Source organism: Salvelinus fontinalis, chromosome 18 (genome assembly GCF_029448725.1).
Source record: "Salvelinus fontinalis isolate EN_2023a chromosome 18, ASM2944872v1, whole genome shotgun sequence".
NCBI lineage: Eukaryota > Metazoa > Chordata > Actinopteri > Salmoniformes > Salmonidae > Salvelinus > Salvelinus fontinalis.
Genome location: NC_074682.1, coordinates 14,297,663 through 14,441,841, shown reverse-complemented (window position 1 = coordinate 14,441,841; position 144,179 = coordinate 14,297,663). Strand labels below are relative to the sequence as shown.

Genomic DNA, 144,179 nt, shown 5'->3' with positions numbered 1-144,179 from the left:
TGCTTTCCCAATAGCGTAACATCTACTAGCTAGAAATACACTAGACCAGGAATGGGCAGCTGGTGTAGGCCCGTGGATCAATTTCCCAAAATAAAGAGCTCAGTCGGGGTCTGAACTTACGGTTGAGAGTTAGAATAGGTGCAATTTCTAAATGTAATTTACTGACAGTCGCTCAATTAGCCCATACTGGCTTCATTTTTTTAGATTGGTAACTAGGTCTAGCCAACTATCTAAACTTATAGTAATCAATGTAGAATTACCGACCTGGGGGCCCCCATTGATTTTGTTTTCGATGTCACTCAGATATCACATTAACATGGCATAAGTCAGGGCAAAACGTGTAGAATAGCATGAAATGTGCATGAATTGCATGAATTGCATGAAATGTGTTATAAAATTGCTAAATCTTCTCTCAGCCCCATGACAAAATGTATAGAAATGCACTAAACTGGCTTCAAAAGAGCAATATTTTCTTTAAGCCACATGGCAAATACAGTAAAATTGCAGGACATGTACTCCTTAACTTCCTATAAGCTCCAAAAGGCTATGACTGCATGTATGGGTACACAGACCCACGAGACTCTGCGGCTCCTCATTATGAGTTCAGATGTTTTGTGGCCCCTAACCCCATCAAAGTTGCTCATCCCTGCACTAGACAATCCGCATGCAGCCATTCCCAAGGAAAATGCAGAATTAGAGGGCAGTGTGTATAAAAGGTACTGTATCAAAGTGCATGTGCAAGGATGTGGCCATGTCAAAACCAAAGCCATTCAACATCAAAAATGGATATTAATGAAGACATGTTATGAGCAGTGTTGCCTCTACTAAAGTACCTTTCCACTCAGGAATGATCAATGTTAGACTAGAGGCTAATGTAGTTTTACCTGCTCTGTCAAAGGGGATTATTAGCATTGCCAGTTCAGGGAGAATCACAGTTAGGTTTTCTACTCATGTTAACTTTAGAACAGAGCTCTACAATATTCATTCCTGTGGATGAATAACTAGTTAAATGATGCATCAGTTCCTGCCTGCCAGCAGAAGACCTCCTCGGCATCCAATGTAATGTAGGTGGTGGGGGGCTGAGTGCATTGCTGAGTTAAGCCCTGCATGTGCTGCACAGGTGCTTGGTCCACCTACTGTGTGTGATGCTCCTATACCATTGGCACTGATGTGTCACTAAGGCAATATACTAACATTAAAACAATCATTATTTACACTTTGGTACACAAATATGTGGTATACTTTCACAACTATAAGTATGTTTTGAATTTACTGAATGCGACAAACAAATATCACAAAGTAAAATCACGTTTACATAGATATTCAATCAATATTCACATTACTTTTGATATTAATTTTTTGTCATTTGTTAAAATACATTCTAACTATGACTTTAAATCAAACTGCTAAAAACTTATAACTACTGAACACAAATTGTAGAGTGTCTAGTTTACACTTATAATGTGACAACTGCTGAATACATTAATATTTTCATTGATGTACATTTACTTTTCAGATAAAACAACTAAACAGATCAATTCTAGATTGTCATCCTCCATCAGCCAGTGCGCTTCAATAGAACAAAGTGGAAAGAGTACCTCTATAGACGGGTTGGTTGTTTAGCAACACAACACAACCATTTCCTCTCCAAATGTTTATTGAAAACATAATCACATTTGCACAATGAGCACTTGTTGTCTCTCAAATACATCCTTACCAATCTTCCCTTTATTAAGCTGCATGCACGCAGTGGCCCAAGACTGCCTCACAGCTTCCCCAGGAGTCAGGGAGAGCACAAGAGAAATATCAGCCCAAGGAGAGAAGCGTGAGATTGAACTTGCTTGAGTTTTCAATGTTAGTTAACACTATCAATGTTTCCCTTTACTGTGCAAATTGTGATGGAATCAATAAATATTAGCCATTTTCAATGCAACATACAGAAAGAAAACAAACTATTCAAGACTTAGAATGCAAAAAAACTATGGAAGAGATTTTGTTCTAGGCAGAAGACATCAGAGTAGGATTCTATTGTGCATGACTCAGCACATACTCTACACAAACCGGTGCAGCATAACCAATCAGAGCTGTAGGCCTAGAGTGCATTTGGAAAGTATTCAGACTTTCAGACAAGTCAGAGCAAAAACCAAGCCATGAGGTTGAAGGAATTGTCCGTAGAGCTCCAAGACAGGATTGTGTCGAGGCACAAATCTGGGGAACGGTACCAAAACATTTCTGCAGCATTGAAGGTCTCCAAGAACACAGTGGCCTCCATCATTCTTAAATGGAAGAAGTCTGGAACCACCAAGACTCTTCCTAGAGCTGGCCGCCCGGCCAACCTGAACAATTGGGGGAGAAGGGCCTAGGTCAGGGATGTTACCAAGAACCCGATGGTCACTCTGATAGAGCTCCAGAGTTCCTCTGTGGAGATGGGAAGACCTTCCAGAAAGACAACCATCTCTGCAGCACTCCACCAAACAGGCCTTTAACTTCTTATGGCTGGGGGCAGTATTGAGTAGCTTGGATGAATAAGGTGCCCAGAGTAAACTGCCTGCTACTCAGGCCCAGTTGCTAATATATGCATATTATTAGTATATTTGGATAGAACACTCTGAGGTTTCTAAAACTGTTTGAATGATGTCTGTGAGTATAACATAACTCATATGGCAGGGAAAAACCTGAGAAAAAATCCAACCAGGAAGTGGGAAATCTGAAGTATGTAGGTTTTCAACTCATCGCCTATCGAATATACAGTGCAATATTGGTCATATTGCACTTCCTAAGGCTTCCACTAGATGTCAACAGTCTTTAGAACCTTGTTTGATGCTTCTACTGTGAAGGAGGGGGGAAGGAGGGCTCTTTGAATCAGGGCTCTGGCAGAGTGCCATGAGCTGACCATGCACGTTCACGTGAGAGAGTTAGCTTGCGTTCCATTGCATTTCTGAAGACAAAGGAATTCTCCGGTTGGAACATTATTGAAGATTTATGTTAAAAACATCCTAAAGATTGATTCTATACTTCGTCGCTCTGGATAAGAGCGTCTGCTAAATGACTTAAATGTAAATGTAAATGTACTTCGTTTGACATGTTTCTACGAACTGTAATATGACTTTTTGTCGGAACTTTCGCATGGACTTGCCCGCGTGTCGTGAGTTTGGATTGTGTACTGAACGCACGAACAGCATTAAGGAGAGGTTCATCTAAAGTTCCATGTATAATACTTGCATCTTTTATCAATGTTTATTTTGAGTATTTCTGTAAATTGATGTGGCTCTCTGCAAAATCGCCGGATGTTTAGGAGGCAAAACATCACTGAACATAACGTGCCAATGTATACTGAGATTTTTGGATATAAATATGAACTTTATCGAACAAAACATACATGTATTGTGAACATGAAGTCCTATGAGTGTCGTCTGTTGAAGATCAAAGGTTAGTGATTAATTTGATCTCTATTTCTGCTTTTTGTGACTCCTCTGGCTGGAAAAATGGCTGTATTTTTCTGTGAATAGGTGCTGACCTAACATAATGATATGTTGTGTTTTCGTCGTAAAGCCTTTTTGAAATCGGACACTGTGGTGGGATTAACAACAAGGTTATCTTTAAAATGGTGTAAAATACTTGTATGTCTGAGGAATTTTAATTTTAAAGATTTCTGTTCTTTTGAATTTGGCGCCCTGCACTTTCACTGGCTGTTGTCATATCGATCCCGTTAACGGGATCCCAGCCATAAGAAGTTTAAGGTAGAGGGGCCAGACGGAAGCCACTCCTCAGTAAAAGGGAAAGGGGGATACCTAGTCAGTTGTACAACTGAATGCCTTCAACTGAAATGTGTCTTCCACATTTAACCCAACCCGTCTGACTTAGAGAGGTGCGGGGGTCTGCCTTAATCGACATACACGTCTTCGGCGCCCGAGGAAAAAAAGGCACATGACAGCTCGCTTGGAGTTTGCCAAAAGGCACCTAAAGGACAGACAATGAGAAACAAGATTCTGTGGTCTGATGAAAGCCAACCGTCTGGAGGAAACCTGGCACCAACCCTACAGTGGCAGCATCACGCTGTGGGGATGTTTTTCAGCGGCAGGGACTGGGAGACTAGTCAGGATCTAGGAAAAGATGAATGAAGCAAAGTACAGAGAGATCCTTGATGTAAACCTGTTCCAGATCGCTCAGGACCTCAGACTGGGGCGAAAGTTCATCTTCCAACAGGGCAACGACCCTAAGCACACAACCAAGACAATGCAGGAGTGTCTTCAGAACAAGTCTATGAATGTCCTTGAGTGGCCCAGCCAGAGCCCAGACTTGAACACGATCTAAGAGACCTGAAAATAGCTGTGCAGCGACGCTCCCCATCCAACCTGACAGAGCTTGAGAGGATCTGCAGAGAAGAATGGGAGAAACTCCCCAAATACAGGTGTCCCAAGCTTGCAGCATCATACCAAAGAAGACTCAAGGCTGTAATCGCTACCAAAGGTGCTTCAACAAAGTACTGGGTAAAAGGTCTGAATACTTATGAAAATGTGATGTTTCCAGTTTTGCTTTGTCATTATGGGGTATTGTGTGTAGATTGAAGGGGGGGGGGGGGGGGGGGGGCGACAATTTAATCAATTTTAGAATACGGCTGTAACATAACAAAATGTTGAAAAAGTTAAGGGGTCTCAATACTTTCCAAATGCACTTTATTTCCCAATGCCCCAGGGCAGTGATTGGGGACATTGCCCTCTGTAAGGTGCGGGTGTCCTGACTCTCTGTGGTCACTAAAGAGCCCATGGCACTTATCGTAAGAATAGGGGGGTTAACCCTGGTATCCTGGAAAAATTCCCAATCATACCATCATGGCCACCTAATCATTCCCCACCTTCCAATTGGCTCATTCATCCCCCCTCCTCTAACTATTCCCCAGGTCATTGCTGTGAATGCGTTCTTAGTCAACGTAGTCAACATTGTACATAAAACAGCCCTACCTAACTACTCTTTTTAGAGTTTTAAAAACTCTGCAGAGAACGTTCTCTCGCCATTCAGCTCCACTCTAATCTTAAGGGACGTTTCTTTAAAACATACATCCAATCCCCTTGATCCCTTACGTAACTAGACCGATCATATACTTCAATGTGCCGTGCGGCAGGATTGCACAATTCTAGAGGTTGAGCTCATGATTAAATTTCAGGCGTAGATGCTCCGATTTCAAAACAATTTGGAGCGCAGTTGAAATGTTAACACGGTGACTAATGGACTAATTTGACAAATCAAATCAGCACTTTTCAATGCGTGAGATATAATAGGGGTGCCATGAGAGCATTAGAAGAGGGTCAAATTCGTGTCTCACGTCCAATGTATTAGAGTTGGCTGCTCTGAGTCAAGTGTTTTTACACTTTATGCAGTTAGGCAACTCTATAATACTGGAAGTACCTTCATATTACTAGTTGTTTTAGAGTTAAAACACAGTGTTGATCTGGACATACTATACTGTTGCAAGTTGCAACCCAGTCCACCGCCCAAGCCTAAATGTAGCAAAACCTCAGACTGAGTTCGTTACAAAAGAACACTAGTGACATCTTCTGGACTAAGTGTCAGACACAAGAGCTCATGAGAAAATGAATACGTAGAAAGTATACATTTACTCATCAATCTTGCCGTATAGTTAAAAAAATACAAATTCAAAACCCCGAAAAACATTTACTTTTTTTTTTTTTAAATGACACAAAAAAAATGAAATCCAACCAGTTCACCATCATCAACCCAATCAAAGACACTGATTGATTGTGAAATTAAGCAGCAGATTTAATCAAGATATTAATCAATATAAAGTATTCAATGTTTGATGTAATCATCTCTTTCTACAGGACTGTCATGAGACTAGAACAGGAACTGAACAGGTATCACCACAAAAGATCATCCTTCATTTTTTCCCTACATTTCAACTGTTCTGTGTGCCGATTTGCCAATAACCCCTAGAGTCAATGTCTGCACAAGTCTAATTAGCATAGGAAAACAATCCACATCAAAATCCGACTGTTTAAGCTAGAGACCACCACAATCGTCACGGAGTCGGTACCACCAATCTGCTAACTTCTGCAAATAGTGTCCGAACAGTTTGGGCTACACACTAATATGGAAAGGTGAGACTCACGAACACGTACATACATGTCGGTCGTTTTGCTTTAGGATGCCCACAAGCCTCACAAGACTAGTCTGGTACCAGTTAAAATATTTATGGAAGTATACATTGAGTGTACAAAACATTAGGAACACCGGCTCTTTCCATGACATTGACTGACCAGGTGAAAGCTATGATCCCTTATTGACGTCACTTGTTAAATCCACTTCAACCACTGTCGATGAAGGGGAGTAGACAGGTTAAAGAAGGATTTTTAAGCCTTGAGACAATTGAGACATGGATTGTGTATGTGTGCCATTCAGAGGGTGAATGGGTGAGACAAAAGATTTAAGCGCCTTTGAACAGAGTATGGTAGTAGGTGCGAAGCGCACCGGTTTGAGTGTGTCATGAACTGCAACGCTACTGGGCCTTTCATGCTCAACAGTTTCCCATGCCATACGTATCAAGAATGGTCCACCATCCAAAGGACAACAAGTGACCATTTGACTTATTCTTTGACTATCTGTTTTTCCATGTATAAATCTGTTATTCAATGCAAAAGCCAAACCAAAACTGCAGTGCAATACATGCTGATCACACTGGAGTCTGACTCTGTGTTTCTATTGTCACCATTATCCCAAGGAACCTAAAGCCTCAGGAATGACTAGGGCCCTATAATATTCTGAGGTTTGACAATACATTTATCAAACACATAACAAAGGTCTAACCCTAAAATGGTATCACAATGTCCCTACAGCTGTAATGATAACAGCTACCGTAACCCTGAACCTGACCCTAACCCTAGAATGGTATTACAATGTCCATACAGCTATAATATTAACTGCAAACCTGAGTCACACGTCAGTCATATATAATGGACAACATAAACACGTTGCAGGATCTCGGGTTTTCCTATGGCTGAAATGAAGAGACCTCTTCATGTAACTACCACTCAGGACCACATGGTGGGGTAATTTCTCCGTCATAATCAAATAATCTGTGATTTATCTTAAATCAGAATAGACTCATATTTCCCATTTTTGTTCAAATAATTTTTTATTATTCTTTATAATTTATCATGAAAAGATCAATCACCTTAGTTGAAACAACATCTAACGGAGGGTATTCTTAGTCACTAATCTGACTGATATCCGGAGCAATGACACTCAAATTAGTGGTATAATTATGACAATTAGGTAACAACAGCTCATCCCTTTTCAATTGTTCTGTATGATCACTATCATCAGTGGGAACTCATATCAATCATACGTTATCATCTGAATGCAGTGCTCTGCTGTTATCTGAGGATGAGAAGGAAAACAGACCACATTTCAGAGTCATTTAGTTTCACGTGAAGCCTGTCTGAACTCTAATGAAGGCAAGTTCTAGTCCTGTTTCAGCCATGTCCTGGTTGTCTACACCACTAATGCTATGAGCCTAGCCACCTAGGCTACTTTTCGTCCAGTCACAGAGTGGGAGGGTGGACTTCAAATGGAAGGGAGGGCTCATTTACAGTTGAAGTCGGAAGCTTACGTACACCTTAGCCAAATACATTTAAACTCCGTTTTTCACAACTCCTGACATTTAGTCCTAGTAAAAATTCACTTTCACCACTATTTTAAGAATGTGAAATGTCAGAATAAATGCAGATAGAATTATTTATTTATTTCTTTCATCACATTCCCAGTGGGTCAAAAGATTACATACACTCAATTAGTATCTGGTAGCATTGCCTTTAAATTGTTTAACTTGGGTCAAACATTTCGGGTAGCCTTCCACAAGCTTCCCACAATGAGTTGGGTGAATTTTGGCCCATTCCTCCTGACAGAGCTGGTGTAACTGAGTCAGGTTTGTAGGCCTCCATACTCTCACACACTTTTTCAGTTCTGCCCACAAACCTTCTACGAGATTGAGGTCATTAAGCCATTTTGCCACAACTTTGGAAGCATGCTTGGGGTCATTGTCCATTTGGAAGACCCATTTGCGACCAAGCTTTAACTTCCTGACTAATTTCTTGAGATTTCTTGAGTTGCTTCAATATATCCACATAATTTTCCTTTCCTCATGATGCCATCTATTTTGTGAACTGCACCAGTCCCTCTTGCAGCAAAGCACCCACACAACATGATGCTGTCACCCCCGTGCTTCACGGTTGGAATGGTGTTCTTCGGCTTGCAAGCCTCCCCCTTTTTCCTCCAAACATAACGGTGGTCATTATGGCCAAAGAGTTCTATTTTTGTGTCATCAGACCAGAGGACATTTCTCCGAAAAGTACAATCTTTGTCCCCATGTGCAGTTGCAAACCGTAGTCTGGCTGTTTTATGGGGGTTTTGGAGCAGTGGCTTCTTCCTTGCCGAGTGGCCTTTCAGGTTATGTCGATATAGGACTCGTTTTACTGTGGATATAGATACTTTTGTACCTGTTTCCTCCAGCATCTTCACAAAGTCCATTGCTGTTGTTCTTGGATTGATTTGCACTTTTCGCACAAAAGTACGTTCATCTCTAGGAGACAGAATGCGTCTCCTTCCTGAACCGTATGACGGCTGCGTGGTCCCATGGTGTTTATACTTGCGTACTATTGTTTGTACAGATGAACGTGGTACCTTCAGGCGTTTGGAAATTGCTCCCAAGGATGAACCGGACTTGTGGAGGTCTACAATTATTTTTCTGGGGTCTTGGCTAATTTCTTTTGATTTTCCCATGATGTCAAGTAAAGAGGCACAGAGTTTGAAGGTAGGCCTTGGAATACATCCACAGGTACACCTCCAATTGACTCAAATGATATCAATTAGCCTATCAGAAGCTTCTAAAGCCAAGACATCATTTTATGGAATTTTCCAAGCTGTTTAAAGGCACAGTCAACTTAGTGTATGTAAACTTCTGACCCACTGGAATTGTGATACGGTGAATTATAAATGGAATAATCAGTCTGTAAACAATTGTTGGAAAAATTACTTGTGTCATGCACAAAGTAGATGTCCTAACCGACTTGCCAAAACTATAGTTTATTAACAAGAAATTTCTGGAGTGGTTGAAAAACTAGTTTTAATGACTCCAACCTAATTGTATGTAAACGTCCGACTTCAACTATACCTAAAGATTACAGCAATACACGCTGTAATGTTTATAGGGCATTCAGATTTCATCAATGCTTATCCAATGAATAAGCCTTTAAAATTAATATTCTTTAACGCAAACCAACCACATCAACAGCCTAATTTATGTGTGTGTCTCTCTCTCACTCTGTGTGTTGCTGGGCCGTGTTAAGTGGTGTGATGTTCAATATCTCCCCCTTCTTTTCTTAGTGGTGGCATGGCACCGCACTACTGCAGCAAATTGTGTTTGTGTGGGCGAGCAAGATGGTGTATGTGTTTCTGTTTGTGTCAGTGACATTGACAATGTCAAATGTCAACCATTCTGTTCAATTGACAAACAGTTTTGTAATAGACAATTATATAGTTAGGCAATAGTGTGTGCAGACGCTGATACACATGAATAGTGTAGGTAGGGTATGTACCAGCAAATAAGAACAAACATCATTACACAAAGTCAACATCTGAAGACTGAGGCTCAGTGAAGTGTCCATGTTTTTTCCAGATAAGAGTGATCACACAAGTATTATGTAATAAAAAACCCGGACGTGGATCAAACCCAGGTAGCTACAGGGGTAAAAGCCCTGGTCCTTGTCATGTCTGGCATGTCCTTTCATGGCTATGTAGAGAGGCGCACGCTAGATGTCCTGGGCGGTGGTGGGTGTTGGAGATAAACACAGGCATACTGTAATTTCATGTAACCATACTTCTCACTGAGACCTGAACACAGAGCAACCACTTGCCTATCACCACTGTGTCTCTATTGAGTTTGTGGCATCATTCCAGTATAAGATTGCAGGCTTGAATGCAATCAGCCCAGACAGGGAGGTTGGCTGGCAGATTGATTTTCTCAGAAGAATGCACCTGCAGGTTTGGCCACAGTTAGAGGCGTCATGCCCATAGGGGGCGCAAGGGTACGTGCCTCCTCAGATTTTTCAGATATTCAATTCATTACTAAACTTGATTTTTAAGTCCACGTTTTATCTTCTTTTTTTTTTTAAAGATCTGTCAGCAGTATTTATCTTGGGGGACACACACTGACTGGCCCAGGCAACGAGTACCCACCCTCCCACCCTATTCACCCTAGTAAGTGGTTCTTTACAAGGTGCACCACGGAGCAAAGATATGCTAGGCAGGATGCTAGATACTTTAGTGCGTGCAGACAGTATCTTCAGTGGAGGAGGAAAGAGAATGTAGTGTGACACACGCAGCGTTTGATTTGATTTTAGCTGCTGGTGATAGGCAGGACTCACGGGAGGTACGTTTGTAAAGGAATTTGATCAAGCTATGTAGCCTATTGATTCCTTCTTGATGAATAAATACAGTGTAATACTCTGTATTCAGACCACGTAATACTAGCCACCTAGCAAATTTATGAAGTTGGCTTTAGCTAGCCAGCTAGATAGGTTCCCAATCTCCCAACCTTATAACTAGCTACCAAGCCATTTCAGGCTATCAATAAAATTAGAGTAGCTTGTCTGTCCTAGATGGCATGCCTGCTGGCAAGGTTGCTAGACTTTAGAAAAGCAAGCAATTGCTAAATATACTGAATAAGACTCACATAGAAGCATGTTTAGTGTCTTTAAAAAAATAACCACCAGTCAGGAGGATACAGAACGCTCTACATGTATGCTTAGATATGCATAAAAATACTTGTTTTAAATGTAAACTGGCACCTTGTGATAATATCATGATATTTGTGAATTAAAGGTGCAATATGCAAAAATAACTGCCATTTCCTGCTTGCTAAAATTCTGATAGTTCGCCTAATTTCAGTTTATTTGACAAAACAAGCCATGTATAGTGTAGAGAATCATTGTACCATAAAGAGCTGTGAAATCTATTTTCAATAACAAAAATATTGTATTTTCAGCCGTTTGAAGCTGGTGTAGAAAACTGCAAAAGACGCAAAAACAAAACTTAACAGGAAGCATAGAAATAGCACACATAGAACAGATCTACCGCTTCTTAGACTTGCTTTCCATGAGAATAGATCTATAACTCATATTTCTATGCGAATTTGGTCAGACAGTACAAAAAGCTGCATATTGCAGCCATGATACTGTATGTGCATATATTGCTGGTGTGATATGATCTCGTGTACTTTGTTATAATTTGAATGTAAAATCCTAGGCATGTTAGTGCAGTATATTGAGTACTGTGATTTACAACAGTCAGAATGACACCATCATTAAAATTACTATTGAACAGCTAAAGAGGTATGCTTAGACATATTTTTTTACATAGAATTAGGCATAATGATTTTGGCTCTAGATTGCAGGAAGAATCTGCATCAGGTGTTTGAAAAATGCTAAATTCAACACATGCTTTGTGCCCCCTCAAAAATAACAGGTGCATGATGCCCCTGGCCACAGTCTATTATTCTACCTCCAACAGTCTATCTGGACCAGGCAGACACACTGGTGACAGCAGTGTTAGTCATGCTGATTCCCATTCAAATGAGTCTGTGACAGTGCATATTACTGTGGAATATATTATGTTTGCTTCTCAGCTTTGCAAAATCAAAATTGATTACTGTCCTCATATTGTGAGAATTTGGTTATTGCTGTCGTTTTGTAATGGTATACAGTTCCCTACGTAATTATTGGGACAGTGACATTTGGTCTCTGTAGTCCAGCACTTCGGATTTGAAATGATACTATGAAAAGTGCAGACTGTCAGCTTCAATTTGAGGGTATGTTCATCCATATCAGGTGAACCGTTTAGATATTACAACACTTTTTGTACATAGTCCCCCCATTTTAGGGGACCAAATGTATTGGAACAAATACACTAATATGTGTTTAAGTAGTCAAAAGTGTATTTGGTCCCATATTCTTAGAACGCAATAATTACATCAAGCTTGTTAAAACTTCTCTTGGGTACGTGAGACGTTAGCGTCCCACCTCTTCAACAGCCAGTGAAACTGCTGGGCGCCAAATTCAAATACAGAAATACGCATTATAAAAATTCAGAAAACAAAACATATTTTACATTGATTTAAAGATTAACTTCTTGTGAATCCAACCACGGTGTCAGATTTAAAAAATGCTTTACTGCGAAAGCATTCCTCACGATTATTTGAGAACATAGCCCACTAACGTAAACTCACGTAAACTCGTACATTGCCTTGGTCTGTACAATTGACCTTATTTTAGCACCCCCAAAACGTAATACTTCCAGATCAACTGTAATGTCAATACCATTGTAAAGCACAATTTCTCCCCTTTCCAACAGAATCGATTACATGACCTAAACGCTGCCCGTTTCTGCATAATTCAAGCAGGCAATGAGCCCCATCGGGTCTTTTTAAAAATGGCAGGTGGGGAAGCGAAACTAATGTGTAATAGTGAGGAGGAGAGATGTGTGGGAAAATTGCTTTTTTTCACTTTATCTGTCCAACTTATCACCTTATCGCCTCTAAAACGTAAATAAAACACTATAAAGAGTTTATATAATGTGTCATTACATACCTATTTGAAGGTTTGTGTCGAATTTGAATCGGGTTTTTAGGGCGATGCTAAAGTGATCTTAGAAGTAAACAGCGGCTTTGAGAATGATGATTGCATGCAATGATGACGCAAAAAAGGACTAGGTATCCCCCCTTACCCCCGTCACTGTCCATTTCTTGTTTTGTGCTACACCTGGTGTTTTGTGCTACACCACAAATATAATACCCCTCCAAAAATGCTAACCTCCCCTGTTATTGTAATGGTGAGAGGTTAGCATGTCTTGGGGGTATGGCTATTTGTGCGTCTGCAACACAGGAGAAGTGAGGGAGAGGTCAACAGTCAGGTGAAACTGCCTGCGGAACAGCTCTTAATAATACAATTGACCTTTACCAGGCACAATGTGACCATCGCCTCCTTCACTTCAATGAACCTTTACCAGAGGTAAGTGTAATGTAGCTGAAAGGGTAAAAACAGACTATACTATATACACAAAAGTATGTGGAATTTGTGGATTTGGCTATTTCAGCCACACCCGTTGCTGACAGGTGTAAAAAATTGAGCACACAGCCATGCGATCTCCATAGACAAACATTGGCAGTGGAATGGCCTTACTGAAGAGCTTAGTGACTTTCGACGTGGCGACATTATAGGATGCCACCTTTCCAACAAGTCAGTTCGTCAAATTTCTGCCCTGCTAGAGCTGCCCTGGTCAACTGTAAGTGCTGTTATTGTGAAGTGGAAATGTCTAGGAGCAACAACGGCTCAGCCACAATGTGGCAGGCTACACAAGCTCACAGAACGGGACCGCCGAGTGCTGAAGCGAGTAGCTCGTAACAATCGTCTGTCCTCGGTTGCAACACTCACTACAAGGTTTCCAAACTGCCTCTGGACGCAACATCAGCACAAGAACTGTTCGTCTGGAGCTTCATGAAATGGGTTTCCATGGCTCAGCCACTGCACACAAGCCTAAGATCACCATGTGCAATGTCAAGTGCCGGAGTGGTGTAAAGCTTGCCGCCATTGTATTCTGGAGCAGTGTAAATGCGTTCTCTGGAGTGATGAATCACGCTTCCGACAGACGAATCTAGGTTTGGCGGGTGCCAGGAGAACGCTACCTGCCCCAATGCATAGTGCCAACTGTAAAGTTTGGTGGAGGTGGAATAATGGTCTGGGGCTGTTTGTCATGGTTCGTGCTAGACCCCTTAGTTCCAGTGAAGGGAAATCTTAACACAACAGCATAACATGACATTGTAGACGTTTCTGTGCTTCCAAATTTGTGGCAACAGTTTGGGGTAGGCTCTTTCCTGTTTCAGCATGACAATGCCCCCGTGCACAAAGTGAGGTCCATACAGAAATGGTTTGTCAAGATCGATCTGGAAGAACTTGACTGGCCTACACAGAGCCCTGATCTAAACTCAGTCAAACACCTTTGGGATGAATTAGAACGCTGACTGCGAGCCAGGCCTAATCGCCCCAACATCGGTGCCCGACCTCACTAATGCTCGTGGCTGAATGGAAGCAAGTCCCCACAGCAATTTTCCAACATCTAGTGGAAAGGCTTTCTAAAAGATTAGAGGCTGTTATATCAGCAAATGGGGGACCAACTCCATATTAACGCCACTGATTTTGGAATGTTATGTTCGACGAGCAGCTGTCCACATACACTACATGACCAAATGTATTTCCTCCATCTTCACATCCTTCACTTTCAACCAGGTAGTCTACGTACAACCCCCATGCGATTACTTTTAATGGACAGGCTGTAGGGAAAAGTAAAAAGTTGAAACTATGTCTAGTTAAATTCAGCTTGAATCTTCCACTTTTTGAATGAGTCACCACTCAAGGAAGATTGAATGGAAGTGATTTAGAGGTAAGTGGCAAATGCCTCGGTGGAATTTGATGAAATGGTCTGACGAACATTGCTTTCTTTTTGCACTCAGTTTTTTGTTGTTGATGAAACTGAAAAGGGGACAAAGAACAAGTACCAGCAATCTTCCATAAAAACACCATACAAAAAGAGCCTAACCTGGTAAATTGCAGGAGAAAAAAAGTACAGTCGATTTCAGTCGAAGTACAGCTATTTCTCCACTCCAAAGCATGAGAATGACTTGAGGGAGAAAGCGTCAAATCTCACTGACAGTGCAATTACAAATAAGTGCAGGGAAAGTGAACAGCGATGGGTGTGAGTAGATGTAAGTAATAAGAGGAAGTAGACAAGGGAAAGAAAAGTATCAAAAGGTCAGAGGTGTCTCTGCTCTACTGCAGATGATGAAATGGAGTTCACTTCTGGGGTTGTTCTTGTCAAACATTAATATGTGGCTGATCATAGATATAAGAAAAAGTTACATTTTACATCTGTAATAGAGCGTATAATTAGTGACTGATTTTTATGTGGGAACTGCTCTAAATCTCTATTGGAGCTGTTGCTTCACCTCAGAGTTCAAGCCAGAATAAACCTAATAGGTCCTAAGAAGACTTCCAATGATAAATGCCACATCCATCGCTGCATGTTCTTTGTGAGAACGGCCCTGTTCTGAGAATAGTATGATATGGTATGGCCTCAGTGGCTGGTTCTCTCTCCCATTCATACTGAAGCCACCCACCGACAGACCTAAGGGACTGATAAGATGCGATGGCTGCATTCACACGTTCTCAGATACGTCCCACCCGGCCTCCTGCCAGCCTGCCTGCAGTGACTCTACCCCTCAGACTCATTATGGGTTATTGGAACTTGGATCTACTCCTGGCATTTTCTTGGCAAAGCTGGTTTACTTGTGTCAGTATATTCCCTCAGGATTTGGCAGGCTCATCCAGAGCTATAGGTTTATGTTGTATGAGGTGAAGCATTGACACCGCAACAAGCATTGACCCAGTACAAATACAAACAAATGCAGCAACAACAAAAAAAATCACACATTACTACAGGTGCTTTGACAGTTTGTTCAGAGAAGGAAATCATATGATAGATGCCACAAAAAACAGGTGTAGCACAAGTGTGGTGAAAGCTAAATAGGCTGTGTAGGTATTTATACATTTTATCTGAATGAACAAAGAAACATACAGTGTGATACTAATGTTGGGGCATCAACAGCAGTGTGCACACATTCCTGGCACCTGCAAAGCACCAAAGTGTTCAGAGCACCAAGTAGACCATTTAAGAAGATTTTACCATACGCACACACACACACACAGACATTGACAAATCAACAAATCACGCTACTGCAGCAAGTGTCTTCACTGACATTTTCAACCTTTCCCTGACCGAGTCTAATACCTACAGTACATGTTTCAAACAGACCACTATAGTCCCTGTGCCCAAGAAAGCGAAGGTAACCTGCCTAACTGACTACCGCCCCGTAGCACTCATGTCGGTAGCCTGAAATGCTTTGAAAGGCTGGTCATGACTCACATCAACACCATCATCCGGAAACCCTAGACCGACTGCAATTTGCATACCGCCCCAACAAAACCGCTTCAGAGGGTAGTGCATACAGCCCAGTACATCACTGGGGCCAAGCTTCCTGCCATCCAGAACCTATATACTATGCAGTGTCATAGGAGACCCATAAAATTTTCAAAGACACCAGTCACCCAAATCATGCTGTTCTCTCTGCTATCGCACGGCAAGCGGTACCAGAGTGCCAAGTCTAGGTCCAAAAGGCTCCTTAACAGCTTCTAACTCCAAGCCATAAGACTGCTGAACAATTATTCAAATGGCCACCCAGACTATTTACATTGACACCCCCCCCCCCCCCCTTTCTTTTTACACTGCTGCTACTCGCTGTTTAATATCTATGCATAGTCACTTTACCTCCAGCTACATGTACAAATTACCACGACTAACCTGTACCCCTGCCATTGACTCAAAACCCGTACTCCCTGTATTCTCCCTGTACCAACTGCATTGTTGGTTAAGGGTTTTTAAGTAAGCCTTTCACGGTCAAGCTGTTGTGTCCGGCCCATGTGACAAATACATTTTGATTTGACCAGTAGTCATGACACGTACCACTCTCCCCTGGTCCTGTGATGAGACATGGAAGTAGATCCTAATCAGACACTAAGGACTTGGGGCGCCTTAAAGGGACGAAGAACTGCTCCACATGAGAGGCTCTCCAGACGCCACTCACAAAGCAGGTGGCCATGTGAATGTAAGTGAGCAGAGCTTTTCAAGCTCAAGAGAAACACATCAACAATTTATTTCTCAGCTTTACAATTCAGCCTGAGAATGGATTCCCACCATAATGTAGCAGGTAACCACAGAGGGTAGGAAGCAATGTAACAACAAAGTGTACAATGTAACAACAATGTAACAACAATGTAACAACAATGTAACAACAAAGTGTGGACAAAGACTTAGTAATGTAGTTGTAGTCACGATCTGGTTACCTAAAACTACAAACAGTTATGTTTTTGCGTTTTTACATATTTATAAATGTATTTCCAGAGATCTTCAGAACTACCCACAATGCAATATTTCTCAACATCATATGCAGTGGCAATTTTAGCATGCAAATCTTGGTGGGGCAAAAAAATATAAATTAAATATGCATGCATGCCAGCAAAGCCACTACACAACACAATATTAAACAATACATTAATTGCACTATGACGGTGACCAAACTGTTATGGCCTACATAAAGCTGTCCCAACACCTTACCACCGCTACACCTGGCTATCAGCAGATCCTTGTCTGGCAGCAAAAGTAAATACAGCCTCATTTACTGGCTTTTTAAAAAACATAGCTGATATGGCTGACTTGCTTAAACAAATGTGGTTCCCACTGACAATTGAGATGTACAAACTACGGCATAAGGGAATGACGAGCGGATAAGAGGAAATCCGTAATTTCGTTTAAGACATTAATGAGCGAACTAACACAGACGTTGTCAATATAACCTTGTTCAGCGCTTTTGAAAATGTACATCGACAAAATTCAGAACATGGGGGTTCTTACAGTATTCTCCTTGTACACCAAGTCATGATAATGGGGGAATATAAGTAGACAATGAAAGCTCTTACAATATTTGATGATTACATCTCTAAATTAGGCTAATTAAGAGGGGAAAATGGACCGAATTATTGGCATGAGGCACATGGGCTACTAACAAATTACTACACAACATACACTTAGTAACATTAATATATATTTTTTTTATTATTTTATTTTTTTACATTTTAACCCCTTTTCCCCCCAATTTTCGTGGTATCCAATCGCTAGTAATTACTATCTTGTCTCATCGCTACAACTCCCGTACGGGCTCGGGTGAGACGAAGGTCGAAAGCCATGCGTTCTCCAAAGCACAACCCAACCAAGCCGCACTGCTTCTTAACAGAGCGCGCCTCCAACCCGGAATCCAGCCGCACCAATGTGTCAGAGGAAACACCGTGCACCTGGCCCCCTTGGTTAGCGCGCACTGCGCCCGGCCCGCCACAGGAGTTGCTGGAGTGCGATGAGACAAGGATATCCCTACCGGCCAAACCCTCCCTAACCCGGACGATGCTAGGCCAATTGTGCGTCGCCCCACGGACCTCCCGGTCGCTGCCGGCTGCGACAGAGCCTGGGCGCGAACCCAGAGACTCTGGTGGCGCAGTGGTCTAGGGCACTGCATCGCAGCGCTAGCTGCGCCACCAGAGTCTCTGGAGGCCCCTACATTAATACTTTCTTAGCAACAGAATACATATCTCCCAGGCATATTACATAACTTATGCAGCAGCATACAATACATTATTGGACTCACATTGTTGTGCTGTGCTCACTTCATTCCAAACCACTCATTGTTGAATTTGCGATTTACAACTTGTGTAATGTTTTTGTCCAATGGCCAATGAGCACCTGTTACAACTTGGCTCAAGATTGTAATAAACAATGGGAAACCACACACTGTGTAAAGGAATAACAAAATTAATTTATTCCATAAATAAAGTAAACACTCACAACAATAATCAGATGAGGCATGGAGGTCTGTAGATTCAGTGTCAACTGCCAAAGCCACAACAAAAAAAACAAAGGTATGCATGGAGAGAGGAATCTGTTGCTGAACTGGGAAATACCAATTTTATGCCACAGCTGAGCTTTCACAGGTGTGCCCCATCAGCACTGACGACCCTCCCAGCTCCGCCCACCTCTCCTACTCCACCTACCAATCTCCTGCAGGAAGTAAGCACAGCAAAACCCAGTAGACAAAGCTGGGAGGGGCCATCACAGCACCAATATATTTATCTATAATTTCTCTTCATTATTTATCTTCATATGACAAGGATTGAAAAGGATTTGCCAGTAGAATGTCAACTTGATTCATGATGATGACTGTTAGCTAAGATTTTGGAAGTATTATGATGACATGATCAGTCCAATCAAAGCTACTGTACATACAGTTGAAGATGGAAGTTAGCATACACTTAGGTTGGAGTCATTAAAACTCGTTTTTCAACCACTCCACAAATTTCTTGTTATCAAACTATTGTTTTGGCAAGTAGGTTAGGACATCTACTTTGTGCATGACAAAAGTTATTTTTCCAACAATTGTTTACAGACAGATTATTTCACTTATAACTCACTGTATCACAATTCCAGTGAGTCAGAAGTTTGGCAGTGCACAATCATTCATATCTCAAGGGGATTTCATTAGGGACTCTGGTGAATACATACAAGCTCAGATTTCTGACTTCCTGTTTTGATTTCAACTCAGGATTTTGCCTGCCAATATGAGTTCTGTTAATCTCAGACATAATTCAAACAGTTTTAGAAACTTTTGAGTGTTTTCTAATAATAATATGCAAATATTAGCAACTATGACTGAGGAGCAGGCCGTTTGATATGGGCACCTTTCGTCCAAGCTACTCAATACTGCCCCTTCAGCCATAAGAAGTTTTAAGGGCTTGTAAGTAAGCATTTCACTGTAAGGTCTAAATCTGTTGTATTCGGTGAATGTGACTAATAACATTTGATTTGATCAGCCTTCTTATGTCACACTGCCATTAACACACCTGTTTTCAGCCCTAGGTGATTCCTGTCTGTCTGCTAGGGTAGAGCTGTAACTGTAATTAGGGTTTTGTTACAGAGTTGTTCCCTTGTACCCTTTGCCCTTGTATATTTCCCATTACTGAGCTGAGATCACTGGATAAATTTAAGCAGCACCTTGAGCCGGTAACAAGCCTAACTCCACACCTACACACCCGCCTGCGGTCTATGTTCATCGGACATTGGGCTCCTTGACACTCCTCACACCATCTCTGCTGCTGCCACCAAGCTTTCAGACTGGTGTACAAATATTGTTATAACATATATTTGTATAACTGTTAATAAAAAGGTACAAATGTGTTTGAATTATTTGTATGGTAACTTGAAGCCTGTTTAGAGCATATTATCCTCATTTGGGAACTACAGCATTTCTTATCCCATTGACTGTACACGTTGGAATTGGCGGATGGTTGTACCGCCCAAGATAGCACCAATTCCAGCTGATGGACTGAACTGCCTGTAGGCAACTTGTCTGAACTTTCTAAAAAAAAAGGGAAAAATGTAATACTATTGGTAGGGGGGCTGGTGTAACATTATTCGATTTTATTATTGCATTCGATTAGTGAGGATTCTATTTATAGATTCGGTAACTCGTGTCGACTATGGACTCTGTCAGCATCCTGGGCGTAGTCTGCCAGTAAGTATTGTAGGCCGTGAGCAGCACATTGACATCCAGGCAGACCTCTGTCATCATGGACATTGTCTCTGGTATCCCTGACACGACACAGACTCCATGGCTGTCTGCATGGGAATACACCTGGTACAACAAGTAATTTTTCCATGGTTCAGACGTAGTAACGAAGGAATTGACGTTATAGGGTGTATTCTCATTAGGAAACTAACTAGCCATAATTATCAATCAACATCCCCCACACGTCCTGCACTTCACATTCAGTACCAGCGTGCTCTCTGCGGCCTTGCTTCGGGGTCAAAACGAAACGGGAAATCCCTGCCTCAGCTGCCTGTGCTAACGTTACCACAACCTTGTCTTCCTCAGATTCTCCAAAAAGGTCCAGGGGAAACAGAGTTCCTGCTTTGCTCAGAGTTGCTGCTTTTGACTGGCGTTTTGACATTTCATATCTAGCGGAAGTTTCCTCTACAGTGATATACTAGCTGGCAAGGCTAGTTAGCTGGCTAAAATAGCTAGCTAGGCTTCTCACATCGGAAGTGACTCCCTGGCCCTCGCTTTGGTTGGTAGCTAACTCAGCCTAACGTAACGTAAACTCACGTAAACTCGTACATCGCCTTGGTCCGTACAATTGCTCTTATTTTAGTGCCCCAAAAACGTAATACTTCCAGATCAACTGTAATGTCAATACCATTGTAGAGCACAATTTCTCCCCTTTCCAACATTATCAATTACATGACCTAAACGCTGCCCGTTTCTGCATAATTCAAGCAGGCAATGATCTCCGTCGGGTCTTTTTAAAAATGGCGGGTGGGGAAGCGAAACTAATGCATGATAGTGAGAAGGAGAGATGTGTGGGAAAAATGCTTTTTTTCACTCGATCTGTCCAACTTATCACCTTATCGCCTCTAAAATGTAAATAAAACACTATAAAGAGTTTATATAATGTGTCATTACATACCTATTTGAAGGTTTGTGTCGAATTTGAATCGGGTTTTTAGGGCGGTGCTAAAGTGATCTTAGAAGTAAACAGCAGCTTTGAGAATGATAATCGCATGCAATGATGACACAAAAAATGGCTAGGTATCCCCCCCTTACCCCCGTCACTGTCCATTTCTTGTTTTTAAACGATGAGAGAAGTGCTACACCTCGTGGAGAGAGATTGTAAGACAGAAATAGTTGCTTTATGCGTGCTGTACGTTACGACATGACACGTCACAATGTAACGGAGGGTCTGTTTTTTCTACTTTTCTCCAATACTATAGAGCCATTGTAACGGCTGTCGTAGTCGTTCTCCTCTTCAGACGAGGAGGAGCATGGATCGGACCAAGATGCGGAGTGGTAAGTATTCATGTTTTAATGGAAAAACAACAAACACTACAAATTACAAAACCCAACAGACGTGACTAACCTGAAACAGTCCTGTGTGGCCCAAACACTGACACAGGAACAAACACCCACAAAAACACCAGTGAAACCCTGGCTGCCTTAGTATGACTCTCAATCAGGGACAACGATTCACAGCTGTCTCTGATTGAGAATCATACCAGGCCGAACACAAAATCCCAACATAGAAAATCAAACCTAGACCAACCCACCCAACTCACGCCCTGACCAACTAAAACAAATACATAACAAAGGAAAACAGGTCAGGAACGTGACAGCCATTACCATGTCGATCAACGCTTGAATAGAAACCTAGTTCACACCCCCGATTTTGAAGTCAACACAATCGCTACAGTCCCATTAGTTTTCTTTGTAGCCTCGTTTGAATGTTGCGGTTGCGCACATTTGTACGGAATGGGGTGAGTTTATGTTAGCTGGCTAAAATAGCTAACGTTAACTGGCTGACTAGTTTGCTGGCTAAGATAACGTTAACTGCATATAACGTTATTTTATAACTGGTTAGATGTGTTTATGTATTTCAAAAACGTTGGTTTACTTTAATGTAGCTGTAAGCAAGGCATTGATAGCATCTAGCTGACTCATGATGTGCTAACATAATGTTAGCAGGCTGGTAGGGCTAACATTAGCAGGCTGGTAGGGCTAAAATTAACAACCTAGCAGGGCTAACGTTAGCAACCTAGTTGGCTAGCAACCTAGTTGGCTAGCAATGGCTAGCAACCTAGTAGGCTAGCAACCTAGTTGGCTAGCAACCTTGCAATATATTCATAAAGCATTTGCTTGTAAGTTGGCTGCAAATGTAACAATTTTGGTTTAATTTGAAGTTATTTCCATTGAAGTTTACATTATAGGGAATAGGCTGGCTTGTTGGGTCTTTTTTTCCAGGATGACTTCGGCAATCTTCGTAATTCTGATCAATTTTATGTAATAACTTGAAAAATAGAAAAGTTAGGTGTAACTTTGATTTGGGACTTTTGATTCGTATTCCAATGCAAATCCATATGTTACATGTGGTTACATTTCTGCTACCCACACTTTAATAAGATTAGAGAGTATTCCTCCTCAAATCACATTGCTTTCACAGACATTCAATGTGTGGTAATGATTGGATGCCGTTGCATATCAGTTCTATTTCTCTTTAAATGCTCTTGATTTTCTTCTTTGTTTCTCTTGGAATATTTTCTTGTTTTTCTTTGTGAAAATAGGAAACAGTTTTTCTATTACTGTCAAGTGTCTCTAGACTAGAGTCATGATTTTTATTAGCAACAACGATTGTGGAAATATTTCCGTGTAGACATCAAAAGCATGAATTGTCAATCATCCTTTGCATCAAATGCTTGGTGCATCCGAATTTAAAGCCATGCCTGTACAGGGTTGAGTCCATATACTGTTTTGATTGTTGAGTCTTGAAAACAGTCAGGAAAGGCTCATAACGTATTATGCTGCAGTGTTTAAACCTGATTGACAGGATCATGTCTTTCAAACAAAAAGCATCTTATCTATAATTATTGTCAGAATGCAAGTTTATTGCATGTGTACACAGATTTGCAGATGTTATTGCAGGTGCAGTGAAATGCTTGTGCTTCTAGCTCCAACGGTGCATTAATAACTAGCAATACAAAAATGTAAATAAAATATACACATAATATTAAAATACACAAATACATATGATGCTATGTAAAGACAGTATGGACAGTATATACATAGAAAAGGTGTGTACAGCAGTAGTTCTATAGGATGAGCCATGACTAGATTACAGTATACTGTATACATATAAAGTGGGTAAAACAGTAAACATTATTAAAGTGAGCAGTGTTCAATGACTCTATGTACATAGGGCAGCAGTCTCTAAGGTGCAGGGTATAGTACCATGTGGTAGCCTGCTAGAACAGTGAATAAGGCTAGTGGTGACTGTTTTAACAGTCTGGCGGCCTGGAGATAGAAGCTGTTTCTCAGACTCTGAGTCCCAGCGTTGATGCACCTGTACTGTCTCCACCAAGACAGCAGCTACTCTTCCTGGGGTCCGAACACATTAAGGCACTCACATTACATATAAAACAAAATAGAAAACAGTACATCATTTTACATTATTAAACTTCTACATATCTACAATACAACAAGTATAATACCACCATACAACAATATTACAATGTATGTGTCATTTCTTTGTTTGTGTCTCTTCACAGTCCCCGCTGTTCCATAAGGTGTATTTTTACCTGTTTAAAAAAAAATCGGATTCAACTGCTTTCATCAGTTACCTGATGTGGAATAGAGTTTGATGTAGTCATGGCTCTATGTAGTACTGTGCGCTTCCCATAGTCTGTTCTGGAGTTGGGGATTGTGAAGAGACCTCTGGTGGTATGTCTTGTGGTGTATGCATGGGTGTCCGAGCTGTGTGCTAATAGTTTAAACAGACTCTGAGTGCATTCAGCTTGTCAACACTTGTTACAAAAACAAGTAGTGTTGAAGTCAATCTCACCTCCACTTTGAGCCATGAAGATTGACATGCATATCCAGCACTGTATTATGGACAGACTTCTCCCCATCTTAGCTACTGTTGTATCAATATGTTTTGATCATGACAGTTTACAATCCAGGGTTACTCCAAGCTGTTTAGTCTCCTAAACTTGCTCAATTTCCACATTATTCATTACAAGTGTCACGGCCGTCAAAAGAAGTGGACCAAAGTGCAGCGTTGCGAGCTTACATATTCCTTTTATTTTAGAAAAATGCTGGCAACAAAACAACAAATGAAGAAAACAACCGTGAAGCTTAGAGGGCTAAGTGCCACTAACAAAGATAACTTCCCACAATGACACAAGGGAAAAAGGCTACCTAAGTATGATTCCCAATCAGAGAAAACGATGGACAGCTGTCCCTGATTGAGAACCATACCCGGCAAAAACTGTTTACGTGTATTGTCTGTCACTTATTCCTACCACATGTCTACCACAATTACCTTGTACCCCTGCACATCGACTAAGTACTGATACCCCATGTATATAGCCAAGTTATCATTAATCATTGTGTATTTATTATTACTTTTATTATGTGTTTTACTTTTCTATTATTTCTCTATTTTATTTTTCTGCATTGTTGGGAAGAGCCAGTAAGTAAGCATTTAACTGTTAGTCTACACCTGCTGTTTACAAAGCATGTGACAAATACTATTTGATTTGTTTTGAACAATGGTGGACATCTTGAAGCAAGTGGGGACATCAGACTGGGATACGGAGAGATTGAATATGTCCGTAAACAGTCCAGCCAGCTGGTCTGCATATGCTCTGAGGCCACGGCTTGGGATGCAATCAATGTGTTCCACTATGGATCCCCTTTTTTCATCCCCATGATCAGGGGCAATTTACTTTCACAATAATGCCTGACTTCTACCTCTGAAGCACTGGAGATTCAGCCAAAGATGGTCGATAAATGAAGATGTCCCACTCAGGCCGTTTACCATTGAAAAATATTGTCCCAGTTGTGATCTGCTTAAGGGGTGGCTCTCCTATAGGCACCAATGCATTAGCAGCTGGGTCTGGTTTGTTTAGTCCATTGACTGTTAATGAACCAGAAAAAAAGGGTCTCTTCTTCCGTCTCTGATTCAGCCATAGTTGGATCATTGATGGCTGTAGTTTACTTTAGAGATTACTGGTTTCCTAGACATGTTTATGCAGCTTCTTTGTTTCCACTGCGCTCTAAAGACATGCCTCTTTCTTTACCGCTGTAACATACTAAGGTGATGCAATAACGAAAACTCCATCCAAGTAGTTTGGGTCCAAAATTCCTTTTGTCTACTTGATATCAAAGATATGCAAGTGCAACACTGAAGAGGTACTGAATGTCCAGAGAATTGAATACAATCTTCTACTACAGTAACTTGCCATTTTTATTCTTTGTTGTAATAATTTTTTGTTTGATACATTCCCTAAATGTATTTATTTTATTTAACATTTATTTAACTAGGTAAGTCAGTTTAAGAACAAATTCTTATTTACAATGACGGCCTACCCTGGCCAAACCCAGATGATGCTGGGTCAATTGTGCGCCGCCCTATGGGACTGGCCGGTTGTGATATAGCCTGGAATCGAACCAGGGTCTGTAGTGAGGCCTCTAGCACTGAGATGCAGTGCCTTAGACCGCTGCGCTGAAACTGCCACGTCCATTTACTTCCAACAACAAACACCGTTTTTTCCCTCGGACATCATTGCACGTGCAATAGTACAGCAAATTTTTTTTGCCAAGATTCTGGATCCTCCTCTCCTCCGTTCACAAACGAAACAAAAATTGCTGCAAGCAGCAATGATTGCGGTTCACAGGATGACACAGTGACAACCCAGCTAGCACATTTATTTCCTTGGAAATTGTGGGAATGTAAGTTTTTGGTCTCCCATTGGTTCTGGGAACAAAGCCATATGTTTTTTAAACAATCTTAGAACGGAAGTGAACATTTTGCCTGTTCTAGGAATGTACAGTTAGGTTGCAGGGAGGTTCTGAGAATGTTTTACTATGGTCGCCTGAAAGTTTTCCTAGGAGGATTTATTAACATTCTGAGAAGGGAAATGATCAGTTTTTGAATAACTTCCATAAAACTTTCTCTGGATGTTTCAATAAGACTTTTAATAACACTGCTAGTTTAGTTTGGGTTAGCTGTTTGGAACTCCAAGCACAGATAGGACATAGGATAAGCAGGATAACCACTAATCATGCAAACACATTTATTTTAATTTTATGTTCTCTATCCATGTAAATTAGTCCACTATGCCACCTGGATGGAGTTAACAAGCCATGTTTTTTTCTTTAATCATACAAAGCTGTTCATTTTAGGCTTTGTTCAAAGAACACTGAGAATGTTTTTGAAAAACATATATATTCCATTCTCAGCATCAACAAAACTCGCTCTATCCTCTATCTTGTTAAGTGTATTCTGGGGCTAATGCCTCTTAATTGGCCACACCTGGTCTTAATGAGTGCTTGAGTCATGACCGCAGTCAAATTCCACGTGACTGTTGAGTCACGGTAATCTACTTTTTTTTTTTACATGCGTTCAACAGGAGGTTGGTGGCACCTTAATTGGGGAGGATGGCTCGTGGTAATGGCTGGAATGAGTGAGTGGAACGGTATCAAACACATGGGTTCCAGATGTCATTCGCTCCTTTCCAGCTATTATTATGAGCCATCCTCCCCTCAGCAGCCTCCGCTGATACGTTAGTGGGTACCCAATTTGCTAATGGTCGCCAGGTTGCTAATGGCCTTGTACTCAATGCTCTACTTTCCCTCTAACCACTCTGACGTCAATGCAAATTAAATTTGAAAATCACATCAGACACATCATCAAAAGAGTATCATGCTTTTAAAACTCACCTCACTGTGAATAATCAATTTGAAACAAGAAGTTCAGAAGGATGAAACAGAGAGGAAAACATGGTTGTTGTGGATGTTGTTTCAAAGCCAAACACAACTAAATGGACAGCGCTTTAAACATATAGACCTAGGCGATGCTGTTGGTTCATTGACTGTGCAGGGAGGCTTACAGAGTTAGCCTACAATTACAGTGAATTTGTACCTGATTTTGAATAGCCTAGCAATAGGAATTTTTTATATTTTCATAATTAATAGGCTGACACATTACCTCTAGCTACAGAATATCTCACCGCTGTGCGTTTCCATCTCCTCCCCTCTCTCCTTCATTCCTTTCTCGAGCACGTAGAGAGAGGGGCTGTCAACAGTTCAATGAAATATGTTTTGTTGTATAAACATGCTACTATCAATGTTCCTGAACAGATTTCACTTGGTTTCTTAAATTAAGCACTGGGTAGCTGCAGGAACAGGGTTGGAGAGCCCAAGGCATACAGCGGTTGGGCAGAATACCACCTGTCACGCAGCAAGAAGCTGCATGCTCCTCAAACAGGGGTTGATACAATCCCGTTTGATAGTTGATGGTTGCCAATAAAAAGAGAAGGATCCCAGCTACTACTATATTTATGTCTCAGCTGCTAATATTAAGCACATGTTCCACTATAACATTGAAAAACTCCAGAGCGCCCGCTCCTTCTGGACAGGAGAAACACAATAAATCATCATGAGTCCACTTCATTTTACTTTCACAGACAACAGTCGCCCACTTCTTCTCCACCCAACCTGACATCACATATGGACCAGCCAGAATACAAGGATTCATTCTCTACACAAAACTCACTCCCACTGTGCCAGAATCATCCTTGTCATCATCGGGACGAGGCTCGAACTCAGCGGTCTTCACCGCAGGTACTTCATCTTCACTTGTCAGGTTCCATCTCTGAACTACTGGAGCACGTAACCCTATTTTTGCACTTGACGCCAAACTTCCTCACCACACCGCTTCCCTCTACACTCAGCTCCTTCTCGTCGGTCATCACTCCACCTGGCACCGCATTGAATTAATCCTCACTCTCGTCACGTTCAATTTCCTTCTCTAGCTCTTCCAAAAGTGCTGTGTAATCCTCCATTCCATATTCACTCAAAACATATTCCAATTTTCTATTTTTTTTCTTGTTCATCATCTTCTCCTTCAACAGATCACTCTATATTTATTCATAATATGTTCCACTTTGCTCATTTTTTTCTTGTCTGCCATCTTCCAAGAGCGGTCGTACCCTTTAGACAAAAAAATCCTTCTTTAACCTCTTTCCTCCCCTTCATCTACACTGATTGAAATTGATTCAATATTTTTGTAATACAGTAAATAGCCTAAAGTTAAGGCTCTTACAAACAAATGTAAGAGTATTTATTCAACCTTACAATGAGTAATAGATCCATGGTCACATTGTCACGTTCTGACCATAGTTCTTTTGTGTTTTCTTTGTTTTAGTGTTGGTCAGGACGTGAGCTGGGTGGGCATTCTATGTTGTGTGTCTAGTTTGTCCATTTCTATGTATGGCCTGATATGGTTCTCAATCAGAGGCAGGTGTTAGTCATTGTCTCTGATTGGGAACCATATTTAGGTAGCTTGTTTTGTGTTGGGGGTTGTGGGTGGTTGTCTTCTGTCTTTGTGTTCATTGCACCAGATAGGACTGTTTCGGTTTTGCCACATATGTTATTTTGTATTTGTGTAGTGTTCACGTTATTGTCGTTTATTAAACATGTTGAACATGAACTACGCTGCGTCTTGGTCCGATCCCTGCTACACCTCCTCTTCAGACGAAGAGGAGGAAGGCTGCCGTTACACACATCTTGAGGTTAGCCAACTGTAACTATAAATGTCTTCTTATGTAATCATAGAAAGCATGCATGTTAAAGATATCATGCAAAGGTCGCAGGTCTGTGGAGATCTTCACAATTGCTTTAATAATCTGTGCAGAACCTTGAACAGCATTGATAATTTGCACTTTTAATGTAATCTCAACTGCAATCCAGGTGATTTGGTTGTGCTATTAGATGAAGCACAGTAATAACACATTGAGTAGTTGTATAAACACAAAACTCAGAAATTGTTTTTCCATTGGAATTTGGTTGTGCTTTTAGAAAGTTAAAAGCCTAGTAATAACACATTGGGAATTCAACAAACTTCTAGCTGGCTTTTTGAGTGGATGAATTTTGGTTGAAATCTCATTGATCAGCGTCTCAAACAAATACCATCCACATTGTGATGATATGGTGTGCCCAGTGGGCTGCCACTCCACTTTATAATCAACAGTTGTCTAGAGCATGCGCCAAGACGAGCTTAGGCAAGTTTGCCATTTACCGCAACAGTTTTTGTGCCATAACCATTGTTAGAGTTGAAAATGTGAAAGAAACACATCGAACTTTTGATTTTTATTCAGTGCATGAAAGCGTATGCAAAAAACGGCCTGCACTACAAACAGCTTTTTATCTGCAACAAGATAGTTTGATGGAAACATACCACTGGTGGGAAAATTAGCATATTTTCTTTATGCATATTTTATAATATTAGCCTACCTAGCTACTGTCAGATCTGAAGTATCAACAATGAATCAAAGTGATACTTCCCAGAATTTATATCAGATATGACTGAGGGAAAAACAGAGTACCCTAAATTGCCTCAAATTACAGCATACTGTACAATTGAATAGAGCAACCTTATATAAACCCTGAGAGACACATAACAAAGCAAATCATCTACAATACTTGTTTTTCTCAATATGCTCCAGAGTTTCCATAGCTTAGCCTGCTATTAAGTAATCCATGACCTTCCTGTCAATCTTTACCTCCGCTCCACTCACCTCCCTTCCCACTGGACACAGACATCAGTTGAACATCTAGTTTAGTTCAATGTCTAGCTTTGATTTACATTTGGTTGAGTTGTCATATGAATTCAACGTGAAATCAACAAAAAACATCACCATTTCACCAAGTCATTGGATTTGGGTAAAAAAAAGACGGAATTCCCTTATGTTGATGACTTTTTGCTAATCCAATCAGTTTTCCATGTTGATTCAATGTCATCACATAGATGTTTTGGGTTGAAATGACGTGGATGAAAACAACGTTGATTCAACCAGTTTTTGCCCAGTGGGCTCCCTCGGCTCCCCTCTAGCTCACTTTACATTGAAGACACTGATGGCTTCAATGGTCAGAGAGGTCCTAGCTATCTACACTGAACACAAATATAAATGCAACATGTAAAGTGTTGGTCCTATGTTTCATGAGCTGAAATATGCACAAAAAGCTTATATCGCTCAAGTTTGATGCACAAATTTGTTTACATTCCTGTTAGTGAGCTTGTATAATTTCCCAAGATAATCCATCCACCTGACAGGTGTGGCATATCAAGAAGCTGATTAAACAGCATGATCATTACACAGGTGCACCTTGCGCGGGGGACAATAAAAGGCAACTCTAAATTGTGCCGTTTTGTCACACAATACAATGCCACAGATGTCGCAAGTTTTGAGGGAACGTGCAATTGGCTTCCTGACTGCAGGAAAGTCCAACAGAGCTGTTGCCAGAGGATTGAATGTTAACTTCTCTACCGTAAGCCACCTCCAACGTTGTTTTAGAGAATTTGGCAGTACGTCCAACCGGCCTCACAACCGCAGACCACATGTAACCACGCCAGCCCAGGACCTCCACATCCAGCTTCTTCACCTGCGGGATCATCTGAGACCAGCCACCCGGATAGCTGATGAAACTGTGGGTTTGTACAACCGAATAATTTCTGCACAAACTGTAAAAAAAAAACGTCTTAGGCAGCACATCTGCGTGCTCGTCGTTCCCACAAGGGTCTTGACCTGACTGCAGTTCGGCATCGTAACCGACTCCAGTGGGCAAATGCTCACCTTCGATGGCATGTTGGAGAAGTGTGCTCCTTATGGATGAATACGGATTTCAACTGTACCGGGCAGATGGCAAACAGCTTGTATGGTGTCGTGTGGGAGAGCAGTTTGCTGATGTCAACGTTGTGAACATAGTGCCACATGGTGATGGTGGGGTTATGGCATGTGCAGGTATAAGCTATGGACAATGAACACAATTGCATATTATAGATGGCAATTTGAATGCACAGACGTTGTGTCTACACTTGACACTTACATGCAACTTCTGCTATCAGAATAGCAATTTCGCATTGAAAAGACGGGTCTAGATGCACAAAAGTCACTTTGTGGTCTGATTGTGTTCAGATGTGTCTGCCCACTTCAGGTGGTCAGGGATGCATTTTGTGTGGATTTCTCCACAGTCTGGATGCAATCAGGCTACCGAAAACGCATACAGTGGGCGACATCATCAGCACTCCTCCCACAAGTCTCCAGAGAACGTGTGTTTTCAGACTGAGCAGGAAATACGTTGGAGGAAATACGTTCCTTGCATGTGATATGGGGAACGTGTTTGCTGGCCACATAAATGCTAGCCATCTGGCTAATATTTAGAAGAAAGAAGAAAATATGGCTATAGTTATGCTAACTCGTTTGCAATCCATTTACGTTGCTTCCTCTGCTAGCTTGCTGGTTACCTACAGAGGTTAGCTGGCTACTTAGCTTACAATAGTTAACTACTGCCAACAGTTGTTGTTGTGTTATCATATTTTCCCTACGGACACAATGTGGACATGGAGGGCACATTTAAATGTAAATGTAGACGTATGACGGGTTTGGAATTCCATGATCAGAATACAAAAGCTGCATGAACTGTCATGTCTAAACACGGCCAGAGATACCGTGGCAAGATCTTGAGGACCATTGTTGTGCCAATCATCCGCCGCCATCACCTCATGTTTCAGCATGATAATGCACAGCCCCATGTTGCAAGGATCTGTACACAATTCCTGGAAGATGAAAATGTCCCAGTTCTTCCATAGCCTGCATACTCACCAGACATGTCACCCATTGAGCACGTTTGGGAAGCTCTGGATCGACATGTACGACAGTGTGTTCCAGATCCCGCCAATATCCAGTAACTTTGCACAGCCATTGAAGAGGAGTGGGACAACATTCCACAGGTCACAGTCAACAGCCCGATCAACTATATGCGAAGTAGATGTGTTGCGCTGCATTAGGCAGATGGTGGTCACACCAGATACTGACTGGTTTTCTGATCCAGGCCCTTACCTTTTTTGTAAGGTATCTGTAACCACCAGACTCCCGGTATTGGTGTATTGAGAAATGTGTTAATGAGTTTAGATTTGAAATGGTGCAAATAGCCAATGGGATTTGTTTGCAGGGGTTGTTATTTGAATTAAAACAAATGACAATGGGGTTTCCATTCTTGCATTGAAGCGATTGGATTACGAGACGCAAGGGCGGTTAGAGTTCAATGATGTATGGGAGAGTTGGGCTGAAGACACTGTAGAGAGTGGTCGACTGTAATGTGTTAAGGAGAACATTAAATAAATCTGTTCCGTTTATTATAAGCCCCTTCGGAGTCTTCAGTAAAAGAACCCAGCATCTTAGGATGAAACACCAGTTATGCGAAATCCATAATGAATTTATTTCAATTGACAGATTTCTTTATAAGAACTGTACCTTGGTAAAATCTTTGAAATTGTTGCATGTTGTGTTCAGATTTTTGTTCAGTGTACCTGCTCTCTGAAAGAAGCACTCTTCTTTAAAAACACAGAATCCAGAGTCATGTGACAACTCTCTCCCAAACAATCTCATGTCTGCACCTGAGTTTTGGGGGCTTGTCTCCAATTGTTTGCCACATATTAAGAATGATTGGAAGGCAGAGGAGGCATGAGGATGCCTCTGCTCTTCTTAGTGTCACAAAGTTGTCAACTGTTCAATGTGTGGTACTTAGAGATATGCATTCACAATGCACTCTTTGACATCTCTGCTTTGTGAGTTTTGCTGAAGCTCTGTTACCTTGACATTCCCTTCAAGCTCTGTGTGCCATGGATGCCGAGAGCCCAAACTTTTTGGATGTGAACAAGGTCAAGCCATTGTTGGATCTAACCAAAACTGAACCAGTGGAAGTGGAGTTTATTGTGGGTCGCATATTCTTGCAAAGTGAAATCACAACCACAACCAGCAACAACAAATGGACCCCACTCAGTGTTCTTCAAAGATATGACGGGCCTTTGTCAGTAATGCCGACTATGCTGTTGGCACTGAAACATTGATTTGGGGCATCTACAGCAATGTTCGAATATTCATTCTCCACCCTGAATAACATATTCAGTGAACACAGCATATTACATTAACGAAAAGCCCAGCTGGCATTTAAGAGGGACCTGGCAAGTAAATTTCGTCAGGAAGGAGAATGTAATCAAATGTATCATGAGGTTCAACACATCATCAAGGAGGCTGCAGCTCTTCTAAATGGTAAGCTACAACCTTTAAGGCCATGCCAGAATTATTAATTAATTGGTTTTCCACTCATGTAAGCCTGGCAGATTTTTAAAAATGTAATATGTGGTTACTTTAGGCTTTTCCTTTTTACTTCAATGCATTTTAGATTTATCTATTATTCTTAATGTCATTGCTTGCTTTTGCGGATCTAAATGCTATTGATAGATATACAGCTTTGCGTTATTGTATGTGTTTAGGGACAATGACCGATGTAGCCTATTGGTTGAGCTCAGAGGTGAGCCCTGGCACAATGCTCCTGTTGTCCTGGCTGTCCACTTCAGTGGTGCTGAAATTGACAGTGCATCCTTTCGTTGCGCTGACTGGCTGTAGCCTTCTATCCATGTCCCTGAATCAATGGTTACGGTGTGTGCTGTTTTAATGAGCGCATCTTGGGCTGCCAATCTTCATGGGGCTTCTCTTCGACATCGTGTACGTTCGTGTGTGCAAAATGTTGTTGTGTGCTGTATGGCTGCATTTCAGATAGGAATAACACAAGGAGGCCGAGATGCAAAAATAATATAATTTAATCCATGCTTGAAAGAATACAAAAAGTGCAAGATGCTATATAAAAACGCAACGGAGCATACGTGTCAACCTTATGCCATCATTAGTGCTGTACAAACAAATAAAAATGACACCTACTTAAGACACCTGCTGTGCATAACAGATGCAAGTAGATAGTTGATTAGAGACTGGCGAATAGAGAGTCAATGCATATTAACAAGCTATATATAGACTATCAAAAAATGGACAATTCAAATGTCATAAATGATTGGAAAAAGACAACAGTCTGGGCTACATAACAATATCAGAAGCAAATATATTAAATACTCGAGTAGGCTAAAAAGCTCAGAGAGCGGCAGGGGACCGAGGTAAAGTTGGTTTTACATTCGGACATTCAACAAACATTCATCAGACATTCAATAGACATTCGACAAAAGCCATTTACAAATGTAAAAATCAATAACTTATTCACCGTTTGTCACAGAATCTTCAAATTAGATATGATTTATTCTATAAATGTCTAGCATACGTTACAACCTTTGTTTTGAGTAAACATTCTAGTTCTGATTTGATAGAAATACATAACATCTATAAAATGCCATTTAAAGCGGTAAAAATCAATAACGTTTTCACTAATTACGACAGAATCATCAGCAATTCCGCCTAGAAGGCCAGCATCCTGGAGTCGCCTCTTCACTGTTGACATTGAGACTGGTGTTTTGCGGGTACTATTTAATGAAGCTGCCAGTTGAGGACTTGTGAGGCGTCCGTTTCTCAAACTAGACACTCAAATGTACTTGTTCTCTTGCTCAGTTGTGCAGACAACACTACAATAAACATACAAGGTCCACTTCCTCATTAAGCCCTTGGGGATGTAGAGTTTTTAAGTACAAGATCCATCGGGCTTCGCGCTGGAGAAGGCGCTCATCCAAATTGCGGCATCTGTGGCTTAAGAAAACAGTCAATGGCACAGAACTTATGATCAGTCACAGCATGATTAGCCTCATGAAAATGCCTGGCCACTGGTGATTTTAAGTAATTTATTCGGATGGCACTGCGATGCTCGTTGATGCGTAACCGTAGTTGTCTGCGCGTAATACCAGTGTTGCAAGCCGGATGGACAAGACCATACATTGTTATATCCACAGTTAATGAATCTATTGATGGTGTATTATTTATTTGTCACGAAAGATCTGAAGTTGTTGGACTTTTTAGATGTTAAAATGTTCCCCCGCTGCTCTCTCAGTTTTTTAGTCTACTCGAGTAGTTCATATCTTTAGCTTCTGATGTTGTTATATAGCCCGGACTGTTGTTTTTTTCCAATAATTTGTGACATTTAATTGTACATTTTTTATCCTATATTCCTTGTTAATATGCATTGATTCCCTATTCGCCAGTCTTTAATCACGTATCTGCTTGCACATGTTGTGCACAGCAGGTTATGAAGGCATATAAGGTCCAAAACGTATGCTCCTTTCCTTTTATATATATATATAAATAAATAAAAGGAAAGGAGCATACGTTTTGGACCTTATATGCCTTCATAACCTGTGACAGATATACACTGCTCAAAAAAATAAAGGGAACACTTAAACAACACAATGTAACTCCAAGTCAATCACACTTCTGTGAAATCAAACTGTCCACTTAGGAAGCAACACTGATTGACAATAAATTTCACATGCTGTTGTGCAAATGGAATAGACAAAAGGTGGAAATTATAGGCAATTATCAAGACACCCCCCAAAACAGGAGTGATTCTGCAGGTGGTGACCACAGACCACTTCTCAGTTCCTATGCTTCCTGGCTGATGTTTTGGTCACTTTTGAATGCTGGCGGTGCTCTCACTCTAGTGGTAGCATGAGACGGAGTCTACAACCCACACAAGTGGCTCAGGTAGTGCAGTTCATCCAGGATGGCACATCAATGCGAACTGTGGCAAAAAGGTTTGCTGTGTCTGTCAGCGTAGTGTCCAGAGCATGCAGGCGCTACCAGGAGACAGGCCAGTACATCAGGAGACGTGGAGGAGGCCGTAGGAGGGCAACAACCCAGCAGCAGGACCGGTACCTCCGCCTTAGTGCAAGGAGGTGCACTGCCAGAGCCCTGCAAAATGACCTCCAGCAGGCCACAAATGTGCATGTGTCAGCATATGGTCTCACAAGGGGTCTGAGGATCTCATCTCGGTACCTAATGGCAGTCAGGCTACCTCTGGCGAGCACATGGAGGGCTGTGCGGCCCCACAAAGAAATGCCACCCCACACCGTGACTGACCCATCGCCAAACCAGTCATGCTGGAGGATGTTGCAGGCAGCAGAACGTTCTCCACGGCGTCTCCAGACTCTGTCACGTCTGTCACACGTGCTCATGTGCTCAGTGTGAACCTGCTTTCATCTGTGAAGAGCACAGGGCGCCAGTGGCGAATTTGCCAATCTTGGTGTTCTCTGGCAAATGCCAAACGTCCTGCACGGGGTTGGGCTGTAAGCACAACCCCCACCTGTGGACGTCGGTCACTCATACCACCCTCATGGAGTCTGTTTCTGACCGTTTGAGCAGACACATGCACATTTGTGGCCTGCTGGAGGTCATTTTGCAGGGCTCTGGCAGTGCTCCTCCTTGCACAAAGGCGGAGGTAGCGGTCCTGCTGCTGGGTTGTTGCCCTCCTACGGCCTCCTCCACGTCTCCTGATGTACTGGCCTGTCTCCTGGTAGCGCCTGCATGCTCTGGACACTACACTGACAGACACAGCAAACCTTTTTGCCACAGTTCGCATTGATGTGCCATCCTGGATGAACTGCACTACCTGAGCCACTTGTGTGGGTTGTAGACTCCGTCTCATGCTACCACTAGAGTGAGAGCACCGCCAGCATTCAAAAGTGACCAAAACATCAGCCAGGAAGCATAGGAACTGAGAAGTGGTCTGTGGTCACCACCTGCAGAATCACTCCTGTTTTGGGGGGTGTCTTGATAATTGCCTATAATTTCCACCTTTTGTCTATTCCATTTGCACAACAGCATGTGAAATTTATTGTCAATCAGTGTTGCTTCCTAAGTGGACAGTTTGATTTCACAGAAGTGTGATTGACTTGGAGTTACATTGTGTTGTTTAAGTGTTCCCTTTATTTTTTTGAGCAGTGTATATATAGCACCTTGCACTTTCACGTTTTGTGAAGTGTCATTTTAGTGTGCAGTGTTTTAAACTTTAACGGTAGGGAATGGCACTGTGCATAGTAAGTATAGTACACTACCTGCGTTGGGAAAGCTGTTGTCCTGTCAACGTTGATATATGGACGGATTTGGGGGGATAGTGCTGCAATTTGGTAATTTGCTATCTGTGTGTGGGGCTTGTTTTGAGGTTTGTTGTAGTGGTAATTTTGTGGCCTGTATATGTATTTTTTTATTGCAGTAGTAGTGGTCATTTTGTAGCCTAGGATCAGGAATGTGCAACAAATGAACGTTTACACCCCTGAATCAATCTTATTGACTGATACATGCTTACCTCACGCCGTCTCTTTGGAGTCCCCGACCAAGTCTTCCCCATGGTGCTTTTGTAAACACATGGCAGTAGCAGTTCATTTTATCATTCAGTTGCCGGAAATGAGACACGATTGTTATATACAAACCCGAATATTATAAACACTTATCTTCAAGGATTAGAGAGCGGGACAGTCCGCATAAAATTGCATTGTCATTAAATCTCCTGTGAATTTTCCGTTACATCTTGGTCATATTCATGTTTACTCTTATGCAATGCGTTGCATGGTTAAAACATGATAAACATGATGCATTTATTATTATAAACAATCATTTTTGTAAGCTGTCGGTTGTTTAAAAAGTATTTTCACAAATATTGGTTGGATGGATGATCCCCCAGGAGCAGTGCATTTTTATCTCATTAATGATCCCGTTTGAATAACCATCTGGATAGTGGGAACGTGCTCTGACAGCATCAAAACTGACAGAGAAGGGAACAATGAAACCCCAACAGATGACTTACAACATTGATGAACCAATCTGATTCACACAGTAGCCTACGTCATACAACAAGACATGATCGATATTCCCTGCCATTTTGGAAACAGACATCGTCTGGTTTGTCAGTGTCGCACAAGCATGGGATCGATCATGATGTTACGTGGCTTCGTTGATTGTATCTCACAAAATAAATCACTTCGAGCTGTCCTATCTTGCTTGGGGATCTGACATGTATAGCTGATCTCGATGCATCATACAAACCATCACCTCAACAGTTCATGGAACAGTCAGCTAATGTATTGTGTTTAGTTGTGTCCACTTCATTTATTTAGCTTTGTACTTAAAGATTAAACATGTACATCCTAACTGGACACTGAAACATGTGCATTGCCCAAAGCGATGTTATTTATGTACCACAAACCTCTGTTCACATATACTTGATAAAGCAAGTTTGCCATGAAAACAGGATAAGATATTTTGGAGATGTCGAGATAAGTTATTTAGTAAGAGATATTTAAGACTATTTTTATATACAATGGTGTGAGATTTAATCTTACAAATATTATGAAAATGTTGAACCATGTTTAGTCATTTTCGCTTTCATTTGATGTTCACATACTCTAACAAAACCATACAAAGGAGACCGACTGCTTTCACCAGAATAGTTCGCCCCATGTTCTCACTTATCCACTGGTTTTGTTTTCATGCCGTACTCGTAGATCGATTTCGGTGATCGTTATCACAGTATGAAAATCCACCTCTTTGGAATCGCAGTGAGATACATTAGTGGATCCTACATGCAAATTAAAGCTAAAACACTGCGTTAAATGCACTTAGAGCTAGCTCATTTTGCTTTTCTATGTTGACTGTTAGATTTGTTTGGGGTTAATTGAACCATCTACAATAACCTTTGTGCGAATGCAAACATAGGTGTTTACCAAATTACGAATGCCATTAAGGGTGACTGTTTGTTTCATTTGTATTTCTAATCAAATCTATTCTGTGACATAGGCTATGGCAGGTTTTAATGAAATACCTTTCAACCATAATGTGCGTCATCATCACTTTTTACACACTTACTTTGAAGCAAATATTGTCAGGTGTTAGTGTGTTTTAAGTTTGAGTGAGAGATAGAGAAACAAGTACGTACATGTGTGCAGTAGGCCTATGTGTGGTTTGATTCCTAATGAGTTTTTGAGTCCACTCACCAGGATATCTTCCTGAATGAACAAACTGACAGAGTCGTCTGGTTGTCAGAAATCTGGCTGATGAATGGTGGGAACCCTTTATCATAAAAGGACCAAACTGAGACAGCTGCCACACTGGAGAAGATAACAGGTCTTAGCAGTAGTGTGTGAGTGTTCATCCCACTATCCCAAGGCTTTAAGTCCACCAGTCTTCCAATAGGAGTTTGTGGGAGTGGAAAAGAGTTTCATTGAGATTTGTTAAGTGTCATTGGTTCAGGATGGAGAGCCATGATAAGATCCTCATTTTCCTTTTTTAAATTATGGCCTGTGCAGGATACTTTCCAAAATGTCTCATATAAATGGACCATGGTATAGTAAAATAGGAGCCAACTCTTATTTCTTACTTATTTTGTCACAACTAACTTAAGTACATCATTAGGCTATTTCATTGGAATTCATCTTACCTCCTGTGTCTACCCATCACCTCCCTTGGCCGTGGGAAACAGTGCCCTCTGACACTGTTTGAAGTAGCCTACCTCTGCTGTGAATATACCCGACCCACTCTCCTGGATCAAATGAGGAAAACAGATATAGTCTACATTTACTGGCATTCTAGATGTATTGTAGCCTACATCATAAAGTAGACTACTTTCTACACATGTAGTTTTCAGCTCCAAAACTAAATTGTTCATATTTTATAATTGATATATTAATAAATTGCATATTTGAAATCAATGTATTTTCTACCCTGAATATGCATTTTAATGCTGACATAATTTCATAAATCAGATGTGCAAAACACTGAGGCTAACATTAGTTACAATAACTAAATTGCAATAAATATGAATTCAAACACTGACAGTATGTTGGGCATAGGCCCTTTTTTACACAAGTTAATTTCACTGCGTATATATCACCTTAACCAGCTCAATGCTTGAATGTTCAAACTCATGTTATGAGAACATTCCTGAATCACATTGACTATCTGTGTTCAAAAAATATGCAATGAGGTTTCTTTATAACACTGTCAGTGTCAGTATTTACATATTTGTACACAGCTCCCCGTCTATATTCATTTTCAGTGACAGAAAAACGTATAAACATAGATGTGCTGTAACAATTTGCAGATTTAGCTAGATCTTAGAGTCATAGCAGCGGGAAGATGTTTGGGGGTGGGGGTGCTGCGATTTGTATTTTGCCTGCGCTACAGACTGCTAAACTCAGCAAAAAAAGAAGTGTCCATTTTTCAGGACCCTGTCTTTCAAAGATAATTCGTAAAAATCCAAATAACTTCACAGATCTTCCTTGTAAAGGTTTTAAACACTGTTTCCCATGCTTGTCGAATGAACCATAAATAATTAATGAACATGCACCTGTGGAACGGTCGTTAAGACACTAACAGCTTACAGACGGTAGGCAATTAAGGTCACAGTTATGAAAACTCAGGACACTAAAGAGGCCTTTCTAATGACTCTGAAAGACACCAAAAGAAAGATGCCCAGGGTCCCTGCTCATGTTTGTGAACATGCCTTAGGCTTGCTACAAGGAGGTATGAGGACTGCAGATGTGGCCAGGGCAATAATTGCAATGTCTGTACTGTGAGACGCCTAAGACAGTGCTACAGGGAGATAGGATTCGCATTTATCGTCGAAGGAATGAGCGCTACACCGATGCCTGTACTCTGGAGCGGGATAGAGGTGGAGGGTCCCTCATGGTCTGCGGTGTGTCACAGCATCATCGGACTGAGCTTGTTGTCATTGCAGACAATCTCAACGCTGTGCGTTACAGGGAAGACATCCTCCCTCATGTGGTACCTTTCCTGCAGGCTCATCCTGACATGACCCTCCAGCATGACAATGCCACCAGCCATACTACTCGTTCTGTGCGTGATTTCCTGCAAGACAGGAATGTCAGTGTTTTGCCATGGCCAGCCCGGATCTCATTCCCATTGAGCACGTCTGGGACCTGTTGGATCGGAGGGTGAGGGATAGGGTCATTCCCCACAGAAATGTCCAGGAACTTGCAGGTGCCATGGTGGAAGAGTGCGGTAACATCTTACTACAGCAAGAACTGGCAAATCTGGTGCAGGAGGAAATGCACCGCAGTACTTAATGCAGCTGGTGGCCACATCAGATACTGACTGTTACTTTTGATTTTGATCCCCCCCCCTTTGTTCAGGGACACATTATTCCATTTATGTTACTCACATGTCTCAGTTGTTGAATATTGTTATGTTCATACAAATATTTACACATGTTACGTTTGCTGCAAATAACCGCAGTTGACAGTGAGAGGACGGTTCTTTTTTTTGCTGAGTTTATATCAGCAAAAAGGCCTGTATTAGTTTAAAATAATATTTTTTTTAAATGCCTGCACTACAGACAGCTATTTTGGGCCTTTAATACAGGGCTATTAAAGGCCCAGTGCACTACTTTTGTGAAAAAATAAAATAAAATCGAAATAAAAATTGGCTATGTTACAGATGGCTATATTGGTCAGCTAATACAGGACTCGTAAAAGGCCCAGTGTGTGTGAATTTTTTATTCTCAAAATTATTCAAAAGGTATTCTGATTTTTCAGGGGGTGCTGCAGCACCACTACTTCCCGCAGCTATGCTTAGTGAGCTGAATATTTAATATATGCTCTTTACACCTATTTACACCAAGCTCTATCAGCATTAATCACTGTGTTTGCTAGGGATGGAGAAAAAGTGCGACACCAATCACCCCTGAGCCAGACTGAGCTCTGGTCAACTTGTTTCATCTGGAGTTAGAAAGGCTCTTGGAACTGTACCGCGAGCTAACCACAGTGGCGTCCTCTTGTATGGAGTCATTCATGTCCGACTGGCTAACACACACCAAAGCCATACGTATCTTGGGGCGCTTCCCACTGAAGAGCAGGTAGATGCAGGGGTTTGCACAGCTGTTCAGACTCGCCAGGAGCATCAGGATGGTGAAAGTGGCAGCTGAAATATATATCAAAAGATTTAACACACAAAATATTATCTAAAGCGTCCTCATGTATTTCTATTCCTTAATACATATAGGAGGTGGCGCCAAAATGCCAAATACATAAGCTATAGTAAACATACATTGCAAGTAAAGTTGTAATCCAGGCATTAAAACGTGTGACAAAGGAGGGATTTCTTAGATATACAGATTGAACAGCTCTTACTCTCAGTGGGTGCTTGGACATCCCAGACGGACCACAACTGGGCAGTGAAGAAAGGAGTCCAACAGATAATGTAGGCAAGAACAATGACCAAAGTCATCTTCACGGTCTTGATCCTGGCTTTGGACACCCCAGCAACGCTACTTGCCCTGGAGGGCAGCGGCTTGGCGAGAAATGTCGATACTTGATGAGTTTTCATGTGAAAGTTGATTTGAACAGCTCGGCAAATACGCACCTGGCACACGATAACAGTTAAGATGGGCAAGACAAATATCACTAGAGTGGTCCAGGTCACGTAAGCTTTTAGCCCCCACGGTTTGATGAAGTCAGCCCAGCAGTCATAGACACCAGGCGCGATTTGAACTCGGGAGAAGATGAACACTTGAGGGAGACTCCCGATGAGGGATACAGACCAAGCAACGCACACAGGCACGTTCCAGCGCGCTCTCCGCCTCTGGAAAGTAACCATTGGGTTACAGATTGCTTGGTAGCGATCAATGGTCATCACTACAATCATGTAAGTGGAGGCAAACATGCCAACGACCTGCAGGTATTTCACCAGGCGGCACAAAACGTCAGGACCGAAGAATCTGTCCGTTACATCCCACATCAGCTGCGGACAAACTTGGAAAAATGTGACAACCAGGTCTGCCAGGCAAAGGTGAAAAACAAAGACGCGCATCCTCGAGAGCTGCTTCCTCCGCTTCCACAGCACAAATAGCAGTCCAAAATTTAAGATTGCTCCACAGAAAAATATTATGCTTAAAAGGGCTATTTCAACTCGAGCCAAGCGCTCATCCCGGGGCAAATTCTCTGCCAATTCCGTTTCCAAACTTATATTACTAATATTTGGACTAAAGAAAGTCATAATTTGAAGCAAAATGTCACAGTTTTACTGATAAAAACTAAAACAATTTGGCACCTATGCCAATGTCCACGTCCGGCTACAGGTAAAACATTGGCTAGTAGAGCAAACATGAACCAAACTCTTGGCAAAATATATGCAACTGAAATACACGTTTATGTAAATGTTGAAAGTGTAGATGTAGAAAGCGTAGACGCGGGAAAACTTTGGAGACGGATAGCACCACCACTGCGAATGAAGAGGAGCGGCAGCGGTGGCAAAGGATTTATATCTATAGATGTGCCCCAGAAGGGAGGGGTTACCCTTCTGCACCTTTACAATAACCAAACGACGCCTTCTATACATTCACATTTGAGTCATTTAGCAGACGCTCTTATGCAGAACGACTAACAGAAGTGAGTGCATAGATTTAACATACCTTTTTTTCGTACTGGTCCCCCGTGGGAATCAAACTCACACCCTGGCGTGGCAAGCGCCATGCTCTACCAACTCAGCCATAAAAATATATAATGCAATACATCTGAAAATAATATAGGCTACCAGCACTAAGGATTCACTGCACAAATGCAGAAAAAGGCACGCATTAGTGTTCAAAAATTATTATGATGACTCATTTACTTGTGTAGGCTACACAGTAAATTGCATAGGGAGGTAAACTAAGAATTAAGAATAAAATTTGTTCTTGTCAAACTTGGGATTTATTCTTGTTACTAAAGTAACATCCTTTAGCTTGTAACTTTTTATACACTTGGTTTATCCATAAAAAAATAGTGATTCCTCGAAACCAGGACAAAGAAATGTTATTATTTTGGGGATTTGTATTCAGAACCCTTTAATTTCCCCACATTTTGTTATGTTAGAGCTTTACTCTAAAATTGATTAAATTCATGTTTTTCCTCAATCTCCACACAATACCCAATAATGACAAAGCGAAAACAGGTTTTTAGAAATGTTTGCAAATGCATTAAAACGAAAAAAAACAAAAATACCTTATTTACATAAGTATTCAGACCCTTCCCTATGAGACTGGAAATTGAGCTCAGATGCATCTTATTTCCATTGATCATCCTTGATGTTTCACCTGTGGAAAATTCAACTGATTGGACATGATTTGGAAAGGCACACACTGGTCCCACAGTTGACAGTGCATGTCAGAGCCAAAACCAAGCCATGAGGTCGAAGGAATTGTCCATAGAGACAGGATTGTGTCGAGGCACAGATCTGGGGAAATGTACCAAAACATTTCTGCAATATTGAAGGTCCTCAAGAACACAGTGGCCTCCATCATTCTTATATGGAAGAAGTTTGGAACCACCAAGACTCTTCCTTGAGCTGGCCGCCCGACCAAACTGATCAATCGGGGGAGAAGGGCCTTGGTCAGAGAGGTGACCAGCAACCCGATGATCACTCTGACTGAGCTCCAGAGTTCCTCTGCGGAGATGGGAGAACTTTCCAGAAGGACAACCATCTCTACAGCACTCCACCAATCAGGCCTTTATGGTAGAGTGGCCATACGGAAGACACTCCTCAGTAAAAGGCACATGACAGCCCGCTTGGAGTTTGCCAAAAGGCACCTAATGGACTCTCAGAACATGAGAAACAAGATTCTCTGGTGTGATGAATCCAAGACTGAACTCTTTGGCCTGAATGCCAAGCGTCACGTCTGGAGAAAACCTGGCACCATTCCTACGAGGAAGCATGGTGGTGGCAGCATCATTCTGTGGGGATGTTTTCAGCAGCAAGGACTGGGAGACTAGTCAGGATCAAGGGAAAGATGAACGGAGCAAAGTACAGAGAGATCCTTGATGAAAACCTACTCCAAAGCTCTCAGGACCTCAGACTGAGGTGAAGGTTCACCTTCCAAGAGGACAACCACCCTAAGCACACAGCCAAGACAACACATGAGCGGCTTCAGAACAAGTCTCTGAATATCCTTGAGTGGCCCAGACAGAGCCCGGACATACACCCGATCGAACAACTCTGAGACCTGAAAATAGCTGTGCATCGACACTCCCCATCCAACCTGACAGAGTTTGAGGATCTGCAGACAAGAAATGGGAGAAACTCCCCAAATACAGGTGTGCCAAGCTTGTAGCATCATACCTAAGAAGACTCAAGGTTGTGATCACTGCCAAAGGTGCTTCAACAAAGTACTGAGTAAAGGGTCTGAATTTTTACGTAAATGTTATACATTTCCAAAAATGTAAAAAACACACACACACACACACAAACACACATACATACATACATGACTTTTGTAGCTAAAAGCATAATTTATAAATAATTAAAAAGTTGTCATATGTATGAAATTTGATTTGGCATTACCCAGTGGCGATTATAGCATGGAAATCTTGGTGGGGTAAAAAAACCCAAAAAGCACTATAACGGTGACTAACGGTGTCCACAAACTGTTAGGTCCTACATAAAGCTGTACCAACATCAGAGTCCCAACACAGCCACTGCTACACCTGTCTATCAGCGGAGCCTTGGCTCTCAGCGGAGCCTTGTCTGGCAGCGAAACAGTTAATTCAGCCTCATTTACTGCCTTTTAAAAACATAGCTGATATGGCTGACTTGCCTAAACAAATGTAGTTTCTACTGACAATTGAGATATACAGTACAAACTATTGCATAAGGGGACGACAAGTGGATAAGAGGCAATCCATAATTTCGATTAAGACATTAATGAGCAAGCTAGGACGGACGTAGTCAATATAACAATTTGTTCAGCACTTTTGAAATGTACAGCAATAGAATTCAGAACAAGGGCCGTTCTTAGGGTGTTCTCCCTGTACACCAAGTCAGAACAGTAGGATAAATAAAGGGGGCATATAAGCAGACAATGAAGTCTCTTATAATATTCAATGATTACATTTCTCAAAAACAGGTTATAGGCTACATGTGCACCACCAAGTCAGAACAGTAGGTGAAATTAAGAGGTGAAAATAGGGTAGAACCATGATAACATCAGTGATCTTTAGGTAGTAGCTCTAGACAGGCCTGGGCAACTCGGGGGCCTGACTGGTGTCACACTTTTACCCCAGCCCCAGCTAACACGCTCAACTCCAATAATTAACTAATCATGATCTTCATAAAAAAATGCAATTAGTTTAAATCAGGTGCATTTGCTAGGGATGGGGAAAAGCGTGACACCAATCATGCCCCCAAGGACTGGAATTGCCCAGGCCTGCTCTAGAAAGATGCACGAGTTCCGAATTTACAATTCCTAGTTGGATGAAAGTTCAAAATGTATTTTCCCAGTCGTAGCTCGTTTTTCCCTAGGTCCCAGTTGGTGTTTATACTTGCATACTATTGTTTGCAAAGATGAATGTGGTACCTTCAGGCATTTGAAAATTCCTCCCAAGGATGAACCAGACTTGTGCAGGTCTACAATTTTTTTTCTGAGCTCTTGGCTGATTTCTTTTGATTTTCCCATGATGTCAAGCAGAGTTACTGCGTTTGAAGGTAGGCTTTGAAATACATCCACCTCCTGTTGACTCAGATGTCAATTAGCCTATCCGAAGCTTCTTAAGGCATGACAATTTCCAAGCTGTTTAAAGGCACAGTCAACTTTGTGTATGTAAACTTCTGGCCCACTGGAATTGTGATACAGTGAATTATAAGTGAAATAATCTATCTGTAAACAATTGTTGGAAAATTACTTGTGTCATGCACAAGATGTCCTAACCGACTTGCCAAAACTCTCTAGTTTGTTAACAAGAAATGTGTGGAGTGGTTGAAAAACAAGTTTTAATGACTCCCACCTAGGTGTATGTAAACTTCCAATTTCAACTGTATGACAAGGATTAAAAAGGATTTGCAAGTAGATTGTCAACTTGATTCATGATGACTGCTAGCTAAGTTTTTGAAAGTATGATGTTGACATGTCCAATCAAAGCTACTGTAGATATGTGATTTGACGTAATTTTATCTGTGGCCAATGACCTTGAGCCTTCTTAGATGGCCACTTCTAATATAACTCTATGGCAGCACCCAAGGGGCTTGAATTTTCTAGCTCTACCCTTAAACTTGGCGGAGAGGTAGTGTTCCCATGAGTGACAGAACACTGAGCCAATCAAAGCGCAACGCACTGTATTTTCTGCTGGCTTGCCCCACCACCACAGAAAGCACTGAGCTAGGCTGAAACACCTGCATTTTGGAGCTGCCTTACTCAAGAAAACAAAAAAGAGACCATGTTTGTATGCGACTTTATTAACACAATGATATATATTTTTTGTTTGACGGATATTTGACATGTATTAATGTCAAAATAACATGCAAAACCGGAAATCCCTGAATGACAGGTTGCCACTGGACTTACCGAGGCCTCATTTAAGACTCCATAATGTTCCATCTGTAGGCAGTGCTTAATTTGAGGACAGGATCCGGCACCTATCAGATTTGACTTTGTTTGTTCCGGCACCTATTTGCCCGGATCTGGTACGCGGCATGATTTATTAATTGTTTAACTGTTCGCACTACAGACATTCTAATAAAAGCAATCAGCGTTAAATCAAGTTGCCTCCTTGTTATTTCTCCTGCCCCCCCAGAAAGACCATCATGTAAAAGTGTGGTGATCCTTCTGTGTAATCATCCTATACTGTCACACTGATTCCAGACCTGCTCTCTTATTTGTACATAGAGGTTATGGGGAGTGGTGGTCAGCTAGTGAAGAGGTCCCTACGTAATCACGTCACCTAGGCTAGTCATCTCTACTGAATTTGAATCATGGGAAAGATTTTTTTTTTAAATGGATAAGAAAAGGCAATCGATTTTGATTACATTTTTCAAGTCCAAAAACCTAGAGAAAGATGGTGAATCAAACCCGGAACGAGCCAGAGAACTGTCAGTGCCGGAGGAGAGGAGTACGGGGCAAACTGTTCCTGATGGCGATGCTATAGCTAGCAGCGATACTAATCCCGCCAGTGTATCACCACTGGCACCTCCACTAGCTAGTAAGCCTACTAGCGAGTCAGACTCAGAGGGAGACGGGAAGCTGGGGGACATTGCATTCACCGACAAAGTGCTCTGAGCAGGTGCAATTTGCAGTTCAACAACAAACAAACGTATAACCCCTGGCTTGTCAAGCAGAATTCAAAGTTGGGTTGTACAACATGCAAAAAGGTAGGGAGTTTGGGTCTAGAAACGACTGGAGGGATTAAAGTAGCAAAAGAGTGGGTGGAATGTACAGTTATTTAACATCCCATGCCATAGACAAACAACAAAAAAGACTTCAGAAAATGTTTTTTTCAACATGCCCGAACCAAGGCACATTTGGTGGTAGCAAGCCTTTTAGACAAGGTTAAAGAGGACACCCATGTTATAGTTAACACTCAAAATGAAAAAATAGACTCGACAGCCACAGTCTTCCGAACAGCCTTAGGAGGCTAAACGTCACAGCCACATGGCTTTGAGCAAGAAATTGACTCTCATGAGTTAAATGGACTTGACATGGTGAGAGTCAACGTGGGAGGTTTTGGAAACTAAGGTAGGATTTTTTCTTTACAAACTTGTTCTGTACTGTGAAGGTAATCTGAATATGTGCTTCATATTATCACATAGGCAAGATGCCAATATATTCTCATGTGTGTGTTCTGCTGCAGCCTACATTGATTTATTTTATTTGAAGTTCTATTCCGATATTGTGATTTGTTCTGCTGCTACATTGAAGTCTTAAAAATATATGAAATGTGTGTCTCGTAAGCCCCACAGCTGAGTATGTGTGCATATGCATATGGCATTTTTCCCCCAGTGTCGTCTAAAAATTATGCTGTACATTCATGTCTAGAAAATCAGACTTGTGTAAGCCCCGCAAATATACTAAAGTATGTGTGCATCCTGCAGTAACGTCTAAAATGCTTTGAATTAAATCAGCACCTTGTAGAGTGCTGTCCGTTTCCCTCCCATGGATAGCCTACTTGGCTGTTTACTCTGTCTGCCATGCTGCTACGTTGTTTCACAAAATGTTTTTCTCATTGTGTTCTGATACCTCAGAGCCCCCCAGAATAACCCCCCTCTTCTCGCGCTCACTATGTGTTCCGGGACCTCCCGGTTTTACAAATGAAGCACTATCTGTAGGTGCTACAAAGCAAACATTGGCGTCATCTGAAACTTTACCGCTTGCTCTGTAATATCAGTAGCATTTTGATTTCATTAACACATTTCTTACATTAATTTATGAATATTGAAAATATACATTTGTTTTTTATTTGACAATTTTTTATATATCATGCAGACCATAATATACTCTGCAGGCAATTCAAAGTCCCAAAGTGGGATCTCTGCTACTTCTAGAGTTATAATCCCATTTGTAAGCATTAAAAGCAGAGTGAATGTGAAAATGGATTCAAAATGGTTGCGTTTGCTGGTAATTTGCAGGATGTGCAATGATGCAAGTAAAAGGTAATCCAGTGATTGGATTGGTTACATTGCCTACTATGCCAATTTCTCTGTATATAATTTATCATAACTCTAACAGTATCAGAGATCTCACTCTGGGACTTTGTTATTCCATAACCCTTGGTAAAGCCAAAATGCAAAAAATATGCCAACTTTGATTCATTATTTCTCATTTTTGCTTTTAGATACAAATGTCAAATATATGTCAACAATTCTTCCTAAAGCATGGTATTTTTTGTCCTGGTTTCATGAGGAATCACCCAAAACCTTCATTAAATAGCCTAAATATTTCATCGGAGAAACCACACTATACACAAGCTGCTTTCACCCTCAAGCCATTTGATGAGTCATTCTCAAACAAAATGGAAAATTCCTTGATTAACTTCTTTTTTTTTCGCCCCACAAAGACCGCCTTTCTGAGATATGATTATGGGACATTTAAACCAATCCCACATTACTCATTAGACTTTCATTGCGCTAATCTCACCAAGCACCATTGAGAATTGGCAAACTATCCAGTTTTCAGTTAATCTTATTGACTGAATCCAAACTAAACACCAGATTGCCCAATCTCAAAGGCATTTCAGGGCAGGCAATATACAAATGGTTCCAGTATCTATACTGCCACAGATGCTGAGAGATTGCAGTGGTTCTGGTTGATTACAAACGTAAATTTTTTTCATAGACCGCTGTTCAGCTGAGAGCACAATATCCAAACTCTATGTGCTGCACTGGGATAAATTAGTTAAATTCAACATTGTAAAGAAATGTAGGGTTTCTCTCTCATTCTCATATCCAACACTCAAAGGTGTGTGTGGGGGTAACGCCTGATGGTTGCAGACGTTTACAGTTCTGTGATCCAGTGCAATCAACAGATTTCAGTCAGCAGAAGGGCCGTGCACACACACACTCACCCCCTTCCTGTACTGCACACACTGGGGATCATGTCTTGTTGACATGACTAAGCAGCTCGGCTTTGTTCATCTCTTTTTTCCACGTCTCGTAGGTTCTGTAGAATAGTGCCGATCTCCTTGCCAGAGGTGATGCCCATCTTCCTCAAGTCGTGCCTACTCGCGGTGAAGCGAAGAATGGACCATCTGCTCATCTCTGCCAGTAACTTGTCCTCGCCCTGGTACCTAAGCAGCTGACACACTTTACTTTGAGCATCCACCTCTCAACTCTGTAAACAATATACATAAAATGATCTACTAGACCATGTGCTGCTGTCAGGTTAGGCCATCCATGGCAAACTCAGTTCCAAAAGGACACCATCTTGACAGTCATAAAATGGTAAATACAGTTAGTATCATTACATCAACTCATTGTGTTATGCAATGGCTGTGCTTACATCTATGATATAGTCAGTGTAGGGCTTCATGCTGTCTGGATTATCCTGCGATTTATGGAGGTCTCGTCTGTGTTTGACCAGGAAGACATGGCTTGGGAGAATGGTCCTTCCAAGTGCTGCCAGAACCGCTTCATCTCCTCCGTCGCCCTCTGCAGGTAAACCTGGGAATAAAAGCATAACTCTTACACAACTATAATTATGGGACTATCTATAAAAACAATCTATGCTCTAGCTGAGAACATTTCTAGTGATCTGTCACCATAACGACCTAAACATAGTGCTTTGGGGTTTGCTTTACGTAATTGTTTGCATGACTTCTACATGCATACTTTAGGGTTTAGTTTGGATTTAGTCAGTAAGACTAATTGTAAACTGGATAGTTTGCCAATTCTCAATGGTGCTTGGTGAGATTAGAGCAATGAAAGGCTAATGAGTAATGTGGGATTGGTTTAACTGTTCCATAATGATATCTCAGAAAGGTGGTCTTCTTTGACCAATGTATGGGGAGAAAAAAAAAGTGAATCCAGAAATGTTCTATTTTGTTTTGAGAATGACTCATCAAATTTCTCAGATTGAACATTTAGGCTATTTAATAGTGCTGAGCGAATAACCCAAATTTAAAGGGGGGTTTTGGTTATTAAACAACTAATTGACCGAAGTTGGTTCAATTACTTGAATTGCATTTAGTTCTTTTTTTTTTGTAAACCCAACGTGCCGTTTCTCTAGAGAAATTAAATCTTTCACAAGAGAAATCAAGTCCAACTTTGTGGGGCGCTAGGCTGAAAGGAGTTGTCATTAAGCAAATATTCAACCTAGTTCAGCGCAGAAACGTGGTAGTGAACAAAGATGACCATAATCCATTGCACCTGTTGTTTCCAGTTTCGTCAAAGATGGATACAATTTTACACCTGCCTTATTAGATACACACAGACCACATGAGAGGAATGTACACAACACAATGATAAGAGCAAGGGATAGAGACTGTTTATGAAAGTATGCCTTATCTACTTTGAAGAACTAGTAAAATGGTTTGTAAAACAGCTCTGCAGCATGCATAGGCTAGCCTAGCTAAATTGGATGACTAAAGACAGTACAGTATGTGGAGCACAGTATGTGGAGCACAGAGATAACATTGTCTGTCTGGCTGCTACTGCCTGAGCAGAGATAAGATGGCTTTAAGGAATTAAAAATAATAAAGTCAAAAAGACTAGGTAATATACACAACTGAAATACTGTATTATTTCATAGTAGTTTCCTATTTTATATTGATATCTACCCAATGTGGACCTGACAGAGACCATGGAATATTTTCAATGTTTTGGTAATTGAATGTTCACTATTTTTGTCATAATGTCATAATGCATTTAATGTGTATATATATATTTTTTTAAGTTCCAGAAATCGAAAATAATCTAACCGAAACGACCTCAAAAGGCACTAATTACTCAGCACTACTATAATAGTTTTGGGTGATTCCTCACAAAAGCAGGACATAGAAAGGCCAGGATTTTTTGGAACTTTAAATACATTTAATCCATAAAATGGTCCTTTGGAGTAAGGATTGTTGATATATTTGACATCTCCCCATACCATAGTTCCTAGGAAACAGGGCTTTCTACCTCACCTATGGAATGAGCCAGGGACAGCTCATACATGACCTCTAGTGAGTGAGCAGCATGGGTGTCTAACACCTTCTTCCTCAGCTCAATCCAGATGCGCTCCCCTGATATGGCTGCTAGACCACGGGCGTTCTCCCTGATAGCCTCCAGGGGTGCAGGGTCATGTTCCCCTGCCTTGACTGACACTGACCATAAAACCTGGGGGCAGACCGGGAGATATTGACAAGGACAAGAAATATACAATACAGAAATCCTCACATTCTAAAGTTGAATTTGTTAATTGCCATAGCCAAGTCCAACATTAACACCCGTCCCATTTACACCACAGAGATCTCTGGATTACCTGAAGTATCGTAATATTCAAATCAAATCAAATTAATTGGTCACATACATGTGTTTAGCAGATGTTATTGCGAGTGTAGCGAAATGCTTGTGCTTCTAGCTCCGACAGTGCAGTAATATCTAACAGGTAAGATTTAACAGTTTCACAACATATACCCAAAATACATGTAAATCTAAGTAAGGAATGGATTAAGAATATACACATATATCAGAGCGGCATTGGACTAAGATACAGTGGCATAGTATAGAGTACAGTTTATACATTGAGGTGAGTAATGCAAGATACGGAGACATTATTAAAGTGGCTAGTATTTCATTTCTAAGTGGCCAGTGATTCCTAATCTATGTCTATAGGCAGCAGCCTCTGATGTGCTGGAGATGGCTGTTTAAGTCAGTGGTGTAGTATAGAATAAAATACAGTATATACAGTTGAAGTCAGAAGTTTACATACACCTTAGCCAAATACATTTAAACTTCGTTTTTCACAATTCCTGACATTTAATCCTAGTAAAAATTCTCTATTTTTGGTCAGTTAGGATCACCACTTTATTTAGTATTTTATATTTCAGCTTTTATTTCTTTCATCACATTCCCAGTGGGTCAGAAGTTTACATACACTCAATTAGTACTTGCTAGCACTGCCTTTATATTGTTTAACTTGGGTCAAACGTTTCGGGTAGCCTTTCACAAGCTTCCCACAATAAGTTGGGTGAATTTTGGCTCATTCCTCCTGACAGAGCTGGTGTAACTGAGTCAGGTTTGTAGGCCTCCTTGCTCGCACATGCTTTTTCAGTTCTGCCCACACATTTTATATAGGATTGAGGTCAGAGCTTTGTGATGGCCACTCCAATACCTTGACTTTGTTGTCCTTAAGCCATTTTGCCACAACTTTGAAGTATGCTTGGGGTCATTGTCCATTTGGAAGACCAATTTGCAACCAAGCTTTAACTTCCTGACTGATGTCTTGAGATGTTGCTTCAATATATCCACATAATTTTCCTTTCCTCATGATGCCATTTATTTTGTGAAGTGCACCAGCCCCTCCTGCAGCAAAGCACCCCCACAACATGATGCTGCCACCCCCGTGCTTCACGGTTGGGATGGTGTTCTTCGGCTTGCAAGCATCCCCCCTTTCCCCAAAACATAACGATGGTCATTATGGCCAAACAGTTCTAATTTTGTTTCATCAGACCAGAGGACATTTCTCCAAAAAGTACAATCTTTATCCCCATGTGCAGTTGTAAACTGTAGTCTGGCTTTTTTATAGCGGTTTTGAAGCAGTGGCTTCTTCCTTGCTGAGAGGCCTTTCAGGTTATGTCGATATAGGACTTGTTTTACTGTGGATATAGATACTTTTGTGCCCGTTTTCTCCAGCATCTTCACAAGGTCCTTTGCTGTTGTTCTGGGAATGATTTGCACTTTTTGCACCAAAGTACGTTCATTTCTAGGAGACAGAACACATCTCTTTCCTGAGCTGTATGACGGATGCGTGGTCCCATGGTGTTTATACTTGCGTACTATTGTTTGTACAGATGAACGTGGGACCTTCAGGCGTTTGGAAATTGCTCCCAAGGATGAACCAGACTTGTGTAGGTCTACAATTTCTTCTCCTTCCTGAGCGGTATGACGGCTGCATGGTCCCATGGTGTTTATACTTGCGTTTGTCAAGCAAAGAAGCACTGAGTTTGAAGGTAGGCCTTGAAGTACATCCACAGGTACACCTCCAATTGACTCAAATTATGTCAATTAGCCTCTCAGAAGCTTCTAAAGCCATGACATCCTTTTCTGGAATTTTCCAAGCTGTTTATAGGCACAGTCCACTTAGTGTATGTAAACTTCTGACCCACTGGAATTGTGATACAGTGAATTATAAGTGAAATAATCTGTCTGTAAACAATTGTTGGAAAAATTACTTGCGTCATGCACAAAGTAGATGTCATAACCGACTTGCCAAATATATAGTTTGTTAACAAAAATTTGTGGAGTGGTTGAAAAACGAGTTTTAATGACTCCAACCTAAGTGTATGTAAACTTCCGACTTCAACTGTATGTGGTGCCAAACTGGATCAGAACATCTATTGCTTTCTCAGCCAGGCAGGACATCGCTTCCTGCTGTAGATGAGCAACCCAGAACTGTGTCAGTGTGTTTGCCTCAAAAAGCATCTTGCCTCAATCAGTTTATTCCAGTTCAGAATAAAAATTAACTGTATCTTAACAGCAACAGTTCCAACCTAGACTTGTTTTCAACAATAATTTATACAGTAAAATGTACAGTAGGCCTGAATTTTTCATCTTCATCTGTACTGTTTCTTAGGGTTGCACTATCAGTAGCTAGTTAGCTTGCTTTGGCTAATGTTAGTTATTAGCTGTGTAACGTTACAAGGCCGGGGGATTGTTTGAAAGAGGATCTCACATCTACTACTATGAGAGATAGTACTCCCTTATTTCTGCTTACAGTATCATCATCACATGTTATAAAATGACAAGAATGCCTTGTTGGCTGACTTACTTTCCACAAGAACTCCCTGGGTTACTGTCATGTTGTGCCTGAATGTTTGGTCAGGACGTGTCGTTTTATTAATTTGTTTGTTTTGAGAGACTCATTACTAAGCACTTCCCCACACAAAACACATTGTGAGCGCTCCTCGTTATTTCTCAAAGTTTGAATGAAAGAGCAGCGTGTGGGTCGCGGAGTGAACTTCAAGAAAACTGCAGAAAAAATATCCGGTAAACTGCAAAGCACACGGGCATCTCTCCCCTCACCTCTCCCACTCGCGCAGCTGTCAAACTGAGCAGACACCGCTGCTAAGCAGAGAGCGCACTGAACCCAGAGCGCAGTTGCACTTGGCCAAATCAATTCCAGTAATTAATGAAATAATTATACATTTACGTCGCGACCCACCATTAACAGGTCCGCAAACCAAACTTTCAGAAACGCTGATATAGAATCCAATCTAACCCTGTTTGGACAGAAATCTAACCAGACACGTTTTTTGATTTTCTAATGTCAAGTTTGACATTAACGCCAGAAGAGGTGAATATATACTATAAACACACCTAAAAACATGGAGTTGACGGCGAGGTCTCTACGTCTTTCTGCCAGTCTGTAGAACATCCACCTGCAGTGTGGTCACCTCAAAGTTCTCATTGTGAAGCTAGAGATGAAAAGACAAATATGTGTTTTAAAGGCATACACACCTCCTGTACAGCATAATTTGCACTACAATGACTGTAGTGTGAAAGTGATTTTTCTCATCATGGCAAAATCAGAGAGTAAAAAGAAAGGTCGCTAATGAAAGGCAACATCACTTTCTTTTACAACAGCAGTCTTACATCCGGCATCTTTAATTGGATTGTAAACGCAGGGAATATTTGTGTATAGCTGGTCAAACTTCATAGTAATCTTGAGATGCTCTTACTCGGGCAGTGATGGTCCCATGCTTCTCCCCTTTATTGTTGATCCTCCTGATTCCTGCAGTCTGGAACATGCTCTTCATATCCTCTGATGTTGCCATGGTCACAAGTCCACATCCTCTGGCCGTTTCCCAGACAAGAGGTCCCGCACTGCACCCCCTGCTATCCTCAGCTCAAACGTGTACTTGGAGGTCTATGGAGAAAGACAGACATGCCTAAGTACATAAGTTGATAAGATCTATACTGTTGACATGCATTGGCCCCTGCATCACCCAATCATAATTACAAAAAAGTAGACACACGGATTCATTCATTCGGATCCAAACCTGCTTCTCAAACCCTGGCCTCATCACTAATTAGAGTATAAAAAAACTACTCGAGAGGATCAACTTCTGAACAGTGCTACGAATGAATTTGCATGCCACAGACCTTGAAAGGCAGTTATGAATATCTAGACTTTGATCCAGATAAATTGGTTGGTAGCTAGCTAAGTAAAAGTTGATGAGAATGTGATAGAGTATACCTGGCTTCTGCTCTCACCTGCTATTCCATTCAGTCCATCACTGAATAAGGACTGTAACTCTGTAGTCTTCAGCTGCATGGTAAGGAGACTTCTGAAACTCGAAGTGAAACGAACTCTGCTAATCACCACAGGATTCAGGATTCTCCCCCACATCTAGATGATGTTGAGCAGAGGGACTGTTAGCTATAGCTAGCTGTGGTTAGCTAGCTATGATGTACAGTGGCAATGAATTAACTAACGTTAGTGGTGGTTGCAACACACATTCTGCTAATGTTAGATAACCCAAGCAACTACCGTAGACATTTCATTACAGCTAGTACCTAGCCTTCAGACATGGATTCCATGTTTTTCATATAACCAGGTTCCACTAGCTAACGTTAGCTAGCTACAGTACAGTAGCTAACTGAAGCATATTGGCTCAAGTGAGCTATATATATATATATAATATTTAAATCTGGTAAAGTATACTTATATCGTCATGCAGCTGGGTATCAATTTCATGTGAACTGACCTTCAACAAAAGATGAAGAATTTCACTACTTTGGGAGTGTTAGAAACATTCCCATTTCATGCTAATTCAACAACAGGAAGTGTGCTTTCACAGCACGAGCTCGCTGACCAATGAGAGTGCCTTTCGTCGTAAAAAAGGGCGGGGTAAAGAAGAACAACGTGGGATGTCACTCAAACATTATTTGCATGAACTGTTACTTTGTTGTACACTTTTGTGTCCTCGGTCTGTTACTTTGTTACGTCTTTTGGGCAGTCTCTACCTAAGCCTATCATTTCCCCTAAACCTAATGTCATAATTCCACTTGTCAGCTAATTTTGACTGAGCTATAGACAGATTAATAGAGACTGGAAATATATGGTTGATGACGCTTACATTGATTCATTAGATCACTCTAAAATATATCAAACTTCATCAGAGAGATTAGTGTTGCGCGGTATGCCGAAACTTTGGTACTTTTTCAGTACTAGAACATGAAAAACGGTTTCGGTACTATAGTTTGTGTACTTTCGGTACTTCTGTCAAATATGTGCACGTCATCTACTGAATGGGAGAGGATCAAGTATTTTGGTGCGTTCAAGATTACTGGGAACTCTGAAAAATATGAGGTCGTGATGTCAGTGATCCTCATGTCAGAAAGTCCCGAGTTGGAATTCTGAGTTGGATGACCGTTCAAAACGATTTTTCCCAGTCGGTGCTTGTTTTTTCCCCCGAGTTTACAGTTGTCTTGAACGCACTGAAGTCGGAAGTTGGAGATTTCTGAGTTCCCAGTTGTTTTGAAAGTGCCTTGTCTATCAGTGCAGCAAATGCCCCCTTATAGTATGAGAGCACCATACCTGCTCCACTGATGCCTCGTTCAAAACAACGTGCTTCTTCTATGCAAATGTTGTTGAATAGTACAATAAAATAAGTCCCAAATGGAAGGGAAACAGATTATAGCCCCATGAAATCAGCCAAAACAAGCTCAATAAATCAATGCATGCACACACTCCTATTGAATATGAATTAAACTGTTTTATAAATAGGCCTAGGCTACGTCTTTATTTTCCCAGTTTATCAATATACTAGAGATATACCATTCAAATAAATTATTACCATTATGTTGTTATGTAGTTTGATTGGTAAAAAACAAACAAAGTCAAATCGATTGTATGATTGATTAATGAATGCATACTTCAAAAATCATAAATTTAAAATGTAATGATATTAAATTCAAAAGATCTGTCTGATCAATTGCCATTCTGCGTCTTTGGCTAAAGCACCTTCTTTTTTGTAGTGGTATTGTTTTGGTATTGAGTTACTTGATGGCATCTAGCATCGTGATGGCATCGAGTATCGTTATACTAAACCTGGTATCGGGTTGAAGTCAAAGTTCTGGTATCGCGACAACACTACTGGGGAGTGCCAATATGGCCGACCGGTGGCTTCAAAGCATCTCAATGGCCAATACATGTCAACTCCAACACACAGTTGTATATAAACCGTGGATTGCTGATGCGCTGTATTGGTCAGTGAGAGGCTTTGAAGCCACCGGTCGGACATACTACCACTAGTCCTCCATAGGAATGAATGGAATTCTACAGTATTTCATTTTACATGTCTCAAAATTACATGTATTTAAATATTTTTTTTTATTTTAGTTGGGACTGTAATACTCACTCTTAATAAAGGACATTTGAAAAAATATATATATATTCATGTTTTATTTTTATGTTTAACTCACATAATATAATTTAAGCGTATGCATTAAGGTGTCTAATAGAATACACGTGGAAAAAAACACATTTAGACAATAATAAATGCATTTCTATACCTTCCAAAATATTTGTTTACGCCGGTAGGGTAGTGCCAAGATGGGGGCGAGGTGGCTTCAAAATAGTGCCTTAGAATATCATCTAGTGTGTATATAAATAATTGGTTTATTAACATCATTGGTTGACTGGTTGGTTTGAAAGCTATCGCGAGAAATGGAAGGGGTATTTTTTTAATGACATTTGAGCATAATCTTCCTTTTGCTGTAGCCAGAAATACTTTATGCAGCCTACAACAAGCATATTAATTATATTTCATAGTCTTCATACAGTAGCAAAATGGCCAAGGTAGAACTCACACCGCTGAGACCCTGGGACGATTTCTTCCCAGGTTCTGACCGATTTGCTAAACCAGACGTGAGAGATTTACCTAAATGGAACAACAGGGTTGTCAACAACTTGCTTTACTATCAGACGAACTATTTGGCGATGGCTGTCATGGTTTTCCTTGTTGTGGGGTAAGTAGCATGAGACGCTTTCCACAATTTCTATCGACAACATAAAATATCTGGAACTCTGCTTTACAGTAGGCCACCATTACCTAGTCTATTAATCTACGTTAACTCTAGCCATCACCTTAACTGTTGTGTTGACGTCTATAAAAGCTGCAATCTGGGATTCGTTTTTGAGCAAAATGACAGCCCCGCCACTTGTTTTGGTATAGAGGCCTACATTATTGGTGCTTCTTGTTTTTTGTTGTTGTGAACAATGGAGTACATGCTGGGTTATGATAGGGTAAAACAGTTGCGCTAAAAGTTGAGGCATACATTCTTAAAGAATAATTTTCAATGTGTAACCTATGACCAATGAACATATTCCCAGATCTAAGATTGTACTTTTAACTGATGTGTTGGTGTTGGGTATCATTTGTGAATTATGGGTGCAGAGAGACTCACTTTAAAGTCTAATCATAGGAGCTTCCTGCCATGTTCATTTCCACCAAAGCATATGTTGGCATTTTGTAATTTCTTACAATTCATCTGAATGAGCTTTCTCCTTCTATTGCCATGTCTGAAGGTTGGCAGCATGATATGGCTATATCTTGGCTAATGCCAAGAGAGACTGAGTGCATGATTGGTAAAACAAAGTCTCCAGACCTATTTTGGGCATAGAGGATGTGGACACGCTTCGCAGGTTGAGAGACTTGTGTCCTGCATCCTCCTGAAACTCGACTTGCAAAGACTTATTGCAAATGTAGTTAAGCTTTTCTGTTATGATGTTCACATTTAATTTCACAATCACTTTAGAAAATTGATATAAAGGCCTTGCTAGTGTCTCATTTCTTCATTTGTTTCTAGAATTGCTCAGATTTATGACATTGTCATTTCACAATTGGTGGAACATAGATGTAACCCGTCATGACTACATGACTAACAATTGATCACAAAAATGACTTAAGAGGAAGAGTTTCCACTTAAGAAATGTGGAGTTAGGGTTTCTAAAAATAGTCATATTTTGGCTAGACCTACTTGATTATGATGACACACTGTTGCTATGGTGGTCAGCTATTAAGCCCCTAATCCCTGCTCACTTATCAGCTGCTGTTCTAGATAACAGGAATATGAGATGAATAGAGCACAGAGAGTAAGCTGTCCTTAATAAAATAAATAAAAATAACCGGGGGTTGGGGAAAGCTCACCATTGGAGTCTGAAGATATAACGTCAGAGAGTCGTATGATCTAAAACAACACTCTAGAATATAGTCTGAGACAAACTATTGGGAATTCTAACATCCCTAACATCGCTTCATAGGCTATGTCAAAACTACTTGCTGTTTAAAAGTTCCTCTCATCCTTCATTAGGCCATTTTTTTTGCCAGTTATAGTAAATGTTACTGCTTTGTAATCTTTTGATGATGTAGATTCACTTCAGTAACACGTCACCATAATATTTGAAATTGCTCTTATTGTGATTATTAATTAATAATGTTTTGTAGAAATACAAATTTTCATTCGAAAATTGGAAGTCATGTTGATGTATTGACAGTCTTTCACCACTAGATGGTATCACTGACTACAATGTATGAAAGCTCAACTCTTCCACACTGTTCCAGCCAGTGTATGATCCTACCCGTTCATTATGTTGTGCTTCCCTGCAGGTTCCTGAACCCTATGGAGATGTTCTTGGGCATGGCGGTGGTGTCGTTGGTCTTCCTGGGCTCAGTGTGGGCTGGAGAGAATAAGGCCATGATCAAGGACTTTAAGAGGCAGAACCCCACATTATTTGTCATGGCAGTGATGCTTGCCAGCTACTTCCTCATGTCTCTCTTCGATGGCGTCATGGTCTTCATATTTGGGATCACGTTTCCTCTTCTCTGTACGTTATTTTTGTATTAATTGTTTCTTTTAGCCTACACTTCATTATGTCATCACATTAGTTCTAGGCAGAGAGGTGTCATGCAAATTTAAGAGTATTAATCTGCATCTATTTCTTTGGATTTCAGTGATCTTTGCACATGCCTCATTTCGCCTTCGCAACATGAAGAATAAACTGGAGAATAAAATGGAGGGGGCGGGGCTAAAGAAGTCACCAATAGGTATACTACTGGATGCACTGGGCCAGCAGGAAGAGAGTCTGCAAAAGATCCAAGAATTCCTGGAAGGAAAACTAAAGGAAGGATGAGAACTTCACACAGACACAGTCCCTGTGTTGTCGTAGGTCCCCTATCAGCCTCCTTGGCCTCTGACCCGATGGGAAAATATTCCTTTGCACACCCCCTTTTAACGTGCAGTCTCATTGCATGCAGTCAATGTTGAATAGGAATGATTGTAATACATCTCAGCTTGTTTGAAAACTTCAGCTAGAAACCGTATTGCCTACTGCACATGCAAGTGTATGTGTGTTTAGACTAGAGAACATAATTGCACATGCAAGTGTATGTGTGTTTAGACTAGAGAACATAATTGCACATGCAAGTGTATGTGTGTTTAGACTAGAGAACATAATTGCACATGCAAGTGTATGTGTGTTTAGACTAGAGAACATAATTGCACATGCAAGTGTATGTGTGTTTAGACTAGAGAGCATAATTGCACATGCAAGTGTATGTGTGTTTAGACTAGAGAGCATAATTGCACATGCAAGTGTATGTGTGTTTAGACTAGAGAACAATTGCACATGCAAGTGTATGTGTGTTTAGACAAGAGAGCATAATTGCACATGCAAGTGTATGTGTGTTTAGACTAGAGAACATAATTGCACATGCAAGTGTATGTGTGTTTAGACTAGAGAACATAATTGCACATGCAAGTGTATGTGTGTTTAGACTAGAGAACATAATTGCACATGCAAGTGTATGTGTGTGTTTAGACTAGAGAGCATGTGTTGAAAACACGCGTTAGTTTAACCTCAGGATATTTGTTACTCCACCCAAAACTTGTCAGGGCACTTTTTTTTTTTTTAAAGTAGTGATGTCTGCATCTCAATAGTTCACACGTGAGTCTTCCCCATTGAATGGATTTCTGTGTGTAGTTGGGCAAGTGTTTCCAAACCCTATATGCAATATTTATACAACTTATTTATATTTTGTGACTTTTGTAAATATAATCAGTGAAAATATTGTGGCGCTAAAAGCAAAACTGTGACCGGACTGATTGAGGTCACTTGGATTGAAAAATAAACAGAACTATGTTTATTGTTCCATAGATGAATTCACAATTTATCTCGCAAATTAAGCAGTAGGGAATTAGCTTTTAAAGTGCTGTGCATTCTCCCTTTTATTGATGCAAACATTGCAATGTGAAAATGCTGATTTGTGGAGAGTAGAACTTTACTACCTGTACTTTGCTACTAAGCTTTACTACCTTTCTTATTGGTCTCAGTCCTCAGAAGATCTGGAGGTGTTTAATCTATGCTTAATTATTTTCAATTAAGAGGAACAACTTGGCTATGAAGGAGAAATTGTGAAATCACTGTAAATTATTAGTTGTGAATTTTTGTTTTCAACAAGTGTTAAATAAATACAGTACCAGTCAAGTTTGGACACACCTACTCATTCAAGGGTTTTTCTGTGTTTTTACTATTTTCTACATTGTAGAATAACAGTGAAGACATCAAAACTATGAAATAACACAATCATGTGGTAACCAAAAAAGTGTTAAATCAAAATATAGTTTAGATTTTAGATTCTTCAAAGTAGCCACCCTTTGCCTTGATGACGGCTTTGCACACTCTTGGCATTCTCTCGGCATTCTCTCAACCAGCTACACCTGGAATGCTTTTCCAACAGTCTTGAAGGAGTTCCCACATATGCTGAGAACTTGTTGGCTGCTTTTCCTTCACTCTGCGGTCCAACTCATCCCAAACCATCTCAATTGGGTTGAGGTCTGGTGATTGTGGAGGCCAGGTCTCCTTGGTCAAATAGCCTTTACACTGCCTGGAGGTGTGTTTTGGGTCATTGTCCTGTTGAAAAACAAATGATAGTCCCACTAAGCCTAAACCACATGGGATGGCGTATTGCTGCAGAATGCTGTGGTCGCCATGCTGGTTAAGTGTGCCTCGAATTCTAAATAAATCATGACAGTGTCACCAGCAAAGCACCATCACACCGCCTCCATGCTTTACGGTGGGAATCACACATGCGGAGATCATCCGTTCACCTACACTACGTCTCACAAAGACACGGCGGTTGGAATAGAAAATCTCACATTTGGACTCATCAGGCCAAAGGACAGATTTCCACCGGTCTAATGTCCATTGCTCGTGTTTCTTGGCCCAAGCAAGTCTCATCTTTTTATTGGTGTCCTTTAGTAGTGGTTTCTTTGCAGCAATTCGACCATGAAGGCCTGGTTCATGTAGTCTCCTCTGAACAGTTGATGTTGAGATGTGTCTGTTACTTGAACTCTGTGAAGAATTTATTTAGGCTGCAATTTCTGAGGCTGGTAACTCTAATGAATTTATCCTCTTTTCTGGATTGACTGACCTTCATGTTTTAAAGTAATGGTGGACTGTCATTTCTCTTTGCTTGTTTGAGCTGTTCTTGCCATAATATGGACTTGGTCTTTTACCAAATAGGGCTATCTTTTGTATACCACCCCTACCTTGTCACAACACAACTGATTGGCTCAAACGCATTAGGAAGAAAGTAAAATTCCGCAAATTTACTTTTAACAAGGCACACCTGTTAATTGAAACGCATTCCAGGTGACAACCTCGTGAAGCTGGTTGACAGAATGCCAAGAGTGTGCGAAGCTGTCATCAAGGCAAAGGGTGGCTACTTTGAAGAATCTCAAATGTAAAATATATTTTGATTTAACACTTTTTTTGCTTACTACATGATTCCATATGTGTTATTTCATAGTTTTGATGTCTTCTATTATTCTACAATGTAGAAAATTGTAAAAATAAAGAAAAACCCTTGAATGAATAGGTGAGTCCAAACTTTTGACTTGTACTGAATATGTTTCAAGCAGAAAATCATAGTTCTGTGCCCAGGAACGCCAAGGTAACCTGTCTAAATCGCCCCGTAGCACTCACATCTGTAGCCATTAAATGCTTAGGGTGTTTTTTTCTCACTGAATTCAAAGGTTTATTTAATAACAACATGGGGGAAAAAGTAACCTGACATTCTACGCTAATAAAAGGACCAAACAAAAGAACCAAGCCAATTGTGTCCTAATAAACTATATGAGAGATATTCAATATTGTGAATTTCATAATCAAATGACCTTTGAACAAGCGTTTGATTTAGAACTTCAAAGGAATGTGGGATCCTAACCTATGTCCCATCAGCATTCACTCAGCGCCTCACCCTGTTTTATCTCCACAGTACCTCCAGGGTGATGGATGGCCTAACTTTTACCTTCTCTCCCCTTGTCCCAATGCTAATCAATAGGCTGCAGTAGATTATAGTGAAGAGCAGAATACTGCACAGTCAGTGACAGAGTGGATTCATCTGCAGTCACTCAACGCCAAACCTTCTCTGGATTGCTGTGTCAGCTACTTTGGCCTCTCATAGGCTCACATTGGAAATTCATTTCAAATCATGAAGTGATCATTCTATTGCACTTACAAGCCTTGGAGAGAAAATTTTATGATTTACACAGCGGTGTCTTTTTTTAAGTGTGTGTGCGTGAGAGCGATGGAGAGAGAAAGATAGACAGCAGGAACTGATGGCCTGGGTGTACTCGGGTGCAGTGTTTTAAGTGTGAGTGGTAGAGAGAGTTCAGCTGCAAGGCCTTATCGGTCCTCTCAGAGAACTGCACAAGTGTGATTTATGTCTCCTCCTGCGCCACTTTTCTTTCATGCAGAAAACATTGAGCAACCTGGGAGCACACAAACACACAAGCCCCAGCGGCAGTAAACTCAAGTAAAGTCTCAGAGCAGAGAACACGGTGGAGGCTCTTGTTCTCTCCCCTCCAGCTTTTGTGCTGATTTACACAAACATGTCTGTTGTGTGAAGCAGCTGGTCCAACAGGCATGTGTTTGGTGTATTGCCTCCTGATCTGAACAGATGTTTAGTGAGGCTTTAAGAACATACGTGTTACTCTGGCAAGGAGCCCGGTGAGGAAACATCCTTTGTGCTGCCGAGACTCTCCCCAAAACACACGCATCTTTGCTGTAGTGTGTTTAGAATATTTTGAACAGGGATTCAAAAAAGTATTTCCTAACTAGCCATTACTGGCAGACCATGACCAGTGTAATCCTCCCTGTCAGGCTTTTTAACTTTGCTGTGTGAATGCATTTGACCACAGTTTGCTGACAGCACATGTAGTTTTGTATTTAGCATTTTTTGGGCTGTTGTGTTCTCATGTGCTGTTAGGGGTTTGGGGATGACATCTGTCTCTTGTCTTTGTTGGAACAAGTCAGTCACTTGGCATGAAATGGAGTAATTCAGCATAATGCAACATTCATGAAGTCAGCTCATCCCGGCTCACGTCAACACTGTCAGCTGGCTGTGCATGCCTTTTTTATTTTTTTTTATTTTTTACCTTTATTTAACTAGGCAAGTCAGTTAAGAACAAATTCTTATTTTCAATGACGGCCTAGGAACAGTGGGTTAACTGCCTGTTCAGGGGCAAAACGACAAATTTGTACCTTGTCAGTTCGGGGATTTGAACTTGCAACCTTCCGGTTACTAGTCCAACGCTCTAACCACTAGACTACGCTGCCGCCCCTTAATCCATCATGCCATCAGAACCCTGTATCAGTCGGTCATATCCCGCACGAGACCACTTTAACCTGCAGTGCTATGAGACATCTACCCTATATTACGGTTTCTTCATGATCTCACAAACAATAACCCCCCCCCAGTTTAGGTACAGAACACTGATCCAGCTAACCCCTCAACTACAGGTCAGGAATATTGCTCCCTGAGCAGAAGTAAGACCGGCTGCTCTGAGGCGTGATGACCCATTATCATCCGGATTGACAGCTGCTTTACCCTGAGCAGGGTAAGCAGCAGGCAGGGTCTAGCTAACCACATGTCTGCACTTGATATCAGGGGAGTGTCTTTGTGGTCTATAGACACATACAGGAGCCCATTGTTTATGTAGTCTTGTGTCAGCTGGAACAGCCGTCGTGATATTCCGGTGCAGCTGTTGTCCAGGGAGGAGGTGGAGAGGGACTGGGGAAGACAGCTGTTGTCCAGGGAGGAGGCGGAGAGACTGGGGAAGACAGCTGTTGTCCAGGGAGGAGGTGGAGAGGGACTGGGGAAGACAGCTGTTGTCCAGGGAGGAGGCGGAGAGAGACTGGGGGAAGACAGCTGTTGTCCAGGGAGGAGGTGGAGAGGGACTGGGGAAGACAGCTGTTGTCCAGGGAGGAGGTAGAGAGAGACTGGGGAAGACAGCTGTTGTCCAGGGAGGAGGTGGAGAGAGACTGGGGAAGACAGCTGTTGTCCAGGGAGGAGGTGGAGAGGGACTGGGGAAGACAGCTGTTGTCCAGGGAGGAGGTGGAGAGGGACTGGGGAAGACAGCTGTTGTCCAGGGAGGAGGTGGAGAGGGACTGGGGAAGACAGCTGTTGTCCAGGGAGGAGGTGGAGAGGGACTGGGGAAGACAGCTGTTGTCCAGGGAGGAGGCGGAGAGACTGGGGAAGACAGCTGTTGTCCAGGGAGGAGGTAGAGAGAGACTGGGGAAGACAGCTGTTGTCCAGGGAGGAGGTGGAGAGGGACTGGGGAAGACAGCTGTTGTCCAGGGAGGAGGCGGAGAGGGACTGGGGAAGACAGCTGTTGTCCAGGGAGGAGGTAGAGAGAGACTGGGGGAAGACAGCTGTTGTCCAGGGAGGAGGTGGAGAGGGACTGGGGAAGACAGCTGTTGTCCAGGGAGGAGGTAGAGAGAGACTGGGGAAGACAGCTGTTGTCCAGGGAGGAGGTGGAGAGGGACTGGGGAAGACAGCTGTTGTCCAGGGAGGAGGTGGAGAGAGACTGGGGAAGACAGCTGTTGTCCAGGGAGGAGGTGGAGAGGGACTGGGGGAAGACAGCTGTTGTCCAGGGAGGAGGTAGAGAGAGACTGGGGAAGACAGCTGTTGTCCAGGGAGGAGGCGGAGAGACTGGGGAAGACAGCTGTTGTCCAGGGAGGAGGTGGAGAGAGACTGGGGAAGACAGCTGTTGTCCAGGGAGGAGGTGGAGAGAGACTGGGAAAGACAGCTGTTGTCCAGGGAGGAGGCGGAGAGACTGGGGAAGACAGCTGTTGTCCAGGGAGGAGGTGGAGAGAGACTGGGGAAGACAGCTGTTGTCCAGGGAGGAGGTGGAGAGAGACTGGGGAAGACAGCTGTTGTCCAGGGAGGAGGTGGAGAGAGACTGGGGAAGACAGCTGTTGTCCAGGGAGGAGGTGGAGAGAGACTGGGGAAGACAGCTGTTGTCCAGGGAGGAGGCGGAGAGGGACTGGGGAAGACAGCTGTTGTCCAGGGAGGAGGTGGAGAGGGACTGGGGAAGACAGCTGCTGTCCAGGGAGGAGGTAGAGAGAGACTGGGGAAGACAGCTGTTGTCCAGGGAGGAGGTGGAGAGGGACTGGGGAAGACAGCTGTTGTCCAGGGAGGAGGTGGAGAGAGACTGGGGAAGACAGCTGTTGTCCAGGGAGGAGGTGGAGAGAGACTGGGGAAGACAGCTGTTGTCCAGGGAGGAGGTGGAGAGAGACTGGGGAAGACAGCTGTTGTCCAGGGAGGAGGTGGAGAGAGACTGGGGAAGACAGCTGTTGTCCAGGGAGGAGGCGGAGAGAGACTGGGGAAGACAGCTGCAAAAGTATGTCTCTCTCACGCTCTGTCTTGGGTAAACTCAAGGACCTGGAACCCTCCGAAACCTCCCCAGAGTTCAGTGGCGTTAAGAGCCATAACACTCCAAGGAGGGATACACAAAGCAAGCTGGTGAACTGTAGCCTCAATAGTAGGGTCAACAGTGGTGGAATGGTAGCAGGATATACTTGAAGTGCTGAGAAATGTGTGCTGGCTGACTGAGGGAGGAAAAAGGTGAAGGGTCACATTCTGCTCCATGTTTTGTTCCAAAATCACACTTGCACTAACTACATGGACAGAGTTTTGACTAGTAAGTGAAGTGAAACGTTGCAAAATGTAGATAGAAATCTAATGAATAGAGCAGACTCCTTTCCCTATTCAGCATGACCATTATATATGTACTTCTGCATTTCTTTTTGAATGTTCTTCAATGTTGTACCCTTATGAACAGGCCCAGGTTTAGAGCCGTTTACTCTAGCTTGTCATAGATGGGAAGGGCAGTGGGTGTCAGCCTTTAAACAAACTGGTTTGTCTGGTTTACAACTTATGCAGACACATAACCAGCGACTACACAGTGGTCAGAAAATGGAGCTAAAGCAGCCTAATTGAGTCTTAAATTCTGAGGCTAGCAACAGTTGTTAACAGCTATGACAGGTTATACTCTGCTACTCTGATATACTCGTTGTCACATTGTCATATTTCACCCCAATAAGTTGCCACTAGCAAGTGCAGGGGGATAGATATACACTGTGTACAAAACATTAAGGACACCTCTTTCCATGAGACTGACCAGGTGAATCCAGATGAAAGCTATGATCCCTTATTGATGTAACTTGTTAAATCAGCTTCAAATCAGTGTAGATGAAGGGGAGGAGACAGGTTAAAGATTTTTAAGCCTTGTGACAATTGAGACATGGAGTACGTGTGCCATTCAGAGGGTGACATAAGTGTAAGAGCCGTTTGAAAAGACTGCCTGAGATTTCCGTCTGTTTTGGTGGGATGGTGTTATGGCCTGCCTGGTGACCTCACCAGTCGGTAAATTAGTTAATAGGCCAATAAAAAAAGTTCCAAACCTCTCTGCCAATAACAGTTAGTTTTTGGTTTTCCCCTCCCCACTCAGAGCACTCCCAGACAGTCCTAGAAAAATTCTTACATCAGAAATTGCTCTTTGATAAAAAGCTATTTTTGTTTCTTTTTGACCATTTTAATTAAAAACAAATCACAGTAAGGTACTTAATTGTTACCCAGAAATGATTTGATATAAAACAGCTGCATTGGAACTTTAAAAATAACCATATTATTGTCCTGAGCTCTAAATTCATAATTTTAAGTAAAAAAAGCATTCTTTACGGTAAAACCCAATCAACTAATTACACTGGCTGAACGGAGACGATTTAATTTAAGTGCTTGATTAAATGGATCTGGATTTAAATCCTCTTTTACTGAATCAGTTACTGGAGATTTGTTATTTTCAGTTATAACGGTGTTTCTCATGACACATAATAGCAACCATTTTAGAGAGTAAAACATGAATGAACTGAGAATATAGTTCAAAATGTATGTTTTAATTCAAATGCATTTCAATTATACAAATAACTAAGAACCAGCTTAATATTTGATTGTTTACTATATATTACATGCTTCTTAAAATACAAAAAAAAATGCTCTAAAAACAGACAGAACCATACAATCTATTTACATTATCAACAGGTACATACAAATTCCTTCTTGAGAGGAATGGCGAGCACCAGTCCATTCCAGCATGGGATGCAGTAAGCACTAAAAAAAATAATATTGTATAGACAAAATTAAGCCCTGTAATGGACTTAGGATTAACATCACAGTCATTGATAAAGTGTTAACATGGTCTTTGAAGGTATAAAAGCCGACACGGTTGAGACTTTAATGGTTAGACTGAAGCGTTTGGAAGTAAAGATGATAGAATTGCTGAGAATGAGAGAGGTCCAAATACTTGTAAATGGCTGGTGCAAAAAGACTGACCAACAAAGAATAGCAAAGGGCTGTACATAGCTACAAACAACGCTACCATAGAATGGGCCCTGGAAACTGGTAGAGACTGGAGAATGTTTCAGCAGGTCACCATTGGTAGGCATCCTTACACTCAAAATCCAATTTCCATCCTTCATTTCAACATGTCATTGTTTGAAAGATCCTTCATTGTAATGGTGAGCATACAGCTTACCCATATATTGGTCAAGTCATGTTCATTGTCCTCCATCCTCCTACTGTCATCCCAGCCCCTCAGACTACTCCAACCAGCCACAACACCAAGTGCAACTCAGTGCGCAACAAGTGCCAACACACAAAATCTAGCAATCCAGAACATTCAGATCAGGTGACCGTGTTGTAATTCTGCTTTCAGAGACTATGACTGTATGCAGGTAGACCCACTTTAGCAATTCCGTGTAGGAGAACTCAACTCAGCTGTACATCGACTTTAGGTCATTCCCTGTGTGAATTCCATAGTGTTGTTATTTGATTCTTTGGGTCCCTTCTTCCATCCAGAAAAACAGCTAAGTGCAGTCCAAGGCACATGAAAGTGTCACAAAGTGGAAGTTGAGACAGTTCATGATGGGTCTTACCGCTAGACTATAGTTCCAGGTTTGGAGGAGCCCTCGTGCCAGTAAAGTCGCGGGTCGTCTGGATCCAAGCTGCAGTTTGTTTGGCTGCCGATGAATGGATCGGTTTGGCTGCCGATGAATGGATCGGTTTGGCTGCCGATGAATGGATCGGTTTGGCTGCCGATGAATGGATCGGTTTGGCTGCCGATGAATGGATCGGTTTGGCTGCCGATGAATGGATCGGTTTGGCTGCCGATGAATGGATCGGTTTGGCTGTTGTTGAATGGATCGGTTTGGCTGCCGATGAATGGATCGGTTTGGCTGTTGTTGAATGGATCGGTTTGGCTGCCGATGAATGGATCGGTTTGGCTGTTGTTGAATGGATCGGTTTGGCTGCTGATGAATGGATCGGTTTGGTTCACATCTACATAGGATCTGCAACACATACAGGATACAAAACAGGTTAGGCTAAAAATAAACAAAGCTGGTAACACAATCCAAGCAAATAGACATTTCTCACTGGTGGAAAGTAATTTGAATAATTTAACCCTGGGATGTTGATTGGTTGGGATACAGTGCTAGAGAAATGAAAATGGACAATTCTATGCCGGTTTGAAAATGCCAAAATGTGTTTGTGTGTTTGACCCAGGATTAAACTTTTCTCACACCTAAAAACAAAGCAGATGCACAGAACAACAAGCATGAAACACACAGCATTCAGATGTCCAATAGGCAGGGTCACATTTTCTTCCACATATACCACCACTTCCAGAGCTGCTACCCCACCACCACCAACAGTGGACACCACCATGAGTAAAGAGTAGAAGAACTGCCACGTACAAAATGAGTCCCCACCAACACCATAGCATCTTTGTGGGTAGTTTGTTTTTTCTCTCACCCTTTCTTTAGTGCGGTGCCTTTGATTAGGCGCTTTCATTTCGCTGGTCAGAACTCAGTACCATGATAGGCACCAGCGTCATACATCTCTAATGACCCTGGAGCCCATGCTGGCCCCGGCTCCAGTCTACCACAGCGCCTCCACTCATACTCTGCTGGGGGACATCTGTGCACGAGAGGGTCAAGGATGAGTGATAGCAATAACGGAGAGGGAGGAGGCAGCTTAAGTGGTGTATGTATGCCTTTGCACACCCCATAAGAGAAATGTGACCGCTGGATGACAATTGGAACTAGTATGGCAGCTGAAAGAGATGGCAGATGTAAAAAACAATCCTAAAAGCCATGCAGTTACCAAAGAGCGAGAGACAGAGAAAGAGAGAGCGAGAGAGACGGCTCAAACAAACAGCTTTGATACGCATTGAAAAAGAGAAGTCCAAGGTACAGACCAGGACGTTTTTAGCTCACTTAAAAAAGAAAAACAAGCAAGCAATGAAGTCACGCTGAGGGCAGACTGATAAGCAAAACCAGACAGGCCTGGTAGCTGGTTACTTACTACCATCATGGGCTACACTTAGCAAAGGAGACTTTACTAAGTATCTGGCTTCTGGAGCTGTGGGGCTGCTGCATGGGGACTAGAGCCCTGGCCTACCAGCCCTGGGCCCAGCCGGAGCCCACAGCGAGGGGAGGAGGAAGAGAAGGGGGAGGGGAGGAAGGAGGAAGCAGAGGAAGAGCTGGCAGGGACAAAGCCACAGCATCTCTGGCCATCAGGGCTGTACCAGGAACCCTTAGAGTGCTGGGAGGAGGAGGAAGAGGAGCCGTATCTATGAAGAGAGCGGTCCAGTGGACAGTTAAAGCAAGAGAGGAACCACCATTCGTAATCCCAGTAAGAGGAAGAGCTGACCATTGGCTGCACAGACAGACGTTATATGCTATAATCCAATCCAAGCAGTCATGCTAATTGGCTTGTGACTGAGGGAGCACCAACTATCAAAGAGTATTGTAAACGTCTGGGACATATCATGGTCAGTAAGGGAGCTTAATGTCAGCCACACAGGCCACAATGGTGTGTGACTGATAAACCAAATAGCAGCTTAATATTTTCCAGCAAGCATCCATTCACCATAATGACACAGTATTGATTCTTAGGGCCATGGTTAAGTAGGATCAGGGAGATCTAATTAAGTAAGAAGCTGAAATGGGGCCAGGAGCTCACCTGCTGTAGGCGGGGTGGTGAGCTGTGCCGTAATGTGCTGTACCATAGGAGGGGTAATGCTGCTGCACGGGCAGGGGCACGTCGTACTCTACCATACCGCCACCCAGGTGACCGGGCCGGCCTCCTGCTGTAGAGGACTGATGAGACGAGACTGGAACAGAAACAGGAAGAAAGTAAAGTTAGAACAGGATGACATAGCTCTAAGATATAGAGCGCTAACGAGAGACTGAAAGTTAACGTTTGTCAACATGCACGATCGCAGAGTTGGCGGAGGAGTGGGCGTTTTGCACCGCTCATACAAGTGAAACAAAATAATTGCCTTTGAATACCAGACTGGATGCGAGTGATGTGAGAGGAGAGACTTTGGCATGCTGTCTGTACCTGAGGAGTAGGACATGGTCCTGCAGTAGGGAGCTGGCATGGTCTGGTAGCCCAGGCTCTGATGGGAACCCCTCTGATTGTAGTCATAGGCCTGTGGCTGCTTGTGGCTTGCGTTGCGCTGATACCAGCCTCTCAGGTGCTCCTCCACCAGCGCCTTCTGGATGTTCCTGGTCACGTGTTCCATTCTGGGCGGAGCGTGGCGGTTCCTGGGCGGCCTCAGCGTGGCGTAGGGGTTCTGGGCCATACTGTCCGTCTCGTCATCACCATAGCGACTGCTGTACGCATCATGTCCGTGGTAGGCCGGCGCTGCGTTGTAAGAGGGGTGGACGTTGTAGTGACCCTCCAACTCGTTGTGGTACATGTAGACGCCGTTAGAGTAGGGCTCTGGCTCTGGGTAGCCCGTCACGTAGTAGGCCGTGGTGGTGGGTCGCGGTGCCCGGGGGGGCTGGTATGTGTTGTAGCGGGCGTCAGTCTGTGCCAGGTTGGGCATGCTGCCCGAGTTGGCATAGACGTTGCCCTTCCTGCCCCGCCGTCGGTCCCTGGGGCGGTGGGTATGGTTCCCGGGCGCCGTGTACTCCACGCTGGACTGGCTGGTGTAGGATGAGCCATCGTCCAGGAACTCCGTGCTGTTGCTGCGGCGAGCCAAGACGGATGCGGGTGCCGGGGGCGCAGTCTCAACCAGGAACTGAGACTGGGACTCCAGACTGCCACTCCGCTGGCGGAAATGCTGAGGGCCGTCCTCCGACCTGGGAATAAACAACATTAGAATAGGATCCTCAGGTCCTTTTCATATCAAATAAATATGGAAAACTGTGTCACATCGGGTTACAATACGTTGTACAGAGAACAACACTCTAGACAGGAGGTTAGTCTAATTGGGGCTCATGGCTGGTCCTGAGACAGATGTGGTGAACATCAGGAGGCAGCTGTGTATGCGAGGCGTGTATTGGGACATGGACGCCTGGCCTACCTGATCTGGGTACTGCTGTAGGCGTTGCGGGTGAGGAGTGGAGTAGGAGGCATGCTGCGTGCGTCACGCGGCTGTCTGGAGGCAGGCTTGTAAGGGCTGATGTGGCTCGATAAGGCGTCCGCGTGACTGTAGTGGAACGGTTCCCGGACTTCGCCATCATTTAATCTAAAGCACATAAAAACAATGCTTTTTCACACACTTGACTTCCTCAGGGTGAAGCTTTTATCGTGGTAACACAACCTCTGTGTCTCTACTCAAAACAACGTGCCGCGTTCTCATTCAAAACTTTCCCCTGGGTGACAGTCATTTCATAGCTCATTGATCTTTCTCTTCATGGAACGGTAAACAAATAACATAGTAGCTGTATGAAACCTACATGAACCACTGAATTCTGCTCTCCTCTCCCAACAGCATATCATCCATGTCATTTGGTAAATGTTCACACAGTGAGCAAATGCATTCAAATTCTGAACGTTTCCAGAGACGCTTTCTGGTCCCAGACTGCTTTTTTCCCCCCTCCTTGGGATTGTGGTCTGTTCCTTAGCAGGCAGAGACATGCTTTCTGCCGTCTATTTTTAAACGTGGAGCGCGTTTGGACTGATAAGAGGAGATTGTGGGGGCAGTAGGAGAGAAGGAGGAGGCTGGTAGGAATGCAGGCGGCCCTCCCTAGTTCTCCTGTACAGGTTTATACTGGCTGCTGCTATGGCTTTCTGGGCCCCAAGAATAACTGCAACACAGAGACTGGATAACAAAACAGCCCAGAGCCAGTAGGGCTGAAGCCACTAGCCAGGCCCGTGCCAAGTAAGCCTACCTGCTGTTGGTGCCGAGGTCCTGGAGCTGGTTGTGAGCTGAGGCCCGTCGATCAGACTGGTAGTGGAGACTGAGGGTGTCTGAGTGGTGGGGCCGGGGAGAGTACTGCACCGAGCGGGACCGTTGCCTCTGGTCTCCCAGATCCTCATCTTAAACACATAGGGGAAGGAACTGTCATTGTCATGGTCTGCTAAGAGCTATAGGGGATGATACAGAGGTTTAGCTAATGTATGCATGCATGAATGAATGAATGATATAACCTCTGCAGCACTCACCATCGTCCAGAGTAAGGCTGTCGGACAGGGAGCTGAGTTCGGCGGGGTTCACATCATCTGAGAAAAGGGGAGAGACTAAGGCTTTAGACGTGCTTGTTTTGGGCTTTTCATTAGAAGCCATTAAATAAACAAATCCACATCTGATAAAAATCCATCACCTGACGTCTAGTTCCTTTCCGACTAACACAGACAAGGTGCTGATGGCAGGATTTCTGATCTCTTTGACTCCTCTGTAAGCTACACTCAATATAAACCATGTTATCACTGTGACAGTTTGTGATGTCTGCCGGCTGGTATGGCATGGTGTAGGCTACCTGCTATGATTATTGATGCTCTCTGGGTGGGCTTCTTGCCCGTCTTGACCCTGTATTCGTTAATCTCCTCCTCAATCTCATGCAGCTTCCTCATGGCGTCCAGGCAGTTCCTCCTCCTCTTCTTCTTCACTGTCTTACAGAGCTCAGCCTCGTTGGCCAGTTTCTTCGCCGCCTCCACGATCTTCTGCTGCAGGGCAAACCTGCTCTCCAGGTTCCTCAGGTGGGGATCCTGCCGGACAACACACAGTACAAACTGAATTTTACACACAGACGTGCAGAACAAAGACTAAATATATGATTATAATATTTCACTACAATGTCAATCAAGCCTAAGATTTATTAGCTAAAACTTATGACAGCCAGCACTCCCATCCTGTGACTGCCACACTAACCGCGTCATAGGGGAAGAGGTCGTCCAGTTTGAAGGCTGTCCCCATGCGCCGACGGACCATGGGGGGCTTCTCACCCGAGGCTAGAGGGTACTCTTTAGGCAGACTGCCTGTCAGCTCCTGGAGGAACAAAAAAACAAAAACAAAACAGAACATATCAGCTGGGATATAATCTACTTGAAATCATGAAAGACCTTGAGAATGCTAAAGATGCTTACAGCTTCACGCAGGCATATCTTCTTGAGCTCCTCCAGTTTCTGAGTTAGAGTATCCTGCAGATCCTTCCGTTTCTTCTTCAGGTCAGCAATCTTTTCCTTCTGTTCCTCGCTCACCTCAGAGTCTGCTGATCCTGCAACAGGCAGGCATTATATTTAGACCATGATGACCACTCATTTCATCAAATCTAATCATCATTTGTCTTAAATGGGAGTCTATAAGACATATGTCCATCCAGCGTAGTTCATTGTTAGCTTATTGTCTACCTGCTGAGATGAGGGATCCGTTGCTGGCCATGATGAGCTGGTCTTTACTCTCTAAGCTGGACAGCTTACTGATCCTGGGCGCTCTGATCTCGGTCAGGTCCATGGTGATGTCATTCAAACTTCTGGCTGTGGCAACTTTGGACTGGAGAGAGAGACAAGGAGAGAAGATAAAGTCAGTATTTCATCTTAATGATTGTGCAGTGCGATGAGAGACCCGTTTGCATGCTTCAGTTTAGTCTGGGAGCGGAGCTCGGTCTCTCTGTCATTAATCAGCCTCAGCACTATTCCTGAATGAGCACTGGTAGAAGCCAATCTGCTTCTGGAAGGCATTTTTTTTTTTTTGACTGCAGCCACACGTGCACTCATTCACCCCCCCGGAGCAAATCTCATCGCTCACACTCAACTTGGAAACGATAGCAATGCACAACAACCTACTAAAATATGCACAATCTAAACAAACACATCCAAAAAGACCCTTCCGTTGATTCATCAAATAAAAACAACACAACTCAGCATTACTTCTAGAATCATATAGCCAAGCTTGGGCTAGTCTAACAATAGTACAATAAGATACTGGGGCAGAGACATGTTAGCAACCGGGAGGAGTAAAAGGTAAAGACAAGCCAGATGTGCATGGTGGAGTGGAGAGATGGTGTGTGGAGATAGATCCGATAGCGTGGTGAGGGTGATGAGGCCTTGAGATAAGGCTAGGAACAGCATAGAGCCTCCAGATGCAGGGGGGAGTGAAGAGAAGACACTCACTTTGCTCTGCTTCCTGTCCAAATAGAACTGGTGCTGACTGATGGCCATGACCCAGATGGTCTTAATCAGAGAGTGGCTGGCATACCACGAGTGGATGACCGATCCGGTCTGCCCGAATGTACGCCTGGACACTGTCCTTCTGTGGATTAACGGAGACAGATAGACACACACATTTTTAAATGACTCATGTTACTGCTAGGAGTAATGTCATCTCTTTAATCCAGACTGATACACTTTTAATAACATGATATGATGGGTACTGATATCAGAATCATATACAAATCAGGGATTACAAAAACAATTCCTCGCATAAACTCACTCAGCATCCAAATTAAATCTCATGACTGGTTCTGTAATTCAATACATTCATGGCGGAGAGATAGAGCAACATTAGGTCGGTTTTGCACCAGTGATTTTTAATTACAGCCGAGCTGGCTAGCAGCACCATATTAAACCTGTGATCAAGCACTGAGGCTAGAAGTGCCGCAATGTCCCGAGAACACAGACGGCAGCAGTCCTTTACAGCAGGAAGGAAGGCCTTCCTTTGTGACGAGCAGGTTGTTGTATTGGAGACAGCTCATTAACACTAGGCTCTGAAAAGGGCTCGAGGCAGCAGACAGACAACTAAGGCTTCGGATACCAGTTGTAACGTTTCCGAAAGGCTAGTATTGGAATATAAGGAGTGATTTCTGGGTCTAGTCCAGTAGGCACAAAACGTTGTGAGGCGCTTCAGCAACCTGTCCAATAACATTTTCCAGTTCAAAACATTTTTTGCCATGTCAGGCCCAACAGAACATGACCCAGGATCGATCGATGTATCCAGTATTGGTTCTCTCACCTGTGAGGGTCGTTCACCTCCACTGCAAATTTCTTCTCACGGAAATACAAATTATCGAGCTGCTTCCACTGAAACAACTGCAGACAGAGAAAAACAGGACACACCACTTAGTACATAGTATACGGGACCATGCCTTGTTTGAGTGAGTGCAGACCTACAAAGAGACGTGGTTTGATACATCGCTACATGAAAACAAACATTTACATCCTTATTCATTCCAAAGTGCTTGAGGTGTCCCATATGTGTACCATCGAAACAGAAAGAAAATGCCACAAGCATGGATAAACACTCTTCGCTTTGTCCCAGACACACCAGCCTTTCTCTTGGCCCTTCCTCGTTAAATCCCAGTGAACTTGCAACATTAACAGCAGCAGCTGTGAACAGAGGACAGCCACTCAGTCAGGTGGAAGGTCAATTTAGTTACTACTCAGTAATGAAGCCAGTGCAGAGAGCAAGACTTGCCTAGCTGAAAACTAAGCCTCTCATTTCATTCTGCCTGAAGGGAGAGCGCTGAAAACAGGGCAAGAAGGAGTGCACTTCAGTCAGGGTGAAACATCTGCTTACGGTGAAAACGGGATTTCTTTAGAGTTGGAGCTCTCATGTTATGTGAGAAACAGAGAATCCACCACTAACACCAGAATCCGGGGGTGTAGATTTATGACAGAGGGTCTAAATAAACATTCTCTACCAGGTACCGGCAAGCCAGGCAGACAGTCAGAGCTCTAAATAATAGAACACATTATCCTGGACTACAGCGGCATATGGGTAATATATCATAGACTACCTACAGTCCTCAGCGAGAAATCAAAATCATCTCACAAGAAGCCCAGCCCATGACACTGTACTATCTAGCATACATCACAGTGTATATTGGCTATTCTTTCACTCCTCTCTGATCTGAAAACTGCTCTTAGTACTTTTTTAAATGATACCACAACAGCAACCTGAATTTTTTATTTTTAAAACAGGTTCTACATGTTGCCAGTATACTGTCAGTCTGGTGTAAAATGGTGGATTACACAGCACGTTAACATACAGTTACTAACAGGTTACTAAACTACCTAGTCAGGTAAATGGGAACAAAATGGAAGGCTTACCAAAGCAGGTTTTAGTGCTTATTAAATCCCTGGTGAATTATCAGGGTGCTGTTAAACCCTCTGGATGTTTCCCACAGGGCTAGAGACTTCTTTGAACAATACGCTCTTGTCTGTTCTCAGGCAGCCAGAAAGGTGTTGGAAGAGTTTCAGCTGAGCAGGCTCCACCCCTCTCCCCCCACCTCCTCTGACATCACAAACACCTCACCCAGCTTGCACCTCTCTCTCTCTTTCTCAAATTCTCTCTGTGTTACTCACTCGATCACTCACTTCCTCTTCAGTCAAACCTGATGAACAGGTTGTGTACAGTGCACACAAAGGTATTCTACCTCATTTTCTGAGAACTGACCGTTGTTACCCTCTTTCAGTTTGCTTCAGTTCCGTTTATCCACACATCTTAGATTAGCCTTCTAGTCATACCTGACCCGTAGCACCTTCATTACCCTCTGTGATGTTGTTCTGTGTTCTATATACCTTGCCAACCCCTGTTGTTTGTAGTGCCATCAACTCCCACCTCCCATTGCTCCCCCAAGGCAAATATGTCAGGAATCTACTACTTTGGTCTAATCATTAATAGCAGGCCCCTCCCTCACCTCGCTGTGAATACAGGACAGCGCTCGGTCAGTTCTTAGAACCGGGCCCTACCTGACAAGGAAGAATCTCTCATTGCACCTCTAAAACCAGTTACTTAAACAAGTAAACCAAACTACCACAAGGTATTGTTCAAAGACAAAATGTAACACAAACTCTGCAACTGACAAAACAAATGCTGTAGCCAATAACATTTAGTATATTAGGTAGCAATGTTCCACAAGATAATAGTTCAGACTTCAAGACTTTAGCCCCCCCCCCCAAAAAAGCAAAGAGGTAGTAGTTTATGATTTACAGACTGTAAAGAGAAGCATCTCCAGAGAAGTAAAGGCATCCAGTTTCTCCATTGCTGCTCCAGATGATACTACAAGCCTAGCCTAATCAATTAGATTCCTGGTCTCACCGTGGATTGGGAGCATGGTAATTACTGAACAATGAGAACCAGCAGCCTCCATACTTCCCACAGGCTCATCCCATTGTGGGGGACACCCCTCTTCAATTCACAAACCCCCTGGCCACTTAATACTCAATTAATAGTAGAGCACATTCAGAAAAGACACCGATAAGTCATATTTACGTAACTAGGTCATTCAATAATTTCAACACACACATTTAATAGGTGCTCAAGTGTGGCCGATGGTAGTGACTGCCAAAATATGTAAAAAATGTGACACCTCAAACTCTGATTACAAGACCACACTGTCTAGACAGAGAACAGTCCAAGACAGTGCTGCTAACAGCCTTCAAACCAACACCAAAACTAAACACGAGGTGAAAATGGTTGAGAGACACCGTTCAGTCATCTGGAGTACAGAACAGTAGTTCCCCATCTCGGTCTAATTTCAGTTGTTACACTTCTCATTAGAGGCTGAGCCCATGCCAAAATGCTTGTTGTCATAGAGTCCCAGAACTTTCTGATCCAGACCCAACCCTGACCCACAACAACCACCCCAGACCTTTGTGATCCAGACCCAACCCTGAACCCACAACAACCACCCCAGACCACCCCCCAGGGCTTTGTGACTTGACAGAGTCATTTCTGAGGATAAAAAAATAATGATTGTGTGTCAAAGGCCGTGACTCGCACACCTATGCAGGATGCGTACGGCCACACCCTTCTCATACCATGTCACATGGCATGCTGGCTGGTAACACGGAACATTTCCACCAGAAGCATGACGGGAGAGATCGCTACAGTCGACTAGACTCCACAAACACGCATTAAGGCTATGACTTTAACCCAATATATACTAGGGTGAAAGAAGTGTGAAAATGGCTTGTATATGGAATGGATTTGTATGGTCCACTGCCACAGCTGGCATTCGATTTTAACACCCTTTTAAATATTTGAGCAGTCTTTTACTGTTCCAAGACCAAAATGTATGGTCTGTCATATGATCATTACCGAAATAATTTCATCCTTACTGAGCTGTGCTTACATTGGTTGATCATTTATTTGGACCTGCAAATGATTGTTAATTTATTTATTATTTAAAAAAAACACATACAGGGAGTGAAAAAGAGCTCATGAATGATTCAAGCCTGTATGAATAAAGCTGGGCTCTAAAAGCTCTCTACATCATGGATGCTTGCTCCTCCGACCATCTTAGAAATCACTTTTCATTTCTAGTACAGCTTTTGTGTAAAATGTGGTGCTCTAGCATACATATGATTCTCCTGTATGGTCTTCAGTACTCTACCCATTCAAATGCAAACTTCCCTTCTTCCATAGTCGTGGTATGCTTGAACACGCAGTTCAATAGACAGACTATCAGAATGACATGTTGGCTACTATTGACATTTTGGGAGAACCCTTACTGGTCCTTTTAACCCCAGCAGGCATGGATAGAGAGTTGTGGTTCATCCCATTCATGACGTTGTGATGAAACTGACATCCATGAGGAGGAGGATAATGAGAGGTTAAGCTACAGTAACTCTTTTCAGCGCATGTCACTGAACTCTGGGAGAACCTCAATTAAAAGCCTTTTCATCCCGATGCCCCAAGATTTCTCAGGGGACGAGTGGAGTGCAGAAGTGGGCTCCTTCTTCTGCAGCTCCCCCTAAGCCCCCTCCCAGCCTCCCAAGCGTCTCTCAGCCCCCCTGCCAAGGTGATTGTGTTTTATTACTTGATCAATTGTTTGCTCTCCAAGAGACAAAACACACACAATGACAGGCAGCTTTGCATAATGAGCGCGGCATGCTGGGAGAACTGTAGAGGGGGGCTGCGCTGAATACAAAGGCCGCCAGCCTCAACAGGACGTACTATCAATATTATACCAGATGACAGGCCCTTCTAGAACAGCGGCTAGAGTTGTGTACTAAACAAAAAAAGGATGTAAAATTTTTTAAAGTCCACCCTTTCACCAGGGGATTGCTGAGGAGGAGTTTTGGCATGAATGCACCCTCCCTTTATGGTCAGTGGGTTGGGTTGGTCTGGGTGGAGCATGGTTCTCAGAGCAGAGCGCCCCTCACAGAGACAGCCCAGTCTGGCTTGGTGCCAGCTCCTCCAGCCCCAGAGCCCTGCCTGCCTGCTCCCCATGGCGCACCATAATTACACCTTCCACTGGGAGGGCTGCTGGGAAAGGAGCTGCGATATGCTGGGTTTAATAAGTGGGACATGTCCATTATTGCCTTGGCATCCGCTGCAACAGCACATCCAGCTGTGTCAACAGGTGTCCACAACATGGAACAGATAAGACACATACTAGTAATGAAGCTGGCAGAGGAAAACACACAAGACAAAACGTGCATAGAAAGTAACATATCAATCCCCTGAAAATAGAGTGGGTGAGACGTAGGGCTGGGAATGGCCAGGGACCTCACGATATGATATTATCACGATTCTTAGGTGCCGATACGATATGTATTGCGATTCTATATGGATTGTGATTCGATACTGTGATTTTATTGCAAATCGATGTTCCAAATACATTGCTCACCATATGTCTGCTACAGAGGGACAAGAGAAAACACGTTTTGATCAGTCATGGAAATAAAAGTGCTGAAAACAAATACTGGACTTTTTCTGCAGGTACAGCCAACTAGCGCAAAAATAATATTGCGTTATGTAATTATCGATTCCCCCCCTCACTAGTGAGCAGAGGATGTTTAGAGGGATAATGATAGAGGACAATCTTTATTTCAAAAGTAGCATTTTCTTTATTTAAAAAGGCCAAAACTGTAACTTTGTTTCATATTTGTAATCACAGTCGTAGTTATTACCATTACACCCTAAATGAGGAATCTTATCTTTCCCTTTCAAGACAATTTGATGCACATCTACATACATGGGCTCTGATACGTTTTAGTTTGAAACGATTCGGTGTGAATCAGTTTGATTAGAGGAACGATCTGGTGCAATATGATTCCAGGCACTAACATTTGTTACATACACACATTGATTTTCCATTCTAAATGAAAACCTGCTGCTGATGGAGCTCATGAGCTTGGCCTCTCTGAGCGCAATCTGTCTGAGCCAACAACAAAAGCGTGTGTATAAATGATGTCTATGGCGTATGTAGGCACCTGAGCATAGCCATAAGGGAAACTGGGCATCTACCACCCCATTATCAGTTAGAGAAGGAGGGAGACATATTCTTTTGAGCATGGTGAAGTTATTCATTAGACTTTGGATGGTGTATCAATACAACCAATCACTACAAAGATACAGGCGTCCTCCCTAGCTTAGTTGCCGGGGAGGAAGAAAACCGCTCAGGGATTTCACCATGAGGCCAATGGTGACTAAAAACAGTTAGAGTTTAATGGCTGTGATATGAGAAAACTGAGGATGGATAAACATTGTAGATACTCCATAAAACTAACCTGATTTTTCACCTAGTCGGCTCGGGATTCGAACTAGCAACCTTCAGGTTACTGGCCCAACGCCCTAACCGCTAAGCTACCTGCCGCCGCTACCTGCCACACCCACATTGATAACACAATTTTACCTCCCTTTCCTCCCTCTCTTTTTCCACTTTTCCATGACACTGGCCAAGAACAAGCTTTTTGTTGCCTTTATTTACAGTTTGGTGGCTTATTAACCAGAGGAGTGGGGGTGGGTGTTGAGTTGAGTTGGAGCATAGGAATGACAAAAGGAACAAAAGCCACAAGACATACAAAGGGAGGCCAACCTACCTTCCGAGGTTTCAACTTGTCCTGTAAATCGTACTGTCCGATGCCTTTATAGCTGACTCCCAGCCACCACGGCAGGCCCTGTTTGTCCTGTTGAGAAGGCAAGGCACACCACTCATTAAGAGCAGCTACAGTGGTACAGTTTTAAACTAAGGGCCATTACTGTGGCAATTACCCCATTAGGCTAGCAGCACAAGGGAAGATCAAATACATTGAAGCAGCCCTAAAAATCAACAGCATGAGGGAGTCATTTTAACACCAGCGTTTGATGTGCTCAGACACCCTGCTTTAATGAGTGAGTTGGGAGGTGGCTGGGGCTCTGAGAGAGAGAGGGATCACCCAGTCATCAGTTAACTAAGCATGCGGCCGGAGCAAACACCCAGCTTAAGTCCCCAATCAGCCTCCAGAGGGAAAATGGCTGTATTTCTATGGGAAATAACTACTTCTTAATATAGTTGTCATAACACCAGTATCACGATACTCAGAGGTATCGTGGCAAAGGAAACCAAACATGAAGCGGACTGAATTTGTTTGAGTAAAACAGCCATAATGTTGGAAACAAGCAGCCTTATGTTGTCATCAGAATCACATGTTTTTTTCCAAAGCTATAGCACACAATATTTTCCATACAGTAGGTTTCTTAAAGGACCAAAGAGTTTAGCCTGCTTTGAGTTTTCCTTTTTTCCATGGAAAATCAGGATTGTAGTATTGCGATACTGGTATCGTGACAACTCTACTTCTTAATCTCAAACAATGTTAGTCAGATGGGAACGCAAACATGAACACAACAGTACAGATGTTGTATGCCTTCTACTGTTTGATACAGAGTGCAGCTCTTACCTTTACTGGATAATAATGGACTCCATATGTAGGGAGGGACTCAACTAAGGCCAAATACCTTCAAAACAGAGGGAGACACGTTAGCAGTAATTCAGGCAGTCACACTTCATCGATGTCTGTGAGCGGCCATTGCACAGAGGTTAGAATGGGCTTTAAGCCCCATTTAAGCCCCAGTCATTTAGCAGACTGTCATTTACAGTGGCAGAGCCATCGATTTCTGTACATGGCCTTGACAGAGAGAAGGACAGTCCACTGATCGACTCAAATCATACACCCCGGGTGTGGATGACCTCGCTAGGCTAATCTCTCCCACGTAAAACAAAGCAGACCACTGCCACACACTTCTGGCTGCCCACAGTAAGAGCTAGCTGTCCCCTAATTAAATGACACATTCTGGTAGCGCAACAGCAATCCCCTTTAAACAACAACAGCCAGGAGTAGCCTCTACAGAGGGGGCTGCGGAGGGAGCAGTGCTGATGAACGTGCTGGACTAGAGGTGCACAGCAGCTCATTTCCTCCATGCACTTGACCCAGATGAACATAAAAGGATAATTCAGTACGTTACTTACTGCACAATGGCTTGCCCTCTGCTGAGGCCCTTCAGGTTCTCGTGGCACTCGATCACTCGGTCTTCACTGTAACAGAGAAATAAAAGCTGTAATGATCAATCCATCACCGATTGTAACATCCCCAAACTGAGGGATGTGGTGAGACAGTCCTTCCCTGACACACATTCTGCCTGTTCATGCAGACAATTCTGGCTGGCCTACGGACCTGGCCAGCCAATGGATCTCATCTCTCTCAGCTTCCACACACATCCCATCTCATTCCCACTGCAATCATCCAGCATGGATTGATTCAGAGGGGTTGGGTTAAATGTGGAAGACACATTTTGGTTGAATGCATTCAGTTCTGCAACTGACTAAGTATCCCGTTTCCCTTTCGTTAACAGAATGGAGGGATTGCAGCGCATGCGCACTCTCACACACAACCCTGTAATTCCAATCTGCCCATTGATCCAACTCCAGCTGCTGTTCATCAGTGAGCGGAGCTGCAGCCTCAGATGACTGCTGAGGCAGAAGAAGACACGGCAGCATGCACTCAAGACACTGGCACAGAGACACGGGAGCTCTAAAACAGTGCCTGACCTGGCCTCCTGCCTCCCTCCCTCTCCAGCCTAGCTCCCATGAGGACATGAAGTCAGCACCTCCCTAGCTGTGCAGGGCGCACTTAGAGCAGAACCACTGGCCAGCCAGTCTAATTAACAGAGCACTAATGAACACAGCCCATCTGAGATAAACAGGCTGCTGGTACCAGGCAGAACTCTGGGTGCATATCTCCTCCACCCTCATCTGCATGGGAAAATAATTGCTTTGTGCATCCAGGTGTTAGCTACAATTAAAAACCCTTTGATGGGAATGGGAATGTGGTGGGGGAGGGGTGGTATCGACAAGGCAGCGGTCTGGTATCTATGGGACTGTGTGTAATCCACTTGGATTAGTTCCCCCTGTGCATTTGTGGTTAAAGTGCTTCTAATGTGGCACTGCTTACCAGTAAGCCAGGGAGGGGTGCTCTCTCAGGACTCTGGTGGGTAGAACTGGTAGCGTATTCAGGTCCGATCTGGAGCTTTCAACACTGGAAACACACGGATAGTACAAATGATTAACAGAGTTCGTTCACAAGAACATCATTGTAACAGTTGTTTTGACTTTAAAAAAAGGGGCATTTAATCTTCAAAATGAAAAACAATGCTCATCCAGATGCAGCACTCCTAGTGACCGGGGAATTTAATGCAGGCAAACTTACATCCGGTTCAACTCATTTCTACCAGCATGTCACATGCAACCAGATGGAAAAAATAAAACCTCTAGACCACCTTTACTCCACAGACAGAGACATGCACAAAGCTCTTCCTCGCCCTCCATTTGGAAAATATATTTATATTTTTCATTTTCTGAGCACTTTTTACTCCTTTTTTCCCCTCCCCAATTTCGTGATATCCTATTGGTAGTTTGTCTTGTTCCATCGCTGCAACTTCCGTACAGATTTGGGAGAGGCAAAGGTCGGGAAGAGGCAAAGGTTGAGAGCCATGCATCCTCCGAAACACGACCCCACTAAGCCGCAGTGCTTCTTGTCAAAACTGCTCGCTTAACCTGGAAACCAGCCGCACCAATGTGTCAGAAGAAACACCATATAGCTGGCGACTGAAGTCAGCGTGCATGCGCTCGGTCGCCACAAGGAGTCGCTAGAGTGCGATGGGACAATGATACCACAGCCGGCCAAACCCTCCCCTAACCCGGACAATTGTGCGCTGCCTCATGAGTCTCCCAGTCGGGGCCGGCTGCGACACAGCTCGGGATCGAACCCGGATCTGTAATGCCGCCTCTAGCACAGGGATGCAGTGCCTTAGACCACTGCGCCACTCGGTTGAACCATTTGAATAATCTGACCATAATTCTATCCTGCTGAAGTGCCAGTGACTCCCTCAATAAGGAAGTGGTCAGATGATGCAGATGCTACAGGATTGTTTTGCTAGCACAGACTGGAATATGTTCCCGGGATTCACCCAATGGCATTGAGTATACCAATTCAATCACCGGCTTCATCAATAAGTGCATAGACGACATCGTCCCCACAGTGACCATATGTACATATCCCAACCAGAAGCCATGAAATACAGGCAACATCCACACCGAGCTAAAGGCTAGAGCTGCCACTTTCAAGGAGCGGGACACTAATCCGGACGCTTATAAGAAATCTTGCTATGCCCTCAGATGAACCATCAAACAGGCAAAACGTCAATACAGGACTAAGATTGAATCCTACTACACTGGCTCTGAACCACTGTGTGATCACGCTCTCCGTAGCCGATGTGATCAAGACCTTTAAACAAGGCCGCAGGGCCAGACTTCACTGACATTTTCAACCTCTCCTTGACCTGTAATACCTACATGTTTCAGGCAGATCACCATAGTCCCTTGTAACCAAGAAAGCGAAGGTAACTTGCCTAAATGACTACCGCCCCGTCGGTAGCCATGAAGTGCTTTGAAAGGCTGGTCATGGCTCACATCAACATCCCAGAAACCCTAGACCCACTTTTCATACCGCCCTAACAGATCCACAGATTACGCAATCTCAAATCGCACTCCACACTGCACCTTCCCACCTGGACAAAAGGAACACCTGTGAGAATGCTGTTCATTGACTACAGCGCAGCGTTCAACACCATAATACCCACAAAGATCATCACTAAGCTTAAACACCTTCTGCAACTGGATCATGGACTTCCTGACTGGCCACCCCCAGGTGTTAAGGGTTGGCAACAACACATCTGCCACGCTGATCCTCAACACAATGGCCCCGCAGGGGTGCGTGCTTAGTCCCCACCCGTACTCCCTGTTCACCAACGACTGCATGGCCAAGCAAGACTCCAACGCCATCATTAAATTTGCTGACGACACAATGGTGGTAGGCCTGATCACCGACAATGATGAGACAGCCTATAGGGAGGTCAGAGACCTGACAGTGTGCCAGGACAACAACCTCTCCCTCAACGTGAGCAAGACAAAAAGAGCTGATCGTGCACTACAGGAAAAGGAGGGCCGAACCCAATTCACATTGACAGGGCTGTAGTGGAGCGGGTCGAGAGTTAAGTTCCTTGGTGTCCACATCAACAAACTATCATGGTCCAAACACACCAAGAAAGTTGTGAAGAAGGCACAACAATGCATTTTCTCCCTCAGAAGACTGAAAAGATTTGGCATGGGTCTTCAGATCCTCAAAAAGTTCTACAGCTACACCAGAGAGTATTCTGACCGGTTACATCCCCGCCTGGTATGGCAACTGCTTGGCATCCGACCGTAAGGTGCTACAGAGGGTAGTGCATACAGCCCAGTATATCACTGGGGCCAAGCCTCCTGCCATCAAGGACCTAGATATTAGGCGATGTCAGAAGGTACAAAAAAAAAAAGTCAAAGACTCTAGTCACCCAAGTCATCGACTGTCCTCTATGCTACCGCACGGCAAGCGGTACCAGAGCGCCAAGTCTTGGTCCAAAAGGCTCCTTAACAGCTTCGACCCCCAAGCCATAAGACTGCTGAACAATTAATCTAATGGCCACCTGGACTTGTTGCATTGACACCCCCCTCCCCCCTTTGTTTTTACACAGCTTCTACTCTCGGTTATCTATGCATAGTCACTTTACCCCTACTTACATGTACAAATTACCTCAACTAACATGCACATTGACTAGGTACCGGTGCCAGTACCTCTTGTATATAGCCTCATTGTTATTAAGGGCTTGTAAGTAAGCATTTCACGGTAAGGTCAACACCTGTTGTATTCGACGCATGTGAAAAATAAAATTGTATTTGATTGTTTTAAGGTCAGGGGGCATTTTAAGGCTCTATAATAACAACACTGCCAATTGGTCAAAATATATGTTATTATTACACTGTTTTTATACAAATGTCATTACTGGTATTACAATGTCTAATTACTAGCCTAGATCTATCTATGATGACTCTCGGAGTTCAATAAACCCCCATATCCAATAATGACACCAGAACACAGATCATACGAAATATGAATATTCAAGTATTGTATAGAGTTCGGTTGATGCGTTTGTGGTTTTACAGAACAGTTCAATTCCCAAGTCTTACAGCATGAAAGTGATAACTCATAACAAACGCAAAGGTGCAATGTCTGAACATTTTTCATATTTTTATCAGGCAGGCTATTAATGCTTCCCAACAGACTAGGCTTAATATCCACTTATGTCTTGCCAAAGTGCCTCAGTGGAAGCAGATAAGAGCCCTTTTAAGTTAACAGAGGGTCTACCTTAAAAGGTAATTCAAATAGTTACATCGTGTCAAGGCCCCTTTAATGTACAGTTGCAACCAAATACACCATTGCACCTTTTGTCCCTCCCTATTTCTTCTAAAATAAGTTGAACTGTCACCACACCTTACATGGATTTTAAGTTTACGATTTTAATTCCTGGGTGCTTTAACATGTGTTTGGGGTTGTTGTCCTACTGGAAGACCCAAAACCTTTAATGGAGAGATAGTTTTTGAACACTGGGTCGAACATTGGATTCCAACACCTGATAATCTGCTGATTACACGCAACCTTTATTTAACTAGGCAAGTCAGTTAAAGAACAAATGATTTTCAATGAAGGCCTACACCGGCCAAACCTGGACGACGCTGGGCCAATTGTGCTCCGCCCTATTGGACTCCCAATCACGGCCGGTTGTGATATATGATGCCTTGCGCACGTTCAAACCACCCTGGAATGGATCAAGAAGAAAATGGAGTGGCCAGCGTAAAGTCTAGATCTGAATCACGTCCATAACCTATGGCGAGAGCTGAAAACAGCAGTTGGTGGAGGGCACCCCTCAAACATTGAAGAACTGGAGCAGTTTGCTGCTGAAGAGTGGGCCAAAATGCCTGTGGCAGCAAGATCATTGATGGCTCCAAAAATAATTTGTAGGCAGTTACCGTGGCCCCAGGGTGCTAATAATTTTGTCCATGCCAAAAACACTATTGGTTTTGCTATGTTGAAAATTCAATAACAAGGTGGAGACCAAAAGTTGTTTTATTATTACATTTCGACTTATTTTACTAGAAATAGGGAATTATTTAAGAAAAGTGCAAGGGCGCTAATATCTTTGGCAGCAACTGTATGTGCTGGTACTTATGACTCACAAGTAGGGTTGCAAAATTCCAGGAACGTTCGATACATTCTCTAGTTTTCCAGAAATCCTGGGAGGATACCGGTTTTCCTGCTTATTCATATCAAATTCTAATTGTATTGGTAGAGTACACATTTTGCAGCTGTTATTGCGGGTGTAGCGAAATGCTTATATTCCTAGCTCCAACAGTGCAGTAATACCTAACAATACAAAACAATGCACCCAAACCCCTAAAATGTAAATAAAGGAAATAAGAAACATAAGAACAAGCAATGTCAGAGTCCAGAATTGAAATATATGATTGTGTGTATGTATAGACAGTATGGACAGTATATGAACAGAAAAGGTGTGTACGGGCAGTAGTTACAGTGCATTCGGAAAGTATTCAGACCCCTTGACTTTTTTCACATTGTTACGTTACAGCCTTTTTTTATTAATTTCACCTTTATTTAACCAGTTAGGCTTTGGGGATGACCAGTACAATATACCTGCTGGAGCGCGTGCTACAGGTGGGTGTGGCTATGGTGACCAGTGAGCTGAGATAAGGCAGGGCTTTAACTATCAAAGACTTATAGATGACCTGGAGCCAGTGGGTTTGGCGATGGATATGTAGTGAGGGCCAGCCAACGAGAGCATACAGGTCGCAGTGGTGGGTAGTATATGGGGCTTTGGTGATAAAACGGATGGCACTGTGATAGACTGGCACTGTGACAGTTTGTTGAGTAGAGTGTTGGGGGATATTTTGTAAATGACATCGCCGAAGTCAAGGATTGGTAGGATAGTCAGTTTTACGAGGATATGTTTTAGAGGTCGACCGATTAAATCGGAATGGCCGATTAATTAGGGCCGAATACAAGTTTATAACAATCGGTATTTTTGGACACTGATCATGGCCGATTACAATGCACTCCACGAGGAGACTGCGTGGCAGGCTGACTACCTGTTATGCGTTTGCAGCATGGAGCCAAGGTAAGGTGCTAGCTAGCATTAAACGTATCTTATGAAAAACAATCAATCTTAACATAATCACTAGTTAACTACACATGGTTGATGATATTACTAGTTTATCTAGCTTGTCCTGCTTTGCATATAATCAATGCGGTGCTTGTTCATTTATCATTGAATCATAGCCTACTTCGCCAAACGGGTGATTTAACAAGCGCATTCGCGAAAAAAAGCACCGTCATTGCACCAATGTGTACCTAACCATAAACATCAACCCCTTTCTTAAAATCAATACACAAGTATATATTTTTTAAACCTGCATATTTAGTTAATATTGCCTGCTAACGTGAATTTCTTTTAACTAGGGAAATTGTGTCACGTCTCTTGCGTTCTGTGCAACAGAGTCAGGGTATATGCAGCAGTTTGGGCCGCCTGGCTCGTTGCAAACTGCGTGAAGACTATTTCTTCCTAACATAGGCAGCAAACTTCGCCAAACGGGGGATGATTTAACAAAAGCGCATTTGCGAAAGCACAATCGTTGCACAAATGTACCTAACCATAAACATCAATGCCTTTAAAATCAATACACAGAAGTATATATTTTTTTAAACCTGCATATTTAGTTAAAATAAATCCAGGTTAGCAGGCAATATTAAACTAGGGAAATCGTGTCACTTCTCTTGCGTTCATTGCACGCAGAGTCAGGGTATATGCAACAGTTTGGGCCGCCTGGCTCGTTGCGAACTAATTTGCGGAACTAAATACGGAATGGTTCCGGATTTCACTGAAAAAATAAACGTTTTGTTTTCGAAATGATAGTTTCCGGATTTGACCATATTATTGACCTGAGGCTCGTATTTGTGTGTGTTATTATGTTATAATTGAGTCTATGATTTGATATTTCAGTATGACTGAGTGGTGGTAGGCAGCAGCAGGCTCATAAGTATTCATTCAAACAGCACTTTCGTGCGTTTAACAGCAGCGTATCTTAAACTTTATTTTTTATATATTATTTTATTTAAAATCGGACGATTAAATCGGTATCGGCTTTTTTTGGTCCTCCAATAATCAGTATCGGCATTGAAAAATCATAATCGGTCGACATCTAGTATGTTTGGCGGCATGAGTGAAGGAGGCTTTGTTGCGAAATAGGAAGCCAATTCTAGATCTAATTTTGGATTGGAGATGCTTAATGTGAGTCTGGAAGGAGAGTATACAGTCTAACCAGACACCTAGGTATTTGTAGTTGTCCACATATTCTAGGTCAGAACCGTCCATAGTAGTGATGCTAGTCGGGTGGGGCAGCAAATCGGTTGAAGAGCATGCACTTAGTTTTACTAGCATTTAAAAGCAGTTGGAGGCCACGGAAGTAGTGTTCTACGGCGTTGAAGCTCGTTTGGAGGTTTTTTATCACAGTGTCCAAAGAAGGGACAGATGTGTACAGAATGGTGTGGTCTGCGTAGAGGTGGATCAGAGAATGACCAGCAGCAAGAGCAACATCATTTATGTATACAGAAAAAAGAGTCTTATTCTAAAATGGATTAAGTTGTTCCCCCCCCCAATTTACACACAATAGCCCATAACGACACAGCAAAAATGTACAAATTTTTGCTCATTTACTAAAAAACGTAAATATGACATTTACATAAGTATTCAGACCCTTTACTCAGTACTTTTGTTGACGCACCTTTGGCACCGATTACAGCCTCGAGTCTTCTTGGGTATGACGCTACAAGCTTGACACACCTGTATTTGGGGAGTTTCTCCCATTCTTCTCTGCAGATCCTCTCAAGCTCTGTCAGGTTAGATGGGGAGTGTTGATGCATAGCTATTTCCAGGTTTCTACAGAGATGTTAATTCGGGTTCAAGTCTGGGCTCTGGCTGGGCCACTCAAGGACATTCAGAGACTTGTCCCAAAGCCACTCCTGCGCTGTCTTGGCCGTGTGCTTAGGGTCGTTTTCCTGTTGGAAGGTGAACATTCACCCCATTAGGTGTGCTCTGGAGCAGGCTTTCAACAAGGATCTCTGCACTTTGCTCCATTCATCTTTCCCTCGATCCTGACTAGTCTCCCAGTCCCTGCTGCTGAAAAACATCCACACAGCATGATTCTGCCACCACCATGCTTCACCAGACGTGACACTTGGAATTCAGGCCAAAGAGTCCCAGCTTGGTTTCAGACCAGAGAATCTTGTTTCTCATGGTCTGAGAGTCTTTAGGTGCAATTTGGCAAACTCCAAGCGGGCTGTCATGTGCCTTTTACTGAGGAGTGGCGTTCGTCTGGCCACTCTACCATAAAGGCCTGAGTGCTGCAGAGATGGTTGTCCTTCCGGAAGGTTCTCCCATCTCCACAGAGGAACTCTGGAGCTCTGTCATAGTGACCATCGGGATCTTGGTCACCTCCCTGTCCAAGGCCCTTCTCCCCCGATTGCTGAGTTTGGCCGGGTGGCCAGCTCCAAGAAGAGTCTTGGTTGTTCCAAACTTCTTCCATTTAAGAATGATGGAGGCCACTGTGTTCTTGGGGACCTTCAGTGCTGCAGAGATGTTTTGGCACCCTTCCCCAGATCTGTGCCTCGACCTAATCCTGTCTCGGAGCTCTACGGACAATTCCTTAGACCTCACGGCTTGATTTTTGCTCTGACATACACTGTCAACTGTGGGACCTTATATAGACAGGTGTGTGCCTTTCCAAATCATGTCCAATCAGTTGAATTTACCACAGGTGGACTCCAATAGAGTTGTAGCACCATCTCAAGGACGACCACTGTTAACAGGATGCACCTGAGCTCAATTTCAAGTCTCATAGCAAAGGGTCTGAATACTTATGTAAATATTTGTGATTTTTTATAAAGTTGAAAATTCTCAACCTGTTTTCATTTTGTCATTATGGGGCATTGTGTTTAGTGTTGATGAGGACTTTGAGTAAGGCTGTAACATAAAATGTGGAGAAGGGGTCTGAATACTTTTCCAAATGCACTGTATATAGGATGAGCCTTGACTATAATACAGTATATACACATATGAAGTGGGTAAAACAGAATGTAAACATTCCCGACTGATTCCGGGAATCTTCCAACTGGGATTTTGGGAGAATCTGGGAATTTATTTTAAGTTCCCAGAATTTTGCAACCCTACTCATGAGTATGTGTTTGTTAATGCTACCGCATACACATTGAACGTTCCTTGGGGTTGGTGTGTACAGTACAGGCGTTGACTTCAATAAGCTATGATACCAGTGCAAAGAATGAGACCTTGGTCTACAATACTTTGTCATTTTGAATACCATTTCCTCTCACTTTTGAGTACCGATTAGTATGTAGAGGTCTGGAAGTGATATGAAAACACAGCATTAGCATGCTATCTCTCTGCACTAACTGTGCTGCATGTCACTATCAAGGTCTGTGATAGTGAACACTCCAAAACACACGAGGGGGGAGCACTTGCTCTACAATTACTGATCGCCAAAGAGGGCTATGACTTGGCAGGCCAGAGCATTGGAGGCCAGAACAAAAGCCATTCACCAGTTCTGGCATGCAGTGTTAAAAAGGTACTGTACAACTCAGAGAGCTTTTCAAAAATATGACTTGGCCTCTGGGACAGAACTCAGACCGGCAGGCCTTTCATATCTTTATGTTCTAAACTACTAGGACAACTTATAATACTTATGTTTTGGGTCCTTTTTCATTGAACGTATTGGATGTGTAAGCTTTATTTAACTAGGCAAGTCAGTTAAGAACAAATTCTTATTTACAATGACAAATGTACTAACAAAACAAAAACGCACGAGCTGAACTTACATTTTCAAATATCGCACTTGAGGTTTCTCCATCTTCAAAGTTAATGAAAAAAGCTAAACAATCACTAGCATGCAGAGGCCATAATGATCTAGTTATGGGAACCTGCTTACTCCACACAAAGGTGAAACACTACAGAGAGAGACTCACTTGAATAATTGCTCCCAAGCTAGCTGCTTCAAGGTTCACTGGTTTCTGCTGCTATGGCAGTTCACTGCTATGGAGTTTGATGGCATACATTTTATAGGGCGCTGGGCCTGGTGTTGTCGGGTGATCTACTCTGAAGCCACATCGCCTTGTCAGCAATCTGGAATTCATTACGATGTCTTATCTTCCTGCAGCGTGGGCTGGGGGCAACTCCTCCACCCAGCCAGCCAGCCAGCCAGCGTGTAGGCTAAACACTCATATGTCAGCTATTTCAGTGAGCTGAGAGTTGTTCTTTGGAAAGGAAATCCAGGAAAAGAGACTGGTGTGAAAAGAGATGTGGTCCCCATTGCTGTGAAAGTATCAGTAAAAGCAGGCTGAATCTTCACTCGAGTGAGTGAATTGACAGTGCCAGGCAGGGGTGCTGTAACTCAAGGGTGCTGTAACTCAGGGGTGCTGTAACTCAGGGGTGCTGTAACTCAGGGGTGCTGTAACTCAGGGGTGCTGTAACTCAGGGGTGCTGTAACTCAGGGATGCTGTAACTCAGGGGTCCCAACCTTTCCCCCCCAGGGCCCCTTTTTCACATAGCCACTAGCTTGATTTTGTTTCATTTGAGGGACCTAGGAAAATTGTTATTTTGAAGTTCCTTTCCTGCAATTCTACATAGTTTGACAAGGCATATTTTAGATATTAATTATTTTTAAATTACGGAAGGAAAATAAAGTCTAGACCCGAATAACCCAAATGTTATTCCGCTACCAAATATGTTATGATAATTTACATGAACCCTAAATTTACAGAAAGTGAATAGATCAAATGATAGCAACAGAGTCACACATTGTATAAGATTACTTCCCAAGCAAAGTCCAATTTATTTGACTTGTCGAATTTAGGTCGTAACTCTGCTTCTGACTGTCGTAGAGACCAACCAAATATATTTGCATGTGCACCAGCGTTGTGTCTTCCTAGGGTATTTTACCGCTTGTTTCAAGCTTAAAGCGTTACGGATATATGCATCATTTTAGATCTGTATAAACAAATCACAAATTGTAAAAAATAAAATGCATCAATACTGAACAAAAATATAAAACGCAACATGTTAAGTGTTGGTCCCATGTTTCATGAGCTGAAAAAAATATAAGATCCCAGAAATGTACATCCCTGTTAGTGAGCATTTCTCCTTTGCCAAGATAATCCATCCACCTGACAGGTGTGGCATATCAAGAAGCTACTTAAACAGCATGGCCATTACACAGGTGCACCTTGTGCTGGGGACAATGAAAGGCCACTCTAAAATGTGCAGTTGTCTCACACAATGCCACAGATGTCTTGAGGGAGTGTGCAATTGGCATGCTGACTGCAGGAATGTCCACCAGAGCTGTTGCCAGACAATTGAATGTTCATTTCTCTATCATTAGTTGCCGCCAACATTGTTTTACAGAATTTGGCAATATGTCCAACCGGCTTCACAACCGCAGACCACATGTATGGTGTTGCTTGTGCAAGCGGTTTGCTGATGTCAACGTTGTGAGCAGAGTGCTCCATGGTGGCAGTGGGGTTATGGTATGGGCAGGCATAAGCTACAGACAATGAACCCAATTGCATTTTAATCGATGGCAATTTGAATGCACAAAAATACTGTGACGAGATCCTGAGGTCCAGGTATCTGTAACCAACAGATGGATATCTGTATTCCCAGTCATGAGAAATCCATAGATTAGGTCCTAATGAATTTATTTAAATTTACAGATTTCCTCATTAACTGTAACGCAGTAAAATTGTTGCATGTTGCGTTCACATTTGTGTTCAGTGTGTGTATATATATATTTTTTTTCTTTCTTCAAATCAAATCAAGGAAGAACCCCACAAAATGTTGGCGCCCACTAGGTTGGAAACCCCTGCTGTAACCTATAGACCTAATGTATTATACTAACAACATCTGACTGGGGGGGGGGGGGAGGGGGGGGCTTTGACCACGAGAGATGACATCATAATAGTTAGTCTCTCTGACACCTGGCAGTTTACAGTGGGCCAGTGGGGTCTGCACTCTTAAGACTCATCCCTCTTAGAACAGGCTGTAAATTGGAAAGGGGGGTCTCCCTAACTCCTCCACATCTAATCTCAGAGCTGCAGGGCCCTTTGCAATGCCTGTCTTAAGCAGCATATGTTATATGAGGGGATTTGCCAACCTTCCTCCTCCAAAAAGGTACAAATGAAAACCATCAGAGAGAAAGGTTGATACATATTTGAAGAACAACTCGGCAGAGAGTAGGCTGGGCTATATAGTTGGACAGGCTGCCATCCACACTGATTTTACAGACTTTGTTGACAGGGTCTGTTTCATTGTGCTTTCAGTCAGGACAAAGTGCAGCACATCCCCACGCCCTCACAGGCTGAAACATTAACTCACGTAGCTGCCTGACACCTCAGGGCTAAAAAACATATGTAAATCACCCCTAACATACTGCAATACAAAGCTGTGAAGGGCTTCACTGGCCGGTCTGAATAGAATACAATCACCGTCAACTCTGAAGCTTGCTGAGAGGTGGGCTTGAAAAAAAAAAAGAAAAAAAAAAGGTCCTAGAGTTTTTGAGAGTACAAAGATGGGACTTTGACGTAGAAACAAACTGCATTTTCAGCATTAAATATCACTGTGTGCATTCACACCATACAATTCCTTACAGAGCAGAACACAAAGCCTTGTGTTCAGATAATGGCCAGGGGCCTCTAGGGGACCCAAGCTGGGGAAAACACCCCACAGGTTCAGCAATATAACCAGCTCGTCCACTCTGACAGTCAGGACAATATTTACAGATTACCTCAGCCCTCTGCAACTGACGACTAAAATAACAAACCTTATCACTAGGTCAAGCCTTAAAGTGCTTAATCCTGCCACAAAAACATATTAGTCCTAGTTCCCAAATAACATTCTGAGGGAGAAGACGAATGATTGTTATTTTGTGCAGGCAACAACAATCTAACCCAAGACATACTTACACTGAACTAGATGCGGGGAAAGGAAATGCAATAGCCAGGACACAAACTCAACAGAAAGCAATTGAGGTCAGGTTTTCCAGAGTAGAGCCTATACCATTTGGCTACTGAGCAATGGAGATTGAAAACAATAAAACACGTCCCATTTAACACGCAATCAGAACTGAGCAGGACAACTGCATCTAGAAGCATCACTGTGTATGTTCTACAGATGCTTTCATCAACACGGAATATATAAAACAGGGAATATATCAAACAGAGTTGCATGTAAAGCAAATTCCAGCTCAACACCAAAAGAACAACATCAAGGAAATCATCAACTACTAAGATAAAACCCAAAATCTGAACCAACGTAATTAACCATTAAATGAGCCAGCGAACTTCCCTGCCAGGGTTGTCTACTGAGCTTTGACAACACCACAGGGCTCAAACATGTGGTACAAACTACATAGAAGCATTGATTATGGGGTAAATAACAAATGTGTAGATTGCTTACTGTAATACGACTGTAGACTGCTTAATTAAGAAACTTGAAGCTTACACAAAAGCATGTTGGAAATGTGACTGGGTGAATAGCCTGTGTAAGGTTAAGCAATTTTGTTACAATTGTCTTTAACAAAAGAGGCATGCAGATCATAATTTCACACAATTGACTGTATTCTAATAATATTATTTATTTATCGATTTGGGTTTACATGAGTGAATCCTTACTTTGTGTAGTCTCCTTTGGCCTCCTGGGAAAAAAATAGCACCCTTATTAGTGAGAATGATGATACAACAAGTAGCCTACTAGCCTAGAGGATTTCACCAGCAATAGGCCTATGTCATTGCAAGTCTTGCATGTTCATTGGGACAACGCGAACACTTTTTAATCTCACTCAGTGTTGAATAGCATTACAGCAAAACATATAATTGCACGCTAAAGAACTACAATCATTGTAGTAAACGATTTCAATATTAAAGTGAAAACGTAACTACTACACATCTCTCAAAATAAAGTCCCGAAACCCTAACCCTTTTTGTAACAGCGTGCATGCAGTGTAGATTCAGTTTAGATTCAAATCGCTGATGAATGACAACTCCACAAATTTCAAAAAAGTAATTTACCTGCAAGGCGTAAGCAGCTAATTTGAAAACGTTTTCACTCTCCACTTCGATGATCTCCTGTCGTGAAAAAAAAGGAAATGGCAAAATTATAGGGTGGAAAAACAAGTGTACCGCATTCGAACAGTAGCACTTGACTTGAGGCAAATCTCATTACCACCCGTACCTCCGCTCCACAGTTACCGACTGAACCATTGTCACTGAAAAGTGGGTGTGCGTGTTTAAGGTTGAGTCGGAATATTAGAAGAGTTTTTCATATTCTTCATCCACGCTCGAAACGAATTATTGTTATGTTTATAATAACATAGAACGAACGTGCATACAATAGTTACAAAAAGCCAGTATAATCGCAGTTATATATAATTTCAACACCCTTATAATCAAAATGGTACATTCTGAGAGCAGGTTCACGTTCCTCCAGTGTCCCGGGGAAAAAAAGTTACTCCTGGCAACGCTGGGTCACTATCCACAAAATACACGTATCCCATAACGTATTTATAGTGTGTATGATATCAAATGGATTTATTTTAAGTTCAATACAGGGTTATGAATTGGCGGTGTACGTGAAATGTTTAGGTCAGTCGATGGAGGACAGGGCGGTGCTGTTGTTAGCTTGCTAGTAACGTTATCCTCTAAAGTAGAAAGGCAGACTTGCGGCTCAAGATGTAAGACCATCTCCGTGGCGTGGAGATGATCAAGGGCGCGTAAATACACGGGTAGCCTCCCAGATAGCAAAACATGTACCCCCTATCACATCTGAACTATTGGGAATGGGATCTATCGTTTCCTCTTAAGTAATTCAACAACTGTAGGTGATAAACAAATGCAAATGGCTGTTGGCTACTCAGACATACTGATGTTATATATATATATATATATACATACATATATATATATATATATACACATATACATACATACATATATATATACACATATACATACATATATACATACATACATATATACATACATACATATATACATATACATACATACATATATATATATACATATACATACATACATACATATACATACATACATACATACATACATACATACATACATACATACATACATACATATATACATACATACATACATACATACATACATACATACATACATACATACATACATACATACATACATACATATACACACATACATACACACACTGAACAAAAATATAAATGCAACATGTAAAGTGTCCCATGTTTCATGAGCTGAAATAAAAGATCCCAGCAATGTTCCATATGCACAAAAAGCTAATTTCTCTCAAATGCACAAATTTGTTTACATCCATGTTAATGATCATTTCTCCTTTGCCAAGATAATCCATCCACCTGACAGGTGTGGCATATCAATTGGCTGATTAAACAGCAGGATCATTACACAAGTGCACCTTGTGTAACAATAAAAGGCCGCTCTAAAATGTGCAGTTTTGTCACACAACACGATGCTGCAGATATTTCAGGTTGAGGGAGCGTGCAATTGGCATGCTGGCTGCAGGAATGTTTAGCTGTTGCCAAAAAATGTAATGTTAATTTCTCTACCATCAGCCGCCTCCAACATCTTTTTAGAGAATTTGTCAGTACGTCCAACCGGGCTCACAACCGCAGACCACCCCAGCCCAGGAACTCCACATCTGGCTTCATTACCTTCGGGATCGTCTGAGACCAGCCACCCGGACAGCTGATGAAACTGAGGTGTATTTCTGTCTGTAATAAAGCCCTTTTGTGGGGAAGAACTCATTCTGATTGGCTGGGCCTGGCTCCCCAGTGGGTAGGCCTGGCTTCCGACTGTGTGTGCCTATGCCCTCCCAGGCCATCCAAAGGCTGCACCCCTGCCCAGTCATGTGAAATCCATAGATTAGGGCTTAATGAATTTATTTCAATTTACTGATTTCCTTACATGAAATGTAACTCAGTGAAATTGTTGCGTTTACATTTTCGTTCAGTATAATTCTGTTAAGTTTCAAGTTTTATTTGTCGTATGTACGGGTATACATCGTCCAACGAAATGCTTACCTTCTTGACAATGCAACAACAATAAGAAAGCAAAAGATACAAATACGAACATAAAGTAAATGGCAGTAGAATTGACTAATACATTTTAGCATATGTATAATACAGGAGGAGGAAATAATGCAATAGACAGTACGAGTGCTATTGAGGATCATTATTCAATGCATCTGCCAAAATCAAATTGCAATAAAAAAAGCAATTGATGGTCAAAGGTCAGCTTTCCAATGTCAGACTAATAAGGGAAGTCAACAGTGGGTGCAGCACTCAACCCTTTACAATCACTGCTAGATAACACTACTTTATTTTACAATTCTCACATGTGTGTGTGTGTGACCATGTAATATGTGATGTATGTGTACATTATGAAATGTTAGACCTGTTCCTCCAGCTGCATTATCCAACATGTATGGTAGCCTAGATGATTTCCTCCTTTTGGTTATCTAATAGTTTTACAGCAGCACAGCTCAGAAATTGATTTCTGCTAGTCTGGATGAGCTGTGTGTGGCATGGGAAATATGCACAGGCCTCAGAGAGAAGAGGCAGTGAATCAGGATATTGTTCTTTTTCATGTTGGTACAGTGCAGTGTTTCCAAAAGAAAGCCCTAAGTCAAATGATATTTTGAAGGATTAGGGAACTATTTGGTACTCTTGGAGAAAGCCTGAAAGCCATCATTGTGTTGAAGAATTTTGCATTAGAGTAGCCTACATAAAACAAAAGCAGGAAAGTCTCTGAAGTCAGCAGTCAAGTGACTTTAACCCACATTAGAAAATAACTCTGTAGAAGAATTACTATAAAGACTGTTTTTGAAGGAGCTTAAAATAATTGATAGTAATGAGAGTGGAGAGTGTCCAATCAAACAGCTAGTCCTTACTGTCTTGTGTAAATGATGTGTAGACATAAGAATTTTCTGGCCACCTACTGTGTTTCTGGCCCACTTGCTTGTTATTTTAAGATATTGACGTCTGGAGCCAACTTTCAGTTCCAGCAGCCACTCATCCTATCAACTAGAATTCCACAACAGGAACATTTGGCTTGTAATTACATTTGTGGGATTATATTTTCACTCCTCAAATGATCACAGGTCAAACAATTGGTTTATGTCTGAGCATGCAGTGGAACAGGGTAAGCACAATATGTGCCTTGGCATGGAAATTGAAGGACAAGCTATGGAGGGCTGACTCGTGGTAAGCTCAATAAAATCATATTGAGTGACAAATGTAAGAAAAGTAGTTACATCCACTTACATTAAAGACTGACGATTTGGCATTTAGGAAAAACAGCTCTACTGTTGTATTCTCTTTCAAGAATGTTATCTTCTCAATATAAAACCTGCAAAACACAAATAGACATGATGTAATTAAATGGAGTACTTGAATTAGGTGTAAGGTAATGCTCCTGGTTGCCTACCCCAATTTAAGAAGTCGTTCATATTTCAGAATATTACATTAGCACCATCTACTGGACATGACTAGCTACATGTGGTCAGGGTTACAAGTACCTCCTATCAACACTGGGGGAATGAACAATGTAGTAGCTCTTTGAGCCTAGGCAACATTTATAGAGACCTACTTTTTTTCCCTCAATGGATTTTCAAATAAACCTAATAGACTAGTTTGCAAAGAGGAAGGGTAAGTCAATGGATTTAAGAACATGTAAGACACACTGTCAAAGCCTCAGCCTGATGGTAGATGTGGTACACTATAGGGTAGCTGGCTGGTACAGTATGGGGGTCCATACTGTAGGCTACCAGCTGAGAGAGAGAGAAAGTGAGAGAGAGAACCCTCACCTGACCAGGAATTTGAGCTCCATTGGACCAGTCTTTTTAGTGAAGTCATGATCCAGAACCCTGCGATCCAGCTGGAGCCAGTTACTCTGACCACTTGGGAAGGATACAAGCGGATTTAAAGGGTTATAGGCAGAATGCATTATCATCACCACGACTACTCTGTTCAAACTCATGTTACTTACAACAGATGCTATCTATTTAACAGTGCTGTCAACTGCTAGACTAATACAAAGTTCTCTCTTAAGTTGCATCATTTCAACTTGTGTCATGGAGATGCAATCAGCAGCATGGAAAAAGAGCTAGACTGGTTTGCACCCATGTACAGTATTTTATATCTGACACCAACATATTGGACATATGTCAGTGAACTAGAATGTAGCTAGGAATTGTACATACGTGTCATCGATGAAGAATAGTCCAAAATACTCCTTCTCCTTCAGGTTAAAGTGTGAGGACACCAAATCTAACAGATCCCGGGACAAGAGCTTTGGCTAGGAAAATGAAACCAGGTAGAGTACAAATTAACACAAATGCATGAAGTATCCACACTAGAGAATAACGACAATTAAAAGTACAGAGGTTGAGTTTGTGTAGAGGGTGCGTACCTACCTGGACCAGCAGCTCCAGCTTCCTGTCGTCCAGGAGGTGCACCTGGCATAGCCGGCCCTCCGTCATCTGTGGATGGGAACAGACATGATGAGATCCCAGACAGCATGGCGACACTTTCACGACACCCAGCACAGCGGCTACTACACTCTCACTCTAGCACCACCATCTAATTCCTGGTGTCTCCATGCACTGCTGAGACCCAACCAGCGGCACGGCAGCTACACCCTACATCCATGACCTTCCTCTCATTAACATGAACCAAATCTAATGATCCGAGCCTTTCCTCCCATGTAAGACAAGAAAATGTATAATCTACAGTATAGCTGTTGAATAGATGAATGGATTCCTTTTCCATTGTCCAAATGGATGTTAGTGTTCGGGTGCTGTCAGCACATTTTACAGGTGTGTGTGTGTGTGTTTGCCGTATATTATTCCATGTCCTTGGGTGAGATGAGTGTGTGGAGGTGTTTGGAGTGAACGGCACGTATTGGGCATTCAAACTACTGTTGGTGATATTGTTGGTGATATTTTAAGACCCATAATGTGCTTTCCTTATTCTGTTACTTCTGAGTGTGTAGATGATTAAGGACATTTGTTTCCAACACAGTTGTAAGAAACAAGAAAACACTGAATGGTCAGGTAAAATTGAGAGACAAACAAAGAATGGCCATGTAAGAGGTCTGCGAAAGTTGCAGGGAAACCAGGGAAAGGCGATGCACAGGATTCGTGTCAATGTTGACTCTCAAGGCTGCTTGACACTCAGGAATGTGGCAAAGAAGACGACATTTATTTCTGTGACTCGTTGGAGTGAAAAACATGTGGCTCCCAACTGGCTTGGCTGGCCTCTGTGGTGGAAAGTGACTGTCACGTTAGGGACCAGTGACCACAGGGTGGGAATAGACATTCTGGGCTGATGTTAACTACAGTCTACCAGAACATATTGTTCCCGTCACCACAACAGAGCTGTTTTTAAGCTGTTATACAGGCTACTTTTTTGGCTTTGTTTTTGAATACATAAAACCTAATTGAAATTTACTCACTTGTGAGCATGTCTGGACCAAGCATTTTAATTACTGTCGCGCAAACACAAAAGTATGTAAACTCCCTTTTTTCTAAACTCAAAGTGTAGTTTTTAGGCATTTAAAAAAAACAAAGTTGAGTCATTATTTTCCTTGAGAATTCAAGCCCTTTCCGAATGGTTCAATAGCCCACCTATACAGCAAAGAACAAAAACACAATCATGGATTGCTGGATGACGATCAAATTCTTAGAGTTTTTGTAACACAGAAGAAACTATAGGGCCGGTCTGCATAGAACATTGTGTGCTTTCTGTGTAATCCATCTTAATATAGAGAATTATTGTAGCTGTTAATAACACAAGCTCCATTGTCTATGCAGGGATTAGTCACTATAGTAACCCTTTAAGGGATTATGTGGTTGTCCAGTGCATGATCCACACCACATTATATTTATCAATGTTGCATTGTTATGGACAAATGACATCAAAACATAAAAACAAATAGGTCAGTAGCTCCATGGTCTAAAATGTGTTAGTCTTCTGACATTGTTTAATGGGATAAAGTCTAATAACAGTAGTACTCATTTAATTACACCCCCTGATTTTCTGCCCCTTGCTTGTGCCCTTCTCTTGCCCCCCTAAAGCCCCCTCTACCTACCCTCACACCACCACCTATTTTAAATTGGCCTTAGCAACTAATGAGCTACTGCTCAGTCTGAACCCTATCTCCAAAGAATTACGCTACAGCTCACTGCACAACCAATTTCAGAAAGACAGAGAGACTCATAAAACATTTAAACAGACGCCTAAAATACCCTTAGACTATAAAGATGTACAACGTGCTGTGGCTCTACAATGTTTTTTTCACTCATTTTTTCCTAGTAGCATGGCAGTAAAATAAGAGTTGGTGACTATCTATCCTAACATTTTTCTTACTTTAAGTAACTAAGTTTTAAGAATCACTAAGGATGGACCGCGCCCCCCCCCCCCCCCTCCCCCTACACTTGCAGAAGGCTAGAGGCCATGGCTTTAGAGAGGTTGACCCGCAGGATTAAAGGAAGGTCATGTGATGTGTAATAGCCATGACACAGAGGTCATCCCCTTGACAGCCTGTCATTGGGGTGGGGCGTTCCAGCCATGGCCTCTTCACACGACCTCCAGACACTGACCTACATGGGCTTAGCTCCAGCCCTGCAGCGTTAGACCCCGCTTGTAATTCACTGCAATAAGCCCCACATATTCTCACTCATTACCATCTCCTGTCACCATCCATCTTCACTGATAATGATCTACAAATATGAATCATGTCATTTGGTTTAGTAGTACTTCATGAAGGCCAACCTTTCCTAATTTGACATATCTGAATTATTGACATTTTTGAACATTTTCAAGATTTGACAGACATGTACGTAGAGTTATAGAGGATGTGTAATTTGTGCACACGCAAGATCCCATTCAGGTGCTTCAGCAAAAGACAGCATTTCAAAGTGCTTCACTTCTATCTGGGAGATCAAAAGACTGGCCATGCTGCTTCCTGATGACTTCCACATGTGCCATGAGACCCCTGTAAACCCGTCTCTGGGACTCAGTCCTCACAGGTACAAACTGCAAACTTTTACCCAATAGACACCATCAACTGGACACTAACCAGTCCAAGACAATCTATCAAAAACAGCATATCACTCTAAAAGTGAAATTGAAATGTAGTTCCCCTTTGGACATACTCCGTTATAGCCACAACGTGATGGTTATTCTACAGACCCCAGACAACTCCTGACAGATATGCCCATTTACAGAAAGCAAGATATCAACAAGACAAGTCAAATTAGAATAGATCAGACATGATCTTGCTCCAGGCACCAGTACCTCCCAGTTAGCAGCTGGCACCATACCTGTCAACAGAGCAGTCAATAAAAACCACATTGATTTGAGCAGCATGTACAGTACAACCTTTCTCCTGGAGTAAAGGGATTGATTAGTAATGCAGTTTCAGCATACCCGATAGAATTCCCCGAGCTGCCACCATGTCTGTAGGAAGCGGCGGGCTGGCATGAGCCCCTGAGAGGACCACCTTCTGAGGGTCTGCTCCGCCAAGCTCCAAACAACCTGGCTGCTTGAGGCCAGCAGCTCCTCCACTCTAGACATGAAGCTCACAGCCATAGCTGTCCCTTCACCGCTCACTCACTCACTCCCAGAGAACAAGGTTCCCGGTGACCAGCACAGCCTTTTTCTACTGATACTAGTTTGTAGAACGTCTGTGATGCTTGAGAGATTCTTGGCCCAAGAGAATGTACGCTGCTAGTTTGAACACCGACTTCACTCTGTGTCTAGATGCTGTTGTGAATGTCAATACCCTGGAGGAACTTCAGTAGTAGTCTCCTACTACACACTCGCTTTACTACGTCTCCCTGCTGATGTAATCTGTGTGAGTCACAGCTCTGGGCTAGAGGCTGGAGTTGTAGAGCTGCAGTGGAGTGTCCCAGCCTCCCGCTATGGGTCCTGGTCCAAGACAGCCTCACACAGCCATAGGAGATTGGTCTGCTTACCACATAAACACACTTGACACACACAGACTGACGGACAGCTCAATCCCTCCATCTCCAGCTCATAAACATTATATTTTCTTTCTGACTAGCAGGATTGTTTTTTTTCTTGAGGTTTTCTACTGTGTCGTTAACTTAGATTGGGAACCTCTGATGCCCACTCTTAATGCACACAGTGTACTGTAGTTGTTCACTTATTATCAGGTATATTAAATTAATATCTCATATCACATTAGATATTGTTATAGATTTGAGTGATTCAGGATGGTTTCTGAAGGTCATTAATTTTCTCTGTAAAGTACTCCGGGTGCAGTTTCCTGAAGAGAGCAGATGTCTCCGCCCATCATATTCCACAGGAAAACTCAAAATAACCTGTGTGATTTGGACCAGCAGAGGCATTACAGCAGAAACACTATTACTAAAACTGTCTTCCTTTGGAAAATGTCAAATGTTGGAAATTGACAATAAACCGAATGTAATGGATATAGCTTAGGAAAAGTGGTGTCCATAGATTTGCTTTTGATTTCAAACATTGACATTTGACATACTGTGGGAAAAGTCATTATTTTATTTATTTAGAATAAGTATTTTTACATTCCTTTTAGCAAAGAAGGATGTTCATATTTTCCCAAAGAGCCACACACCATTCTGACAGAAACTGAAGAAAACAAGTGAAAAGAGAGAAATGTGCTCTCGGCTGTAGAGTCCCAATTATATAAGTCTATAGTTCAGTCGGACGATGTGTCTCATCTGGAAACAATATCCTGCTGTTTGTTTGAGTGATCCGAGTCTCCTAGAACACAAAAGATTCTGCAGTCAAAACATACAACAGAACACGTTGCAAAGCCCTCTGAACAACATCCGAGTGATTATTTGAAACAAAGTTGAATGAATATTCATAACAGTCCTGAATACTGTGGGGGTAAAAATCAAAGCCAAACCATTGGCTGCATCATAAAAATCGGCTAATCAATTGTTCCCAAGCAGCACTGTCCACTGTCGACGGAACATTAGCAGCTGTGGGATAGTGACTAGCAGGATGACGTCGCAGTTTCAGAAGTGTAAACTGTCATCTATCGAAAATCTCTGTCTCATTATCTGTGCCATCTGCACATTGTCCTGACTGGAAGGCCATAGATGATTCTTACATCTTTTGGACTACATGTGTGTAGTCTTATAGTTATAGTATAGTTTTCTAGTGCGGTAAAGACAAATACCTATTGAACCAAACAATCACACAGGGTAAAGTTCAACTGCAAAAACATGAACCATTTTGTAATAATGCATCTGCTACAGATAAAGCACAGTGTATGGCACTGCAGTGTAGCTTTAACATCTAGCTCCATTATGAAAATACCTTCAGGAGGAATTTAATTATTCCATTTCGACGTCAAAATTACAAAATACTTTCTGGTTAATATTTCAAATTGTATATTCAAAACATTGGTTTGATAAAAACAGTGGCCTGTTTTCGCTAGATAAAGCAAGAACATACAATATAAAACCAGTGCAGGACCTATAGTTGACATACTACTTTAAACAGAGTACAGTGTCATTCCCTCTAACTGTATCTACTATCCCATACTATCCAGAGACTTGGACCAGGCAGTATTCAGATGATCCCCTCCACAGTGAGAGGGGAACGGTCCGTTTGCTCCTATAACACATATGGCCATGCAGGGGCTGTCTTCCAAAGAGAGACAAAATAACAGCCAGAGGCCAAAACACACACACACGCACACACAGCAACCCCAGAAGACAGAAACACACACATGCACAATGTCTGCAGGTGCCTGCTATTCACAGCTGATGTCCATGTGTGATTTTTCTCCAGTCGGCAGCTTTGCGGTAGAGGTAGGGGTGAGACCAAAACAAGAAACTGTCTGTGAATTCAGAGGAAAGTAAGAACCGTATACCTCTCATTGGGAGTAACCACTCTTTATCTATTCCTAAAATCACCCATGCCCATGTCTTAAGAGGAGATTCTATTCAGCTCTATAAACATTGCTACAGCTCTATGACATTTCCCCTCACACTATTCTTGCTTTGCTAATCTTATAGTGCACTGTAAGGGAATGAGACTACGCTCACACAAAATCCACATTTTCAGTTCAACTGGGCATTTTGAAGAATGGTGGTGGTGATACAACGCAGAGGAGCTGTGTACAGTATTATCTGCCACACTGATCTGTGAAACCTTACACATTTTCCCTATAGTCCCTGATGAAAGAAAGTATGGATCTATCTTTTCCTCTCGCACTGTGAGTGGACAGCTCCAGCTGTCCCTCTCACGCTCATTCACCCATATGTCTCCATAATGACAGACCCACTGGAGAGGCTGGTACCACTGACTGCAGCATGACCTCACATTTTGGCCCGCTCTTCACTCTGAGGTCACTCTCATAAACACATCACTGACAAGCCCCATCCAAGTCATATATGCTCCACAGAGGAATCTATTTATTTCAGTGCTAATTATTGTCCTCATGACTTCAAGAGTGTGCTTTACCACCAATTGTGTTTTTTCTCTTCTAACAACCAGAATACAATCTATTGTTGTGGAGAATCAGGGAACTGCTGCCTTGTTGAACATACTGCAGTTTCCAGAAATCATCAGTAGGTGGAGTAATATCACACTACTAGATTAGACTCCACTACTGAATAAGTGTAAGGCAAGTTGTCTACAACATTTGTCCTTTTGTTCTAGCCCACAGTGTTAGTGCTGGGCTGAAACAAAAGCCTGCACATCCTGTTGCGCTCCAGAACAGGCGTTGGAGATCCCTGATCTAGTGTAGTCTTTTACACCCATACCTGTATACAGGTTGAAAATAGCACTTATAAATGCCTAAATTGGAATACAGTAGCTATACAGTAACATACTTAACATGACGGCAGACCTCAGGCTCTTGATTTTATTAATGTATTGCCACCGGGGCCCGCTGGTGTAACTGCTAAACAGCTTGCTTACTGCATGATTGTAGCGGGTTAACTAACGCGTTAGTTCTAGTAGCTATGTTGACTATGACATTAGCTAATATGGTAACAACGATTTAAGCTGTGTGTAGCAGTTATGATATGAATGTTTGGCTATGAAAGTTTTTTTCCGCCTGGTCACAGACAGCTGATGTGTACAAGCGAAGGGAAAATGTTTGAGGAAGAGAGCGTGTAGATGTGAGAAGGAATTATATAATGAGCAAAGGGATGATGCTGCTTGTATGTGGCTGCTATGAAAGTGAATTGTGCTTGCGTGTGATCAGGGACGTAGTAATTCTGCCGATTGTGTTGAAAAACGTTTCTTAAAACGGAAGCAAACGGAACGAAACGGGGATAAACATACATGAATTTGTCCAACAGAAACTCTTGCTTGCAACTGTTGGACTAATGATTACACCCTAGATCAGCTAGATGCAGGCAAGAGTGTGCAAGGCGTTACTGAATGTGTCACTGTCACCTTGATTACTCAAATTTTTCTCTCGACCTTTGCACCTACGTTGTAAACTAAATTTAAAAAGCTAGGTTGTAGCAACCTCATGAATGGTACAGGGACAATTTGAGCATAATATAGTAGCCTAAACCTATGGATGTTACATTGAGCTGGGTGAATGGAATATGAATGACAGTCATCCGATATGCTGTAATAGAAATAAGGCTCATACATTTCTTTATCTTAAACGGCACCAACCACCACTGGATAAGATAGTGTAAAAAAATGAATTTGAACAATTTATCTGCACCGTATGTTTGTTAGCTAGCTAGCCAGACAGTTTCAGAGGAATGATTTTATAAATTTTTCTAATTCACTGCCAATATTCCATTCAAACAATGCAGACAAGAAAATAGCTTTCCAATAAAAAAGGTTTTAAAAAAACGATATATATATATATACACATATATACACACACAAACACACATAGCCTTCGGAAAGTATTCAGACCCCTTTACTTTTTCCATATTGTTATAGCCTTATTCTAAAATGGATTAAATAAAACCATTTCATCAGCATTCTACACACAATACCCCATAATGACAAAGCGAAAACAGGATTTTAGAAATGTTTGCAAATGTATTAAAAACAAAAATACCTTATTTACATTCATTACCAGTCAAAAGATTGGACACACCTACTCATTCAAGGGTTTTTCTTTATTTTTACTATTTTATACATTGTAGAATAATAGAGAAGACATCAACACTATGACAAAAGATATGGAATCATGTAGTAACCAAAAAAAGTGTTCAATCAAAACATACTTTAGAATTTAGATTCGTCAAAGTAGCCACCCTTTGCCTTGATGACAGCTTAGCACACTCTTGGCATTCTCTCATCCAGCTTCACCTGGAATGCTTTTCCAACCATCTTGAAGGAGTTCCCACATATGCTGAGGACTTGTTGGCTGCTTATCCTTCACTCTGCGGTCCAACTCATCCAAAATCATCTCAATTGGGTTGAGGTCCGGTGATTGTGGAGGCCAGGTCAACTGATGCAACACTCCATCACTCTCCTTCTTGGTCAAATAGCCCTTACACAGCCTGGAGGTGTGTTGGGTCATTGTCCTGTTGAAAAACAAATGATAGTCCCACTAAGCCTAAACCCGATGTGATGGCATATCGCTGCAGAATGCTTTTGTAGCCGTGCTGGTTAAGCGTGCCTTGAATTCTAAATAAATCAGACAGTGTCACCATTAAAGCACCCGCACATCATCACACCTCCTCCTCCATGCTTCACGATGGGAACCACACATGTGGAGATCATCTATTCACCTACTCTGCGTCTCACAAAGACACGGCGGTTGGAACCAAAAATCTCACATTTGCACTCATCAGACCAAAGGACAAATTTCCACTGGTCTAATGTCCATTGCTCGTGTTTTTTGGCCCAAACAAGTCTCTTCTTATTATTTGTTTAGTAGTGGTTTCTTTGCAGAAAATAGATCATGAAAGCCTGATCCAAGCAGTCTCCTCTGAACAGTTGATGTTGAGATGTGTCTGTTACTTTGGGCTGCAATCTGAGGTGTAGTTAACTCTAATGAACTTATCCTCTACAGCAGAGGTAACTCTGGGTCTTCCTTTCCTGTGCCAGTGCTCATGAGAGCCAGTTTCATCATAGAGCTTGATGGTTCTTGCGACTGCACTTGAAGACAATTTCAAAGTTCTTGAAATGTTCAGAGTTGACTGACCTTCATGTCTTAAAGTAATGATGGACTGTCGTTTCTCTTTGCTTATTTGAGCTGTTCTTGCCATAGCCCTATTTGGTAAAAGACCAAGTCCATACTATCTTCTGTATACCACCCCTACCTTGTCACAACACAACTGATTGGCACAAACATATTAAGAAGGAAAGAAAATGTACTTTTAACAAGGCACACCTCTAATTGAAATGCATTCCACGTGACTACCTCATGAAGCTGGTTTAGAAAATGCCAAGAGTGTGCATAGCTGTCATCAAGGCAAACGGTATCTACTTTGAAGAATCTCAAATATAAATATATTTTGATTGTTTAACACTTTCTTGGTTACTGCATGATTCTATATGTGTTATTTCATAGTTTAAATGTCTTCACTATTATTCTACAATGTAGAAAATATTACAAATAAACAAAAACTTATGAATGAGTAGGTGTGTACAAACTTTTGACTGGTACTGTAAGTATTTAGACCCTTTGCTATGAAACTTGAAATTGAGCTCAGGTACATCCTGTTTCCATTGATCATCCTTGAGATGTTTCTACAACTCTATTGGTGTCTACCGGCTGTAAATTTAATTGATTGGACATGATTTGGAAAGGCACACGCCTGTCTATATAAGGTTCCACAGTTGACAGTGCATGTCAGAGCAAAAACCAAGCCATAAGGTCGAAGGATTTGTCTGTAGAGCTCCAAGAGAGGATTGTGTCGAGGCACAGATCTGAGGAAGGGTACCAAAACATTTCTGCAGCATTGAAGGTCCCCAAGAACACAGTGGCCTCCATCATTCTTAAATGAAAGAAGTTTGGAACCCCCAAGACTCTTCCTAGAGCTGGCCGCCCGGCCAAACTGAGCAATCGGGAGAGAAGGGCCTTGGTCAGGGAGGTGACCGATGGTCACTCTGACAGAGCTCTAGAGTTCCTCGGTGGAGATGGGAGAAGCTTCCAGAAGGACAACCATCTCTGCAGCACTCCACCAATCAGGCCTTTATGGCAGAGTTGCCAGACGGTAGCCACTCTCAGTAAAAGGCACATGACAGGCCGCTTGGAGTTTGCCAAATGGCACCTAAAGACTCTGAGACCATGAGAAACGAGATTCTCTGGTCTGATGAAACCAAGATCGAACTCTTTGGCCTGAATGCCAAGCGTCACGTCGGGAGGAAACCTGGCACCATCCCTACAGTGAAGCGTGGTGGCAGCATCATGCCGTGGGGATGTTTTTCATCAGCAGGGACTGGGAGACTAGTCAGGATGGAGGCAAAGATGAACAGATACTTTCCGAAGGCACTGTGTATGTATGATTTTACAGGCTATTTAAAAACAGAATGTGTAAAACCTGTCAATTGTATTTAGAATTATATTAACATTTTTGGTTGACAATTCTTACACAATTTCTCATATTCACATCCCTTACTTTTATTTTACCGCATAAGTAAAATCTGGATTATTGCTCTACTGCCGTTCATTCCAATTAGACTGGTTTGGATTTCTCCCTGACCAATTATGGCTGCCATTTTCACCCCATTCTGGAACTTTGAGGGTTGATGACATAGCCCCTCTAGTAATTTAATAGGATCTCTATGGTACTAAGTAGCAGCAACAAACCCAAACCAACCCGTGGCATTACCAAAACATGTCACAGTTGGTTGCATAGTGTAACGTTGTCACCAGCCTGAATCTAATCCAATCTGGAGCCTGTCAGTCTACATCTGTAAAGCACAGAATTAGCTTCCAAACTAGATTGTTATTTCTTAAAATATATTTTTAATGAGGGATGATGACAATCATTGACACTGTTTTTCTTTAAGACAAAGTGCACAGTTGGATCCCTGGTCATGAACAGATGCTGGGACCTACCAGAAGGAGTAAAGAGGGGTATTATAACATGTCAGGCAATGTGATTGCAATGGTTTAGTGACCTCAAAAAATTATTTTATTCACTGTTCACTTGTTATTTTCACAGCTTGTCAGACAAGCTCTGAATAAGTGTCATGCGACACAAATACCCCTGTGACACCACCTCCGTTGCTGCCAGTGTCTCCCTTGACTCCTATGAAAAGGACACGCCACCATGAGGCCTCTGACAGTGACCCGAGTTACTGCCCTGATGACAGACAGCTTCATTAACAATGGTGTGTTATGTGAAAATTTGTTTGAAAGTTACCCGGTTTGATGAACTAGTAGGTTAATTAACCAGCCAAGCAGATACAAGTAGTAGAGTCATTTTGGTTGTGAAGTGCATTATCAAAAATCTTTGTTCTTTCTTGATAACAAAATGCAATTCACCACTTGGCTGTCTATTGTATCACCCTGTCACAGGCCCTACTAGTCAACACCACCTCATAAGTTGAGGAAATATATTGTTTATGAGGACTCCCTGCTGCAGTTGTTTGAGAGATGTCCAGTTTGCAGCTGAACATGCAACATAGAGAAGGCCAGCTGTGAGGATTCCTATAAAAGGAACAGGGAGGACACTTGAATCAGGTTGGTGACATTTGACCTGGTCAAAGGTCAAAACTGTTTTGAGTTTTTTCCCAATTCAACTTCATAACCTAACCTGGTGGAACCAGCCTGATCGCTGTGTTTACCATTCTATTTCACTGATCTACTTTGCCATGCCCATCAATGGGGCTCTTGCAAATACCTCACAAAGACCTTGCCAGATATCACCTATCCTAACTGCCATTGGTAATTGATGTTCACAAATGCATCTATGGAGCCAGCACTTGCAAGATGTGATGGAATCTGACAGGCAGGCTTGATACTGATGTCCCTGAATGGAGAGACCTGGCACTCTGCATCAAAATCTGAATACACACAACTTTTACTTGTATTGTCTTTTTTTAATTTCAATGCTATCAGTCAATATGTGGAGGGAGAAACCCTGTGTATTCTGCACTAGGATCAGGGAACTCCTGTTGTATACGGGACACCACAAAGGAAGGTATGACCCCTGACATGTTTGCTAAGGTAGCCCCATTACTACCAGACAAAACGCCGATAGGCACAGTATCTTGTTAACTGACTTGCCTAGTTAAATAAAGGTTCATTTAAAAAATGTACTACATTAAAGTTATCAAAAACACTTAGTTTAAAATATCTACATAAACTCAGCAATTGCATTGTCATATTACTCTGGAGGTTACTGACCTATTCAAAGCGTCCTCCGGCATCTCACCATGCCTCTGCCTGTAGTTATTGAACACAACCTGCAAGAGGTTTGTTTGTTGCAATTGAGTGTTGTGAAACAGCTGCGGGCAAGGTTCTGACACCCCTTATCAAACCACACCCCCAAGCCAACTCACATTTGGCTTCTGTCATGGCCGCCAGCATTTCAGGAGGAGCAAGCCAAAAACAATGAGGCCAAATCAGTGGATGATTTTCCCCTTTAAGGAGTACACAATAGTCTTGAGTGTTACCTGACAATTGTTCACATAGCGTTTTCATCTGACTAGCGAGTGCTTCGAGGAGATGATTACACACCTCAGGCGTGCTCTGGCTCTGGTACTGCGGCAGCGGATGTCTGTTTCAATTTAGATACCTCTCAGTCCAATTCCATAACTTATCAGTATTAATAGGCTTGGGTCTATAGGGAACACAATGAGGGCATGACATTGCTGCCATAATCATCAAGCATCTGTGTCCCCTAGCTAATTTCATTAGGATGGCAATTACCACGTACTGTAAGCGCTCCGTTAATTGTCTAAAAGAGGATGGCCTTCCACAGCAGCAGACATACAGCTCCAACACAGGGCAACAGCTGCTGACACACAGCTACAGCTGACGGGCCACAGCCCCATTCCACATACAGAGCTACAGCTGACAAGCAGGCAGGCAGGCTAGGACACGAACACGTACAGTACAGTACAGTGCGGCTGAGGCAAGGGCAGCATGGTGGACAGCGTTAGCATTCCCTTTCCTCTCAGAGATGACGCCCATGCCATGCCTTCAGAGTGACAGGGGCAGTGCCATGGGTTAACATGGAAAGTGTCCTGACTGCTGCCTCTGTTCAGAAGCAGAGCAGGTGTCTAATCTGTTCCAGACCATGATATCCCGATGGGAACATTTTGTAGTCATAAATAAAATATGAGTGGATTAAAGCACTTCAAATAATCAAATCTAGCAGTTATGCATAAGTGATCGCTTGATTACTATGCTACATGTCTCGTACATTGTAGTGTTTACCAAATTAAATAAAGTCTATTAACTCTTACTCTTCCCCTGTGCTCCAATAAGCTCTCTCTATTCAGAATGGTTGCTATTAAGCACACATTCTGCATTCAATCAACCAGGGATGAAACTGTAGATTCTGAGAAGGATTTGTATTTTCTTTCCCAGTATGTCTGTGACTGAGAGGTCCCCATTATGTGTTTAAGGGAAGTTCTCAGTGCATAGGTTTAATACACACACACAAGACTCAATAATACCCCATTAAAGTCATGTGATTAAGCTCCAGTTGGTGAATGAGAGAGAGAGAAAATCTTTTTGTGTGTGGTGGGGCGGTACAGTCAAGCCCTGCTTTGTGCAGCCTGGCAAGGGGTGGAGGAAAGGGAGATGGGTCAGGGGGTCAGTACTGCCACCACCGTCCCATTGAGATGTCTGTTATGTCCAGGGATTTTGGACCTGGTTCTCTGCTTTCCAGGACACTGCTCTGAGGCCTACTGGAGGCCTGTGACAAACCCAGTGTGCATAACCCAGATGCCACCGAGCTGAGGGGGCTGAGGGGGTGGGACGGAGGCCATGGTGTCAGCCGCACACTGTCTGCCCTCATCAAATAAGCCCCCGGCCCCAAGGGATTGTGGGTGCTGCTGAGATTTGCAAAGGCAGAGGCTGTTAGAGAGAGGAAAAATGAACTGGAGTTGCAGGGTTTTAATATGATATGCAAGAGATGGAGGTCATGAATGGCTGCTCTCTGTGGGGGTCCTAAGAGACAGACAAAGACAGGGAGAAAGTAAAGAAGCAAGTGAGAGAGAGAGAGAGAGAGAGAGAGAGACAGATAATGGTTCATATAACATGTATGCTGATATCTCATACTTGATTGTCTAACTCCTCTAACATACTGTATTTGTTTAGGAAGTGACAATATTCTATAAATTACATGAGTGTCATGCTATGCCTGGTCAACAAAACATCCCTGTTCAGTCATGTTGTAAAATACATTTTTCTTGTCTCGTTTTATTCAACACAATAGCAAAATGCCTGTTTTTATTTATAGCTATGTTCAGCAATGAAATTGTCCTTGTTCTGTAAATATAGATGAATTACCACCATCATGCATTCAATTTCCACAGTAATGTGAATGGTGCCCAGAGGAAGGTCTGTAGGGACCCAGTGAAAAGGTTATTCTGAATGCTAAACTAGGGCTGTGGTGGTCATGAAGCTTTGTCCGCCAGTGATTGTCAAGCAAATGAATGCCGGTCTCACGGTAATTGACCATTAATTAACATAAAAACATTTAGCATCTCCTGGCTTCCACGCATAGCCTACAAGCCACTGATACAGACCTTTGGAACATCTACATCTTAAAAAGTATAATAAATCCATTTAATATAGCCTACACAATAAATTCATAATTTATTTTAAACATGATATGAAGAAAATGTAGTATATTTCAGAAGATCAGAATACCATACTCTTGTTCTTATGTTAGGCCCTGATCTGGCTATGCCATATGGCTATGGGCTGCACTAGTTCATTTAGCAGACAAGATTTGCTTAGAAGTCTGTGGCATTATTGTATAGTATGAAGAATACAAATTAACATAGCTGAATAAAATAGGATGTTTTCTCCAAACAATTTCTGAGGGAGTGCGCACATTCTGTGTTGAGCGGTTAACAAAGAAAACAGGTCCTCTTATATTCTTAATATCGAGTTATTTATGCAACTTTAGTTGTGATACAAACATTGGGCTATATGTTTAGATGTTTTATACATTCTAAGGCTGCATGATGAGACTCTAATGATGATTTGAAAAAAAGTTATAAGGCATGAGCTCTGCTTTGTTTCTTGCACAGGCTGCACACACTTCATCAGTCTCTCATTCACAACTTGACAAGCACTTGATAATGCCTTCAATTTCCCGGCGGCATCCCCCTAGTGTGGCCGTACTGCCCCCTAAAAAAATCCATACATTTTGCGGCCAGCGGCCATTGTTGATATTATAATTCCCTTCTCCCAGCTGCATGTTCCCGAAGTACCTATCACTCACATAGCTCTCTCAGATATCGTAATTGTTATTAGCCAATGCCGTCACGTGATCAGGTTCTCCTCACAGGCATCCATCTCAGCCCCGAAGTAGGCTACAAGTAAAAGACAGACACATCAAGGATGCAACTGCGCACATCCTTCTTATCGAATTCTAAGACGCGTATTTAAGATGTTAGAACTGTCCACATTTACTGTTCGTCAGCCAACAAGATGAGTAGGCTTAACGAACAGCAAAATAACTAGCCTAAGTCAATCTACTATCCCCCACAGTACAAAAGTTAACCTATTCTATTGCGAGAAATCAATATTCCAAACATAGTCCTGGGACAGTTGTGGAATGTGATAGATCCCAGATTAATGCAACCACTCACATCCAAAAACGGTTTAAAAGCAATGAGGCTGATGCAACAGATCAGAACGTTTATCAACTATTAGGCTATTTCTTCAGATTATGAGCGCAGCAATGCACACACGGTAGTAGGCTAAGCGCGAATGTTCTAAAATGCAATTAGTTAGCAGGAAAACACCATTCTTAAAAGTGACCACAAATGCCACTATGCATGTAATGCTTTATTATAAACGTACATTTTAATGGTGAAAATTATCTTCCCCAAATTTGAAACTCACTTGCCAACTATGTTAGGCTCTACACCGGTTGTAAAGCAGATTAATGTGCTTAATTTGAAGAAGCTGTTTGGCCACTTCAGTTGTGATAAAAACCTTATCAAAACATATAGGCCTATGGGCTAGGCTACATAAGTTGAGGGACTATGATTTGAAAAAGTCGCAAAAAAAAGACTTGCGCTGTTTGCCTTACTGCATAAAAGCTGGACATCATTCACAAGTGACAATATATAATTCACAAGTGATAGGCTAATACTGTCACCCATCAGACTATTCTTGGTTTAATCTTGTCTTTACATATACTAAATAATATGTGTGAAATTTGTTTTGATTTAGAATGAACCATTTTCATGCATGTGTCTCAGAACAGGGTCAGGGGGAAAAATACATGTCATCTATGCACTTAAATAGCGAATGGAGGACGCTTTTCCCGTGGTTCATTTTCATGCCAGCCAGGTAGACTATACTCCTGTTGTAAAGCAAAGCAATGTGTTTAATATTAGTAATGTTGAGAAATAAATATAGTAGGCCTAGCCTATAGAAGCTGATGGGATACTCCTATTTTTAAAAGAGGCCATCAAAACTTTGTTTTCTCACACAATTGCATAGCCTATAGAAATGTGGCAAAACATAAGCTTGTGGACTCTCATGAAGTGTTTGATTTGATTTTCGATTACATTGATGTCAGAGTGATTAGAGGGACAAGAGAGTGCTGAGTACCAGGTAGTTAGCAAGTCTGGTAGGCTACAAATGACCATCAGCAGCATCAGAGCTTGAAGAAGCCGAGTTACCGTGACTAAACGGTCACATGGAATTTGACTGCGGTCATGACTCGTGACTACCGGTGTGGCGGTAATACGGTAACAGCCCTATGATAAACCAACTGTCAAGTACGCAGACACACATAGCAGAAATAGGGTATTGTCAATGCTAAAAACCAATGCTTCAAAGAGCTATATAACTACCACACGTAATACGTACATCTCTGCAGTTAAACTCAACCCCATCATATCACTTACTGACTTATTTGATACACTGCTCTTTCTTGTCCTTGTACAAAGATAACATCCTCCATTAGAGAGTGTTTGCCAGGTGATAACTACTATAACTATTAGATATTGTAATGAGACTATCAAACAATCCTCTAACTAAATAATCAGATCAATTACACAGCTTTATCAGGGCAGCAAAACATGCAAAGGGAAGAAAAACATGCTTTGGGAATACAGACAGAAGGACAATGAAAACCTCAGACCGTGACTACTCAGAGTGTGGATTTCATAGACAAAACAGTCCCTGAGGCATTATGGGAAAACACGCTAGCGGATACACAGCAGTCAATTTGGATTAGTCACCATTGGTCCATTGCAGCAAACCACCAATGTGACAGAGGACCTCTCAATCTGTCACCGTGTGAACACTTATCCCAGGGTCTCTCTAGTCCACTTCGGCGGGGAACTGAGCTTTTGGAGATTCACGATTTGGCATGGAGGGGTGCTGGGTTGGGGGGGGGTTCATGAGTGCTGAGCGTAGTAGCAGACTGCTTCTGATACTCTACAATCCCTGGAAAGGATTAGAACTCACCGTCTCATATGTACACACAAGCACAACATATACAGCAAGACATTTGAATCCATACTGCTTACAGTTAAGCATAGGTGGTTTGTAGTGTCAAAAGTGCCAATGGGTAAACCTGTCTGTTTTTACTTTGTTACAGCAGACTACAAGAATGATCTTGACAAACGTATCCCTGAAGGGTAGCATATCTTTCAAATATAATCAAGGTCACCACCCTGCACCCTTTAACACAACCTCCCTCCCCTGTCTCTGCATTCTCCCTCAGGGGTGAATATTACTTTACCATTGTGTGGATGACACCTGTTGCCACCCTCTTATGGGAGGGTGGTGGCATCGTCTCTATTGCATGATCCCGAGGCATCCAGCTTTAAAGCCAAGCCCACTGCCACTGAATCAGGTTTTTCTCAATGTCCAGTGAGGTATACAAGCTAGACCTGCTTAGGCTTTTATAAAGCTAGCCAGCTTCCGTTAGCATCACATTCCAGGTCAGGCTTTATCCTTACTACAACGGTGGATATTGCTCTTCCGCCTGCTGCTAACTCAGGCAGGCCAATTGTCCGGGAGAAGAAGGAAAAATCCCATTGCAAAATAATGAATTTTCACCTATTCATTGATGGAATACCATATGATGGAAATACATTAGACTGGTCATGCTTATCGGTCTATAGGTAATTTGCATAATTTAGTGGAATTAAATTTGCGATTGTGTACAATATGTTAGTTATGCATCTTATGTATCACACGCGTACAGCATACAGATAAAGAGACTTTGAGCAGGAAATATGCTACAGCATCTCAAACAGCAGATGCATAGGCAACAGAAGGCAGGCTTTATCAGCGAGTCACACACCACTTTGCAATGAACTGTAGGCAGTAGGCTATGCATTTTCAAAACATATACTTCAATTGTTCGAAACCTGAATGTGTACCTTGGTTTAAAGTAGCCTAGCCAAAATCAGACCACATCCGTGGAGGCAATTATTTTATATCAACTTTCTTTCATTGTCCAGTAGCCAAAAGCACAATCCTAGTCATATTAGCAAACAATGCTAATTGCTGCGTGTAAAATATTTCAATATCTTACACATGAAACAGCTCACATGTGCTGTGCGCTTTTGGCAACGGTGTTTTCCCGCCAATTGCTTTATGGAACAAACATTTACCCGTAGCCTATACTGCATTGTGCGCATTGCTGCACTTATAATGTGAATAAATAGCCTAATAGTTGATCAATATTTTAAGCTAAACTTTCTGATCTGTTCACGTTCACAACAAGTAGTCAAGGCCTACTGGTTGTATGCATTTGGGATCTATCATCCCACAACTGGCCCAGAGTCTGTTTGGAATAAGCTACTTATTTTGACACAAGCTGGCCAATAGAATAGGTCAACTTTTCTTCTATTTGTATTTTATTTATTTAACCTTAATTTAATGAGGCAAGTCAGTTAAGAACAAATTCTTATTTACAATGACGGCCTACCAAAAGGCCTCCTGCGGGGACGGGGGCTGGGAATAAATGTAAAATAAAAATACAAAAATAAATAGGACAAAACACATCACGACAAGAGAGACACCACAACACTACATAAAGAGAGACCTAAGACAACAACATAGCAAGGCAGCAACACATGACAACAACACAACATGGTAGCAGCACAACATGGTACAAACATTATTGGGCACAGACAACAGCACAAAGGACAAGAAGGTAGAGACAACAATACATCATGCAAAGCAGCCACAACTGTCAGTAGGGGTGCCCATGATTGAGTCTTTGAATGAAGAGATTGAGATAAAACTGTCCAGTTTGAGTGTTTGTTGCAGCTCGTTCCAGTCGCTAGCTGCAGCGAACTGAAAAGACGAGCGACCCAGGGATGTGTGTGCTTTGGGGACCTTTAACAGAATGTGACTGGCAAAACGGGTATTGTCTGTGGAGGATGAGGGCTGCAGTAGATATCTCAGATAGGGGAGAGTGAGGCCTAAGAGGGTTTTATAAATAAGCATCAACCAGTGGGTCTTGCGACGGGTATACAGAGATGACCAGTTTACAGAGGAGTATAGAGTGCAGTGATGTGTCCTATAAGGAGCATTGGGGCAAATCTGATGGTCGAATGGTAAAGAACATCTAGCCGCTCGAGAGCATCCTTACCTGCCGATCTATAAATTATGTCTCCGTAATCTAGCATGGGTAGGATGGTCATCTGAATCAGGGTTAGTTTGGCAACTGCGGTGAATAGTAATATGGGTTATAGTAGATTGACAGAGGCTAGTGATTTTTCTGTTCATTACTCGTCTTGTTGGCTGAGGAAAAGTGAATGTGGACAGTTATTCTAACATCTTCAAAGTACACATTGTAATTTGGTAAAAAAGGACCACACATCGTTGCATCTTCGATTTGCATGTTCTGTTAATATGAATTACAATCATCTAAATGCACAGGAGGTTGGTGGCACCTTAATTGGGGAGGATGGGCTAGTGGTTTCCATGTGTTTGATGCCATTCCATTTGTTCCGTTCCAGACATTATTATGAGCTGTCCTCCCCTCAGCAGCCTCCACTGTGACTAAATGTCATTTCTGTCATTCAGAGCACCATGGGTGGATGCCCTAATCAGGTTATGCATATGGGTCCGGTAAATTTAAAAAATGTCTGCCACATTTTCCTAATGGAAACTCTGCTGTGCGTGCAGGCGCACATGGCTAGTCGAATGACAAACTCTTCATTGAGACAATGCTGAAACAGCAATCCATGGGCGAGCCAGTGCAACATTTATCTGTGGCGAAATCTAAATGAAAGAAAAATGATCTTGCAAATTCAACAGGCTATGGTATGAAATAGGCTTTTAGAAGTGCCGTCTTTATTTTATTACTTATCGTTAATGCCTTATTTGGTGTGCTTATCATTGCTCAATCACCTTTTGACCACTGCCATTGCTCCTTCTATCTGTGGAACAGTTTATTGCTTTGTGGCCATAGACATATACTCCATAGAAGGCTTTTGGAACCTCTAACCCTGGCAATTTGACTGTTAAAGTCATGGCTACGCTAGCAATGGTTGCCAGTCTTGATTTGAATGGGAATAATCTTCGGATTATACTTCTATGGTTGGTTGCAGCTGTCAGTGTGCCTTTTTTTCACAAATTTTTTAATAAATCGCGCCAAAAATGTAGATTGGAAAGCAAATGCTGTCATTAAAAAATGTTTAATATGTATTTTATGTAAAAATACTTTAAAGTACTATCTGTACTTTACTTTACTATTTATATTTTTGACAACTTTTACTTCACTATATTCCTAAATAGCTTGTCTAATGCCTGAAGTACTAATTTAAAATGTACTTTTTACTCCATACATTTTCCCTGACACCCAAAAGTACTTGTTACATTTTGAATTCTTAGCAGAACAGGAAATGGATCAAGAGAACATCCCTGGTCATCCCTACTGCCTCTGATCTGGAGGACTCACTAAACACAAATGCTTTGTTGTTAAATTATGTCTGAGTGTTGGAGTGTGACCCTGGCTATCCGTAAATAAATACAATTATTGTGCTGTCTGGTTTACTTAATATAAGGAATTTAATTATTTGCACTTTTACTTTTTATACTTAAGTATATTTTAGCAACTACATTTACTTTTGATACTTAAGTATATTTAAAACCAAAAACAGCAGCGGTTCAAACTGTAGAACCTAGTTCCTACATTTGAATATAAACATTTATTTTATCAAACAAAACTATGCTACATTTTATCTCTGGGACCCTCAGGATGACAAATCAGAGCAAGATTACTGAATATAAGTACATTATTTACCTTCAGAGGTGAATGTATCAAACCAGTTGCCGTGATAAAAGTTTTTTGTTGTTGTGCACTCTCCTCAAACAATAGCATGGTTTTCTTTCATGGTAATAGATACTGTAAATTGGACAGTACAGTTAGATGAACAAGAATTTAAGCTTTCTGCACATATAAGACATGCATATGTCCTGGAAAGTTGGCTGTTACAACGTCATTCTAGTCACATTAGCGCACATTAGCAAAAACCGTTCCGGTAAAGGGACACCGATCCCTTAGAGGTTTTAAGGATTTTACACCACTGTCTGTAGCATTGAATTGTCTAGGAAGTGACCAAGCCCGTTTGAACCCTACACAACAGTGTGGAGCCACCCTTAACAGTATCAAAAGACAGTATACCATTGAAGAACTCTCTATATTGTCTGTATCACAATGTATCCTTGTGTCTTTATATCAATCTCAATGTTCCCATTGTAACAGGCCCGTATTCCCATATAGCTGTCTTCCTGTAGTAGTGATCAGGGCTCTCATTGTATTAAATGGATCAGCAGGGTGCTGGTCCATGGGGCAGGTATTCCCCTGTCCTCTCAGCAGCAGCTGCAGCAGTGAGGGTGACTGACTGCTACTGGCTACCTGCTTAGTAGCTTGCTTCTGTGAATCTGAAGAGGTGGGGAGGGACAGCAGTGTGGAGGGGGAAAGGACAGGTGGCCTCTACTGAGGGAGAGAGGGGGGCTCACAGAACACAACATTAATGAGGCCGGGCTCATCCACGCGTGGGATATACACATTGTCTTCCATCTGCCAAACAGCACAGAAATTACTCCTAAAATCAACAACATATACACTTTTCATGATCAGTACAGTCTTCCAATATGAGCAAACAGAGTATATGCATGTCCAAGGAGAGGCAATCTCGCAAACACAAGACAATAAGAATAAAGAGTACACTTCAGGCATTAGACAAGCTATTGAGGAGAAAACTCAATATATCACAGGTTCAGAGGGCTCTGTAGCTAGCCGTGTCTTTACCAAGCAAACCCCTCCAGCAGTAGCCATGCGAAACACTCACATGGGGATTTAACCACTGAGCAGTATTGATCACTCTGGTTTCAAGGCTTTGGGGTATGTCTGCTCGCTGAACACAGCTGCCTCCGTGAACATCTCTATTGCTGCAACAGTGAGAGAATAATAGCTGCTCAGCTCGGGTCTCTCCATCCATATCCAGCCCCCCAATCAGCACAGAGTTCTCTCAGTGATCATTATCATTCAGGCCCTCAAAAACCTCCTAAATGAGCACTCCAGCTCCTCTCTCTTCTGTCTGTCTGTCTGTGTGTGTGTGTGAGAGAAAGATGGAGATATAGTGAGAAAGAGAGAGTAATAAAAAGAAGGGGAGACACACACACAGTAATTACAGGAAGGATCATCGACAGCTTCATCGACAGCTTCCCCCAGCTTGCAGGCAAAGCAGCAGGATACTAAAGCATCCACAGCCAGCAGACAGACACAGAGCAAAGGCCAGGGACGGGGTCTGCTTTGTTGGTATTCTCAGTTCCCAAGCCTCAGCGTAATTGAGTGCTGGTCTGCAACACTGAGGAAGAGACAAACAATAACAAAAGGATGGTGCTTTCTACACTGTGGTGCGACTAATGTTAGCTCTTCTCAAGGGAAATATTACCCCACAGCCTCTGGCCTTCCTCAGTGCACAACCATTGCCAGTGGTACCATTGGGGAAGAGGTTGGTCTATACCTCAGGCTCCATCTTACTCCTGTTAAAAGCCTACCTATACACCACAATACCCACTGAGAGGTGGAAGGTGACCAAACGTACAGGCAGCATGGTTTCTCAAAGCAACAAAGTTCCTTCTTAAAACTCCCCATAAATAGGCATATAAAAGATAGGTCAATAACAATCTATTTTCCGTTTCCATTTTGTGTATGAATGGGGCCATGCCCAAAGACGGAGTGTCTGGAATCTGGATGCTTGGAATTGTGACATTACCCACATTATTCCCATGAGACAGGGGCACTTAATGTGAAGTGCCTCAGTCAATGTCCACTGACACAAATGGGTAATCTATAAATCCATCCTTATATCCATCCTCTAAATTATGTATAAGGAGATGCATGTGCTCTGGGAATTTTGGGTGGAATTTGTCCACAAACTGGCAATCCTCTCTCCTCCTTAAATAGATTGCTTGTGGCTTAATGCATTCTCTTTCATCTAAATGATATGGGCCCTGCCTCCCAAAGGACTTCCCTGCCAGCTGAGGAGCCCCTTTCAGGCCGAATCCCTGTGCTTTCTACTCTGCATCGCACTGAACACCAAAGCATGAAATGTGTCACAGTAGGAGATTCAAACCTTCCACTCACGTAAGAGGCTGAGTACAGTCACTCAGAAACCATAACAGAAAAAAATCGAACAGGACAAAGAAGCACACTTGCTTCCTAAATGTCTGCTAAATCAAACAAAAACATTCTGTTTATTTATGTGTTTCAAAAGACTGTGGCTAAATTGACAAAGGGACATTTCAGAATGTCCATGGTTAAGTACATGAAAATAAGTTAGACTATTTGTTATACACAGGATGTCCTGTGAAAGGACAAAAGCAGATGTAAAACACGGAAAAGGTCCAGAGATAACCAACCAAGCAGGGCACAGGCAATGTAACAGCCAACAAGAAAAAGAGTCCTGTTGACAGTGTCAACCATGTTTGTGACAGTTCCCTTTCTTGAGAGACTGGGAGCACAGAGGGTATTAACTGCAAGTCATTTGATGTTTTTCTGTTTGCATTGTATGTATATTTCACAGTAATTTTACCCCCTTGTCTCTGGCATAAAAACAACAATGAACCCTGCCAAACTCCTAATTGGAACTCTAATTATTTACTTCAACTCTTAACTCAGCTTTCCTTTCTGGACAACCCTGCCATCTACAGTAGGAGGGGCTTTGAATTGATTTCCACTGCTAAGCCTAAAGATTACGGTTGACCCACAAACAGGCATTGACCAGCACTGCTTTGGGGCATGAACTTACATTAGGCACTACCATAATCAAGTTGAATAGCCACACTCGTAGGCCTATTCATTAAAGCAAGCATACTGAACTGGAGAAAATATTTGAAATTCTACAAAAGTTAATAACTTTGAGAAGAGAGAGGTCATTAAAGGGTTTAGAGTGTATTGCCTGTAGACTAGAATTCCCTGTTCGGAAAACCTATTCAACAGGACCTGCTCACTCTGTCAGATTACATGATTTGTACAAACCTGCATGACCACAGTATCGAATAACTACCAATCTTCCTGTTCAATGTGCATGAAAAACGTTCAAATGATAGGTGCGTGGGAAAAACAGAAAATGCCAACGACCAAATCTTAAGACAAAAGAAAGGATTGGTCTAAAGGTGAGAAATCACACTATTCCCAGGACCAGGTTTCTACATTGTTGCCTACAGTGTTGCTTCTGTAGGCTAAACAGTTACGTCTAGACAGAAAAGGTATGTTTTTACCGTTTACACTCTGAAAGGCTAGATTGTATGGATGAGTCCATTAATGTGCTCTGATTGGTAAATAACTTATCTGTGCTGGCTGGGCACCAGCGATGGAATCTTCTGTGACAGTTAATAGCTTTATTGAATTGGAAGCGCTGGGCCCATTAAAAGCAACTGAACATCCTAGACTAAAGTCAACACAATGCTGTCCTGCTTTTGTACTCTACTGTAATGTGTGTGTGTGTGTGTGTGTGTGTGTGTGTGTGTGTGTGTGTGTGTGTGTGTGTGTGTGTGTGTGTGTGTGTGTGTGTGTGTGTGTGTGTGTGTGTGTGTGTGTGTGTGTGTGTGTGTGTGTGTGTGTGTGTGTGTGTGTGTGTGTGTGTACACGTTTTACTGTATTTGTGAGTACCAGAAGTCCTTACAAGAATAGCAAACCAACTAAAATTCTGAGAAGTGAGGACATTTTGCCAGACCTCACTTGTAAAAAGGCGTAGGGTTAGTTTCAGGGTTAGATTTCAAATTAAGGTTTGGGAAAATAAGATTTTGAATGGGAATCAATTTTTGGTCCCCAAAACGTCCTCACAAGTATAATAAGACATAGCTCTGCATCTGTGTCTGTCTGCCTCTGCATCTGTCTCTGCGGGCCTGTGTAACACTTACTTTATGAACTGCAAATTCAATATTGACCCCTTTACAAACCAACCTCATGCTTTTTTTCAATATCACTGTAGCGACAGGCACATTAGCACTGTATAGCTTAACGTGTATAGCTATTTCAACGACCATTGAATGACACCAATGAACTAAGGTAAGCGAGTGAACTGAGCTACTGAGGTAAACTGAGGTTTGTGAATCAAACTTTGTACTGATCGGGTTGCTGTTTACAGTCACTTTACTGTACTATAAAGTTCCTACTTTGAGTAGCCTATGTGTAGCCTACAATTGCACTTTATTTCATTACAATCAAATTTGTGTTATGGCCTTATTTTGGTACTTGAGTCCAGAGTGACACAAAACTCGTACAGGATATCACATGCTTTCTCTCTCCCATTGTTGGTCTTTCCCAGGAAACAGGAAACTCAGGCAGAAGTTGTAAGTCTGTGGCTGGATGTTTGTTTGTGTCTGCCCGTGTCTGTGAGCGTTGTCTGTTATGTCTTTATTGTCCCCCTGGACTCGTGCTGTGCTCATAAATAACACCTTGTTGGTGCATTTCCATACAGGATTTACCCGTGTTTTACCCAAAGGGCCGGCACCTGTGTCTCACTGGGCCATGGCTTCGGTGGACCTGCTCTCTTGGGGCCAAAGCCAGGACACTGGTACTTTTCAGCTGACATTTACATAACAATGGTTAACTGTGAACTTTAACACCTTCTCACAAAGCAACTGCTTTGATCATGTAGTTGATTCTGCTCTTCACAAATCGTCACTGTCAGCCCTAGCTATGAAAACACGATGTCCCTATTATAACATTAGGGTGTATACACTAGTGTAACACTGGTGTTACAGTCGAAAAGCAGCATGTGTGCATGTTTACAGCATATTTACAAGAAAACAAGCATGTTTTGGTGCGGTACCTCAGTTAGTCATGCAACCTGGTCTCGGAGCATTTTGTATTATTCTGTACGTAAATTTACTTTAGTATTATGTTACGATTCGTATGGTTTGTATTAACTTGTGGATATCCGCCACCCATTTCGTATGATATGTAACGAAATTTTGTAATGAATTTGCTAAACATACAATATGTAACGAATTTGCAAAACATATATGTTTCGAATTTGGAAACGTATGATATGTTACGAATTCTAGCTAGGTGGTTAACGTTAGCTAGCTGGCTAAAATTAGCTAGACTAGGGATTAGGTGCTGGGGTTAAGTTTAGGAATTAGGTTAAAGGGTTAGAAGAAGGGTTAGCTAAAAGGGTTCAGGTTGGGGGAAGGGTTAGCAAACATGCAAAGTAGCTAAAAAGTACAAAGTAGTTGAAAAGTTGCTAATTAGCTAAAATGCTAAAGTTGTCCTAGATGAGATTCGAACTGGCAACCTTTGAGTTGTTAGACGTTCGCGTTATACGCCCACCCACCCTACTTTTGTTTTTACCTTAAGTATTCTTCCCTGTTTTAGGTAACCATAGCAAGTGTAGTGAGTTTGAGATCAGGCTTGGTCATCACCTGATGTGCATGTGTAAATTCTCTTCTCAAATTGGTAGATAATGGCACTATAAGCTGGGTCAATACATTACATGTTTGTACAGTGTCTAAGTAGTAATAATAATAATAATAATAATAGGTATTCATATTGTAGGTTCCTAGCTTGTTTAAAATGTTTAAGTGTATAACATGGTCCAAGTAATGGATAATGGCAACAGGATAATGGAATAGAACTGAGGGAGAGAACACAGAGCAAGTACCAGCTTAGGTTGGTTTATTGTTGAAGAAACACAAAATCTCCGCGTGTAGCCTACAAAAACAGGTGAAACTATAACTTATACCATAAATAAGTTAGGCTTGGCACAAATGACCGATGTTTGTTAGCCTCATCAGTATTGATATCGATAAACATTGCTTCAATTATCAATAAAACATGATTTGATTCGTTTGAGAAGCAACTGGACAGTTCCTTACCTTGTCTTTATTGTCGACGTTATGATCGAATTGAGCTCCAGGACTCTTTGTATGAACAGAAGGTTTTTACCCGCACGGATAAAAACTAATTATTCCACCAGGGTTCTCTTCTGCTGTAACCAAGTAAAACTCATAAAGGTACAATTAAGCGCTGATCTTTCTCTATAGACTACTGATCTGTTGGAGCCAGGAAGCAAAGCTGCCGGTGCATATCCTTATCGCGCACAGTTCCATCCATCCACACCCCGCCTCCTCCCCTCCTACCTTCAGCCAATTCACAGAACAGACGAACTTCCCAATAGCTGTGCCAGAAACGCGCTCTCCGTTGCGTAAACGCACGATCCACGCACAAGTGATGTCGAACCTGCTGAACTACCCATATCAACAAATATCTGCAAGCTGCTCTGATCTGCTCTGCATTGCATGTAACATACTGTAGCTAGCTACGGTGGTTGAAATATGTAATGATCTATTAATCATGCTGGTCATTCACATTAGTAAATGTTGAACAAACGTTGCATCCATCAGTTATCAGAGAAAAACTAAGCCCACCGGATGAAACGTGTTTTATCCCATCTTTTTAAAGTGTTGATGGTAGAGAGCTGAATGTGTCATTTCTTGTGAAGGACACAACCTATCAGAAACCTACATTTACATGTCAAGATATTTGCAGGTGCACATCATTCAATTACACTGCCCTTTCACTTTTATCGAAGAGAAGATTTTCTTTGCAGATCACATAAATTTGGATGTTGGTTTCAGGGGAATATAATGACAAGATATCAGTCCTGTCCAGACCTCTGATTTCACACATGGCTGGTTATGTGGAGGGGATGCTGCTGTGCTCTCACATACATTCATCTTGATCTCTGTGATAGTCTAACCAATGGGGTAATGAGTTTTCTGGAATTTGTCTGCAGAAAGTCCCACTGTTATGGGCACAGATAGACCAAGAGGGATTGTTTTCCTCATTCAGTGAACAATGATTAATCTATTAGGTGAAACATTAAGCTAGTAGAATTTAAAATGATGAATTAGTAGATTTTAACAAGCCCATTACTAAAATAGATATTGACTGAGTACTTGGTCAGTAGAATTTATGTGAATGTGCAAAATGCGTATCTTTCAACTGACAGAATTGTGTAAGAAGTTATAAGGGGAAGGAAGGAAGTGCCAGATCATTGTGGAGTCTGAACAATGGAAAATCTCTGAAATCCACAAAAACTGCAGGACTAGGAAATGGGAAGGATGAAAAACTGACTAGGTTTACTGTAAGGTACACTACATGACTAAAAGTATATGGACACCTGCTCGTCGAACATCTCATTCCAAAATCATGAGCATTAATATGGAGTTGGTCCCCCCTTTGCTGCTACACATCCTCCACTCTTCTGGGAAGGCTTTCCACTAACGTACACACATTGCTGCGGCGACTTGCTTCCATTCAGCCACAAGAGCATTAGTGAGGTCGGGCACTGATGTTGGGCAATCAGACCTGTCTCGCAGTCGGCGTTCCAATTAATCTCAAAGTTGTTAGATAGGGTTGAGGTCAGGGCTCTGTGCAGGCCAGTCAAGTTCTTCCACACCGATCTCGGCCATGGAAACCCATTTCATGATGCTCCCGCCAAACAATTATTGTGTTGACGTTGCTTCCAGAAGCAGTTTGGAACTCAGTAGTGAGTGTTGCAACCGAGGACAGACGATTTTTACACGCTATGCGTTTCAACACTCGGCGATCCCGTTCGGTGAGATTTTGTGGCCTATCATTTCACGTCTGAGCGAATATTGCTCCTAGTCATTTCCACTTCACAATAACAGCACTTACAGTTGGTTGGGGCAGTTCTAGCAGGACAGAAATTTGACGAATTGACTAGTTGGAAAGGTGGCATCCTATGATGGTGCCACGTTGAAAGTCACTGAGCTCTTCAGTAAGGCCATTCTACGGCCAAATCCACTAATTTGAAGGGGTGTCCACATACCTTTGTATATATAGTGTAGCTCAACCAGGTCAAAGCGTTAACATGCAAACCAAAGGTGGGTGGTACCCGTTAGCAATCTCACCCTTGCATACCCATTTGAAACCAATTATTATCCTTTGTGTCTAGGCAACTGACTGGTGTGTACGGAGGCAAAATGCTTCCTTCAAATCCGAAATGAGTCACCCATGGGACTGCCCCACCCCCATCCCCCATTTGTGGGGATTTCTGGTAGCGAGTGATTAGGCTCACCCCAGTGCCATGTGTGCACTAAGAATCTCTACCCCCAAATCTCTGCCTGGCTTCAGGTCCCATGGAGATTACCACAGAAGGCCTTGTCACTTTGGCTGCGTTTAGACAGGCAGACCATTTCTGATCTTTTTCAACTAATTGGTATTTTGAGCAATCCCATCAGATCTTTTCAAATCAGATCTTTTTTTTGACAGATGATCTGATTGGTCAAAAGTCCAATTCATATCATTTTCAATGATACATTAAGAATACATCTAGATGGCATGCCACTTTTCTTCTCATACGGATGAATCCAGTAAAAAAAAGGTAAATTAATTATGAGAAAGAAGGTATTGGCTACATAGTCAAACATCTTTAAAATTCATATTGCACATTGTTTGAGGATTAAGACAGTTTCCGTTCAGGTGTGAACAACCAAATGCCTCACATAAGTACTTATTTATAGGCCACTGTTCTATTGTAGTTCAGAATAGGTCCATGAGGAAATGTACAGATCCTTTAAGAAAATTGTAATTACTGATTTTAAGAATAGTTTTAAAAATGATGTTTAATAATACAAAAATGTATACATTTGGATGAATGGCATGTACAGTAAGTAATGTTTAAATAGTCTACCTCAAAATACCATGCTGATAAAGTGGAGGAATTATTGTTTTAGGCAGGGGAGGTTAACACCATGAATATTGAATAGAAGGGATTATGTCCCATCAGTGTTCCTCATGAAGCAGATGTTAACATGGAAAGGAGGGGTAACCTTCAGGACAGGAGAGACCTTGAGCTGATTGACACACTGTGCCCATCTCCCTGCTGGGGCCATTGTCAGTGTGCACCATGTCACCATGCATCTCTAAGAATCTGTCTCCTTTTACAGGCCTCAGGCCAGTTTATCCTTGAATGCCACTAACATTAGACTTGACATTGGTTAACTGGTAATATGGTATTTGATGCTCAGACATCACCTCTCATTAACTTTGCAAACCACAACTGTTTTTTTGTGTTGTGAACTTGTGTACAATCCCTAATATCAAACAAAGGACACAAGAATAATTGTGGGTGTTGAATCCATATGGGCTAGTGTCTATATGGGCTACAGACATCCCATCTCACTCAGCAGAGCAGTCAGAACAGGTTGACTGTACAATGGTATTGTACTGATACAGCCACCAGCTTTCATTCTTCATTTTCCAGGTCATAGTGAATTACACCACCATTAGTCTCTCCTTCAGCTTTGTCAGCCCATCCCCCATTCCTCATTTAAAAAGATGAGGTGTAATGTGGGGATATTGCAGAGGAGGATAGAGGGGTTTTTCGTTTGGCAATTTACTTTATTTCTCCAATATGTGTCTCTCTGTACCTCCTGTTTCAGGTTCTATGTGCTGCATTCATGCATTATGGTTTGCAAATACTCCAATGTTGATTTATGATCATATTTAGAGCTGAAGCCATAATATCAGCACTGTATGTTTACCTGAATTTATACCTGAAGCTTTTTATAATGTTTATATGAATGAAAGTGAAATTAATGATGAGCAACATATTAGACCAGACAATGTTACATAATATATCATAATATGTGAATAGTGCAATTTTGTGGCCCATAAAAAAGAAGCATATTTACAGATGAAGGGCTTATTATTAAAACACACTTTTAAATACAATAAAACTAAAATATTAAGATATCTTCAAATATCCTCTTGCACATTTTTCTCCCAGGGCTTTAATGATATCTGGGCTCCCGAGTGGTGCAGCAGTCTTGAGGAGTCGCTACAGACCCTGGTTCGATTCCAGGCTGTATCACAACCGGCAGTGATTGGGAATCCCATAGGGAGGCGCACAATTCGCCCGGCGTAGGCCGTCATTGTAAATAAGAATTTGCTCTTAACTGACTTGCCTAGTTAAATAAAGGTAAAGTAAATATCTGTTTTCAGTATACAGAGATTAGACAGGTAGAAAGAAATGAAGAAATGAATATTCCTTGACTTCCTCTTGCCTTACACTACCATCTAGTGGAGTGCACGTGGAACTGGACAGTCTCCTTGCACACTAATTTGCGCATTAAATAGCTGAATTTATGCTATAAAAAAAACTGTCGTGAGGCTTAGAAAATTATGGGTAGTCTATTAAAAATTACAATCGTGTGCTGCTATATGCCAACTAAATATAACACCGTTGAAGTTGTGTAGGCTAGTTCATTATCTCTGGCTGTTGCTTTCTCTGTATCATCATGGAAAACAAGTAGTTGTTGATTAACCCACCCTCTGGTGTTCACAGGATATGACTACAGAAATAACTTTTGTTTTGAAATGAGAGTTCATCATAATTATGTTTAGATTATTTGTAGCTATTGTCGCGAGAGTTTCACTTGGAAAGTATGCAGTCAGATTCGGAATTGTTCCAGCTATTGTTGAAGAGCAAGCCCATGAAGAACTGGCCAGTGCAGATCTTAACAACCTACTGGAGCTGGATGAGTAAAACGATGATGATGATGATTAGTGATGTTGAATTGATGAATGTCCTTTATGATTACTGATATAAATATTTCACATTGATGTTAAAAAAATATCCATTAGTCTAATAAACTAGAGATATTAAGGATAATAAGAGTAGCTGTGATGTAAACCTTGGGCCATTCTTTGTTTGGACTGGACTGGAGGTAATCCTGATGTGGAGATAACATGTGACTCACTTACTGAGCAGCATTACCCCTGGAATGAAGACTGGCCTTTTCTCATTTGGGAAAAGTCAGTCCTCCACCCTCTCTCTTCCGTCTTCTCTCCTCCTTGACCCGTAAACCGATAAGTGGTAGAGGAGATGTCAATTTGTTAGTAGGTGAATGGGAAGAGTGTCCTCCCTTCCACAATAGCCACCTTGTGTATCCTACCTGAGTCCTTCCTGGAAGAGTTTAGAAATTTGGCACACAGCCTTTGAATCAGCTTTTGCTTTGTCGGAGGAGAAGAGCATACATGCGTTTAAAAACAACATGCTACTGTACTTACTATAAAATGTCTTGCACAACTAACGTGTTATTTTTGTATCACTTTATACATTCATTTTGGGATCCACCCCTGTAAACGTAATTTGCCTGATGACATGCGGAGGAGAAGGAGAGCCTAATTTCATTCAAGCGCATTTTCGTTCACGTTCCCTCTCCTCGCTGCTTCTCCTCGATTACTTTAGACCTTTTTCAATAGGAGGTGAGAGAGGATGGAGGAGACAGGATGCAAGAGTTGAGCAAATCCAATTGAGAAAAGGCTTTCCTGTGTTCATCCAATTTAATGCTTCAAGCACTGTAGCTGAGCACGTAGATTTTTTTTAGATGTATATCTCATTTCTCAATGGTAAATCTACATCACTGGAATGTAGCAAGTATGGAATGCTGGCAAGATGGCTAAAATCCTATGAATTTTTGTTCATCTTTATCATGGTAAGAGAATGAATATTGTCGGGGTGTGCTCATCAGGTTTGTCCCTTTGTTTCAGGATTGTCAACAAAGTAATATTGGCACCCAAAGCCAAATCTCACGTGTACACTCGTGTGAAAAGGACTCTATTTGCACAAATACAGTACGGGCTATAGTGGTTAGGCAGCTAGGCTACTCCACCATCACCGGTGCTTGAGGTGATGCTATTTCACAGTGACGATGACATGCTTTGTGGTGTCAGGCTTGCTCTGACATGCCTCCTAGAGCAGTGGTTCCCAATCAGGGGTACCAGGGGGCCTAGGGTGTACTTGGTCTATCCACAGAGGGTACTTGAAAAGACTCATGAGACCATAGGCCTAATGGTAAAATGCACATGAGGGGGTACTTCAGGGGTACTTCCGGGCAGAACAAAATTCAGTTAGTGGTACAGTAACCAAAAAAGGTTTGGAACCACTGTCCTAGAGTGTGTGGTGTAGGCCGGTCCGTCATGGGGGAAGAGGAATGGCAGGAATTCACCCCAAGGGATGAGGATGACATGTCTATGAGCGCTACAAACATATCACATGGATTCACTGAACTGGAGGTGTCTGTAGACTCGCCTGAAGCTGTCAATGATACGTATAGGATTCAATGAGATCGGTCATATCGAACAAAAATATAACTGCAACATGTAAAGTGTTGGTCCCATGTTTCATGAGCTGAAATAAAACATCCCAGAAATTTTCCTTACACACAAAAAGCTTATTTCTCTCAAATTTTGTGCACATATTTGTTAACATCCCTGTTAGTGAGCATTTCTCCTTTGCCAAGAAAATCCATCCACCTCACAGGTGTGGCATATCAAGAAGCTGATTAAACAAGCATGATCATTACAAAGGTGCACCTTGTGCTGGGGACAATAAAGAGCCACTCTAAAATGTTCAGTTATGTCACACAACACAATGCCACAGATGTCTTAAGTTTTGAGGCAGCATGCAATTGGCATGTTGACTGCAGGAATGTCCACCAGAGCTGTTGTCAGATAATTGAATGTTCATTTCTCTACCATAAGCCGCCTCCAACGTTGTTTTAGAGAGTTTGGCAGTACATCTCACAACCGCAGACAGGGGCGCACCTTTCACTGGGGACAGGGGGGACATGCCCCAGACCACATGTAACCACGCCAGCCCAGGACCTCCACATCCAGCTTCTTCAGCTCCGGGATCGTCTGAGACCAGCCACCCTGACAGTTGATGAAATTGAGGAGCATTTTTGTCTGTAATTAAGCCCTTTTGTGGGGAAAAACTCATTCTGATTGGCAGGTCCTGGCACCCCTTCAAATTAGTGGATTTGGCTATTTCAGCCAAACCCGTTACTAACAGGAGTATAAAATCGAGCACATTGCCATGCAATCTCCAAACATTGGCAGTAGAATGGGCTTACTGAAGAACTCAGTGACTTTCAACGTGTCACCGTCATAGGATGCCCAACCTTTCCAACAAGTCAGTTAGTCAAATTTATGCCCTGCTAGAGTTTCCCCGATCAACTGTAAGTGCTGTTATTGTGAAGTGCAAATGTCTAGGTGCAACAACGGCTCAGCCGTGAAGTGTTAGGCAACACAAGCTCACAGAACGGGACCACCGAGTGCTGAAGCACGTAGCGCATGAAAATAATCTGTCCTCGGTTGCAACACTCACTACCGAGTTCCAAACTGCCTCTGGAAGCAATGTCAGCACAATAACTGTTTGTTGGGAGCTTCATGAAATGGGTTTCCATGGTCGAGCAGCCGCACACACGTCTAACATCACCATGCATAATGCCAAGCATTCTCTGGAGTGATGAATCATGTTTCACCATCTGGAGCTCCATACAGAAATGGTTTGTCGAGATAGGTGTGGAAGAACGTGACTGGCCTGCACGGAGCCCTGACCTCAACCTCATTGAACACCTTTGGGGTGAATTGGAACGCCTACTGCGAGCCAGGCCTAATCGCCCAACATCAGTGCCCGACCTCACTAATGCTCTTGTGGCTGAATGGAAGCATGTCCTCGCAGCAATGTTCCAGCATCTAGTGGAAAGTTTTCCCAGAAGAGTGGAGGCTGTTATAGCAGCAAAAGGGGAAGCAACTCCATTTTAATGCCCATGATTTTGGAAAGAGATGTTCGACGAGCAGGTGTCCACATATTTTTGGTCATGTAGTGTATATATACTTTATATTTATACTCCGGACTCCGACATTGCTCGTCCTAATATTTCTATATTTCTTAATTACATTATTTTACTTTTTAGATTGTTGTGTGTTGTTAGATATTACTGCACATTTCGCTACACCCGCAATAACATCTGCTAAGTATGTGTTTCGGACCAATCAAATTTGATTTGATTTAGTTACACTTAGGCCTACTGTGCATTCTCCCGAGATCTCCAAGATCCATGATTCGTACAGGGTTTAAGTTATGTTCTAATTCAATTGTTAAATGCTTAATGACAAATAACACCATCATAAATGTTGTTAATGTAAGGAAAGAAAGGTAGTGTTGTCACGCCCTGACCTTAGAGATCCTGGTGCGCTACATCGCAGCGCATTGGCCGGGCTAGAGTGGGCACGAGCCAGGACAGGTTGTGCAGGCTCGTTGCTCGAGACCTCCAGTGCGCCTCCACGGCCCAGTGCATCCGGTGTCTTGGCCAAGGACAAGGCCTCCTGCACGTCTCCCCAGCCTGGTGAGTCCTGTACCTGCTCCCAGAGCCAGGCCTCCTGTGTGTCTCTCCACTCCAGTGATAATCCATGGCACAAAGCCTCCATTTTTACATTTAAGTCATTTAGCAGACGCTCTTATCCAGAGCGACTTACACATTGGAAAGTTCATACATATTCATCCTGGTCCCCCCATGGGAATTGAACCCTGGTCCCCCCGTGGGAATTGAACCCACAACCCTGGTGTTGCAGGTTATGGCACGAGGCCTCCAACAAAGTTATGGCACGAGGCCTCCAACAAAGGCCGTCAGTCCGGAGCCTCCAGCGACGCCCTCTAGTCCGGAGCCTCCAGCGACGCCCTTCAGTCCGGAGCCTCCAGCGATGCCCTCTAGCCTGGAGCCTCCAGCGACGCCCTCCTGTCCGGAGCAGCCAGAGTCTCCCTCCTGTCCGGAGCAGTCAGAGTCTCCCTCCTGTCTGGAGCTGCCAGAGTCGCCCTCCTGTCCGGAGCTGCCAGAGTCGCCCTCCTGTCCGGAGCTGCCAGAGTCGCCCTCCTGTCCGGAGCTGCCAGAGTCGCCCTCCTGTCCGGAGCTGCCAGAGTCGCCCTCCTGTCCGGGGCCCGCTGCGAGGGTCCCCAGTCCGGGGTCGGCGGCAAGGGTCTCCGCTCCAGAGGCGCCACCTAAGTGGGCCAAGACTAAGGTGGAGCGGGGTCCACGTCCCGCACCAGAGCCGCCACCGCGGATAGATGCCCACCCAGACCCTCCCCTATAGGTTTAGGTTTTGCGGCCGGAGTCCGCACCTTTGGGGGGGGGGGGGGGGGGGGGGGGGGGGGGGTACTGTCACGCCCTGACCTTAGAGATCCTTTTTATGTCTCTATTTTGGTTTGGTCAGGGCGTGAGTTCGGGTGGGCATTCTATGTTTTGTTCTATGTTGTCCTTTTCTATGTGTTTGGCCTGGTATGGTTCCCAATCAGAGGCAGCTGTCAATCGTTGTCTCTGATTGAGAACCATACTTAGGTAGCCTGTTCCCACCTGTGTTTGTGGGTAGTTGTTTCCTGTTTTGTGTTTTTTCACCTTATAGGACTGTTTCGTGTCGTTCACTCTCTTTGTTGTTTTTTGTCATTCAGGGTTCAGTTTATTTGATTAAATTTACACTTACCACGCTGCGTGTTGGTCCGATGATTCCTATTCCTCATCATCAGACGTAGAGGAGGAGCGTTACAAGTGTTTTATGTCACATGACCTGTGAAGACTCCATGCATTAACTCATGAGTTATGGACAGCTCCTGAACTAGGGTGTAAAACATGTTTTGATTCAACTCGTATTATATTGAATGTAGGCTACCGGTTCTGCTTGTGTTCATGTGTGTAAAATTGCCTCGGCTGAGCGGGTAGGCTACCAGCAGTGTTGTAGGCCTAGTGGAGGGTAAACACAAGTAAACACCGTTCACCCAACTTTTTCAGAAAAATTGTATAGGGGGCGTAACTTTTTTACATTTTACTACGATCGGCAATCAGATATTATCCACCTTTTTTTTTAACACTACATAACTGGCTAATGACCATGTGTGTTTTTCACCGGACAGTATCAGCCCCATTTCAGGTGACTCGACTTATCAGGCTTCAAAAAAAGGCACATTTGTCACTAAGGAGCATCAATTCATGTCGAAATAATCAACGGAAATTGTAATTGTTTTAAGAAGGTCAAACCAAGGATCATTTTGCTGTTTGATTGAGAATTGTAAGACCCCTTGATGCATAAAAAAATATTTGATGAAAAATGTTATGGCCTAACTGCTAGAAGACCATAGAAACGCATTGAATAACAGATTCACTACATGGAACAACAGAAAGTCCCACCCAAAAATCTAAAAGCAGTTTTTTCTAAAGTGTCTGTCCTATATCTGAGAGATATCAGAAATATCATTTTACATGTATTTATCCCCTCATTTGAACCCCTTATTTTTGTCACTGGACAGTCTCCTTATATACTTTTGTTAGACTGGTACCGGGGGACCTTCAGGCGAGTCTTGTGAGGCATGTGTGCATCCTAGAGCAAAACAACTGAAATGTACTTGTTCGTGAGTCTCATCTTTCCATAGAGGGGAATAGTTTGTAGGTCAATGGAAGGCCTGTGTGCGTCCTAGAGCAAAACAACTGAAATGTACTAGTTCGTGAGTCTCATCTTTCCATAGAGGGGAATAGTTTGTAGGCCAATCCGGACGCTACAGACGATGTTTTGTCTGATGGTGGGACTAACACGTCTGTTCACTTTGACCGCAGATGCGGAAGTGTTACATAGGCGGATGCGGTGGATTGAGACTCTAGTGCAACAAAAAAAAGATATCTCTAGCTTATTTTTATGGGGATTAGTCACTGAATTGGTATCACCAGTGAGTTAGGTGCATGACACATGCTCCCAAATTCTCCATGCTTCTTCTGAGAGAAGCCATAAGGTGATGTGGTATATGGCAGAAATACCATGGCTACGGGCTGTTCTTAGGCATTACGCAACGCGGATACAGCCCTTAGCCGTGGTACATTGGCAATATACCACAAACACCCAAGGTGACTTATTGCTATTATTAACTGGTTACCAACGTAAATTGAGCAGTAAAAATACATGTATTGTCATACCTGGGGTATACAGTCTGATATACCAAGGCTTTCAGCTAATCAGCATTCAGGGCTTCACCGACCCAATTTATAATACCAATTAGATGATGCTTTCTTCCCCAGATGTAAATGTAGAATATTGTTCTATTAAATTGACCCAGCATATGTGGCAGAATAAATACAAATTTATGTAAGCTTCAACCAAGCTTTTGAGGGATTTCCCTGGCTACAATGTCATACTTTGTAACTTCTAACTAGACCAGAAAATGGAACATATGGATATGGAACAAACAACAACTGCCATGTTGCATATCTATACTGTTCATAAAATATGTTTCACAGTGTCTCAATAAATATAACATTTCTCAATGGAAGATAATATGCATGTTGTGCTGTTGAAATGTATTAGACTTAGGAAGTAGAATAAACATTGAGACATCACTGCGATTTGATGTGCTTAATTGATCTGAATGGCCTTGGACAGAATGTCCCAAAGATATTGATGATGTTTTGGATGTTCCTGAAATTAATTCCATAAAAAATGTGTGACATTTTGGCCTTACACAAGCCTTCTTTAAGACTCTACATTGATGTGTCTATAGATGCTACAAAGCCAGTTTAGATTAAGAATGCAAATTATTGACATTAATTTATGGATAATAAAAAAATAGAAATGTCAATATTTCAGAAGTACCCTTTTTGATTTTGTTTATTCTTAGACATTTTGTTTGGAACAAAATACCCTTAAAAAAATTCCAGAGTACTTTTTAAGATACGGAATTGCTAGTAAATAACAGCAATATACACATTTTGCATGCCTTTAGACTTTTAATTTGACTTACCTTTAGAAAACACATGTGGCCTACAGTGTTGCATGACTTCTGTGAAAATTAATATAGTGTATTGCATGACACTGTACGGTACATAACATTTATCCTTACTGCCCTATATACAGTGGGGCAAAAAAGTATTTAGTCAGCCACCAATTGTGCAAGTTCTCCCACTTAAAAATATGAGAGAGGCCTGTAATTTTCATCATAGGTACACTTCAACTATGACAGACAAAATGAGAAAAAAAAATCCAGAAAATCACATTGTAGGATTTTTTATGAATTTATTTGCAAATTAGCAACACAGGACCATGCCCTTAATGGTTTGTGGCTATGATCAATGGAGGTCAGTCTGACACAGCCTGAAGATGAACCTACATGATGAGAAAAGACCCTGTTTTCTTTCCGAAGGGATGGTCCTGTCAGGCCATGTAGTTCCTGTATGGCACAATGATGATTTGTTATTTGGTTTTGTTTTGTTAATTTTTTAAACTCTCCCCTGATGTCTCTCTGTCCCTTATTAGGGATCGGCGTCCCATCAACGGGACAGTTGTAAATCATGCAGCACCTTGTGTCACGATCGCAGATTTTAGAGAAACAACAAATGTCGGTACATATAAGTATCTTATAACGGCTGAAAGCTTAAATTCTTGTTAATGTAACTGCACTGTCCAATTTACAGTAGCTATTACTGTGAAAAAATGTAATGCTATTGTTTGAGGAGAGCTCCTAACAACAAAACACTTTTTTCACCGCGATAGGTTTGATAAATTGAAATGTGTACTTATATTCTGAAATATTGCTCTGATTTATCATCCAAAGGGTCCCAGAGATAACATGAAGTGTCGTTTTGTTAGATAAAATATTTTTTCTTATCCTTAAAAGGTCGGTATAGCATGCACGATCGATTTTGTATTTCCACTCGTTCAATTTGCAAAGAAAGGAATCTGTGAAAATCTCACCCTAAACGCTGTTTCAACCAGTCAAATCATGTTTGTATGTATTCCTCAGAGATCCTAGAATGTAACCAGACTTCACTATATCACTAGGGGCATAGTACATCCTATAGGTGTCACGCCTTGACTTTGGTTATATTTGTTTTCTTTATTATTTGGTTAGGTCAGGGTGTGACAAGGGTGGTTTGTTTAGTTTTTGTATTGTCTAGGGTTTTTTGTTTATCTATGGGGATTTTGTATTGTCTAGGGGAATGTAGGTTTATGGTGGCCTGTATTGGTTCCCAAACAGAGACAGCTGTTTATCGTTGTCTCTGATTGGGGATCCTATTTAGGTTGCCATTTTCCATTTTGGTTTTGTGGGTAGTTGTCCATGTTTAGTTGCCTGTGAGCACTACGTTGGCTTCACGTTTCATTTGGAGGTTTATTGTTTTGTTGGCGAC

At 42.2% G+C, this 144,179-nt stretch overlaps 3 protein-coding genes and 1 pseudogene across 9 annotated transcripts; 1 reads left to right on the top strand and 3 right to left on the bottom strand.

Annotated features, from left to right (window-relative positions):
* Positions 1-41,660: 41,660 nt before the first annotated feature.
* On the bottom strand, positions 41,661-48,380 carry LOC129815021 (oxytocin receptor-like). The gene is made up of 2 exons (XM_055868285.1): positions 42,309-48,380; positions 41,661-42,099 (listed from the first exon to the last, which is right to left on the bottom strand). The coding sequence occupies exons 1-2, from the start codon at positions 43,171-43,173 to the stop codon at positions 41,894-41,896; spliced, it is 1,071 nt and encodes a 356-aa protein (XP_055724260.1). The 5' UTR covers positions 43,174-48,380; the 3' UTR covers positions 41,661-41,893.
* Positions 48,381-49,354: 974 nt separating this feature from the next.
* On the bottom strand, positions 49,355-56,642 carry LOC129815865 (CCA tRNA nucleotidyltransferase 1, mitochondrial-like; annotated as a pseudogene).
* Positions 56,643-59,248: 2,606 nt separating this feature from the next.
* Positions 59,249-63,133, top strand: LOC129815022 (PRA1 family protein 3-like). Its single transcript, XM_055868286.1, has 3 exons — positions 59,249-59,592; positions 61,233-61,450; positions 61,578-63,133. The coding sequence occupies exons 1-3, from the start codon at positions 59,414-59,416 to the stop codon at positions 61,754-61,756; spliced, it is 576 nt and encodes a 191-aa protein (XP_055724261.1). The 5' UTR covers positions 59,249-59,413; the 3' UTR covers positions 61,757-63,133.
* Positions 63,134-69,844: 6,711 nt separating this feature from the next.
* LOC129815020 (FERM domain-containing protein 4B-like) lies at positions 69,845-131,300 on the bottom strand. Of its 7 annotated transcripts, none has more exons than XM_055868281.1 (24): positions 106,985-107,770; positions 103,969-104,034; positions 103,756-103,850; positions 103,360-103,452; positions 102,818-102,902; positions 99,546-99,602; positions 99,150-99,172; positions 86,421-86,504; positions 85,439-85,504; positions 84,870-84,927; positions 84,033-84,119; positions 78,214-78,290; positions 77,376-77,514; positions 76,614-76,755; positions 76,350-76,480; positions 76,135-76,251; positions 75,743-75,971; positions 75,429-75,485; positions 75,155-75,302; positions 74,344-74,508; positions 73,374-74,119; positions 72,993-73,143; positions 72,333-72,600; positions 71,227-71,317 (listed from the first exon to the last, which is right to left on the bottom strand). In XM_055868281.1, the coding sequence occupies exons 1-23, from the start codon at positions 107,144-107,146 to the stop codon at positions 72,369-72,371; spliced, it is 3,210 nt and encodes a 1,069-aa protein (XP_055724256.1). In that variant the 5' UTR covers positions 107,147-107,770; the 3' UTR covers positions 71,227-71,317; positions 72,333-72,368. The 7 variants fall into 7 exon arrangements, with proteins under 7 accessions (XP_055724255.1, XP_055724254.1, XP_055724252.1 ...); XM_055868283.1 differs by lacking the exon at positions 72,333-72,600 and adding an exon at positions 71,781-71,945 and having other exon boundaries at positions 71,228-71,317; positions 106,985-107,767; XM_055868280.1 differs by lacking the exons at positions 72,333-72,600; positions 106,985-107,770 and adding an exon at positions 131,019-131,300 and having other exon boundaries at positions 69,845-71,317.
* Between the last annotated feature and the right edge of the window lie 12,879 nt (positions 131,301-144,179).

Coding starts and splice junctions, on each gene's coding strand:
- LOC129815021 (XM_055868285.1), bottom strand. CDS start 43,173: ATGACTTTCTTTAGTCCAAATATTAGTAATATAAGTTTGGAAACGGAA. Junction 42,100..42,308: donor TGTCCAAGCACCCACTGAGA/GTAAGAGCTGTT, acceptor TATATATTTCAG/CTGCCACTTTCACCATCCTG.
- LOC129815022 (XM_055868286.1), top strand. CDS start 59,414: ATGGCCAAGGTAGAACTCACACCGCTGAGACCCTGGGACGATTTCTTC. Junction 59,593..61,232: donor ATGGTTTTCCTTGTTGTGGG/GTAAGTAGCATG, acceptor GCTTCCCTGCAG/GTTCCTGAACCCTATGGAGA. Junction 61,451..61,577: donor GATCACGTTTCCTCTTCTCT/GTACGTTATTTT, acceptor TTTGGATTTCAG/TGATCTTTGCACATGCCTCA.
- LOC129815020 (XM_055868277.1), bottom strand. CDS start 107,146: ATGGCTGTGAGCTTCATGTCTAGAGTGGAGGAGCTGCTGGCCTCAAGC. Junction 86,505..99,149: donor GCCAAAGGAGACTACACAAA/GTAAGGATTCAC, acceptor GTGTGTTTCCAG/TGTTGAAAGCTCCAGATCGG. Junction 84,120..84,869: donor TCCATTATTATCCAGTAAAG/GTAAGAGCTGCA, acceptor CCTTCTCAACAG/GACAAACAGGGCCTGCCGTG.